The sequence below is a fragment of the Micromesistius poutassou genome (assembly GCF_964030765.1).
Source record: "Micromesistius poutassou genome assembly, chromosome: 3".
NCBI lineage: Eukaryota > Metazoa > Chordata > Actinopteri > Gadiformes > Gadidae > Micromesistius > Micromesistius poutassou.
In genome coordinates, this window is record NC_140273.1 from 18,569,530 (window position 1) to 18,713,708 (window position 144,179).

A 144,179-nucleotide genomic window follows, 5' to 3' on the forward strand; every position below is an offset into this window, starting at 1 on the left:
AATATTGCAATATGAGGCTAGTTCAAAGTGGATTTGAACGTTGGGATGCGTGACTTTAAATGCACTTCAATCGTGCGTTATTGTTATCGAGACGCATCATTTGACACTGTTGTTAGGCTAAACTTAAACAGACCCATAAAACTAAATTGTCAATATTGGAATTGAAAGGAAGCCCCAGCAATATTATTTTCAGTGATGGCTTGTTTATTAAACTTTACATATTTTCCGGACCAAGCATGACATCTGGGATAATTGATCTCTCTTCACGCATTTGTTGTGAAATTCTTGACTGCAATATTATTATGTGATGTTGAGTGGAGTAGCCTAAGCACAAGCCATTGTTACTTAAAATCAATCCATCAATGAACCAGTGGGCCAATTTCGAATTATGTACATATTATTGACACATTGGGTGTATGGGAACAACCTATCGTCAGCAGGCATCCAAATAAATGAGAATATAAAAGCATGAGCAAAATGTGGCTATAATATATAATGTGGCTATGGCTATAATCGACGTGTGTGTGTGTGTGTGTGTGTGTGTGTGTGTGTGTGTGTGTGCGTGCACAGTGCCGCGCTTTGCACAGTCGCGTATTGCCCGCCCGTACACAATTTCCCATACGTGAGTTCACGTCCACTATCGCGCTGCAAGCATATATAGTTGTGGATCTGAGACACGCCAGTAGGTGCAGTCTTCTCCTGAACAGAGCACTCTCACCTGTGCTTAAATAATAGTTGATGGGTTCTACTCCTGTAGAGGCGCATTTGCTCAGCAACTCTTCCTTCGAAATCATCCACTCTTGCTCTCTGTGTTTTTTTTTTCGGGTCTGTCTGTCCGCTCGTACGCCAAGTGACAAAAATCGTGCGGATCCGAGCCATCAGACGCGCCTTAAGCCCGCTGCATGAGAGAACGCGCGAGCTGCGCATCAGGCAAAATGACGGTCACGTGACGGTCACGTGCCCCGCGCATGGCCTGTCGCACCGCCCTTTTTAAGGCACATCTGATGGCTCGGATCCGCACGATTTTTGTCACTTGGCGTACGAGCGGACAGACAGACCGGAAAAACCACAGAGAGCAAGAATGGATGATTTCGAAGGAAGAGTTGCTGAGCAAATGAGCCTCTACAGGAGTCTGTATGATACGGATCTGATGATATCAGATCCGATGTGACACTATACATGGACAGTCACATGAACACGGCTGATATGCAATGTTTGCAATGTCCGATTTTTCTCTACTCTACTTTTTTTTTCAACTATTACAAAAACGTTGTCTAAGCACAGGTGGTATGTGTCTGGTGATCATACTGGCTATAGAATCTATAATTACTGGCCCATCAACTATTATTTAAGCACAGGTGAGAATGCTCTGTTCAGGAGAAGACTGCACATACTGGCGTGTCTCAGATCCACAACTATATATGCTTGCAGCGCGATAGTGGGCATGAACTCACGTACGGGAAATTGCGTACGGGCGGGCAATATGCAACTGTGCAAAGCATTTTAAAAAAGGGCAGTGCGACAGCCCATGCGTGGGACACGTGACCGTCACGTGACCGCAATTTTGCCTGATGCGCGGCTCGCGCGTTCTCTCATGCACGACTGTGCAGCGCGCTTTAGAAGATATTCAAAATGAACGAAAATGAACGTGTTCCGCGACTATTATGATTTTTTGGCTCATGTTGATGACTGCTTATCAGCCGATTCGGATTCCCAAGAGCTATCCTCTTGGAACTATGTATTTCTCCTAACGAGGGCACTACTACAGGCCTATTTATACTAATTAGCATATTAAATGAGGGAGGAGTCTGGGCGGAGAGTCGGGCTCGTGCATGTGCGCTCAGTTTCACGTTAATTGGGATGTACAAAGATAATCTGCGTGAAATCGTGCTTACGGAAGGATTGATACATCCAGATTTTTTTGTGTGCAGCAGCTTTCCAGATTTTGGCGTCCGCAAAGTTTGAGTCAGAAATCCACGCAAGTCTTAGTACATGAGGCCCCTGACCCTCATTAATGTGCACTTGGACATCCTGAACGCTTAGGCATCAAAGCCCTCATGAAGGACTCTATCTCCACTACACCTGAACGTCAAGCAGTGTAATTCATTAAAGAACACAAATTTGCGTCTCATGGTAAGGGTTGGATTTATTATCAGCGGCCGCCAAGCAGCATGGCCTGATGCTGACAAGGCCTGAATGCGCTGTGTTTTTTTTTTTTTTTATGTAGGCTACGGCTACAAGCCTGTGCATTTATTATGTTTTATAGCATTTGTTGTATCTGTGTGATATGTGGATCAGTTTAATGTAGCCTATGAACTTTGCGTTGTGTATGATGTTTTGGGTCAATGTGTTCTGCCTAAAATGATGTGCGATGCGGTCCTGTCCAGAGGGTAACAGCCTGGAACCTGTTTTGACGCCCATGTCAGAAGCATCAATATTGAAGTTAAATTTTATTTATTGTTATTGTATTGGTGTTCAACTGTTTTATATTTGATGTGTTTATTTTCACTGTAAAGAACAAAAAACAAAAGGCAGTCGATTTCGGTGCAAGTGTTACATTTGCTACCTTTCTAGCAGATGGTTACTTAGTTTGCTTTGCGTCAATCTGTGCGGTTGCGACATTTTGTGTCTATGGCTATTAGTGTAGCCACCACTTCTTGACAGTGAGAATGTATGTCTGTGTTGTGTGCTATGCAATGCCAATAGGCCTATGCAGTCCTGTAACAGACTAAGTAGTTTCAATAAAATACAATAAATTTTGTACCATTTCAATAAAGCCTATTTTTATGGGTTGCTGGCGAGTTACACGCTCCCACTGCAAAACTCCAACTCTCAAAACTCACTTCCCGCTACGGCAGCTTTAATATTCAGAAAGTAAGTAGGCCTAGGCTATGGCCTATGACGCGTCCTTCGAAGGATGCAGCCCCTGAATTGGGACACGGCTATGTTCCTATTGAAAGATGTTGCATGTTTCTTTGCATTTTATTTGACAAAGTCTCTCACTCCCGTGGCTACATTTAACTACACAAGAGAAATAAATGCAAATTAGTATTTGGATTGATAATATAACATTAATTCATAGATGTGACAAATATGGAAGACAAGGATTAATACAATAAAAGCTTAACTAAATTTCAGAAGTGTGAGTATGATTATAGTTGTAAAACGCAGAGCCATAATTAACCGCAGAGCTACGTGTGTTTGCCCCTGTTATTATTACACCTCGGTGCTAAAGACCTGCTGGAATGTTTGAACAGTGTGAAGAAAATAAAAAGCCTTGAAGGATAATGAAATCAAAATATATGAAAAACACCATGCCGTGGTATGTTAATTCTATATCTACAGACCTTTTGACTTTGAATGATTTTTGCTATTAAGTTGATGAAAAATGTATGTAGAAATGATATAACTCTCTGAAGATCTTTGTTGTAAAATAAATGGTGTTATGGATATTCGTTTTTCTTTGGTAGTGTGTGGAAAGTAAACTAAACAAAAAGTAAAACATGCTGCTAATCCTTTTGTGCTGTTGGTTCTAATTTATATGAAAGTGTTAAACACTATTTCTGTGCGTTATTAGTATTTTATTTTGTAAGTAATGTGTGCACAACATGTTTACATGTCAGCACTCCCTTGTTTTGTTGTTTTGTTTTGTTCCTTTGTTTATTTCTCCCTTTGATTGTTTTACTATTTTCAATTTTGTAATTCCATTATATTATATAAATGCCATAAGCTTTGCTGTACTTGCTTACCAATTACGCTTTCTAAATATGGTATTACAATTATGTGATGTAATAAAAATGTATATATTTTATAGGCACAATAGAAAATGAAACAATACTATTAAACATTATTTTGAAAAATGTTGCCCATTTTTGCCCATTAGAACACCACCCACCCAATGTTAATATATGCTATGACATTATTCTTGACACAATGAAGTTATCCAGCCATTCTGTCTTTCTGCATTATCCTAACAATCTGTTAAAGCATCGCTTGGTTTGGTTTCTGCAGGTCTATTCTAGGATAATAATAGTGCTTACTGACAGTTGAACCTCAGTTGTCAGCTTCCTATTCTCCCACCTTGATGCAAGTATGATACACTGACATTCCAATTAGGATGGAAGTCATTTTCATCTCCATAGAAACCAACAATTCAACACAAATTCTGAGTACAGCCACTCTAAAGAGTAAACCTAGTTATGATATGATACTTAACTTTGTTAAGTAATTAATAATTACTTCACAGCTTCTGAAATTGTTATTCAATGAACAATCGTCACTCATAGGAAGAAACAACATTTAAAATGTTGCTTTACATATTGCAGTAATATTCTTTACAGTGCAATGTACTGGAAATACCGCCAATAATTTTGTATGATTGCAGTACCTTATTAAGATAACTTTGTAGGGCGGCATCCTGTCTTCCTTGTTGAGAAAATGGAATGCATAAAGGAGATTGAGCATTCTTTGAGTTCCTAAAATACATAAAACGAACATGAGTACAAAATGTCCACTGGCTGCTTCTGAGTATTGTGCCTGAGTGGATTTACCTTGCTCTCTTTCTCCATCCATCCATGAATATAGCCTATAAATCAAAAACAAACCTGTAGGAAAAGGTTAACTTAGCACATATAAATAGTGGTGAACTAAGTTATGACTTGTCACCTTGGCACAAAGTGGAATTGAACTTTTCTTGCATGTCCCACCATTATCTATATGTGCTTAACTTTATTCCTACAGGTTTGTTGCACAAAGAGTGTGTGGTGATAGCTGGTTTAACCTGTAGAGTAGTGAACCTGGTCGAGTATTACCACTCTACCAGGTTCACTAACTCTCTACCAGGTTCACTACTCTACCAGGTTAATGTGTGTGTGTGTGTGTGTGTGTGTGTGTGTGTGTATATATATATATATATATATATATATATGTGTGTGTGTGTGTGTGTGTGTGTGTGTGTGTGTGTGTGTGTGTGTGTGTGTGTGTGTGTGTGTGTGTGTGGATGAGGGCTGTTTTGAGCAGCCTTCCCTGGCCAGAGTCAGACTGAAGGATTCTGGGGTTGATTGAGGCTGCCTGCTGCTTATGTCCTATCCTAACGAGATGACCCGGAAATACTTGGAGGAAAGGTTGTTCGAATTCTAAAAATGCTTAGGAAAGGTGCCTCAATGCAACCTTTTACCCACCTTTAGCATAGGTTACTCCTGACCAACCTTTACAAAAGGAAAGGAGATATTTGTAACCCATCCTTTACTGCGGCAATATTAAAAGCAACAGGCCACCGACAAAGTTAACCGACTCTACCATGAGAAACACGGTAAAGCAGAAGAAGAGAAGAAAAGAAAAGAAAATGCCAAATTCACAATTAAGAAAGAAACACAATTAAAAACATAAGTTTAGCCTATTTTTTTCACATGGGAATTGGGATTCAAGTGGCCTACAATAGTTGGCCAAGTCTGACCAAAGTCAGTTCTCACTGTTGGCGACAACCTGATTGAAATCAATACGACAAGAATGCATGGATCGAAAGAGAGCTTGTTGTAGTCCATCTTTGGAAAATTTTAGTTTCACGATAGAGACTTAGGTCAGCAATACCCGCCGTCGCGCAATGATGTGAGTTAGGAAAAGTGTAGTCTAATTAATTTTAAACAATGCTGTCTTTTCCTATGTTTGAAAGGAAGCACCTTTTCATCTCGCCTTGACCCGAGGACGTTTTCCACAAAGGTTAAGGAAAGGTGGCATAAAGGTTAAGAGATTTGACTTTCCGAATTGGGCCCAGCTATCACCACACATACTCAGGGAGATCTCCTACATGGCAGCATGGATCACAATCTCATTATCATTGTTTTTCAAACTGTTCAATAAACCTGTTTCCATCATCACCAATCTGCCTCCTTGTTCCAGAGGACCCTGGTAAACATCAGATACGTTTGGTCCATATCTCTGTCACATACACTACTTTATGATACGCTACACACTGTATGTGGTTCTTAGCCTTCTGAGACCATCCAGATATTACAATTTTTATTTTTGCATCATTCTGGCCTTGGCTGGGCAGCAACTGATTTCCACAGACAGAAAACAGACAAGGTGTTGTTCAAAAAAACTCCTGCCAATCTTAAATAAAACCCACTGATGCTATAACTTTCTTCGCCCAGAAGCAAAGCAAAAATATCTTATCCTCTGAGAAAAGACTTCCATTCAAATGTTATTCTATGTCAATTTCAAAGGTTTTGATTGCTCTTTCAATTGCTTCACTTCTACCTCCAGTGCCCACCATATTGTTAGAAAGTGAAGGCGGCGCGCCCCTTCCATTAGTGTTCTGTGAATGCACTTGATCCTGGTGGGAATGAGCACCAGGGTAGATTTTGTAGTTGGGTAACTTACTTTCTGCATGTAAGTAGGGTAAATGCAACAACGTCGAGTTTCTTTTCTACTTCTATACATAGTTTTGATACCTGGTTGGCTTAGCATGAGGCTGGAAATGAAGGGCTTCTTGTTATATCCGAGGTGGGCCTGTAGCCTGCAGGGCAAATTGAACAATAAGTGAGGTTAAAGTAACCTTTTTTGTTAATTCATGAATTCAAGGAGAACGTTTGATGTAGCCCATAAACGTTTGCTTGGCTTCTACCAGTAGCACCCCTCCTCTGTAACTATGTGGAGACATCACGTTGTACAGTTAAGATTAATTTAACATTATTTGTATTTCATTGTTGGTACACTAATCCGTGGCTTAAATGTGACATGTTAAATTAAATACACTTTGAAATATTACTTTCACCGCAGAGTCAGAGACGTAACGGAAAGGTTTACACCATTGAGTAATATACCCTTTTGGTAGGGCTGTTCGAAATTAAATTAATCATTACCAAATGTACAGCAGGCCCACTTCTGGTTCCACCGTTGGCTCACATCCAACATTATCTCTGGAGAGTTATATGCTTTTTGTGACAGTGCCTAGTGTCAGTGCATTAGCAGAGTGCTAGGTAACCGCAATGTTGGTGGTTGTTAAACAGGAAAAAGAAGGTGGATGTTAATCAATTATAGCATGTCAGTGAAATGTCACCAGTTGGTAAATCATAGAGTTGCTAAGTGGAGACACACTGGTGGTTCTGAGGGGGCCAGTGCCCCATTTACAACAAGCTTGCTCCCTTCCCCCTCCCCCTGTTACCCCGGCAAAATGTGGATTTTGAAATAATGATTACAGATAATTATTTTGCAAGCAATGATACATAGCTTGTACCTACACATATGTCAAAAGAGGAACAACGACACATCTAGTGTGGTCTAGTCGTCCGGGGCTTTTTGGGTCTTCAGTGAAGTGATGTCCTGAGTGGGATAGGAGGGGAGAACAAGAAATCAGTGAAAAAACCCATTCATTAATATTGCTGTGCTTTGTCAAGTTTGTCAAAAGCAGACGTAGGCTGTCTCCATGTCCTTTTTCCATTCCATTTGACACACACAGATTGTGTGTGCAGGCCTTTATAATGTATGCATTTCATTTCAATACAAATAACAATAATTTAATTATTGATGTTCATTATAGATATGTACAATTGTTCATTCAGTATTCAATTCTTACTGTTCAAAATCAAATTATTTAACTTTTTAATTATTTGGCATGGAATTAGTTACCAATGTCATTTCAGATATCTAGAATTTAATTTCCGGTATATGAAATAGGCTACAAGTGACAAATTGTAGCGACAAGTTGAAAATTGTCACTACAATTTATTTTATAGCTATTCAGAATTTAACTGTAAAAAAAAAAAAAGGAATTTCCCATTGAAATGTAATTTGAATCCAAGGGACTTTGTCGCTGTAGCCAACATCACAAGCATCATCTCTCTTTTTGTATTCACATTCAAAGGGAGTTTTTGTGTTATAAGCCCTTGCGCATATAAAGGGAAACATTATCAGACTGATAAGATTAACAGCCTCTTTCAATAGGCTTTGTGTAACCCATTGGATTCATTTTGTAAATGAAAAGAATGTTGGTATTCAAAAGATTATTTTAGCAATATTGTGTTGGCTTTTCATTTGGAGTTTGTCATTTAGGCAAAGAAAATTAAAAGCAAGTAAAAAAAAGAAGTTGATGAGGTAAAAAGGAGAAATTTATAATAAGCAATGGCCGTGTCAGTAGTCAGGACTCTATGTGTCAAAAACAGCCATGGGGTTCCATCTAATACAAACAAATGGATGTATTTGAAAATATATATTCTCGCGGTATTTGATTCACTTTCTGAACCGCAAAATGACACTCATATAAAATATTTAATACATAACATGTAGCTGTGACACTGACGTAGCGACGCAGCTTTGTCACATGAGGCATATGGTAATGGGAACAGAGGGTTAATGGAATGCACTTACATGTATTGCTTTTAACTCCCAGCTAAAAAAAAAATGTTTACGACGAATACCTGGAAATACATTCATTGTACATAATAACACCTTCAGGGTTATGGGGTTATTCGTACCCCAACAGTGACAAGCCAAGAGCTTTTAATGTCTCAAAAGTCTTCACAGGATAATTGGCTGTAATATTTGGCTGATTTTATATTTTTTATAGAGAGGGTTGCCTTGGCAAGGTTCGATGTGGTTCGTGGTTGCGTTCAATCCTCAAAACAGACAAACAGACGGATTCCTTGAATCAAACCTTGCCGTTGCACGATGACGCAACTCAAAGCAAAGATGTTTAGGGGAAATATGAGAGCGTATACTTCTGTTTGGAAGGTTTAACACTGGAACATTATTTGATGATTTCATTTCAAGCAGCTTTATTATGACCTCAGCTACCCTCTGCCCATTCTATGTGGGTAATATCGTTCACAATTTTGCCACAATGAGCAAAAGCTATATGAGCAGGAATCTGAACAAAATCAATAAGTTGTCCTGTTTTTCTTTTCCGACCCTAACCCTTTAACAGTAGGGCTAGACCTATGTGCTAAACGTCTAAGGCCACATCTGTTTTTTTTTTTTTTACAATAATAAGGGACATTATTATGATTGCATACCCAAAATCTTGACTCACAACATATGTTCCCACCATACATGTGATGATCCCTACCTTTAGCCTTCTATCTCAGACATGTTCTATCCCCTTATCCTACGACCTGCTACTGGCTCTGTACAAACCAAGGATGGCCAGACATAATGAAGATTGGTGGACTAGAGAGCATCTACTGATCCCCATTGCATGGTAGCTTTCTAATGTTGTCCATCCAAAGCCCTTTGTCCACCTTGATCTCCTGAAGATTAATCTATAGAGTTTGCCCTTTCTATAAGCCTGATAGGTTCCACCGTACTGAAGAAACCGCGGATGGTCAAAAGGGCTGCAGAGGCTTATAGGTGTTGTTATAGTTCCATTTTATTATGATGAATCTCAACTGCTCATACACACTGAAACCACTTCTGCAGTCTTATGTGATTCTTTAAGTCAACAAGAAGGTATATTGTAAGCTTATATGCTACAAGAGTGGACTTGCACATAGGGACTTCCAGACCAGTAGAAATGAGTCAATGGGAACGTGTCCGTATGTGTGTGTTCGCTTCTTCTCTTAAATGTCAAACAAACTATCTTAAATTTACATTTTAATGAAAAAAACATAGATATCTAATGAAAAATATAATTATTGTATAATCCCAAGAACACAGGAATTGTGCTTTTCGTTATCTTAGAATGAAGCCTTTGTATCTAAAGAGGGATTGAGTGGGCCCTCTTCCAAGTGGGCACTATGTTTCTACAGGAGCCAAGAACGGCCCTCAGCCCAGAACCACTCTAGAGAGGAGGTTTTTTAATGCAATCAAAAGAAGAATTTTTGGATGATAGTTCAAGGAAGGAGGGAGGCGTGTTATGAATATGAATATTGGCCTGTAGCGCCAACTGCCATGGATATGAATGATCGGTAGATACAAAAGATAGTGATAGTTGCGTGTTGAGGAATATAAATATCTTGTTAACTTCACCATGTTTAACAACATGCACACACTGTAAAAACAATAACTTCAAATTGCTGGTCTTAAAAGGATTTTTACATTGAGTGAAAATAAAACTACAAGTTGCACTGTAAACTGTTTATTTGAGCTGTTTCAACTAACTTCCAAACGTTTCTGGTTAAAAGTTGATCTCACTCCATAAACTTGAGTTGGCAAAATAAACAAATACAAATTGAATCCTATGGTTCCAACTTCCCATGCGTTAGCGCCCGGAGGTGGTGGAATAGGTGGTTGATTTCATGCATGTTATTATTTCACTCCTCCCCTGTCCCTCTTACTGAATTCACATGTGTCAAAAATGAGAAACGTTATCACACAGTGACTGCAGTCAGGAACAAAGGAATATAACTACCTTCAAAATGGCTTGATGTTGATGGCTTGTGTAAATAAAATAAAATGGCTAATACAGCTTGGAGGCAAAGACATTTTAGACAAAATAAAATCAAGCACAACTGAAAGCATGACTAACCTCAGAAATAACAGGCTATGTTCACTGAATATGCTGGCCCTTCTTCACAGTTTGATGGCAGATAGAAAAGAGGATATTAGGCATAGGCTTGAACTATGTACAGTATAGCATAGGTGGCAGGTAACCTATTCCACATCAGCACAAAATGTAAGTAAGTAAGTAAGTAAGTTTAATTTATAGAGCACATTTACACACAGCATACACTGACCAAAGTGCTGTACAATGTTAATAAATAAAGACAAATAGTAAAAAGAAAAAAAAAAATTATATATATATATATATATATATATATATAATACAATACAAAAATACAATTTGTCCAGAAGTCCTAATATCAATACAAAAGGGGGAACATTCAATATCAGGGCACACCACATGTGAGCAGTAGGTAAATGGTTAGGGGGCAGGGAAGGCCAGGGAGTAAAAGTGGGTTTTTAGCCTGGACTTGAATGCAGAAATGGAGGGGGAGGATCTAATGTCCTGGGGGAGCTGGTTCCACAGACCTGGAGCAGCGACAGCAAAGGCTCTGTCACCTCTCTGCTTGAGCTGTGAGCGTGGCACATGCAGAAGCCCTTTGATACAAATAATAAACTTTAAACTGTATCCTAAAAAGAATAGGAAGCCAGTGCAAGGAGGCCAGAATGGGGGTGATGTGCTCACGCCTCCTGGTGCCAGTTAAAAGACGCGCTGCTGCATTTTGGACCAGCTGTAAACGTCTGAGTCAGGATTGGGGGAGGCCGAGATAGAGGGAATTGCAATAATCCAGCCATGATGTAATGAAGGCATGGATAACTATCTCCAGGTCGTTATGGGATAGGAAGGATTTGAGGCGGGAGATCACTCTGAGTTGGTAAAAACTATTCTTGACAACATTGCTAATCTGTTTGTCAAGACAGAGTTCGGAGTCAAGGATGACACCAAGGTTTCTTGCGTAGGGTGTGACAAGTGGAGCGAGGTGACCTAAATTATTTAGTACAGTGCATCTTGCTTTGGGGGGACCAAAAATTATGACTTCTGTCTTGTCACCATTTAGCTGGAGGAAGTTGTTGGCCATCCAGTTTCTTATGTCTTCAAGACAGACCAGGAGAGATTGGATGGAGTCCCTAGATTTTAAAGGCAGGTACAGCTGAGAATCATCGGCATAGAGGTGAAAAGAGATGTTATGCTTTCTTATAATGTCACCCAGTGGGAGCATATACAGACTGAAGAGGATGGGACCCAGGATGGACCCCTGAGGGACCCCATAAGAGACAGGGGCAGATGATGAAGAGAACTGGCCAATAGAGACAGAGAAAGTCCTATGTTTAAGGTAAGAGCTGAACCAAGGTAGTGCAGTCTCCCTAATGCCCACTTGCTGGTCTAGGCGGGTGAGGAGGATGTTGTGATCTACGGTGTCGAACGCAGCACTAAGGTCAAGTAGTATCAAGATGGCATTATCACCAAAGTGAGGAGCAGATCATTAGTTACTTTAAGCAGGGCTGTTTCCGTGCTATGAAGGGATCTAAAACCTGATTGAAAAGGTTCTAGTGTGTTGTGGGTGGTCAGAAAGGGAGTCAACTGTGACAAAACAGCTTTATCTAGAACTTTAGAAATAAAAGGAAGCTTAGAGATGGGGCGGTAATTTTTCAGGCATTTAGCATCAAGGTTGTGTTTCTTAAGCAAGGGTTGGACAACCGCATGCTTAAAACATGTAGTGCCGGATGCGAGGCATGAATTTAGAATGACCTGAATTGAGGGGCCAACTGCATCAAAAACATCCTTTATGATAGATGAGGGAATGACATCATGGGAGGATGTAGTGGGTTTCATGTGCAATACTAAATCCCGCAGTTCAGTGAGAGAAATGGGCTGAAATTGGTTACAAATAAAAACTGGTGCACCAGAGTAGTCTGATGGAGTGGGTGATGAGGAGGGGGTAAACAATGATCTGGGGCCTCATGTACAAAGCTTGCTTACGCACAAAAAAGCTGCGTAAGCAACTTCTCACGCAAACGTTCGGATGTACAAAGACTGACTTGACGTGAGAAAGTGCGGTTCTCCACGCAAACTAAATACCTGGCTTACGCACAGTTCTGCTGCATTTTGTCAGTTGGCGGCACATAGAGGCAATGCAGCGCAACAACATTAAGCCTACGCGATCACGAGTCATGAAGTAATATTGCAATATGAGGCGAGTTCAAAGTGGATTTGAACGTTGGAATGCGTGATCTTAAATGCACTTCAATCATGCGTTATTGTTGTCGAGACGCATAATGTGACACTGTTGTTAGGCTAAACTTAAACAGACCCATAAAACTAAATTGTCAATATTGGAATTAAAAGGAAGCCCCAGCAATATTATTTTCAGTGATGGCTTGTTTATTAAACGTTACATATTTTCCGGACCACGCATGACATATGATCTCTCTTCACACATTTGTTGTGAAATTCTTGACTGCAATATTATTATGTGATGTTGAGTGGAGTAAGCACAAGCCATTGTTACTTAAAATCAATCCATCAATGAACCAGTCGGCCAATTTCGAATTATGTAGGCCTACATATTATTGACACATTGGGTGTATGGATACAACCTATCGTCAGCATGCATCCAAATAAATGAGAATATAAAAGCATGCGCAAAATGTGGTAATAATCGATAGGTTGACAATGGCAGTGTTGGCCTTGTTAGAAGATGGTCGCATTCAAAATTAACGGGTGTTCCGCGACTATTATGATTTTTTGGTCAAAAAGGAGCCGATCCCAAATCACAGCTGCCACCCTTTGCTCAAATAGGGCGATCTCCCAGACTCCGCCCCGCTGCGCTCTGACCCACACTTCTCCGGTGGGCAGAGACCTTTCTTTTTACGTCCACCTTGACGTCCGACCACTTTTTTTTATGTCAGCCACAGTTCGGCTTTCCGCCCCAACCGCATTGACCGACTTGGCAACGTTTTCCCACGCCAGTTTTTTGCTTTTGGTGCTGATTCCGGAGGAAAGAGAGCCAAACAAGGCTCTTATTTCTGGCCTCTACCTCCGAAATCAGCACCTCCACCTCGCATTCACTAAAGTTATTTTTTCTTCCTTTCTCCATGTTCTCCTTTCTCCTAACGAGCGCACTACTGCAGGCCTATTTATACTAATTAGCATATTAAATGAGGGAGGAGACTGGGTGGAGAGACGGGCTCGTGCATGTGCGTTCAATTTCACGTTAATTGGGATGTAGGCTACAAAGAGAATCTACGTGAAATCGTGCTTACGCAAGGATTGATACATCCGGATTTATTTGTGCGCAGCAGCTTTCCAGATTTTGGTCTCCAGTTTTAGTCAGAAATCCACGCAAGTCTTTGTACATGAGGCCCCAGGTCTAGAGTGTGCCCCTTACAATGAGTAGCCTCTTTCACATGTTGAGACATTTCAAATGTATCCAAAATGGTAAAAAGTTTTTTTGCACACTTATCATTAAAATCATCAGTATGAAAATTGAAGTCACCAGTTATAACTAGACAGTCAAAGTCTGTGGAGATGCTAGACAATAATTCTGTAAAGTCATCGAATAAATTTGCAGCGTATGTGGGTGGCCTGTAAATAATTAATAGGAGAACTCTGGGGGAACATTTCAATACAGCACAAAGGTATTCGAATGATGGAAAATCACCAAATAGCATCTGTTTCCCCTGAAATACGTTTTTAAATATAGCAGCAACCCCTCCACCTCTTTTCCAGATCTACATACATCAAAAAAGTTATAGTTGGGAGGAGCTGTCTCTATCAGAACAGTTGCACTGTTATTTTGTTCTAGCCATGTTTCAGTTAAAAACATAAAATCCAGTTGAGAAGTGGTAATAAAATCATTAACTAAAAAAGATTTGTTATTAAGAGACCTAACATTAAGTAGACCCATCCTGATGGTGTTATTGATAGGCTTTAAGGTTGATTTTGGTTTGGAGGGAATAGGTGAGATTTGAGAGGTTAGCAGTGCGTCTAAGTTTCCCTTTGTTTACTCTCTTAGTGATTACAGCAGGAATGCAAAAGTTGGCATGTTTTGATGTAGGCAACCTTGGGTTCAACAGATTATGCGAAACTTCCTTTGTGCTGTGTCTACGGCTGAACCCTTTTTTGTCTCAGCAATAAACTGCCCTCCGCTTGGGTGTTATCAGACTGTGGTCATGACGTGGGGATGGTATCATTGATGCAGATGCAAGTTTGATGCCAACATTTCTCAGTTTCTTAAATTCATCTGGAAAATCATAAAGGGAGGAGACAGTGGAACTGGAGTTGTTGTTGTGGCTATGGGAGAGATGAGGATGGTGGTCATCATCAATGGGGGAGTGCTGGAGGTCATCATCGATGGGTGAGAGCTGGAGGTCATCGTCGATGGGGGAGGGCAGAGGAGGGGGGTGGCCGTTCCTCGCCAAGCCAGCATCAGCAAAGGGGGGAGGCATGGTGTCGATGGTGTCGGGCGGGCTGTTGTCTCTCTTCAAGGTCTGTGGTCTGTCTGCTATCTGTGTGTCAGATAGTGGGACAGTAGATGTGTGGGGGAGGCTGTAGTCTCGCTTCTTCTCATGGCATGACAGGGTAGATTTGTGGGAGAGTGAGAAGTCCCAAAACTGTCCCGTAACAGTTTTGAGCCTAACCTGTTTGGGTGTAGGCCATCTGCTCTGAAAAGATATTTGCGCCCCCAGAACAAGTTGAAATTGTCAATAAAGCCCCTTCCTCTTTCATTGCAGACTCTTGAAAGCCATGTATTCAGTGCAAGTAGACGACTGAATCTGTTTATTCCCCTGTCAACTGCTGGTATGGGTCCACTGATGAATGACCTAATGTGTAATTTGTCCAGTGTGTCCAATAGTTCAGTGAAATCCCTCTTCAGAAGTTCTGACTGTTCTCTTCGAATATCATTAAGTCCTGCATGCACAATAACCTGTGAGATTTTGGGGTTTTCCAATATAATTGTGGTTAGTTTCTGGTTGACATTAACCGTCACATCTGGGAAGTAGCATGTTTTGATCTTCTTACCGGTTATATCCTTTATGGTTGAGTCTCCTACAATCAGAGTGTCTGGTTCATCTGCTTTCTGTGAGATGGGCCCTTGTTGGCTTGAAGTGGCGGTCGCAGACGCATGCACAGCTCGACTCCGTGGCGACTGGTTCTTGTTCCGTCTCTGTCCCCACTGTCCGTCCGGACGCATCCTGGGGCTCAGGGGTGCACGGGTGGCAGATGCATGCGCAGCTGGCCTCTCTGGTGACAGGGTCATGGTCGGTCTCTGTCCACACCATCCGTCTGGACGCATCTCTGGGCTTAAGGGTGCATGGGTGACATTGGCACTGTATCCTGGAGGAGTCCTTTGCATTTTTCTAATGCTGCTAGCCTCGTTTCAAATAAAGCCACTGTCTGTTGCAGTTTGGTGCAGTCTGTGCATTTCCCAGTCTCTGTGCCTGAGACATCTGAGTACAGAGGCATGTTGGATTTGTTGGATATTGTTGAATCGAGCAATGGAGGTTGACGGAAACAAACTATATATTCTTAAGTATTAGGATCATGAAATAAAATAAAATAACGTAGACCTGAACGATGAATTAAGTAGTTTTTGCCACTGCCTAGCGGAGCTTCGGGAAACCGCAGTTTGGAGGAGAAACTGATTGTTGCCGTTTGCGACTCCCGGAGCTCTATATATAATATTATGTGATATTATATATATAATATATAAATATCTATATAATATAATATATACGATATATATATATATATATATATATATAATATCACGGCACAAAGCGGTGTGCGCCTCCGGATTATATTATGAACCCATAAACGACGGGCATTCCGACGTCTCTCCCTCTTCCACAACAGGTACAAACACGCAATGGTGGTTATCTTGGCCATGGTTGATGAGAATGAATTGGCATGAAGGACCGTTGGCGGGCAAAACGCTCCGCGACAAAATTTGCCCTGCGACACGTTTCAATGCACAGTTATGCACAGCGACAGATTTAGATTTGTCGCGCGGCAACATTCGCCTGTTCGCACAAACAGGTGAAAAGTGTGTCTTTTGGTGTGAACGCACAGTTACGTGATTAAAAGTAGTCAAATTGGGTGGGAAAAATCATCCAATCTGGCAACGCTGCCTAAACGTCGTAAAAAGTAGTTAAATTGAGCGGCAAAAATGGCCCAATCTGGCAACACTGCCTGCACGTCCTCGTGCTCCTCACTCAGTGTAAATCAATGAGACCAACTGAAAAACGAGGCCGACATGGAACTTAAACTTAAAAGTGTCTTGATTTGTTAAACCTTTGAAAGAAGAAAAATTGACCAAGTTACGAAGTCTGTAAATAGTAAGTGTCAGAGAATGGGCGGACGGTTCCGCTGTCCTCCCATTGACTTCCATTGTAAAAAATAGTATTTTAAAAGTAGAATATCAAAAAGTATAAAATTTACAAATATAAAAAGTCATTGTCCATATGTATGGACCTAGACCTTTGTGACAGATGTTAATGGAATTGATTGGTTGGGTAGTTTTGGCCACATTAATTGCACAAGTTTGGAAGAAGAATAACGGAAAAGATATCAAGATTGTGCATTCCTATGCACAATCATGATTATTTCGGATGGAGGTGGTATTTCGGACAGCGATGTGAATGTCAAAGCATAGCAAAAAAAAAAAAAAATTCTTGGGGGGGACATTTTAAACATAGCTGAATATTGGGGGGATGTGTCCCCCCAAATGAATATTGGAATTATGGCCTTGTATTATTGCCTCCGATATTTAGGAGAATAGGAAAGGGCATTATTATGCATTATTCTTCTGACGAGTTACAAAAGGTTTGCTTGTTATACGCATTGTGCATGCCCTCACAACATAATCATTAATCAACACCAAATGTCAAAATGCCAAAAGACCAACAATATTCACTGCTAATCACTGGCGTGTGTGGAAGTATGCCAATTATTTTTTTAAAGGAGAACCAGCCGCCCGCTCAAGCTTAACTTTCATGACCTCTGATTGGCTGACATGGTTTCCCAGTGATTAAGTATTGATGCCGCCGACCTGCAGGCACCCCTGCCCTGGAAATAACTAAAACCTGAAAGCACTTTTAAACAGCAGGGGTGTTGAATGAATGCTCAAAATTCAATTGAAATTAAGAAAAGTATTTTAATGGTAAAAAGTATTCTAAAATGTATAATTTTACATAATAAGAATGATGCCACACATTAATCGGATAAAGCGTCACTAGTCTCTTTGAATAAATCAGTTTTTTAACAAAACCAATTAAGGCTATGAAAACCTTTATAGCAGAATGTTCCTGCATGTCAACAGGTAGGTGAAAACCTATATAGAGATTTGAACACCATTTAAAGCAAACAAAATAAACTATTAGTACTACATTCAAATGTTAAAATATTGCAGCAGTTTAATAAAAAATAACATGGCTATGACCATGAAAATGTTCATGGCCATAGCTTGGAGCTGTCCTGTTCACATTCTGGTCACTGACTGTCTGACAACAGAGTTTTTTTATGTAATGTTATCTGTTCAAGCAATATTAAACAGGAGGGTGTGATTTACCATTATTGGCATAACAGTGATGCGGTACGGAATGACGAGTTGTAATATCTCTTAATAATGAATTCCTCAACGCAGGTGGAACACATTAATGAATTAAAAGAAAATTTATTTTAAAAAACAGGTCTACATTATAACCTGCTATGAAATGCGATGGGCTTGTATGGCTTGGTATTTGCCAAAAAAGGAATGTGTGAAGGTGATGCCATTTCCTGAAAGCTGTTCTCATGCTAGACTTCAGTGTTTATCCAACGATAAACAGTAAGCATAAGACATTCTTTTCGTTGATTCACTTTTTTTTAAATAATTTTTTTTTGGATGAACAATATTGTCACTATCGATTCAAATTATTCACATTAAGCATACTAGCTTTCAACCATCAAAAATATTATTATAAACCAAATTATTACATATCAAAATATACCCCAAATCCATAAAAAAAAGTTTATAGATTAATAAATAATACATTCTCCTATTCCATGCTGTGAACCAAGAACATTGTGTTTGTGTACAAACCGGGCGATGCAGTAAAACGTCTAACAAACATAGGTTATCAGGCTGACGTCTGAAGTATCGTCCCCTGTCTGGTATTAGTGAGCAGAGAGCAAAATCAATAGGTTTGATTATCGTGTCCTTCACCATTAAATTGCTTGAATACTAAACAAGGCACTTAAGAGGCACACTGAACCAGGAACGGGGGAGAAAAGGTGACAGCGTAACAGTGTGAGAGAGGATGTGTGTCCTGCTGCCCTTTCTGTGACAGCAAGATTTTGCATTTGTGCTGTTATGCTTTCTGAGCTAATTATTCTTACAAAGAAACTTAAAATGCTCAAACAAACAGAGTTGGCACCTTGACAGAAACAAAAAAACCCAAATATTGCAGTGATAAAAACGAGGCACGATTTTAAAACCAATACATAAACAATTATGGGATGTAGTAGAACTGGTCATTGCACACTGTGTAGAAGGTGGATTAGGCTTTTAGTGTCATTTGACAATTACTTCTGGTGCTGGACTGGGCGGTCCTGCTACATGAATTAAAAACAATATAGCTATCATATATATTAAACATATTATCATATATTATATACACATTTAAAATAGTAGTAGACATCTGCCTGGGAAGGCACACCTCTTGAAGCTGCTCTGTGATACTGTGAGAACAATATATTAATCTAGAGCATGAAGTTGCGAAAGAAACACACGCATCAAAGATCATAGCAGAGAGAAAGGACAATTAGAAAGTAGAGGAGTGATCATACCCACACACATTCACGTGGTGGCAAGAGTTATACTAAGACTGTCAAAACAGATTAAGGCACCAAACGTGACACATCATGTGAATGTGTTGAAGTCCTTGAGGCTTGAAGACTGGCCGCTCTCCATCCTCACGTGAGACAGCCCCCTTCCTGTGAGCATTAGGCCACGCGGTCGGGAAAACAAGTTCTATTGCTTTGATCATTCCCACTTTGTGTGATTTGTTTGGCGTAGGAGTGTGTGTGTGCATACGTGTTCATGTGTGTGTGCGCACATGCATAAAGGGATGCATGCACCAGTGCATTCATGTGCATAGGCTTGCAAGCACACGTGTGGTATTTGGGCCGTTTTTATGGGATCTATTAAAATCTCCAGGTATCGATGTTCCATAACACTTCATTGAAACAGTCAACCTCCTCTACAGTGCAGCAGGGACTGTCCACCTAAACCTCAGAAGCTGGACTCTGGCACTGTTTTCTTGCGTCCCAGGGAGTGGGTGCTGTGGCGTGTCCTCTGCAGGGCGCCGTGGGACAGCTTGTCCGTGGGCGGGCCGTGAGGGGACGAGGTCGCGGGGGGGATCCCATTGCGGTGCAGCGAGGCCGTCCTGCGCATCGTCGGCTCAGTCTTAGAGGGGATGTTGGATGAGCTTTGGGAGCGCTTGATATCCGCGGTTCCGCGGGCCATCCTCCCATTGGGCAGCTCAACACCGGGCTGGCCCGAACCAACCGAGCGCCGTCCTTCATTGGCGGTCGCGGTGCCTCCTGCCTCCCCATTGGACAGAGACAGTCGGGAGGAGCTGCTTCTCCCGGCGTCTGCGTCTCCGTCCCCGGCCGCCCCGCCCTGCCTCGTCCTCCTGGCGTCCTTGTCCTTCTTCAGGAAGTTCCCCTTGAGGAACGAGAACATCCCGTCGTGGCCCTTGGCCTCCTCTCCTCCGCGGGACCCCTGCTCTCCCCTCTGGGCCACGGGCCGCTCGGCCCTCCCCGCCTGCTCCTTGGTCCTGCTCAGAGAGCCCTGCCGGAGGCTGGGAGTGCTGACGCTGTGCTTGACCCCCGAGCTGGACCCCCTCCCGGTCTCGGCCTCCTCCCGAGAGCCCTTGGAGGACCCCTGCTTCCCGCAGTCCTTCCTGCGGGTCAGGGTGCTCCTGCCCAGGGTGCCAGTGCTGGTGTGGGTGGCGGAGCTCTCCTCCTTGGCCACGCTGCTCTTCCCGCTCCGCCTCAGGCTGGAGGTCCTGCCACTAGACGTCCGCCTCTGGCCCTCCGCCACCTGCGACCCCGGAGACTCAGGAAGGCCGTCCTCCTCCGGCCTCCCCAGGCAGTTGAGCCCGCCCACACCGGGGTGGCCGTGGCGAGCTTTGTCCTTGGCGGCGGGCTGCCCCGCCATCAGACTGACGATGGGCTCCTTGGTGCAGCGCGGCCGGCGCCCAGACTCCAGGTACTCCACCAGCTCGGCCGGCCCCGGCGGGGGCTCGGGGGGCGCCGCGGAGCTCTGAGGTTTCCTCCGGTCCTTGGAGCCAAAGGACCAGCGGAGGGGCAGGACTTTGTTCAGGGTGTCCCGGGCCCTGCTGGGGCTCCTCATGCTGACGCTGCGGCCCTTCAGGCCCCTCACAAACGGCCGGCTCCCAAAGCCGTCTGATTGGTAGAAAATAAAAAAGAGGGGAAACAAGAAATAGGCAAGAAATGTAACAAAACATTACGTTGAGTATATCAGGCTTTTCACAGTACAAATATTTGTAATTTTTTTTTGTAATAGAAGAGAGCTACTTGAATTTACGAGCTTTGAATTACTATTGTGTTTTGTTCCTGTTTGGAGCTTGCATAGCCGTTTTCACACATGCCCTCCGTCTTTTCTCCGTATTTGTGGATCAGGAGGTTCGACTGTGAGGGTCATTCACACTTATTCACACTTGATGCCTGATATGCGGTCATCAGTAGAATCTCCGGCTGATTTAGGGGGACGGGCTAGCAAGGGGCGGGATATGATGTAGGGTCTCGGTTTGTTTTGGTTTGACCGCAGAAAGCACAGAGGCAGAACGGGCAGAACTCATTGCGATCATCTTAAATGTTGCTGCAGCGATGCATCATATATATATATATATAGCGTTGCATCCACAACATCTGCATCGATCGATGAGAGATTGGAGCATAAGTTAGAGATGAAAGGCATCACGAACGACTGCGTTACCGGAGGAAGAGAGCGTCTTTTTTGGCTTCATTTCACATCTAACAAACACTGGGACAAATGTATTTGATTTCGGTGTTTAACTGGACGTACATGTGTGTGCACACACGAATAAAGGGATGCATGCACCAGTGCATTCATGTGCATAGGCTTGCAAACACACGTGTGTGTGTTCATGTGTAATAGTAATCTTTTTTCTCTTCTACCAGACTTGGACTCACATGAATTGATATTGGGAGGTGATCTGAACTGTGTCTTAGAGCCGTCGTTGGATTATTCCAGTACAAAGCTCACCACACAAAATAAATCTGCAAGCTTCATTAATGTTTTTCTTCAAGCTTATTTTTTTCCCCCGGTACGGTACGGTAAATTTACTATTTTTTACTAAACCAAAAATTGCTGCCCATGATTACACAGATAGATTATAATAGTATTGTCATATCAGACCATTGCCCATTGCTTTTGAAACTAAGGTTTCCAGAAAATGTGCTTCCTCAGTGTACATGGTGTCTTAACTCAAGACTACTCGCAGATAAAGCCTTCATAAACACGCACATAGATCTATTCCTTGAAACTAACGAGTCTCCTGAGATAAGTTATGGAACGCTGTGGGAAAACATGAAGGCATATGTGAGGGGTTAAGTGATATCCTATAACGCAGGTGAGAATAAGAGGAAAACCAAACAGGCTACCGGGTTGATTGACAGGATTAAAGTAGATGACAAATTACATTCAACATCACCCTCTGAAAACTTGTACAGAGAGAGAATTTTGCTTCAGACAGAATTTGATTCCCTGACTAACAGTAACGCTGTGGATCTTCATTTGAAATCATGACATGATTTTTATGAATATGGGGAACATGCCAGTAAGCTCTTGTGTCATCAACTCAGGTAGCAACAACAGGTCTTATAGCTGCGATAAAGGATGGAGAGGGTAATATTGTTACGGACCAAAGGGACATTAACTCTCAATTTGAATCTTTCTATGAGGACTTGTATACAACAGAAGCGGGCGTTAAAGAATTGGTAGAGGACTTCTTTATTCAATTGGAAATACTCACCTTAGATTGAGAGGTCAAATCACGATTAGAAAGGAATATAACCTTAACAGAGATTGATAGTGCAATTGAAAAAATGAAATCCGGAAAGGCTCCAGGGCCTGATGGGTACCCAATCCCAAATGACTATCACTATTGTTGAACGTATTTGAAGAGGTCTTGGTTTAAAAGGTGCTGGCAGGTACACTGGAGTTTTATAGTGGGTAGGCAATTGTCGAGCAACCTTTGCGTGTATACATGTTATCCATCAACCTGACAATGTTGAGTCAGAGCTTATAATATCTTGAGATGAACAAAAAACTTTTGACAGGATTGAATACCTGTTCAATGCACTAGAGAAGTTTGGCTTTGGCCCTACTCTCTGTTCGTGGATCAAGATTTTATATGAGACACCGCAAGCCTCAGTACGTACAAATAAAATAATATCAAACTTTTTTCCTATTTTCCGCTGGACGAGACAAGGGTGTCCAACCATCCAACCCCTGGCAATAATTTTAAGACAGACCACTCCTCTAGTTGGAGTGAAAAGGGGGGGCAATTGCATAAATGATGGCTTTATGAGGATGATCTTCTCCTCTTTCTTTCAAATCCATATACTACTATACCTATTATAGTATAGGGACCTGCTGGATAGTTGAGACATTGATTGGTGGTCAACCCTCCCCTTGTCACTTGCTGGTAGGATCAATTAGTTTAGGATGACTATCATGCCCAGATTCCTTTTTCTGTTCCAGGCAATCCCGGCCTTTATTCTAAAATCAAACTTTTAGTCAGACTGAACACAGCCCACACAAACATGAAATGTGCTTTGTCGTGTAACCTTGATATTTTCAATTGCATGTCCTATCTTTTACAGGACAATTTCCATTTTTCCGTGTACATGAAAGAATCAAAGTTGACCTGTGGAAACACTGATTGTGTACATTGTGTTATATCATTATGTACAAAAAATCCAATGAAACCGATTATGTATGTGGAACCTTGTGGACCTCACCTTTCTCCTGCTTCGGGGAGCTGTCCTCGAAGAGTGGGGGCTCCGGGGAGTCGGGGAGGGAGGAGGGGCAGGCGGTCGAGTGGCGTGACGCCACACTGCTCCTCATGCTGTCGTCTGTCAGCCGGATCAGCCAGTGGTCCGACATAGAGGAGCTGGTGGAGCCTGGGAGACGCATGGGGGGAGGGAGAGATGGAGATTGAGAGGCAGGGCTGAATGAAATGGGCTCATTTTTGAGGCTTCGAGTTAAATTGCATCAATGATCTGTACTGAGCTTTGGGAGATGCAGCAGTGACAGCCTTATTTCAGCAAGTAATATAATAACATAAGTATTATCTTTATATATGATGGATACAAGTGAATGGTTTGGATTCAGCCACTGGCTTCCTCCACACAGCACGTACGGGATATTGCAGTTTTGCTTTTTGAAGCTATTTTATTCCAATAAAACATGTTTTAACCAGAAATGAAATGTCTTTGTTGCCACGGTAACATTTTAAATGTTACATGGTGGTGCAGTACAACCATAAGCTTGTTTGGGGATAACCCTATTATATATACACATAATATATACACATACATTTTTATAGGCACTTGTGTCATCCCCTGCTTTACCAAAAACGGAAAAAAAATTCAAAATTTTTCCAGCCTTTATATATATATATATACACACACACACACACACACAATATAACATAGTATATTTATCTTCAGGATTATTATAAGCAGTGACACTTATTGACATATAGTTTATTGTGGTTGGCTTTACTTTTTGTGGTTGGCTTTACTTTTTTTAACTTTTTTTCATTTTAATTCCAGACTGGTCTCCCCTTCGCACCTCATACCTTATTGTCTCTGTACCAAGTAATACAAATACAAGTAGGTCTTAAAAATTGGTATGCGTGAATTCTGTCTGAGTTTGAGCTAAGTGATAAGTGGGCCGTTGTATTTACCAAACAAATAAAACAGGAGCATAATAGAGCCAACAGAGTGGAAATGTACGGGGGATCCGATCACAAGAGACGAGTTCAGAGTGCGTCAGCTCACAGCTCGCCTTGGCTCAAGTGTCCTTTGTGAACGTGTCTCAAAGGAAAAACCTGCACGTTGGTAAAGGAAGTAGGCACAGAGGAGTGGAGGGGGGCTGGAGATTTGACAAAGCCCATTCCAATTGATAAGCAAAACGGAAGCTATTTAAGATTGTGCCCGCAAACAAGTTTTGTATGATATACTCGTGTCATTATATTATCAGTGTCCTATGCTGTTACTCTGTACGCAAAGATATAGATCGATATTTAAAGGAATTCCCCCCCCGGGATTGATGTTTTATCTATCTGTCAATTTATTGTTTACAATTTTTACATTATATGACCTCATGACAAAGAAAGTATGTATTTACTCTTTGTATAAATATCAAATACATTTTCCAAAAATATAATTTCTTTCTTATGTTTCTTTCTATACAATGAATTATGTCAGCCAAAAAGCGCCTTATATTGTTCAAATGTATGTATTTGGTATGAAGCCGTTACAAACGATGAGATCATGGAGGACTGCACCTGCTGCAGGGAAAACTTAGGGCAGCTAATTCTGACTATGATGTAAACTGAGCTATAAAACGGACAACACGCCTACTAGATCCTCCCTATTCAAGATGAAGATACAGTGCGGTAGATTAAGCACACACACATTCAAGCAACATCAAAAAAGAGCAAGATCAAGGACAAAGAAGGAGGAAAGGACACAGAAGAAGTTGCCAGCGCCCTCCAGCAGAAGGTGATGAATCTGATTAACCTGATGTGCTTTATGTCTTCTTCTAACTGTAAGACTTCTGTAAGGTCATCTCTATTGTATACTGTCATTTAAATCAATACATCCAGTCTCCAAAAGACTTGGACTAAAGAAATAGCTGGTTTCTCCTGTGCTTATCCACCCTCGCTAAAGTAGACATTCCGATAAACATCTTTACCATAGGGATCATACGTAATACTGGATTGTCCACGAAATAGTAATCCTACATTTGACAGAGCTTGCATGGGTCCAGCCTCTATCTCGGGAGATTTTTAACCAGTACCTGAAATCCAACCTTGGAGTGAGCATGAGTTTTAGTGCTTTCACAATACAATATCCAAATAAACACCATCATCGTTTGAGTTTGCAAAGTCTGGGTTGTTTTTTCCTCTGGCGGTAAGCAGCAATACCCCATAACGATGTTCCAAGGACTGATTCTGATTATATAAAGCTCATAACAAATAATGTGATGTTACACAATAGTTGCACTTTTCAGTAATAGTGTGCATGAGCGGGAAGTAAGGAAGTTGTTGAAGTCCCTGCCTGAACACAGCTCAGTGGTTACTGACATGCTGGACAGTAAAGTACCTGGCCTGGCAGCTGACCATGTTTACGGTCCGATATGTCATATATTAAATGCATGCTTAATGAAAGGGGTTTATCCAACTATCTGGAAAAAGGATCAAATTATTCCCTTACCTAAAGATGGCAGACTAGCACTCACTGGGAAGAACAGTAGACCTATCACTATTCTCCCAGTTCTCAGTAAACTGATGGAGAGAATAGTCTACTCACAAATACAGGAATACTTTGACTAACGGTTTGAACACAGGTTTTCAACATGCTTACATACATAACCGTTCAACTTGTTCCGCCCTTACATAGATCACAATCTGCTCATCGGTAAACTAGAATGCTATGGATTTGGTCCAACCGCCATCCTATTTATGAAGAGTTATCTCACAAGTAGGACACAATGGGTCTACTGCGGGGTCTGCGGGGTCCTGCAAGGGAGTTGCCTGGGACCACTCTTATACGCCATCTTCACAAACGATTTACCTTCCGTTTTGTGTAAAGTAACTTTACAAATGTATGCTGATGATTCCACATTGTATTATGCTGCAAAAACTGTCAGTGAACTGGACAATGTTTTATCAGCTGAGTTAAATAAGGTTTTTGATTGGATAAAACAAAATAAGTTGGCACTGAACATCTCGAAAACCAAATCAATTATCTTGGGATCGAGTCATAAACTGTCATCTACACCAAAGATGAGTTTGAACTTGTATGGGGAACCTATAGAACAGGTAGATAAAGTAAAATTACTGGGCACAATAATTGATAGTCAGCTGTCATGGGCAGAACACATTGATACCATAGTGAAGAAGATGAGTTGTGGTATCTCCATGGTGAGGAAATGTCTTTCTTATGTCGATACACACATTGTGGGACAGGTGGCTAAATCTTTCATTTTATGTCACCTGGATTATTGTGCACCAGTATGGTCCCCTGCATCTAAAGGTCAAATAAAGAAATTACAAACCACCCAGAACAGAGCTGCCAGGTTAGTATTACATTGTCCCATAAGAACAAACACTATCAGTATGCACCGTCAACTCTCATGGTTAATGGTAGAGAACAGGCTGGTTTTCTTCTCTTCTCAACCCATTTTCTTATATAAAAATATTTATATGTAGTCAGGTTCATTCTCATTTTACTAGGTCAGCTGTTGATGGGCAGATGATGTTACCAAGTCCAAAATGAAATGCTTTAAAGAAAACAGTTATTTATTGTGCCATCAATCATTGGAATAATTGTCCACTGAATATACGTGAATTGAATAGCAAAGTATCTTTCAAGTACCATTTGAGAATGCACTATTTCAATTTGTGAGTAGGGAATGGATATACCTACTGTATGAATGCAATAATGATTGTAACCATGAATGTAATAACCTTTTATGAATAATTTCTGATGATGTTTATAATGATTTACTGCTTTGAGATTATCATTGTTATTTATTATTATTGTTATGTCTTTCTATGTGGACCCCAGGAAGACTAGCTCGTCCCGCTTTTGTGACAGCTAATGGGGATCCTTTTAAACAATAAACAATAAACAAGGATGTAACAAGAGAATTACTCATGTATGGGATGAAATAAAGTTCTTATCTTATCTTATCCAAGGATGCCGGAAATAAAAAAGGAAGAATGATTCAAAACAATACAGACTTGAGTTTATTCCTTATAAATCCAAATCTTTGTCACAAAAAACGTTTGTCACAGTGGTAATTATCTGTGGGCTATTTTAAATTAATTACTTTTTTTTTATCCCATACCCTCAAAAAGTGAGACATTTCTACACTGTTGCAGAGTTGGAGCCATTAACCTAGATCTCTGTAGCCCTAAAGTTAACGTGTTTGAAAGCAGGCCTCAAACTACAAAGTGTGAATTTGCTAATGGAAGCGTCTCATACCCCAGATGGAGCTACTTGCAGACCAGGGGGGGATGGTGTTCCTCCGCTGGTAGAATAAGATGTAGGCCCCCCTGGTGCACACCTCCTCCTCTGGCACCAGGTCCACACTGCTGTCGTCGTAGCTGTACCACTGGCCGTCCACAGAGTTCCTGCAGTAGGCTGCAACAGAGGGGACACACCATCAGGAATAAATTCTGCAATTCCCGAGCTGAGGGATCTTCTCGGCAATCGCTTGCATGAGATCATATTAGATGAGGCAATTTAAAATGTTATTTCCTTTGTCTTTCCTTAGAGGACTCTTGCCTGTTGAGCATGAAAAAGGTTATTGTCTGGTGTTGGGAACATTTTCCCCGATTATGAATAATAGGAGGCTCTGAAGACAGTATCAGAACGTAACGTAATAAATGTGGCTCTATTTCTTTTCATTGACAGCTGCTTCTTGAAGGTTATCGGCCTAATCTACTCAAGAATATCCAACCTTTAGGGTCACGGAGTTGATAAAAGCTCTTCTAATGCCGCGGAAGAAGAAATAGTGTAGGAAGGATGTGCATCTGAGGAGCCATCCACCCCATTGTGCTTGGACGCTCGCATTAAGAGCATATCAAAGCCGAATGCCACATCTTGGTAGACTACTGTAAACAAAGCCTGTTGCCCAGCAACCACACTTTTCATTTGACACAGGGGGCGGGGCTGTGGATGGCATGACTCACAATGAGACAGACGGTGGACCCCACACGAAGCAGGTCCGTGCCAATCTGAGAGAGGTATCAAAATGTGGACGTGACTATGTTTGTTGGCCCCAAATGTTTGTTTGTGTTGTTTTTAAAAATATTTTTTACAGAAACCATATCAAATCTATTCATTAACCTTGTGACCACGAAGGCAGGCCCTGTTTTAACGAGCAATGTTTTCAACGTGATGTGGGCATGCTCTTTAAGTGGGTATTTTTAATCCAAAAACAATTTCTAATGTTGATTTTACATTAAGGTTAAATCCTCCACCTTCCGCTGCTGTCAGGAAACCAAGCAATGTTGATCCCAGGGTTTCTCTTGTAACCATACTGTGGCTGCAGCAGTGCAACCGACACAGGATAAAGCAGCGACCGTAAAGGGCCGATCCCCACAGAGGGTGGGGGGGAAGCGCCGGGTGCGAGTGTGTACCAGTGTAGTGCCCTCCGTGCATGCCCCCGTGGTGGTTGCACACGGCGTACAGGTCGTACAGGTAGTCCTGGGGCAGGGCCGGGCTGGGGGACTGGCCGGATGGGGGCTTCCACGCCGGGGGCCAGGGCCCCAGGTTCAGGCTCTTCATGCTCTGACTCCTCTTCACCACGTGGGGGGCCATGTCCAGGCCGGCCATGGGGAAGCGCACCAGCGTGGACAGCTTGTTCCGCCTCTCGCCCACCTGGATCAAGGGACACGGGGTCAATATCCATCCCATACACACACACACACACACAATGCCCATTATCTGCCTGTGTGTGTGTGACATCATTCCAATAATACAACCTTAATGATTTCTTTCCAGAATGAAAAAGTTTGGACAGCTTTTTGTCTCAGCAGCCGTCAGAAACAGCAGAGTGTGTGTGTGTGTGTGTGTGTGTGTGTGTGTGTGTGGAGGGGGGGTTCTCCCTGGAGCTAGACCCAGCAGAGTGTGTGTGTGTGCGTGTGTGTGTGTGTGTGTGTGTGTGTGTGTGTGTGTGTGTGTGTGTGTGGGGGGGGGGGGGGGTCCTACCTGCCGGAAGCGCTTCAGGTGGAGGATGAGGATGTCTGGGAGGGTCCACAGGCTCATCTTCACCATACCCTGCTGGAGCTGCTTACAGTGGGGGCAGCGCCACGCATCATCCGGGGCGAGCTGGAGGACACGATCAATACATCAGTCAATCCATACATCAGTCATCAGTCGTCTATCAAATCAGTGAATGTATGAAGGTGTGGAAGAGGTGTCAGGTTTTCTTTCAGTGGTTGGTTCCTATTTATCAACAGTTTAAAAAAGGTCAACAAATAGATAAGCAACAATGTTCTGCTTCCAACATACTGTAGGTGCTCTGTCTCTAACCCTACATCCATGGCAATGCCCTACAGCCATGACTGCGGCCTACAGCCATGACAACGCCTTACATCAGACCATCATTCAGAAACAGTAGGCTCAATGAGGGAAACCGTCATGTCCTGTTTCACACTGTTCTAGTGTGGTGGAGGAGGTGGGCGGAGATGAATGACCTGATTTTGGCTCTTACTCATGACATGTAAATGACTCGCCTCTGATTGGCTAACAGCACTGTCCGTCACAGTAATAAAACCAATTCAACTCTACAGAGAGACACACAGAGAGAGGGAGAAGGAGAGAGAGACAGAGAGAGGGAGAAGGAGATAGAGAAAGAACCCCTGGGCTCCTTGGGGGTTTCTGGTTGATTGAATTGACGTGGTGCACGGCAGCCGCGGTGCCCCGAGGCGGCTCTTCTTTCTGTATTCAATCGCCGTGCCCGCGGGAGTGCAGCACCGGAGTCCGGGAGCTCGGCCGGGGGGGCCACGACGGCAGGGACCAGCCACCATGCACCGCGCCCGGGAGCTCAGCTCCGGCCGCCGCCGTGCCCCGAGGCCGCACTTCTTTCTGTATTCAATCGCCGTGCCCGGGCCGCGTAAATGTTGAAATAGTGGTAATGTCCGATCCAACCATTTCTTCCTCAACTCTTGTTTCTTGGCCAAGAGATGCAATGTTGATTTGTTATAGCCACAAGTAGCACAGGCACAAACTCAATACCGTCTTCCCGTGGGCCGTCGCAAGCCAAGGTGGGCGAGGCCATGAATACTAAAGCGCGCTGCACAGTTGCGCATGAGAGAACGCGCGAGCCGCGCATCAGGCAAAATTGCGGTCACGTGACGGTCACATGCCCCGCGCATGGGCTGTCGCACCGCCCTTTTTAAGGTGCGTCTGATGGCTCGGATCCGCACGATTTTTGTCAATTGGCATACAAGCGGACAGACAGACCGGAAAAACCACAGAGAGCAAGAATGGATGATTTCGAAGGAAAAGTTGCTGAGCAAATGCGCCTCTACAGGAGTCTGTATGATACAGATCCGATGATATCAGATCCGATGTGACACTATACATGGACAGTCATACGAACACGGCTGATTTGCAATGTCCGATTTTTCTCTACTATTTTTTTTCAACGATTACAAAAACGTTGTCTAAGCACAGGTGGTATGTGTCTGGTGATCATACTGGCTATAGAATCTATAACTACTGGCCAATCAACTATTGTAATGTAATGTGGCCTCCGTAATAGCAGATTTAATATTGACTACGCCACTCTCGATTACAAGGGTGAGAGAGTCTGGTGATCATACTGGCTATAGAATCTATAATTACTGGCCCATCAACTATTATTTAAGCACAGGTGAGAATGCTCTGTTCAGGAGAAGACTGCACCTACTGGCGTGTCTCAGATCTGCAACTATATATGCTTGCAGCACGATAGTGGGCATGATCTCACGTATGGGAAATTGCGTACGGGCGGGCAATACGCGACTGTGCAAAGCGCTTAATTCACCAACTGAAGTCAGTTGGTGAGGCTTTTCTGATTCGATCGTTTATGCATCTATTTTCTTTTTTTTCTTTATTTGCTAATGCAGGCAATCAAGGTAGAAGAACATCTTCACGTTCAGCATGCATATGTAACTCTGAGTGACCTATCATATTTCAAAGAAACAAGTACTAAATGGTTTCTCGGGGAAGGAGACCTTTAAAAGGAGAATGCATTTAAAGGTCTTTAAAAGGAGCCTTTAAAAGGAGAATGTGTGTGTGGAAGATACTGGTCAAATTAAAAAATAATGAAGAACAACCTTTCTCCTACTGGGTTATCTTCCTTGTAGTGCTGATCAACTGAGGGTAATCTTGTACATAATGAAGGAAAATTGTCAGAGCTTTCAAATTGCACCACTGTGCACAGTAAATATAGTGCTGAGGGTCAAAAAGCCACTTTTACTTAGAAATATATAACATGAAGAAGGCAAGCTGCTGCATCGACTGGCAGAAAGCCTCACATTGACATACTGATGGCAGTCACATCTCCTGGCAACAACTTTGAAATGTTTTTGTAAGCAGGGGATAAAAGCTGTATCCAAACTGCATTGTCTATCTTCCTAGGGGTGCTGTGGTCCTTGGAATCAGAGACATAGAAGACAAATGCAAGAGAGACAGTCTCGTTCCTCATGGCCTGTCCCCAGCTGGAGCTGAACCCGGAAATGAACCAATTTTAAAAGATTGGATTTTATGAAAATATATTTTGAAATGGCAATACTATTATTATATCAATTGGTAATTTTGGTTAGTTAGTTGGTAATTAGTCCCAGATTGATCTAACAGGCTCTGATGTGAACTTACTATTGGGAGTCTATCTGTCGAGTTTATAAGCAGGCATGAACAATGGGCTGTCAATACAATAAATTAAGATTCCTTATTCGAATAGGCTGCAGTAAAAAGTAAAAGGGTGTACTACAGTAAACCCATTGGATATCAATACAATATCGGGTCACCTAAAGAATACAAGCCCAGCAGGTAACTCATAACTCAACAATAGTCCCTTGCCAGACCATCCTAATAAAAGCTGCCTTCTAGGGGTGAAGCGAAGGGGGATCATCGGCTCGTAAGCAATTTCATCTTCCTTTATTCTGTTTTGTGACCAACCCCAGGCTACAATCCTCGTCTTTTCTCTCCACAATAGTGTCTTTGAATATCCCCACACCTTGGCCTGTACGCTGGGATGGGCAGTCAAAGTCTCACCAGCAAATAGATAAATTAACTCAAAACTTATTATAATAGCGGTAAGGCAGTACAGTGATTCGGTGGTTGCCTAGTAACAACAAAAGACGCAGGAAGCTGCTTTTTTTTGTAACTGTGGGCTTCCTCCGAGAAAGGCAGCGTGATACAATTCTGAAAATAAATAAATTCTCTGGCACCTGGAAAATAAAACAATAAAAATCTACCTTTAAAGAGTTTGGGTCAAAGACTGATGACGAGATGAAGAGCTTTCAGAAGGCTGCCTTGGGTCACGTCGGATTCCGGAGAGAGCTTTGAGAACATATTGATTGTGCCCGTCATTTAAACATGGCCGACGAACCACAGCAATCTTTGTGGCGAAGCATACATAAAGAAATCTGCGGGGGGGTTTGACAATGTGTAAATGTCACTGCGTGGATCTTTGTTTCTTCACCTGTTGCCAAGACCCATAGCGTCAACATCGATTGCTCTCCTTAGGTTTGCATTTAGTTTTTGAATGACAGGCCGCACCGACTCCTTTGAAGATGATTGCTCCATGATTGCTCCAGCTCCTGAGTCAGCCACGTCTGCGCCTGTTGCAAGGATGTGAATAGCCAAGTGTCCCAATGTCCATTTGTGACTCATCTGCAAGCTGTCGCCCGTAGCAAGCGCCCTTTGATGTGACCTGGGCTTTGGAAAATAGACTGATCAACATACGTAGTAATCTATGCCGTTTTATCACTGTAACTGAAATAAGTCCCCAATTTAGAGAAGGGGTACAATTCTCCCCAAAACACTATGTGAACGTTTCACTATGCTGCAAACCCAGATGGCGTTCTTCTTGTCACGTCAGACTACCTTTTCCGAGGTAGTCTGTCGTCACTAACAAGGGGCACCGGTGGCGCCGTTTGTGTGGACGTGTGGATCTCTGTCTGGGCAGCGGTGGACTGCGGTCTCTGTGAGAAAGTTGGGCTTTTCAGACACTTATTGTATAACGCCACAGTGTGTGTGGATGCCTGGATGGTGATGCTCCGTCTATGCAGCGATGTATTTAATGTCCATGTCCGAGTGGGGGTTAGGCTTCCCGGACACCTATTGTATAACGCTATGGGGTGTGTGGTGGATTTCATATAAAACATTGCGTTTTATAGCGCTCATAACAGTTACACAACAACGGTACTGAGTTAAGTATCAAAAAGTTGGCGTGGGTCGTAACCATGGGGATGACACGCTCTTTGACACACACTTAATTTTAAATCACACAACACACAATAAACATGCAATGCGTGTTCATGTGAATGCCCACACACTATGCCTAGCAACATTATGGAGGATCAGAGGAATAGAAAAGGCAACCGGACTGTCATTGAGATCCAAGAATGAATAGAGCTGTACAGCCAGCACAAGAGCAGCCCAACCTTAAAAAAATCAAGAAGAAGCAACTTGGAAAATAAATCATGAAGGCATTTAATAATTGTTCTGACTAGGGCAGCCTTTGTTGTACACTTAGAAGTCTCCAGCAGTATTTTGAAATGCATTGCTTTTCATAAAATTGAAGAGCAATTAACAGCTGTAACGCGGGTGACAGCGCAGCGTTGAGCTCTGACACCTACTGTAAGTCCGGTGACCGCTCTTCAACAAGTTCACATATTGGCGCATTTCCACCCGTGGGTACGCTTCGGACCCAGCACGCCTCAGCTGAGTAGTGAGGGTGTGGTATAGCCCAGCTCAGTTACGGCTCGCGTTTCCACCGCCGCCAGTACCCTTATGGGGTGGGGTTTAAGCCGGATGGCAATAGCCACGGCAGCTATGTAAGCATCATGATCTCATAGCAGCCCGACACAGTGTAGCCTGCTAATGAATCCAAGGAAAAATAAGTTTGTTTATTTTCTTCAATAAAATAAGCTTTTGCCGTTCCAGAAATACCTTGTGGGTACTGTGTTTGTTTGTTATCCCCCTGACGCACGGAAAGGACGATTCTGTCGACAAATCAACAGACGGCGTGTGTAGCTCAAACTTGCCGGGACCATTTCAGAGGTCTCAGTACCTCAACGGAGTAGTACTGGGAGACGAGTACAGCTCAATACGGCTCAGTCCGGGTGACGCCCACTTTTGGCGGTGGAAACACAACCCATGCCGTACCTTTGCAGACTGAACCGACCCGCACGTGCAATAAACCAATGAGAGTTCATCTCCCATCCCCTTTAAGAGCCAGCGCATTTGACTTGACGAGTAGATATTTTGACGTTTGCATTCTCTGCTGAGACGGATGCATGACCACATGAATTTCAAACTTCAAATGGCTCAGTTTGTGGCAAATAATAGGCCTTATTCACACATGGAATAGCGTTTTCTTCTCCAACTTCAGAAACACTCAGTCGTCCTGTAAATTGCGGCAAAGTAGTGCATATAGACCAGGAATTTTTCGGTCAGTAGCGCAATTGCATTGGCGCAATTTTTAGATCACTAAAATAGCACCAAGTATCATTTGCGCCGGAACACGCCTCAGCTTTTCGCCGACACGCCTCTCCAGGCGCAGGCGTAGTGGCGCCTGTGTGATGCGTGGGAAAATCAGCTTTGCGCCGGGTGCAAACTAGCAATGATACATGCGTCGGTGTAGAAAGTCAATTGCGCTGGGTGCAAGATAGCGCCCCTTGTGTTAACTGGGAACAATGTCCATACAGATCCAATTTTTCTAATGCATCAGAAAGCTTTTAACGATCCTTGCACAGGTTTTTGTCCTCAACAAACCCTGAAATAACGATGACAATTTGAACAAATCAATGTTTTCCATCTGAGTTGTCCATTTGTCTAATGTATTATATTAGTCACTGGAACAAGATCAATGTCACTTGTTTTGTAGGACTAAAGCCTTAAGGGATGTACATCAGTGGTTCTCAAACTTTTCACCCCTAAACAAATAATTTGCCATTACATATTACATATAATTTTTTTATTTAACCTTGTGATATGTTGGATAGGCCATAACTGCTTTTATTATAGGCATTACTATGAAAAGGTGAAGTTTATTTAATTTTTGTTTTATTCAAATGAGCCACTCTTTAATTCAACTAATTTAATATAACTTTTGAAAAACCAGTGAACAGAATATGAACAGAAATATCAGGAATAGGCCTTCAGCTAAAGTGCATAAAACGTTTGTCCCTCAGTCACAACTGTAACATAGCCCAAAATATATGTATTTAGGCCTCCCATGATGGTAATAATAAGAAGAAGAATTTCAAAAGAAACTTTGGGAAATTGGCTGGCAGTAACAAAAAATATCAGGATCAAACCTTCAATATAAAGTTTCCAAAGATATAATTATACTCGTTATTTGCACAGAAAACTTAAAAATACAACAATACATAAAATCTAAAGCCCATTTGAAGAACAAGGAACAGCTCCGTGTTACCAGAGCATGTCTCCTCAAAACACCAGAACTAGTGCAAGCTATCCGCAGATTCAGGACGAGAATCTATTCAGGACTTTGTGGCTGCGCCGAGTCTGACATCCCCTTAGAAAAAATAACAAAGCGATAATGAGAGCAGCATCCGACAAACTCACCGGGGGGAGAGTGTGTTTGACCAACAGATGACTGTTCTACTTAAGATCGTCCTAAACATCGTCATTTCTGAGCTGTCACCCCTGAGCATGCGTCATGGCACCCACTTTGAGAAACCCTGATCTAGATGGTCTCACGAGGCTAGATGTTACCGTGGTTACAGGGCTGGTATGAAGTGTCACCTGGTCTGAGGCCTTGAAGGAACTAGTCTCACGAGGCTTGATGTTACCGTGGTTACAGGGCTGGTATGAATTGTCACCTGGTCTGAAGCCTTGAGGGATCTAGTCTCACGAGGCTAGATGTTACCAGGGTTACGTTGCTAGTGTGCATTGTCACCTGTTCCTCTTTGGTGTACAGCTGGAAGCACTCGTCCAGAGTGCAGCTGTGTTGCTGCAGATGTTGCTGCTGCTGGTTCCTCACACTCTCTGCATCCTTCACTACCTCCTCCTGGATACTGCCAAACAGACTGACACACAGACACACACACACACACAAAAAACAGAGTTACACATCGTGTAATCTTCATATAAACATAAACTGTGGATCTCAGTCCCTGTCCCAGTTTGCTGTTGCATGCTGATATTGAGGCCCCGCTCTCACTTATTCATTCATTTGATGTGCATAGTAAATTCAGTGTGTGTGTGTGTTGCTCACCAGTCTTTGACCTTGTGCTCCCACTCAATAACCAGCTTGACATGAGGGGTCCCCCCGGTCCTACACAGCTTCAGCCCCCTATGGCCCAACCAAACACACACACACATGGCCGCACGCACACACACACACACATACAGTATTAACAAAAAATGTTGCCAACAAAATACATTAGAAGTCTTTGGAACCTGCATGCGGGCGTGCACTTCCTTCTCAGCTGCTCTTGTGTGTGTGTGTGTGTGTGTGTGTGTGTGTGTGTGTGTGTGTGTGTGTGTGTGTGTGTGTGTGTGTGTCTGTGTGTGTGTGTGTGTGTGTGTGTACAGTATGTGTATGGGTGTAAAAAGCTGATGTGAAAGCCAACAAGGAATTCATATTTGTCAACCTCTACAGAAATGCGCTGGTTGTTTCAAACGATAGTACGACCAGTATGAATGTGAAAAAGATAATCAAAATCCTTTCTGCTTCTGGTCTGCTTTATGTTCCGTGTACCCATCAGACGACCAAACCCCTCTAGCCTCCAACTCCAAGGCCCTGTTCACGGGCTGCCGCAGCCTCACAGGGGTCCTGGGTGACCCTGATCCCAGGTGGACAGCCATCGGTAATGACAGTTCACACCTGGCAAGAAGCCTCTTGGTTTAGCTGATCACTAGTGGACAGCTCTCAGTAAGCGGGTTCACACCAAGAACCTAAGAACGCGTCTCCACATGCGCCTGATTGACCACTTGTGATTGGATCTCACTTTCCAGCGCAATATGCAAATAAACACATTCATCATTTCTGTTTGCAAATAGACAAGTGTAGTGGGTAGTCTACTAAACTAGGGGAGATAAGTCTACTGGGTAGTCTACTAAACTAGGGGAGATAAGTCTACTGGGTAGTAGACTAATCTAGGGGAGATAAGTCTACTGGGTAGTAGACTAATCTAGGGGAGATAACTCTACTGGGTAGTCTACTAAACTAGGGGAGATAAGTCTACTGGGTAGTAGACTAATCTAAGTACAATAAGTCTACTGGGTAGTAGACTAATCTAAGGTCGATAAGTCGACTAAATCATGAACACCTGTTCATCTTATGACGCCTCTGTGAAAAGGGTCTATTGTTGAATTCGATTTCCTCTTCTTCTCCATGTCATATTGTTATGAAGGCGGACTGATGTCTGCCTTCATAACAATATGACATCAGCCTTGTATTGAATAAAATAACGATATTCCTGTTCTACAGCTGTGTAAATAGCCATCCAAACTAAAGAAAACAAGCAGGGGTGTGACTGCCACCACAGTGGTCATTGTATGCCTGAGTGATAACCGCTCCATGGATATCATTACCCCTGCCATTACACCCGTTTGCTGTGACCACCAGGTTTATCCACCTGTACAATTGAGCTTGTACAGGGGTACCTTGGATCATGTAACACATACTATAAAATGCAAATCAGTATGATTTGACTATTATGGAGTAAAAGGAAGGATGTAAGTATATGGGTCAACTAGAATAATTGCATATATTAGAGCAAGAGAGGGCCAGCGAGATGGAGTGTGTGCATGTATGTGCACTTGTGTATGTATACTCTGTTATCATTGTCCAAATACAGATTACATGAGGGAAAGCCCATCCTTTCTAAAATGCAGTCACATTCATCAACTTTGTCCCTCTTTATAAAACTTTTTTTTGCATAATGAATAAAAACAAACGTGTGCTATAAGTGTGCTAATGTGAATACCTGTCCACAGCAGGGTGCTGGAGCGGCCGGGCGTCTTGTGGAGAGAGGTAGCTGTAGGCTGCAGATCCACCCACCACTCGGATCTTAAACAGCACACCGCTGTTCTGTAGGTGCACACAACACACATCCGATACGCTCGTAAGCTCACACATACATAATATATAGGTCATCCCACTTTTATGCAGATGATACAATTATGTATTTTTGAGCAGCATCCCTGAAATGAGCTCATGCAAACCCCCATCTGCTTTAACATGGTTCAGGTGGAGCGAGCCCTGCTATAATAATATTTAACTATGGCCAACATTGAGCGGACAGTTTGTTGGGCTTCAGGCTGGATGAGCATCATCATTCCAAACTTCATATTGATGGACTTGTAATAAAGCTCAGGCTTATGCTGGGTTTTCATTTCTTATAAGTGTTGTTTGTTTGTGTGGTCAGGACAACTTTCTTGCCCATCTTACGCTAAAAATAGGCTTTGTGCATGTCTGCAGCCTTCATCTCACCATGTGTATTGGACTCTGTCTAACAGGGGGCTGCAGCCTTTATCTCACCATGTGAAAGAGAACTATCAAAACGTTCAGCACTTGAACGACATGATTGCTTCTTTTCAACTCTTTCAACTTTTTAAACTGTTAAGCTTTTTCCACCTTTCCATTAGGCCCTGAGGCTGATGGCGTCAAAAGGCAGACGGCCTCGCTGTCCGCCCATTGACGCAAGGCGGGGTTGCAGCCTAATGAAAATCACAGAATAGAAACCCTGAAAAGGCAGCGCATGCAGCGCATGCAGAGCACACTGCGTGTTGCAACCAAAGCCCTGTGTCAGAATTATGTTTGTATCCAGCCGTCATGAATCAACGTTGCTGATGATGAGAACCAGAATTGGAGCACAAGAGGAGGCCAGGGTACTGCACAAAAAGATGAAAGTGGATTTGAACAAAAGTGCAAAATGTGGAATGCTATTCTTCAACGCTTCCAGGGCATGAGCACTGCACTAATGCTTTGGATCTGGTTCGGTCTTACGTGAATATGTAGCATATTGTAGAGTTTGACAGCTTTGAGACAGCAGCAAAAAACATGTCCCCGACCGTGTCTGATGAGTACAAAGCAGACACTCAACGGAAAAAAAAAGAAAGAGACAGGTTGATGAGCCTGGGTGTGAGCTGTCAGGCTGCAGACCCTTCTGTACATCTGTGTACATCGTAGTGATCGACCCGCTAGTGTCAGAGCTGGACCGAAGATACCAGTCATATAATGACTTATATGAAAACTTCAGGTTTTTGAACAGATTCCACTTGATTTCTCCCCAAGACATCCGCTCAGCAGCGATGGGCCTGCAGAAGAAATACCAAAGTGACTTGGAAAAGGAATTTCTGGAGGAAGCAGTACAGTTTGTGTTTGTGCCGAATGAGAAGGTGAGCAGCACGTCGGCAGTGCAGCTACTGAAAATGTTAAGAAGAAGAAAACTCCATACAGTGTTTCCCAACACCGACCTAGCTCTACGGCTATTCTTGACCATGCCCGTGACCAATGTGAGCGGAGAGTGTTTCTTCTCAAAACTGGCCTTGGTAAAAAATAGACTGCGATCAAGCATGCAGCAAGACAGAGTCAGTAACCTCACACTGATGTCCATTGAGCAAGACATTCTCTGTGAGTTGGATTTTCAAGACATAATCAAGGCTTTCTCTTCAAAGAAGACCAGATGGAAGAACTTCTCAAAAGGAAAGACAAATAAAGTTCTTTATTTATTGCTTTCCAGTAGCCTGTGCAGGTTTTAAATTGTTGATGTTATGCATTGTTTTATACTTTTGATTGATTGATTGATTCTTTTAATGACCACACAGCCAGGCTGGTGGAATTTGTTTTCAGTACAGCTCCTTGGTACAGGTTTCAACATTACAATAAACATCAAACATATAACATAGATATACATAACACATAAGGACCGTGCTTAATCCTTAGCGTTCAGAGTTCAGAATGTTAATTGCAATAGGAATAAAACTGTTTTTGAAGCAGGTTGTTCTGGAGGCAATTGTCCTATGACGCCTCCCAGAGGGCAGTAGCTGGAAGGCAAAGTGTGCAGGGTGTGTGGGATCAGAGATGATCTTGTGGGCTCTGTGTAGTGTCCGTTTGCGGTAGAGTGATTCAAGAGATGGGAGGGGTGAGCCAATAATTTTGGATGCTCTGTTAATGATGCGCTGTCATTTCTTCTGGGAGAGTGAGTTGAGACTGCCGAACCAGACTGTGATGGATGAGGTGAGGATGCTTTCGACGATAGCTGTATAGAAGAGGAGCAGGAGATGAGACCTTACTCTGAACTTCTTAAGCTGTCGGAGATGGAAAAGTCTTTGCTGGGCTTTTTTATCTCAGTTTGTATTTGGCAACCCTATATTGTTCTTTGTTTCCTGCCAGATGTGCTGAATTTTTCTCCTTTCTTAATTTTTTAGTGTCCTTGTTAAACCACGGTTTATTATTATTGTAGTGTGTGACCTTTTTGAGTGGTATGCACTGGTCCGCGCAGTAATTGACGTATGACGTCACTGCATCGGTGACGTCGTGGAGGTCACCTGCAGCATGGAAAACATCCCAGTCTGTGCACGCGAAACAACCCCAAAGTTTTTCGATGGCTTCAGGGGACCAGCACCGGACAAGTTTTGTTGGTGACTCACTGAGGTCATAAAAGATCCCAGGGCACATATCGCAAAGAGTAGGGGATCCCCACGGTGTCCTGGCTTAAACTGCCAAACCAGGCTCATTCAATCTGGCCCCCTAATCATCCCCCTATATATAATTGGCTCATTCATTAATTCCCTCACTCTCCATCTCAAGCTGATGTGTGGTGAGCGTTCTGGCGCTGATTGGCTGCCGTGCATCACCCAAGTGGGTGCTACACATTGGTGGTGGTTAGTGAGGTCCCCCCTTCACTGTAAAAGCGCTTTGGGTGTCTTGAGTGTCTAGAAAAGCGCTATATAAATTCAATTTATTATTATTATGTGTCTTGGAGGATTTAACTTTTTGCCTGTATTGTGGAATTAGCAGCAGCATTGCGTGGTCGGACCTGCCCAGCGGAGCCCTCGGGAATGCACGGTAAGCCTCTTTGATAGTAGTGTAGTGTTGGTCCCTCTGCTGGGGCAAGTTACCTGCTGATGGTAGTCAGGAAGCTCAGATGACAGATTGGTCTAGTTAAAGTCCCCAAGGATGATGACTGCTGTGTCCAGGTGTGAATTTTCCACTGACGTAGTTGGCTAACTCAGCTATGGTGGTGTTGGCGTTAGCCTCAGGTGGAATGTAAACACAGATCATAATTACTGATGCAAACTCCATGGGAGGAATGATGGTCTGCATTTGAAAGTGAGGTACTCCAGGTGCGGGGAGCATAATTGGGTGAGTTCTGTAGAATTTGTACACCAGCGTTCATTGATCATTATGCAAACACCACCGCCTTTTGCCTTACGCGATAGTTTGGATGATCTATCGGCACGATGTAACGTGAAACCTGGAAGTGTTACCGCTTGGTCAGGTACTGATTGATCCAGCCAGGTCTCTGTCAGGCAGATGGCAGAGCAGTCGCTGTAGTCTTTGTTGGTTTGTATCATAAGTTGGAGTTCATCCATTTTGTGCCGGAGGGATCTGACGTTTGACAGCAGAAGGGCAGGGAGCCATGGCCGGTAAGGGCGTCTCCTGAACCTGGCAAAGGTGCCGGAGAGGAGGCCCTTTTTGGCTGGCAGCCATGGTCTTCAGTGGCTTGAGATGTTTAATTCCCGCAATTTCTCCTCCAGCAAGGATGTAGATGGGCCCAGATCACTGTGAGAAATGGATCTGAGGTTTAAAAGCTCAGATCGGGTGTACTGGATTGAGCACGACACTTTGCAAACAAGTAACGCAGACACTAAAATAACAGACAGGAACACTGCATTGTACTGTGGCAAGCCTCACAGCCACCATCTTCTCCTAGATGTTCTGTTCTACTGGGAATGTTAATCAGATCAGATCTGTATCATCTCTTCTGATGCCTGGCATTTAGGGCATATGTCGCTGTCCATGGTGCCAGATTTTCTGTGTGTGTGTGTGTGTGTGTGTGTGTGTGTGTGTGTGTGTGTGTGTGTGTGTGTGTGTGTGATTGATTCCCAAGGCTGGCTGAGGCCAAAGAGGAAGCTCTTGTTAATATGCTATTATTAGGCATGTTTGTGTTTCTGCAGACCAGGGGTTTGTTTCCCAAACGCATAGTTGCTAACTTCTTTAGCAACCTACCACTTAGGGACTCAACAGTTGATAGGAAAGTGTTCCCCAAAACCATTTCACCTACATAGTAAGCTCATAGTATGGAGTAAGTTATTAAACTCCATAGTACTAGCAAGGTAAGGCTTCCTGACTGTTTCCCAACAACATAGTCTGGCTCAGTCCTTATTACCCACATGGTAAAAAGGCAAATTATTTACAACGGCTCTAGGGCTGTTGAAGGTCCATATTATGCCACATGCTTCCTGGATATTCATGGTCACATGACCGATTTCAGTCTTCTTTGTCCTTTTTACGAGTTAGTGCAGTACCGCCTCCAAATGTTAGGGTGTGGAACATCACTGGACATTTAATGGCTCACAAATATTTTCTTTGACAACCCTGTTACTTTTACATATGTGATACAAGTCTGGGCAGTGGGTTTTAGAGAAGTGAATTCACTACAATTTAAAACAAAATAAAAAAGTATCAAGAAACATGCATCCACTGCAGCGACACCACAAGATGCTGCCCCCCAGTCAAAATGAATAGGCTATCAAAATATTGTAGGAGGAAAATATACAGCCTAGGTATTGTTAAGAGATCGACAGACTTCAAACATCAAAAATCTAAACAAGGAGGAAACAAGACGCATCTGGCTCAGGGCGAGTGCTCTAACCACTCAGCCTTATCCATATCCCAGAGAATAGTGTAGACAAAGCAAATGTCTCACAGAATTCATTGTTTGAATTATCTTTTTTCCATAAACGTATCACCCGTTTGCAGCAACTATATTGTATTACAAGGATAGTGCCTATGATGATGAATTTGCCAGTGTCATTAAAAATTTGTGTGACGTTTTTTCCAAACAAACAATTATTTCCGAAATTGTTTCTAATGTTGATACAAAGGATAGGTAGGCTAGACACAATCAAGTTGGCGAATATTAACCACAACTGTATAACAAGCATGTAGTCTAAATATCAAAGTTTGTGAGGCTTCCAGCTGTGAATGATTGAATGCCTCAGAGCAGCATACAACTGGGCTTAGTAATAAGTCAGCGCCTTTCTTACACTCACACTTCACAGAGACCAATGGATGACAGGCGAAATTGACAAAATAAATGAAACTTGATGAGCCCAATATAGCACACAAACATACCCTGGTCATCCCAGATCCCACAGAAGCTTCCCAGGGTATTATAATTAAACCTCTCAACTGTGCCTTTTAATTAAATTGTGCATTGACAAGAATAGCTAAAGAAACTACTGGCAGTAATAATAATGGTGTGCTTTTCACCGCAGGACATCTCCTAATATGGTGCAAATGGTGTTATAAGTGCAGCTATCAAACAAGCCTGATCCAATTCACATCCACCAATTTCCAATTGACTTAATAACAACACGACCACTCGGCGTGAGTAGTGATGTATTTTAATTTGACTTCAAATCTAGGGGTAGGTATCTGTTTCTTCCTGTTTAGACAATGCGCTGTGTTTAAAGGGCTTGTCCATCAGAATGCACCACGGGACTCGGCCATATTGAGAGGACATTTTTAGTCCAGTGAAATCATAAATCAACTTAAATATGCCGTGACCTAGGCTGAGGAAAGCTTTGTTTGCCACATCTCGCATGAGAAACAACCGTTTCAAACACAATCACAACACATTCCAATGCTCCAATGCTTCCATGTCGTGGAGGCGGTCCTTGCGATGTGTCCTCACGATGTACCAAGCACTGAATGGAAACTTTCGATAGAAATGGTTTTAATGGTGATTATTCTGTTTGCCCTGCAGCCGCTGGCCATTCAGTGGCCAGCAGCCTGTTTACGTCACACAAATACTTTACATATACTTACATATATACATATACTTTACATACACATGCTTTTTTGGCAATGGAAACGCAAAAAAAGCCGGGCCAAGTCGAGGCGAGTTGAGCTGGTACTGTCGGTGGAAAAGGGGCATAACGGCAGACACCCGACACCTCACCTTTAAAATTGTTAACAAGTGAACCAGTCTGTGTTATGTCTGCATGCTATTTTTACTACCTCACTACAACCACGATTCATTCATCATTCAAACAAACACTGCACAATCAAAAAGCATAGCAGAGACAAAGCATTAAACACACACTTATAGTTTAAGTATTCATGCTACAATATGGCACAACCATTTGAAGACCTGTGTGATATGATACCACTTTTTTCGACTACTTGTATGGGGATTCCTTTTAGCTCTCTCTAAAATGATCTCAGCCAGCAGACATGTAATGCAGCTCAACAGCCACTAGGGGGAGTCATAATACAATACTACAGAGACCCCCACAAAGCTCAACAGAAGTCACAAAAACATAATGCCGAACCACACATCTGTGGTAAACGGCGATACGGACACGGCAACACTACTATGGACTGTTGTAGTTAACTTATTTTTCTTGAAAACTCCAACTAACAGGCTTTTCTTGTCTTTTAGATATTGTACACACCACACACTCGACAGATCCCAGCTTAACAAAGATAAGACAAACGGAACGATTTGGCGAAAGGTCAAACCCTCAAACAGTGCCAGCAGGCACACCGCATCGCCACGGGCAACCAACCAGGGCAAGACGAACAAGAACATGAACAAGAACACACGCTGCTATCCTGAAGGCCTCAGAGGAGAAGAAAGGGGAGGGAAAACTGTTTGCTCTGGTGAAGGCCTCGTCTAACTAACCGTCTGTTTGCTCTGGTGAAGGTCTAGGCAGCTATGGCCTGTCACTATTGGAACCATGAAACCAGTACTAGTAGCTCGCAGGGACAATATGCATTGAACAAGGAATAGCCTTCACACACAATGAGGTCATTCCTTAGTGTCATCTGTTTGCACAGTAGTAGTAATACATTAGTTATACTAGCTTTAGAAGTTCTGAGTAAGAAAGACTACATCCTGAAGATTTCTGTTTCACTTACACATGGAGACGAATTGCATGAGAGGAGTCAATTTACGAACATTAACATGTCACAACTTTTTCATGGGAATCGACTGTTTGGAATTTAATGATTTATTTTGAGGAATAATAAGGAAAAGTTCAAAACAACGTCTGCCATGTGCAGACATTGTACAGTGAAAGCTGATCAAATTGTGTATTATATTCTATCATAGCTTTTTATTATCATCGCTAGGCATGCTTTTGTTGCAAAGAGGTGCTACACAAAAAGAAGAGAACATTTTGTGTTTCAACTGAAACATTGTTTTTAACTAAGTGAACCTTGAAGAGTGAAAGGCAATCATGCATTGCAAGATAACAGTAGAATGATTCTGAAGAAAAGGTTTTAATACATTTGAATTACATCACTTTTCCCCATCCAAAACGCCAGAGCAGCAGACGGAGGAGCCAGTCTTAGTTATTAGTTCACAGTGACTCAGTCAATGACTCTCAGGAGAGCTGAGCTGCTCAGAGCTTCTGCCTGGTGGGCTGTTTACTTTGTGTGTGTTGGGAAATGGGTTTTGCTCGTGTGTTTCTACATGTGAGTGTCTATGCCTATGTGTGTATGTGTGTGTTTGTCTACCTGTGTATTTGTGTATATGTGTGTGTGTGTGTGTGTGCAGGCAGGCTCTGCCTAGGTTGGGATGTGTGTGTGTGTGAGTGTGCGTGTGTACCTTAGCCTGGGATCCATTCAGCATCAGGTAGTAGAGCTTGCTGAGGATACTCTGGTGTAGCTGCTCCCAGGAAATGCCCCGGTCCTCACGCATCAGAAAGGGTGGTCCAAACCTGCAACATACACACACACACACACACGCACACACACACACACACACACACACACAGAATAGATGAAGAGGGGATAAAGAAAGACTGGAATCAGAACATGATAACTATAATAAGATGATCAAGGAATACCTGAAATACTGGTTAAACCTGTACTTTTAAACTTTTCTACTGCAGGGACTTTCCTCTCTTTTTTGATGAAAACATATCTGGACCAGGAAGTTTCTCAAGAATAACACGTGACCATCTGCGAGTGATTACATCCAGGGACTGTCTTCTCTATAAATCATTTTATCCTGGTCCCCCATGGGGGACGTACAAAGTGCAGGTTTAAGTAAATTGGTTTAAAAGATTAGCATGCAATAAATGCAGGTATTTTTTGATTTTGAAGAGATGAGGGTTAACTACATTAAGTTTGTTGCTCTCCAAGGCAGAAAGGACCGCTGGTTTACAAATGGCAGCACAACCGGCAGCCAACATTTCATCGCTTCATCTTCAAGTCAATGGAGGCACATGGTTAGGCTTAGAGTGCTAATTTAACATTTAAATGGTTTTTAACAGTACGATTCTGATTGCTGATCCACATGATTCACACACACACACACACACACACACACACACACACACACACACACACACACACACACACACACACACACACACACACACACACACACACACACACACACAAACCCTCTGGTGGGGACAGGTCTTACACGTGCATGGGTCCGTGACCGGGGGGGGGGGGGGGGGGGGGGCGGGGGGGGTGAGCATTGGGAGTGTGAGAGTGTAACCATTCAGCCACGGTGTGTGAGTATTGGGTATATGACGGCGGCCATGACGGAGCCAGGGGGAACACTGGAACCGGGGCGGACTGAAGGCCAGACTGGAAGTGAAATGTGGTGACATTAAGGGGAGCCGCCATGAAAGCGTCTGCCACTCGGTCTCCGTCCCCAGCTCTCTGCCCGGGGACGCCGCTGCCGACGTGTGCAATCAGCGTGACGTTGGCTCCGCTTCTCCACCATGTTGTGGTGGGGAGCGGGGTCCCTGGCCCCCCCCAGTGCTACTGCAGAGCTCCCTCACCGTGTCATCACGAGATTAGGACCCCAGCCGGCCACAGAGGCAGGCCAAGAGTTTAGTTTCAGGAAGAGTTTTGTGTACTCTGTACTAAGGGGCACGTTGCGGTTGTGTGTTTATGTGCTGCTGGGTTCTCTGTGTGTGTCTGTGTGTCATTAATGTTCTAGTGATGTACATTGGTGGCAATTCACTTCCTCTCAGGAGGACAACACAAATAAAATATGAATCTGAACTATGAAGAGAATTGATGGAATGTATAATGCATGTCAAAATGGTGTGACCTGTAAATATAAACCTATATATAAGACAAATATTACTATGACAGCCTGAAATACCCATCAGGTAGCCCATGGTTACCCTGAAAACGATGACAGGGGTGCTGGAGAAGCCTGCAGCCTGAATTGTCCAGTACTCTTTCTTCCATTCCCTGGAGTAAATAGCCCTCAAGAAGCCTACAGTGCAATACTAACAAGCCCTATCCTGGCCTACGAGAATATGCCATCCCTTCATGGCCATTTTATGGTGGGGTCTCCCTGAAGACATGACTCATGTGTTCAGCTCTCTCTGTAGTCTGCCCTGAACAGGAGAACAGAAAGAGCTTAAGTATAATCATCCTCTTCCACAAGCACCAATCTTTATCCCTGAAATGCTCCCATCTCGAGTGGGAGTATAAAATAAAAAGATCTAAAATATAAGTGAAGAGGAAATGAAGAGCTTTTTCAAAGGTATAGAACTTCCAACCCTTTCTATGCGGCAAGCATCTATATCTCTTATGCCAAAGCCAGGCAAAGACCACCTCCGAATGTGTAACCATTGAGCATCCTAAACACGGATTACAAAATATTTGCCAAGGTCCTCGCGATTGAAAGGGTCATTTCCTCATTGATCCATGTCGACCAAGCTGGGTTTATAAAAGGCCGCTATGCATCAAACAATATGAGAAGGCTGATCATGATCATGTACGAGACCTCTCAGCACCCAGCGATATGGTATTAAGTCCAACCCTTTTGAACTTTATTGCTCTACTCGTCAGGGCTGTACTGTGAGCCCTCTAATTTTAATTTTGGCACTTGAACCACTAGTGTGCGCAATATGAGCACAAAGGGAAATACATGGTATTGGAGTCTGTGATTATGAATACAAAGCCAATCTTTTCACGGATGATATTTTATTGACATTGGCGAAACCATGCCAGTCAATTCCACAGGTGTTAAAGCTCATAGATTATTTTGGTACATTTTCTGGTTATAGAGTGAATTACAATAAAAGTGAAGCCACCCCCCTTAACAATTTAACTTTTCAATCTCGTCTAGGCACTGCCCCCTTTAGCTAGAAATCAAAAGGAATGAAATACCTGGGAATCAAGATCAGGCCCCTATTGACAAAATCGTTGAGTTAAATGCCCCAGATTTATTAAAGACTATGAGGGAGGAAACCAAGAGATGGACTGTGTGCCTTTATCCCTCTGGGGCAGATCGGAAATAATCAAGATTAATATTTTACCCAGGCTGACTTTTCTAATGTCTTCTATCCCACTTAAGTTCCCCTTTAACTGATTTAAGGAAATTAATAAATTACTTTCTAGATTTTGTTGGAATTATGAAAAAGAAAAAATGAACTAACCCACAGTCTAGTGGTGGAACAGGGCTACCAGATATCTACCAGTATTACATTGCATTTAATTCAGGATATCCTCTGCAGTGGACATAAAATACAAAAAGACAGATTGGAAGCTGGGAATGGGTGGAAGAACAGTTAATATCAAAATATAATGAGTTGACTTTAACAAATGTATGGTACTATAATCCTTCTAAAATTAAATTGAAGAACCCAGTGTTGAAGTTCTCATGTGACTGTCCTACATATGCGTCTGTCCTTTAATAGATATTCACTACCTTCATGTCCACTGTGGTATAATCCCTTGTTTGTAGCAGGTGGTGAAACTTAAATCAGGTGGGACAAATTCTAGACAATGGGAAAATGCTAACTTTCAATAATTTAAAAACACAGTTTGGGTTGACAGACTTTAATTTCTTAACGTAAAACCCAGGGCTTAAATTTCATTTAGGGTAAGGGATTCTCTTCATTAAATTCCTTATATAAATGTCCTCATGTGCTATTATTTTAACTAACTAGTCGTGTACTGTACTCTGTCTTCTGCTTTATCTTTGCTCAGTTGAAAAATTAAGAAAAGAAGAAATCTAACACTCTGTATTCAATGAATTCATTAACTTTTAATCCTTTTACATGTCCTATAGAAACAGTAGTTGCTGAGTTATTTTTTTAACTATATACAGTCCTATTAGTTTCTCCCTTTCCTCTCTTAGACACATCTTCATGGTATATCAGTATTCTGATGTAGGCTACCATGAATGTGTACTGATTGCACAATACCCGCAATCCCGCGCTGAAATTTAAGCCCAAACCGAATCTACTCCATTTCTAAATCATTGTTGTCCAAGGGTATACAGCTGGGAACGAGTAGAGAACTGGAGAACAAACTAGTAGCAGCCACAAAAAGAAAAAGGCACTGTGACTACTATGTATAAATTACTGTCTGCAATGAACCCCTGTACGAACTTACATACTAAATGTCAATGGGAACGTGACATGGGTCTGCCATTGTGATCTCCGAATCACAATAGAATGCAGCACTTACTTAAATAGCACAACCATCTCAAAATGTGTCAGATATAAAATTATCCAGTTGAAAACAATTCATAGGGCTTACATGACCCCGGGAACAATGAGTAAAATGTATCCCTCAGTGTCAAATATGTGCTGGCATGGCTGTGGTTCAGAGGGGACACTCATGCACATGTTATGGAATTGTCCTGCTGATATTGTTAACGATCTAACCCCTGTACTCAATACTGAGATTGCACTATGTCTAATTGTGTGTCTGCTTGGAGCTGAGATGGATGGTACACGGTCAAGAAACTTGATTTCTCTCACTTGATTTCTTGGTGGCAAAAAGGACTATCCTTATCAACTGGAAGGAACGCAAAAACAACTGCTTCGGTTTAGATCACTGGCGAAATGACTTTACTTGCCATGGAACAGGCTGCCTTGTCTCTCAATCCACTGGAGAATGGAAAATCAATACAATTGAAATTATAAAAAAATATCAAAATTCTATAATTGTCTAATCTATAATCTTTGGTGTCTTTAAATACCTTGATGGTACTTGACGGTTAAGCTCTCCAGATCATCATTCTGTTCATAAAACAGACGTTGAAGCCGATGACAATATCTTTCCTCTCAGAGGTCAAACGACATGACCCTTTTTATTCCACACCACCGCTGGGTGGAACTCTGCTCATCTACTTGTCTTCTGACCGTGGAAATGTAACCTCAGCCCCCCCAGTGAGATGCGTGTACCAGTCCCTTTATGAAATATATTGAGTGAAAAGCATGAAAAGCACATTTGTGAATAAAATAAAAACATCACAATACATGGGCAGGAAGGACTTTACATCCTCACTTCATACAGGATGGGTAATATATAATATATAAATATATAATTCTCAAATGACTGCTCATATGCCTATTTAGACCTTATGTAGTTATTAAAGTAAATCCATGTGCAGTTATCATTGGGCATCCTTGCTGCTGCTGTGCTGATGACAAAACGGTCCGAATCAAAAGACCGTTACACAAGGCCTCCAGATCCACAGTCATCATCAGCCATGAAGAACACAGCCACACGCACTCCGTCGACATGAGGCCCCGCCCTCCTCACCTGATCGCCTGCGGGCCGGACCCCGCCGTGCTGCAGATGAGCAGGAGGACCTTGGTGGAGCCGCCCTTGTTGAGAAACTCTGAGGAGAGGGTCCCGGACGGCGGTAACCTCTGAGCGTCGGGGCCCGGGCTGGAGGAGTACGGGGAGGAGGGGAGGCTGTGGTGGTACCCTGGAGGGAAAGAAGAGCACAGAGTCAGCACCCAGGGGATCCTATTGGAAGAACTTATACAGACCTTCATCTGGAGCGTGATGAGCAGCCCCTGAACTTATTCTGGTGCTCCCTTTCCGACCGCTCGCTCCTTGTTGATCAGTCCTTTGAGAGATTCTACAGTAGTCTCTGTGTGCTTCATCTTTTATTTCATTAGCACAGCGGATGTGCTACTGCTATTCTGTTTCTGCTACGTCGACGACATCTGGGAATGGCTTTGACGCACCGCACAAAGTACAGTCGCTAGTGGTCTGGATCGTTTTATAGACCAGAGAGGAGAACTGAACTACTGGATCAAAAGGAATCAAGCATATCTTAGAAGTGCAATGACCTGGACAAGGAACAGTTTCATTTGTACAATGGGTCCCCTTGAACAGATATATTATATGAAAATGAAATGACATTGGATTAGAGTAGATAGACTATCTCTCTTGAGAGGGGAGGGGAGGCAGTGGACATTGCAATATAAAGAATAAGAGGCAAGAAAACCATGAAAATGGCATGAATAAAAAAAAAGGCGAAAACCCCATCAGGGAAGCGTGATGAGGTCACAAGAAGTGTGACATTGGGTGCAGTCACACATCCCACACATAGAAACCTCAAGGAGAGTGGTGGTGGTGGTGGTGTGGTGGTAGTAGTGGGGCGATGGCGGTGGTGATGGTAGTGCTGGTAGTGATGATGGTGGTGGTGGTGTGGTGGTAGTAGTGGGGCGATGGCGGTGGTGATGGTAGTGCTGGTAGTGATGATGGTGGTGGTGGTTTGGTGGTAGTAGTGGGGCGATGGTGGTGGTGCTGATGCTGGAGGTGATAGTAGTGATGGTGGTTGAGGTGATGGTGAGATTGGTGGAGGTGGTGTTGTTGAGGGGGCTGATGTTGAGGGGACTGTGTAGGGGATCAAAGCTGGATCAGTAGTCCTGGCTGTCAGGGGGGGAGGGGGGGCTAGCTGCCTGCTGACTATCAACAGCGGAGCTGTCAGAGGTGCACAGATCTGACAAATGACGCAGGAACCAGCATGCACACACATTCTTTCTCACTATCTCTTTGCCTGACCCTTGCTTTCACACAGACAGACAGACAGACAGACAGACAGACAGACAGACAGACAGACAGACAGGCACACACACACACACACACACACACACACACACACACACACACACACACACACACACACACACACACACACACACACACACACACACACACACACACACACACACACACACACACACTCTCTCTCTCTTTCCTAATCCAAGTCCCACAATGCACTGGGTTTGGACTTCATAGATCACATTACCCAGGATGCACCTGGCTAACAGAGGGTGCTAGTGTTCATCAATAATCGCCCCGTTTGATCCTGCCCATTAAATCCCTCTTGAAGTGCAACATCAACAAAACATAATGTCCACAGTCCAACACTCTCGGGGGGCTAGCTTTGAGACTATTTGAGGGCAAATTGGCTCGTTTGCTGATGGTGAAGGGCCTAATGGATTTCCTGCTATGGGAAAGTGACTGAGATGAAGCATTGTATCAAGACACTTGGCTTTCAGATCATGTATATTTATACACACACACACACACACACACACACACACACACACACACACACACACACACACACACACACACACACACACACACACACACACACACACACACACACACACACACACACGTGACCTTGGTGCCTTTTCTATTTACCTTCACAAGAACAATTAGTGCCAAGTTCTTCCTCTGCAGTGTTATCCTCAAATGATCCTAGTTTCTGTACTTCTAAAAACAGCTTCAGATCACGAAGCAACAGGTGTTTCGTGCGTCCAGCTGGTCTTCCGAGGTGGACAGTGTAGGTGAGTGAGAGTGAGAGGCGCGTGAAACTGTTATTGTGTGGAGGGAGCGAAAGAGGAGCAGGGACAGGGAGAGATGTGAGAACCAGGGAGAGAGGAGCATGATATAAATAACACCAGAAGAAAACATACGGAGGGTGGGCGGGTGTGTGTCTGTGCGTATGTGGGGCTGTGTTTCCTCTAAGTATGTGTGCAATAAGGATAGCAGGCAGAACTGGAGAGCAAAGAGAAAATGATACTGGGGTTTGGTGGTGAGCACAACAAGAGCTTGTCCTGATGAAGCCGCACCTCCTCATCACCGATGTAGATGACATACGGTACATACGTGGAGCGGGGCAGATGTTGTGAATGCTACAGAACATCTGCTTATGGATTTCGGTCACATGAAAGGGCCCTTCTTCTCCATATGATAGTGAATTATTGCACAGGCTCCATTATCCCCTTCCTCTGCTGAGCAGGCAGCAGGCAGCAGGCGGCAGGCGGCGTTGCGTTTGAAGTCCTGCCGTTGACATCAGTGGCTGAGGTCGAGGGGTGCATACAGCAGTGGGTCTGCAAATAGCTGCTGGAAGGAGGCCAGAAGAAAGGCCAGGCCATGGAGACAATAGGACCTGTGGTGGGATGGAACCGACTTCCCAGACCTCTTTGCAAGTGGTTTTGTGTCCAGAATAGACCCGCTGCCAGTGCAATTTACACAGCCAGATGGGGAGCATCCCTGGAGGAGTTGTGGTGGTAGCAGTGATGGTGTTGGAGGCGGTGGGGCAATGGTGGTGGTAGTTGGGCGATGGTGGTGGTGTGAAGGTGGTGATGGTGATGGTGGTGATGGTAGTAGTGAAATGAATGCAAAATAAAGCATCAAAATCAACCTGAAGAATAAGGAAATAAAAACCACTGGTGTTGCATCAAACCCTGCCTCCTCCCTGCTCTTATTCATCACCCCATACCACTGTCTTCTGACCAAGACTCTGCTTGCTCGCCAAACCTCACTCCAGCCAAACTATTTCACATCCACCTACAGTTCCTACAGTAGTGATGGCGGTTGAGGTGATGGCGGTTGAGGTGATGGTGGGGTTGGTGGAGGTGTGTTGCTGGTGTTGATGGTGGTGGTGGTGGTAGTGATGATGGTGGAGGTGTTGGTGTAGGGGGATGCAGGATTTAGGATGGATCAGTAGTCCTGGCTGTCATGGGGGGGGGGGGGGGGGGGGGGTGGTGGGCATGGCTGCCTGCTGACTAGCAACAGCCGAGCTGAGGTGCACAGATCTGACAGATGACGCAGGAAACAGCACACGCACACACATTCTTCACACGCCAGGGATTAAAACTAATGATGTCCAGTCGATAATTAATTGTCATCGGGAGGACCAATATTCTCTCTCGGGTCGACCTCAGGACGAAGAGAATTTTGTGGGCACTGACATTTTTCTGTTCAAATTTTCAACACTTTCTGCGAACCAGAACGGGTTTGCGGTCGGTGGAAAAGACTTGTGAAAAGGTAAATGGAAAAAGGACTGAGCTTCGTTCAATTGGCTGGCGCGCTCGCGTTTGCGTTGTTCAGTGAGACGCAGAGACTGCTTGCAACAATGTTGCAGCCTGCTGCTCTCGCACTGCTTGCCGCTCGAGCTGAGACGAGACGAGGATACTGTCACCAAAGATCCTTTATTACTAAATGTAAATGCAGTCACTAAATGGTGGAGTAGTTGGCAGTTGGTTGTCATCTTGAAGCTAAAGAAATCTAGTCTGGAACTAAATATATTATTTTATCAACATAATGTACAGTTTTTATAATATTATCAGTAAGTAACAACTCAAAATGTAAAAAAGATTTCTTGGAAAATTCGGGACAATTTGGGACGGTTCAAAATGTTTTTCGGGACGTTGGTGAAAAAAGTTAGTTTTAACCCCTGGCACACTCACACGCACACACACACACACACACCATACCTGCTAACTCATAAGGGTTGAAAAAGGTGACAAACTAAACCATTGTAGGGGGGTCTGGGGGCATCGCCCCAGCCAAATGTTGCTATTTTAACATGTAAATTAAGCATTCTGGTGTACTCCCAGAATAAAATAAAGGGAAAAGACAACATTTAAGGATGCAAAACATTTTACATCCTGCCTTAAGCAGGATCGGGGGACTAGCCCTCTTGAAGTGCATCATCAACAAAACATACTGTCCACAGTCCAACACTCTCTGAGGGGACTAGCTTTGAGACTATTTGAGGGCAAATTGGCTTGTTTGCTGATGGTGAAGGGCCTAATGGATTTCCTGCTATGGGGCCTAATTGATTTCGAAGGGTTTTCCATGGCCAGGCCCCCTAGTCGGGCTCCTATAGAGGCTCCTATATGAGGTTTCTGCCCAGAAACTTGAATGCAGATCCCTTATTATGACCTGGCACTGTTCCAATCTCCCCATTGTTTCACTGAGGATGAGTTAGAGTTCTCCCTGACGAGACCCACCTCACCCCCTCTCCCCAAGCAGGGAGGGAGGGAGGGGACAGCTAATGAATCAACCATTCATTCAGCACTTGACAAAACTCATCTCCTTTACTTTACAACGGGAGTTTATTCTCAGCTTAGCTGTTGGATCAATTGATGGCTCCAAACTACCCACGGACTGTTCTTTTAGTGCGCTGCTCCAAACAGACGTGACAGGTTGATGGACTGAGCCGTCCATCATCCAAGACCTCATCCTTCCTCCCTGCATTGCTTTGACAACAACAGAAAACACTGCTTTTGTCTCTCACTAGGCTTCCTACCAAGTGGCCTACGACACTGTTGAGATGATCCAGCGCATACGACAAGACCAGGGGACTGCCTGAGGTTCAGAACACCATGGTGGCCAGGTTGGAGAATAAAGACTTGTTAGGCGATAACAAGTCCCTCCTGTCAGCCCCAATGTGCTCAGGGTGCTGCTCTGGGGCCCCCAGGGCCCCCATGGTGTCAGGGACCAACCAGGGAGAAGACTAGAGGTATTGGAAAGATGCAGCGGGACTTTGTCCATTAAAAGAAGAAGTACAGGGATGAACTGAGCTGGCTCTCTTCAGGTCTTCCCCTTGTAGTCTACCTGTTGCAGTCAACCTGTTGTAGTCTAGATGTAGTCCACATGTTGTAGTTCACTTTTTGTAGCCTACCTGTTGTAGTTCACTTCCACCTGTAGTGATATGAAATTGTTTTTCTAAGTTTTTGCATTTTACATTGATCAGAAATTGCATGCCAGTAGCCAATAGAAACATGACCGGTGTGTTCACACACAAGACTCCAGAGTGGCTTCTAGAAAGCCCTGTGATAGGCACAGCTTTGGGTTTAGGCTTTGGGATCTCGGTTCTAACTCTTGTCGATATTTAGAAAAAACAAATTAATAGAATTCATTTAATAGAATCCTCCCTGGGCCCCGGGTCAGGAGAGACAGGCAGGCGGGCGGGGGGGCGGCGAATTTGATGATTTGCACAACATTCCTCCATTGAGGAAACACATCAAACCGCCGTTCACTTCTTTTACCAAAGCAGCACAGCGTGTGATGGCGCGGCACTGCCTGAACATTGAGCACGGCATTAGTCTCAGTAAAAATGTCGCCGTATTTTGGTCTGCGCTCTAATCAGATGAGCGATGCCCCGTGTTTAAGACGTTCATTTCTCTCCACAGACTGCTCACGAGAACAGGAGATTAGATTTGTCAGAGAGCATTTAAGTATGATTTATGACATTTGTGTGTGTGTGTGTGCGTCAAAATTATCCCTGTGGGGCTATGTATTTGTCAAGCCTTCCTGTGTAGTGCTAATGGATTTATTAGCTACTTAATGCATTGGGAGGGGCCGCTTTAGTGTGTGTTTGTGCATGCGTGTGCGTGTGCGTGCGTGCATGTGAGTGTGTGCGTGTGTGTGGCGCCAGGCCGTTGGCGAGCGCTCCGGGTGTGGTCTCTGTGTAGGTGTCTTCTTGTTCACGGTGCTGAAAGTCAGGAGTGCTTCATCCCCCAACCTGGGAGGTTCGTCTGGAACCATTATGTCTGCCGCGACACAAATGCGAAAGCCACAACACAACAACAACAACAACAACAACAACAACAAGTGAGGGTCAGCTGATGTTGACAACGCAACTGGCAGACTGTTATTTCCGGCTGACGACAATTTTCAACACGGTTTCAACACGACTTTTATTACCTAATCAGACCAGCACTGACAGGTCTTGACAGGCTCAGATCAGATGTTGCTCACATTGTGATCCGAGGAGCTGGACCACATTCCCCTGGTGGTCACGCATTCTGATCACACTGCATAGGTGTGTTAACAGCCATCTGGGCACAATGTGGGAAGACTACTTGTGACGTCAAACCCCAAACACCAAGCCTACACTCAGCACCGCTCGGCAGGTAAACACGGCTAGACACCGTTTATTTGTCTTCAGTTACCCGCGTTAAATCGCAATTTCAGAGACGACTATCTGTTGAATTTACAATATATTTCTCACTTTTAAAAAAAACGTTCAAACTGCATAAGTTGTGTTTGGGGTGTGTGATTTATTTTTAATGTACCACCACAGCAGTGCTATGCTGCTGTACATTGGACTTTCAGTTTTGCTTTTTATTTTTGTGGGAAAGTGAAATCCAAACACAGATCTGGCCACAGAGTTTGCATTCAAGTGTCCCCCGTGGACATACGACCTGTGTCGTATACAATCAGGCACATCTGATCACAAAAGTTTAATTGAAAAGCATAAATGTAACTGAGGCCTATTATTGCTACACATGTGGAATTGGAATGTGCTAGTCTGTTCCAGGTTTAATTACAGATTACAATGAAAAAATCAGTAAAAAAAAAAGAGAAAGAAGATAGGAGAAATTATTAAAAAGAAAAAAGCACTGGAGGACGATGTAGCGAAATGCTCCAAAATAACTGATAAATTGAGATTCCGAGCATCGAGTAAAGACAATGCAGGTGAAATGCTAACAGTTAAAGCAGGGAGCTTGGAATTTAGCATTAGTTGCCAACATGCAAAGTGTCAGCATTATGTCACGTTTTAAATAAAATCTTTCCCCAATTTGTATTTTATCACTAGCTTGGCTATAAAACAAATAGCTAGTTAACCATCAGTGTCAGTATGATTTATCAGTACAAATGTTATAGGGTGGTAGCATGTATGAGGCCACAACATTTTTGCAGCCACAGAACTGAGTCAGCCCAGCGATGCTGATGAGACAGGGCTAGGAGGTAGCAGAGAAAACACAGCTACAGGTGTGCACACTGCACAATGTTATGAGTGCAACAAAGGATAGGATGCAGTTTCTAGGAGCAATTTGTCCACTTGTGATTTTATGTAACTTTTTTAGAAGTGCCACCAGACACGTGCGTGTGTATGTACAAGAGAGACCAGAGAGGCAGAGGGAGGGAGAGAGACAATTGCACAATTGTAATGGGGGGAAAAAAGCGGTCCACGGTCGCCATGGTTACCTGAGATTGGTGCAGGGGCTTCCCGGATGTGAAGTGGCGGGGCCTGGAATGCGTACACCACGTCGCTATCGGCGATGGATGTGAGGTCATCCTCATCTGAGAAGCTCCGCTGGAAGCCGGTGGTGTAGAGCTCAGATAGGATGACCTGAAGGAGGGGGCGGAGTCAACGAGTCGATGATGATGAGGACATACAAGACACACAAACTAAAGCCTCATTTTAAAATAATTGAGTAATTCATTCATTTAAATAATAAAATAGTAGCGTGAGAGAGAGGATAAAATGAGGGAAGTGAGGGAGTGAGGGAAGTAAGAGGACAACTCCCAGTAATGTGCTCGTCTGGAAAGTCACAGGAATGACATTACAAGAATCAAGCTTATCTCACCAAAAACACACGTCGCTTCGATTGCAAATAGAAACCATGTTTTCCCCTCAAGTGGAACAAATGTCGCTCAACCCGATTGTTGACTTTGACTAGAAGATAGCCAATTCGCCTCAAGCAGGCGGAAGTTGAACTTCCTCGTCAGTAACCAAAAGTCCCCTTCTCAAATCAAAGGAATTCATTACATGGACTATTTTTGGCTGGCCTGCGTGATCACAGCTCCTTGGCCTTCATCAATGCTGGCACTGTGGCCCCGCCGTAGCCTGGCAGCAGGAAGAGATCACTATCCTTTTATTTTTACCTTTTATTTTTACTCATCTATATTTGTATCTTTTTGTTTCACTTTGTTTTACACCATAAGCCCTAAGCGGAGGATGTTCCTCCATGTTCTGGTTTTAAGGAGTCCCGCCCCGTCTCATAAACGATTGGTTGAAAAAGGAGCTGCAGTGAAAACACCAGCGTCGTTCTGGAAAGTTTTAGTGTTTATAGACACATTACAATCTTGTTGTGTTGTTACTGGAATGCGTTTTGAACATAACACTATTCCAAACACATTGGAAATATTTGGAAAGTAATTAAAAGTGTGTTCCCACACGGGAACAGGGGGTAGATTACTGTTACATACAACTAGGGATGTGAATAACTGAAATTTTTCATGGTTGAATAATCAGTGGGTGGTATGAACGAATAATCGATTATTCGATGTGTGCCGACATTCACAAAGGCAGCCATGGATCATCGGCCTTACCATGCGTAAAAGCGCCGGTATTCGTAACCTCTTCTTTAAGTTCTACCTTAACATTTCTCGTGTTTCCCGAAACGTTCTTTGCTACGAATCGGAAGCGCTCGTAGAACCTTCTTAGCTCTACCGTAGTGATGTTTCAGCTCCTGCAGTCTCCGCCACTGTACAGTAACCTTTAAAAATCCCTGTTGCGCATGTTCATTCCAAGTTTGCATCCGTAGCCAATTGAGGCCAAATGAAACGGCATGTTTGAATTAAGGATATTGTCTCGGATGTTCTTTATTTTGGGCCGTGGGTACAGCAGGCAAGGTCAGCTCGACTCGCTTCCAATAATTTCAAAAACTCGCAACTTCAAAAAATTATTTTATTTATTTTACAATTCAAAAATGAACAAAACTGTCTTCTAAATTAAGCAAATGATACTGGGAAACGAATAAACCATTACAAGCAACGAGTGAACTTAATAAGTGATCGAAATACTTTTTGCAACCACCGCCTCTTCAAAGGTTTGAATATTAAAGCCTGCCTAATATTCTTTTGAATATTATTTATTTTTTTAATATTCGAATAACGAAGTTCGGAGTCAAAGCACTAGTCCATATACACAGGTAAACAGTGACGGCGTTTGTTGTCTCGTTCCACCACTGGCTTTTTTTGTCGTAAGCTTTGGAAAATGCCTGCGGAAGCGATGTCTGAGATGCAGAGACAGCTTCACGCTACCAGTGTCTGTCTCGTACGGTGTGGAATGAGAGCTTGTGAAGGAACGCAGGCTCACTTGCTGCGTGCTTGCGCAATAGCAGACTGCCTGAGAAGGCAGTATCACTGTCAAATCTGTCCCTGGGAAAATTAACGTTGCGCCAAATTGAAAAAGGAACTACGTTTCGTTAGTATTTTCCCATATATACCATATTTTCAGTAGTTACGTGTAACTTGACTTTTTACATGAACAAGTAGTTACCTAATGCGTTACACACAACACTGTCTACCGGTCACACCAGTGTCACGGTATCGTCAAATTCTATACAGTTTATACTGTACACCCCTAGTGTATTGTTTTTCTGTACATGATTAATAATAATAAAAAAAACTAATAGTGCTACAGAACCAACATTAGTTCCGTCCGTTAATTCTTGTTTATTTGAATGGGAAAAAATGGTCCAAATGTTAAAAATCGGCTTTGACCCTCGGGAACGAATAATTGAATAATCGAATATTCTGACCCATCCCTACATACAACTAAACATAAGTGTCTCATGGAAAGCAGACACTAACCAAGCGAATCCCCCTTCAAGCAAGTCATCTGAATATGGGTAAGATAGGCAATTTAGAAATATATCTCCACTTATCTCTTTAATGTAAAGCAAACTCTACCAATTTCCTATTATCGTTATTATTCATATGATTGTTTTAAAGTTGATATATTCAAGCATGCCTGCTTCGACTCACTGAAAAATGTTTCATGTCATTTCATCTCACAAGCTTGCTGTGTCACCGTCGCAAACCCGGGGTGAGAAAACAACAAACACAGAGAGCCAGTGACAGCCGGGAAACGGCTTAGAGGTAGAGGAATGAATCAGCGCAGGTGGAGCCTCTCATGCCAGTCATCAGGGGTGGTGTTAGCAGGCAGGCGGAGGGGAGCCGGGGTAGACGCCGGCACAAACTGCATCAGCCCCATCCCTCGCTCAGCAGGGGAGTACTTCTTAAGGCTCCGAGCTGGAGATAATAACGGCATCTCTCCCCCTCTGCTCTGTCTCTCAACACACACACAACCGCTCTCTTGCTTCTTTCGCTCACCCATCCAAACAAACAACCCCTCTCTCTTATTTGTCTCTCATCCATCTGCACAACTACTCTTGCTTTTCTGTCTCTCACACCCAATCTCTAAAACACTCAAGTGAGAGTGTTCTCTCTCTCTCTCTCTCTCTCTCTCTCTCTCTCTCTCTCTCTCTCTCTCTCTCTCTCTCTCTCTCTCTCTCTCTCTCTCTCTCTCTCTCTCTCTCTCTCTCTCTCTCTCTCTCTCTCTCTCTCTCTCTCTCTCTCTCTCTCTCTCTCTCTCTCTCTCTCTCTCTCTCTCTCTCTCTCTCATATCATCTGTTGCCATGCTATTCATGGAGTCAGCAAACCTGCCAACCTTTACCTCCACATAAATGTATGTTTGTTGGGAGGGTTGTACCTGGTCCGGGCGGATGTTGCCCTCCTCTGCCACCATGGCTCTCAGGCACCCCAGGGTGCCCAACAGAGGCACGGCCAGACCCACCCGCAGGTATCGTTGGCCCTTGGCGCTGAACACCAGGGTCACACACAGCGGCCTGAGAGAGAGAGAATGAAAGAAAGAAAGAAAGAAAGAGAAAGAGGAGGAGAGATAGAGAGAGCCATAAAGCAATAAGGGAAGCAGAGAGGGATCATGGGGTAAACAAAGACAGAGATTGGGAGAAAGGGTCAAAATAGTTTTTCATTTACATTTTTTTTGATTGTATACTATACAAACCAATGACAAGAAAATATAGCTGGTCTCTTCTCCACCGATAACATCACCAGGGGGGTAAATATATTGAAGGGTTAGGAATCCAAAAACAATGTAGAATTCTTAGTTTAGTATATGTGGTGGACCTTCTCACACTGAATGAGTGTATTTGTATGCAGTACGTGTATTATTTGTATTTTAATCAGCTATTTTTGAATTGTTGCATGATAGATATTGTTTAAGTGTGTTACTAAAGTGGAATGGTTGCTAGCTTGTTTTTTTTCCCATTTTAAAAACTAAATAAATCTTATTTAACGCGTTTATCGCATGAGGAATCCAATCCCCTGCATTAATTGCGGCCTCCACCTTGAAAACCACTTCTGTGAGCTCACTTAACCAGACATAAAGATGACGGCTTCTTAATGACCAGTGTTGGGCAAGTTACTTTAAATTAGTAACTTAGTTACAGTTACTAGTTACTTCTTTCAAAAGTAACTCAGTTACTTTAAGTTACTAGTTACTCTCAAGGTAACTAGTTACTAGGGAAAGTAACTTTGCCAGTCCTCTCTGGCTTGCTTACATGTAAGTCCCACCCTACCACCACCTATAGTGTGAATGCAAAAATGAAATATTCCCATTGTTTCCAACCCTCTACAAATGCACAAATTATTTTGATGTGGCCTAGTGTTCGACAAAACTGTAAAATTTGATGATTGTCCGCGCCCGAGGAGGCCTGATCGGATGGACGATGACTCTCTCCGCGCCCGCAGATGCCTGATCGGCTGACTCTCTCCGCGCCCGCAGATGCCTGATCAGCTGACTCTCTCCACGCCCGTAGATGCCTGATCGGGTGAACGCTGACCCTCTCCGCGCCCGTAGATGCATGATCGGTTGGACGCTGACTCTCTCCGCTCTCGCGGACGCCTTATTGGTTGGACGCTTGATCGTTGGATCGTTTGTACACACACTTCATACACAGCCTTATTGGCTTATTGTTTGGACGCTCTCCGACGCTCCGTGGTCGCGATAGACCTTAATGGACATTATTCTGAATGTGAACTTTTGTGTTAAGGGAAGAGGGGAAAAGTTGTGTAATATCGTGAATTATGAAAACCTTAATTTTGAAGTTTATCAGATAAATATATGAAACTTCTCCATGACTCTCTGCCTGCCTTTGCTGCCATTTGAACATATAACAACGTGAAGTAACGAATAACGAGCCTGTTTCAATCGCAGTAATGATAAACGCGTTACTGATTTTGACAAAGTAATTAGTTACAGTGCTCGTTACCGCAAAAGTAACGTAGTTACTGTAACGCGTTACTTAATAACGCGTTAGTCCCAACACTGTTAATGACAGATGGGTGAAAGGCATTTCTTTTTCCTCTGACAAGGCATTCTCATTGCTTACACCTCAGCATTGTTACAATCTTGGTCATGATTGGTCAATAAGGTTCTAAGGGTGTGCAAGACTGTGCAAGACTGTTGCTTCTCCAAATGTTTCTGAGATGCAGCCCCACTGATCTGGTGTGTTGTGTTTCTCATCACTATCTCAGGCAGCCAGGCCTGGCTACCACACTGCCGGCTCTACTCCCTGATGCTGCCTGTCCATCAGCCAGGCTCATAGACTGCTGCAGTGAGAGCGGCCAGGTGTGTGTGTGTGTGTGTGTGTGTGTGTGTGTGTGTGTGTGTGTGTGTGTGTGTGTGTGTGTGTGTGTGTGTGTGTGTGTGTGTGTGTGTGTGTGTGTGTGTGTGGTATATTCCAGGCTTGCATCGTGTTTGCTGCTTGGCAAAAGCATGTCTGAGTGTGACATGTTTACGTTCTTTTTCTGTGCATAAGTGCGTGTTTATGTGCGTGCGTGTGCTTGTGTGTTTGTGCTTGTGCTTGTGTGTTCGTGCTTGTGCATGTGTGTGCCTTGCATGTTTCAGGAAAAAAAAGGGGCCAATAGGACACGGAAACTATGCCGCTTAGAAATGCCATCTGGGGCGAGTGTTTGAAGGACATCTGACAGTCTGAACTTGAACTAGTGAGCCTAGTGTCAACAAAGGTCTTTAATCCACTGTGAATGAAGGAGAGTCAGCCTCTCTGTCCGCTCCATATCATTCATCCTGCTATACTCTGCTGTTACTTGGTCTGCATTGTTATTGTGAAAAATGTTATGTTGATTGCTGTCCGTCTGAAACGCAATGTTGTGGACCACTGCCGCCAGAGATTTGTAATCTCAATTTGTTTTTTCACTGTCTGCCCATCTGAAGATAGGGGGGAGTGGTCTTAGCAGCCGATGCTATCAGACGCTAGGCAGAGTGACCAGCCATCACCACAGCAGCAACAGCTCGGAAACGGAACATTTACAAACCCCCATTCCACACTTAACATTTATTTATTCTATTATTGATTCATAAGCTGCCTTTCATTATTTTATACCCTACATGTTTGTGTATTCAGTGTATGTTCTGTCTAGAACATTCCCTGCCTCGTTCCTGTGTTAAGGGCCACTACAACATTACAAAATGCTGCAGTGACAACAGATAAATCTGTAGAGATGGAGAACATACTGACATTTGTTTACCCTATCGACCTGCTTCAGAGGTAAACACAGATTAAACCAATAAAACAAAGTCAACCTATAACAACATACCACAAGATAAAACATAACAAGATATCCCATCATATAACCATATAGAACATATCGCAACGTATTACTACTTATAGCCACACCTCAGGCACCACATATAATTACCTGGTCTGGCGTAGGGGTATGGGCAGGGAGATACACGAGAATGGGTCGAAGGTGTTACTCTGTTTAAGGCAATGGGGGCATGTCAGTGAAGACCTGCAGGGTGATAGGGAGAGAGAGAGAGAGAAGGAGAGGAAGAGGGGGAGGGAGGGGGGGAGAGAGAGAGAGAGAGAGAGAGAGAGAGAGACACAGACAGACAGACAGATAGACAGAGAGGGAGAGGGACAGAGAGCGAGACGGAGAGAGAGAGAGACAGGGCGAGAGGGAGAGGGAGAGAGACAAAGAGAGAGAGATTGTCAAACATACTTTTATTACTCAGTCTTTTATTAAGATGACCTCCGTACATTTCATTGTGTTGTATAAACATCCCAGAGGTTGCAAGGTAAGACATTTCATATTTTATATTTGCTATTCTCCTTCTCAGAGGCTGCTGTGTACTAAACCCAGACTGATGTCCATTTCCATGCCCACCTGACCAAAGTCACTGACAGAAGAAAGGAGCTCACACGCCAAGTTACCTTCCCCATCAAAGCCACAGCCGGCAGTCATCTAGGATGGGTGGCACGGGTGGAAAATGGGTTTTTCATGCAAAAATGTATTAGAACAGTAGAATTATTTACAAGGCTTGTGGTTACAGTTACACAATAACACATCCACACATAGCCACATGCACACACACACACCTAAATGTTATGTATTTATTGTGTATTATCACACGCAATTTCGGTCTGAATATATATTGATTCAATTTTTATTTACTCAGCTTCAATAAATATAGCTCATGATTTTGTTTTAATTTTTTAGGGACATTTTTCCAAATATTCACAATGAAAGTGTTTGTCCTCTTCTGCTTATCCACCCCAGTGGCTCCTGGGCATTTCAGTCATGTATAATATAGAAATAGAATACCAGAAGTATATATAATATATTATGAAGTACATATAATATAGATATTTAGAATACTCTAGGAGACTCTTCTTCAAAGATGCGTGGCCCGACCTCAGCGAGCCTGGCTGATGAGCAGCAGAACAAAAGGAAAGCCAGAGAGAAAGCAGAAAGAGAGAGGAGGGGAGAGGAGGGCGTGTCTGAGTCTGGCCCCATGCGGAGCAGAGCTAAAGAGGTGAAGGGAGGGTGAGAGAGAGCGCCGGTGCGTCCTCCCAACCAGATTACAAAAACAATGGTGGTGTCTAAGACGAGAAACAAAGACAATCCGGTTTGGCCCGTAACCCAATAACCACATACGGTGGGAAGCACAGTGCTGCTGTTCTCACACTGTGCACTTTCTTTCTTTAATTTTGTCAACGTTTTACCTCTTTATGTCTGTTGTTTTCTTTGCTAAAATGATGACATCATTTGTAAGTAGTAGTTTGATGTTGAATACAGCAGTGTCAGCCTGGACGCTGACGGGCATCACACTGCCTTCATATTGAATTCCACAAATGCAATTGCTTCTTAGCCCGTAGGATTTGGTGAGTCTACTGTTACATCAGGCACGGTAAGCAGAAATATGTATCTTAATGGAAAACAGACAAGATATGATCTTGCCTAGGCTAACTTGTTGTTGGTGCAAGTTTCCTTAAGTCGCCGACAACTATGAAGCAAAGACCAGCACAACAACCCAACAGCCTTCATGAAATATAATCGAAATGTAGCATAAATGGTTTATTTGTGTTCTTCTCTGTCTTTTTTATAAAGATGTTCAAGTATTTTCCTGTCACATTCACTAAACAGTGATAATCTCCTGGCCTCGTGACCCTGTGCTCTCGAGGTTACCTTTAGCTTCTGTCTGAAGATCAGCCTGGCCTCAAGCCCATTGAAACCCACTGCTAAAGAGTTTAAGTGGCGGAAGGCTTTTCTCAAAGGAGATGTTTTTGCTTTACTTCACCAAGAGCGAAGAGAGCAAGAACTTTAATCATTATTTAATCATATTGGCCGGGGTCACAAACACAAACACACACACAATCCCTCATCAAGGGCAGAGAGAGACTTTATGTCTTTTGCATCTATATAATGTACGTATCGAAACACACACACACACACACACACACACACACACACACACACAGTAAGAGGAAGATCACGTCCCGGCGGTGAGCTCTGGGTTTGTTGTTGTGTGACCCGCTGCAAAACAAAACAAATCAGAAGGGAAAGTGAGATAAAAGCAGCGGTCCGGGTTCAAAGCACCGCACTGATGCATTCTGGGGGAGACGGGGAGAGGGTGCCTCAATAACGGAGCTGAAGGGAATATCAAACGAGTAAAGGTCAACCAGGAGCCATGTTTTGATGGCGGGTGTTTTACGCTTTGAGGCAGAGCTGGCTATGCGGGGGTGCCTGGGAGGTCATGGAACATGTCACACTTTAAGTTATGTTCTGCCATTAGGGGCGTCTGCTCAGTATTACATTGTTAGTCATTTTCAGTTTAGTTCATTAATGCACCTGTGCTAATTGGCTCATTTATCTCCCCTGGATGTGCAGTGTTTCAGTGTTTGGCTTTTCTCAAGTTTTTATGCTGCCCTTTTAAGGCAGGTATCAAGTTCTTTACCTGCATTAAGAGTGTTTCATTAAATAATGTGTGCCTTAATAACTTAACATGAACACCATTACTTAAGGTAACATGAATACCATTAGTTACGGTAACATGAACACCATTACTTAAGGTAACATGAACACCATTAATAAAAATTAACACCATTAGTAAAATATTACTAGACCATTAGTTAACTGTTCATTTACTGATAGTTAATGCTTATTGCTGCATAGACCAATGTTAATTAATGGTTAATTAATGTACCCTTATTGTAAAGCTCACTTGCTAAGGCTCTTGCAATCATCTTGCATCATCACCTTAATCTAACCTTATAAACCAAATTATGCTGTATGTTGGTTGTGTAAAGTGAGTATGTTTGTAACACCCATTCAGTCTGCGTATTAACAAATAATTGACCTCGTTTCAGAGGCGGCATTCAGGATTTTGCCCTTAATCTATTTATTTTGAAAGGGGAGAACAAATGTTGTTGTGATGTACAAACTACAAAAGCATTTCAACGCGTTTCATTGTGAATCTCATTGACAAACCGTTCTCACAAAATCATGTCCTCACAAACACTAAACATACGTAAAACGTTCATGTCATACAAGCCCTGAAGTCGGTCTGAATTAGCAACGGCAGCTTGTTTTGCTTCCACATCATCGTGAACCAGAGCGACACACCGACTGCAGTTCAAAGTACCCCAAGCCATCTCCCACGACTCTGTTCCCCACCGGTGCACACCGACACAGAGACCCACCGATGATACATAAGGAATACTTTCCGTCTGTCCTATCCGTCAGAAACAGAGACATAGAGAGAGTGAGACAAGCGGGGCTTTCACATCTCTCAGGCCATGAAAAAATGAAGAGGCCCGGGAAGAGAAGAGCCAAGAAGATAAGGCAGAAGACAGATGATGTGCTGGTGATGGGAGTGTGTGCATGTGCGAGAGTTCTGTGTGTGTGTGTGTGTGTGTGTGTGTGTGTGTGTGTGTGTGTGTGTGTGTGTGTGTGTGTGTGTGTGTGTGTGTGTGTGTGTGTGTGTGTGTGTGTGTGTGCCCACATCACTCGTCTCACCGCCAGACAGCGTGTACACTCTCACTGCAAACATTTCATCAGATCCGACGCCGCTGAGGATCACTCCATCGCTATGGCAATACCACCAGGAAGTAGGCTGACAGAGGATCATGAGTTGTAGGGTTATCTCGGTCTCCTGTAACGCAATCAACGTTCCATCACTTCCCATGAGCTGTGTTCCCAGAGCGAGGGGTAGAAGAACATGACAAGAAGGGCCACAAAAGTCACAAGCCACAAAGTCAAAGAGAATACATATTCAGGTTTTTTGCTTGAAGAATCCAATAGAATGCAATATCCGGAACCTCTAAACCTCATCCCTCTGAGGTCCCGCCCTCTCTCACCTCTAAACCTCATCCCTCTGAAGTCCCGCCCTCTCTCTCACCTCTAAGCCGCATCCCTCTGAAGTCCCGCCCTCTCTCTCACCTCTAAACCTCATCCCTCTGAAGTCCCGCCCTCTCTCTCACCTCTAAACCTCATCCCTCTGAAGTCCCGCCCTCTCTCTTGCCAATAAAGTATATTTGAAGCCCCCAGCCCGAGGCGTTCCTTCTTGAGATGACCCCGCCTGGGGGCGAGGAGTTGGGATAAAAAACGAGGAGTAGCAGCAACATCCAGAAATTTCCAGCACTGTGAGCCGGCTACGCTTTCCCTACGCCGCTGTGGCAGCAGATGGCTGGGGTCAGAAGTCCAGAGTTTAATTCACCGAATCACACACTCTCCTCTCAACAGAACAGACAGATGATGTTTGACCTACAGCCGAATCGCCTGGGACAGGTGGGGCCTGATTCCCTGTGGTCACACCAACCTCCTTTGTTCCAGACTCAAGGAGAGTCATTGGGGCTCGCTGTATCTTACCGCACAGTTAAGACATTAACCAGATTACAGAAAGGTGAAATAACCCTCATCTGCTTAATACTGCACCATGCCTATTTCAGTCAGAACCAGAGCGCCCGCTAAGTGGGACACACCAGACGCTGACCCTGAAGGATTCCTCAAGTCGTCAGCACTCTGGTCTGTTCGGTCATCCACTCACATGACCGTGGGGAGAGAGAATCAGCCGCCATCACCAGATCACGGGCCCACTGCCTTCCACACGTCTGTTCACAAATGAGTCAATGGGAAAAGTACAGGCAATTAAGAGAGATAGAGAGTGTGTGTGTGTGTGTGTGTGTGTGTTCAAAAGCGAAATTATTCAAAATTATCCATTTGCGTGTGAGTGATTGTTTTTACACATCTATCTGCGGCATGTCAAATGAATTGCCTGCGTATCCTTGTGTGAAATAATAGGCAATCTAGTATTGGTGCCCCCATAGCTCTGTAGTACACACACACACATAGAGAGAGAATAATAACAATGGGTACTGTTGACGCACAACCCATTACGAATCCTCTCCCATGTCATTAGCCCCCTAACGGCCGTGGTACATGGGACCCAGACAGGGAGCGACACGTTTGCTGCAGTATGCCTAGGGACCACCACGGTATGTTCACCTGAGGCTGCTGCACGGACCCTGGCCACCGCCCCCCCCCCACCTCTGCTCTCATGTGTGTCTCTCTGTACGCGGCTACGCAGCCCTCGGGTGAAAGCTCCATACAGTTCTTCTAGTGAACGTCATCGTGCCAGAGGCGATGCAGCACAGCTGAGCAACAGCTGGGTGCTGAACTGCACATTCAATAAAATCAATTAAAGATAACGTGTATCCATGATCCTCTAGGTAAAGCATTGACTTGTTCATGTGTGGAAAAGGTGAATTTTCCGTGAGTATACTCCTTAAGATCTCCGACTACATGGCCAGACGCGTCCGCGTCCCGTGTATTCTGGCCGTTGTTGTCCCCAGCGGAGCGCTAAGCAGCCATGGACGGCTAAAGACAATCCACGTGTACATCCGTGTGTGTGTGTGTGTGTGTGTGTGTGTGTGTGTGTGTGTGTCTTCTTCTGATACCTACCTTATTCAACAGCCTGCGTGCGTGCGTGCGTGTACTGTACTATGTGCCCATCCACATATCATGTAAGCGTGGCTAAATCATGTGTGTACATGCATGTTTAATTTATGCATTACATACGTGACATGTCATTTCAGCAGCTTCCCACTGAATGCCCCCTTCTGCTTTGCTGGCACAGGAAGAGAGACCAGAGTAGAGAGGTGCTAAATATGGCACTGTCAATGCTTCCCCAAAGATTATTAAAGAGCCGCTGAGTGTGTTGCCGTGCGCGTGTGTGTGTGTGTGTGTGTGTGTGTGTGTGTGTGTGTGTGTGTGTGTGTGTGTGTGTGAGAGAGAGAGAGTGTGCATGGGATAGAGATGTGTACACAGTGGGCACTCTAATGTTTTCTTGTATTTTGTGTACTACATTTGTGCATGTGAGACTGTGAGTGTGTATGTCACTATATTACCTGTGTGTGGGTGTGTGTGTAACTGTAATTCTATATTTACGCGCGCGCGCGTGCGTGCATTTGTGTGTGTGTGGGCGGGCGGCTGAGAGATTCTCACACTAATCAGCGGATGATTTGCCAGCTAACGTGATTATAGCATATACAACCCAGAATGTCATAAATGGCAAACTGACATAGTGATCATGGGGATGTATTCGCCCACACCCTCTCTTACCATGAGAGAGATCACTGTTTGACTTCTTACTGGAGGTCAAAGTGCAGAATCAGAATCATGATCACTGCCTCTTGGGAGACTCTTGATTAATGATTAATGCAGTTGAAGTCCACACTCACATCCTCGTTGCTGCACACTCATCCAGCAACCTATTGGAGTGAGTGAGTGAGTGAGTGAGTGAGTGAGTGGGTGGGTGTGTGGGTAAGTGAGTGAGTGAGGGATCACACACATCCATGACCAAAGCCCCTCTCAGATCACATTCCCCCAAAAGCGTGGACATGGATTTGATGGAAACACGTTTGAATTAGTCGGGGTAAGTCCTGCAGGGGGAACTACGACCTGCAGGCATACAGACTCATACTAAGCATTTAATCCATGATCCGCTGACGAGGAGAATAGGGAAACCCAATGACTGGACCTCAGAATGCTCTGGTCAGGGCTGAACCAGTACCAAATGAGATATATTAGTTATAGTCATATTAGTTCTACTACGGCAGGGGTCCCCAATTACTTTTCATAGAGGGCCACTTTTAAAATCCCCTAGGAAACAATGGGCCAATCAACCTCCAGCCGCATCGGCCATCGAGCAACCCAACCGATCAGCTTTAAAACTCACTCCATGACAGGCCATCCTGTAGTCTTCTTGTTGTTTTGTGTATTGTTGTTTTAAAAAAGGTTAATGCACTCAGTTGTATGCGCTTTGAGATTGTGCAAACGAAAAGTGAATTATGCATAAAATGTATTATCATACTATTATTTGTACATTGGATATCAGATCGTCTTCCTCAGCTGGATAATCAAACAGAAAAATAATAGAGAGAGAGAGAGAGAGAGAGAGAGAGAGAGAGAGAGAGAGAGAGAGAGAGAGAGAGAGAGAGAGAGAGAGAGAGTGTGTGTATGTGAGTGTGTGAGAGATACTGTGTGTGATTGCTTCACATGGTTTAAATGGTCTTAAATTCAAACTGCATGTCCTGTTGAGGAGAAGTAAACCTCCCGCTTGATCCAATATCGCGCCAATCTTGAATATATTATGCAAATGCAACAACAATTGTTATATCTTACCCACACAAATTCCCATGCACACACAAATGGCAGCGTCAGGTTCATATGAGCAATACAGTTGCAAGAGGTGAACGCACAAGAAGACCAACAGATGATCTCAACTACCCAATAGAGATAGCAGACCCAAGGGAGAGAAAGGTGAGACAGAGGAAGAGAGTGTGTGTGTGTGTGTGTGTGTGTGTGTGTGTGTGTGTGTGTGTGTGTGTGTGTGTGTGTGTGTGTGTGTGTGTGTGTGTGTGTGTGTGTGTGTGTGTGTGTGTGTTCGTACAGGGGCGAAACAGAAACCCATGTATCCATGTCGAAATGTGCGGAGAGCCAGAAGCTTGTTTTAAATTTGAATTCCCCTCTCAGTCCTTCACAGGTCTGAATGACCTACTTTCAAAGAGCGCCTCACTCTTCGCATATCGGAGGAAAGCGCAAAGTACTGTCCACAGTATATAAGGGATTTAGAGGAAAACATCATAGGGCCCATCATGTCCCATATGGGTTCATTCTGCATCACAAACAACGCACTCGAACGGACTGACGAACAAAACCATTCTCTGCAGTTCTACTTGAGAATCAAGCGAAAAACGTATTGAGATAGGACAATGGAATCTCCCCTAGAACATTCTGGAGGAGCTGAGATGGTTGAGGAGTTGTAGTGTTATCCCGGTCTACCGCAACGCATTTTCCATTCTAGTACCTCCTATGAGCTGTGTACGTCAATGAACAGACAGTCAGTCCCCACAGCGAGAGGAATGATAATATGACAGGAAAAAAATACTGTTTTGACAAAGAATTTGCAGAAGAATTTAACAATGCAATGTCAAAAAAGGTTCTGGAAATGGATGTCCCTCCGTCGAAGTCTCTCCCTCTCCCTCGCCTCTCACCGCTGAACACATGTAACTCAAACGGATATCACTCCCTCTGAATCTTCTATGATGCTGAATCGATTCACAACTACCAATATATTTAAGCCTATATTTTCTTACTTTTTTTTTCAAGTTTTCCTCTTGTCTTACGTTTTCCTTTGTGTGCTTACAATAGTACCGTTAATGTCACCTTTTGAAATATAAAATCGACAAAATCGTGCACACCCTTTACTCATCATTTGCCACAACGCCTTTCTTAGTACACAGCGAACTGAAGTCATTCCTGACATTAGAAACCCTATGTACTGAATCGAAAAAAATCATATACGAAATTAAATCGTGATCCCAAGTATGGAAATCAAATCATGAGACAGCGAATGATTCACACCCCCAGTTGTTGGGGGAAACGCCAGCCCCAGAGGCTGGGCGGTGGTCTGCTCCATTCACCTGTACTGGGCCTGGAAGTGTTCCTGCACAAAGCTATGTCTGGTGCCCGGCTGGTTGGACTGAGGCAGAGCCGGAGGACAGGCAGGTTCCATCACCACCACACTGGGAACCTGGGGAGAGAGGGAGAGAGAGGGGGAGAGGGAGGGGAGAGAGAGAGGGAGAGGGAGAGAGGGAGAGGGAGAGAGAGGGGGAGAGGGAGGTGAGAGAGAGAGGGAGAGAGAGAGTTAGACTAATACATGACATTTATAACAGGGATGTTCTGTAGATCAGTGAAGCCAATCACATCATCCAACCATAAACAGCTTTATCATCACAGACTAATTAAGGGAAGTGAGAGGAAGAGAGAGAGCGAGCGGAGGGATGAGGAGAAGTGGAGGGCTAACAGAAGGAACTCCCTTCTTGTGATCATATTTTTCTAATGACTCCAGCAACATTTTAGTCGGCTCATCTCAGCCAATCGGGTAAACACTAACTGGATGAAATCAAATCAAATAAATAAGGGTGTTGTATTTATCATTCAGACCGTCAAACATAAAATTACGGATAAAGAGAGACTGATATATTACCGATATATTGGCTGGCCGATTTCGTCTGCCGATATTGGCCTATAAAATATATACTGTATCTGTATCTGCTTGTATCTCTTTATAGATCCTCTACTATGGTGGATGAACCTCTAAATGCTTTAACCGAGCACATCCACGTAAACACTCCAAACACTAACAGTGTTACATCCTGTTGTGTGTGAAGGTTAGTAGCTGCTCCCCATACTACAGGTCATTGGTTCCTTTAGCTCATGGTTTTAATGCCATGTTGCTGGAGGGTGAGCAGAAAATCCCAAGGAGCTGCTCCAGCCCCAGGATACCACGATATATATATATATATACATTTCCAAATATCGGCCGTAATTAGAGCCCGACCGATACTGGGTTTTAGGGGCCGATGCCGATGCCGATATTAGGGAGCAAAAATTTGCCAACATCAGTATTTCGGCACCTGTCCCTAAAACCCAGTTTTGGTCAGGCTCTAATTACAGACAACATTTATCCGTGGAGCAGTCGACGCCCAACCGCAAACAACCAGACATAGACAAGTGTGTTGATTCAAAGAGAGCAGCAGGACGGGCAGAAGCCAGCAGTGGGCTCAGGGTCTGGATCTTCTCCAAAGGCCGGTCTCTCTCCCATATCTCACTCCACCACGGGGATCTCTGACCCGTCAAGCTCCTCATCAGGGGATGTCCGGGCCATTCCTGGCATCGCCTTCATCATGGGACAATAAAGGACCTCAGGGGCCGGCGAGTATGTGGCCATCAAGCCCTTGGAACGCTGTGTTGGGCCCCTTCCAGAGCCCACATTAAGTGTGTACAATGCGCTTTCTGTGATTTCCTCTGACTCGGACCAAAACAGCAGAATACAAAGGAAGAGTTCAAGACCATTTCCAATTGCAGTAATAAGCAAAGAGAATATACTTTTGTTTTGGATATAGTAACGGCTGTCAGGGGGAAGGCAGAAGCTAAAGCTTTCAATTAGCGCTGTATCCAGGCGGGACAAAGAGGGGCATCGCAGCACAGCTGGGGGGACGCAGATTACTAGCAAATCATGTGTGTTCAATATCGTGTGTATGTTCTTCACACACACATTTTGCAAAAATACTTGATATGGCTGGACACCAATTATATTACCACACGGGTGTGTCTTTAGTTTTGTGTGAATACATACGTCATCTCTTCTGCATAATTCAGTTGTACTATCTGTGAAAACATTTTTTCATAAAAAAGGAAATTGCCAGAAGAATACATATCTGACGGGGACTTGTGTAAAACAAACACATTCTTCACAGTAATGAATTAATTTAATCCTACATAATACACATCCATTCCTGGTGTCTCCTACACTATAATACACATCCATTCCTGGTCCATCTGCCAAATACTATGATACAAATCCATTCCTGAATTAAGCAATGGTGCAAGTGCGTGTGCATGTGTGTGCGTGTGCGTGTGTGTGTGTATGAGCGAGAAAAAGAGCAAGATGGAACAGGGATCAGGTGTCAGGTGTGTGTTGCCACATGTGTAACGCTTCAGAATTGTGTTAGTTAGAATGGATCTAGGTGTGCCTTCCACATGACCGAGATATTAATGTGGATTATAACACACAGAAGCAGGAGAATGTTCCCTACAGAGCCACAACCAACCACACCACATCATAGTACTAATCGAGATTATGGATGAAAACAAAAAAATAAATCAGAGACCAGTTGTTGTTTCCTTATCATCACAGACATAATACAAAACAAACATACTTAACGGGATAAACACCTCATCATCTCTAGAATGCATAAATGAATATCCAAACAAAATGCACAAAATAACCACTCACAGTCATAAGCCAAGTACAGCAACATTTAGAAGCAGTACTAATAAAAAGAGACACTGCCGGGAGAGTCCTGGAGCGTCGACTATCTGGAGGAATACTGTGTCACCAGTGGTCTGTCTGGTGTCAGGCTCATTATAATGTCCAGCCAACCTCAACGCAGCCATGTCCTCCCAGGTCCTCTGCACTACAGAGAGTGCTACAGCCGCCTAATGACGGCCATGAGCCAACATGTACTTAAAGCTTTGCCATACCTGAAGCTATTTCACGTCTGCACTAACACAATTAAGGTTGAGCGGGGCGAAGATGAAGGGCAGGGAATTCATGGGAATACCGTGGCATCTGACATTTTAACAAGGAACAAGGCGAATGCTCTCTCTCTTTCTCTCTCTCTCGCTCTCTGACAATGGCGAACATATCTCAAGACCCTTGGAGACGGACTAGGTTACACTGGTCTCCATGGAAACGCTGGCCCCGATCCCGGCCCAGTAGACATGTGGGAATCAGGGGAGAACTTTTTTTCCACGAGGGAGAAGAGAGAGCCGGCACCGCATGGACCAGACCCAATCAACCATGGTGTGTTTTCAAGTGTGCCAAAGTAACCACGAAATAAATAATCCACAAGTGGAAGGGCTTCAGTGGAGTCCAATAGAGCGCCGTCTGTAGAGAGGGTCTGGTCACCCTTAAGGACACCATTCCTGTTCACCTTCTGCATCAAGCAGCTCTGCGGCCGCCAAGCGGTTACACGCTGCATTATGTATCAGGTCTGAATGGCCTTTTTTTTCTTTTACCTCAATGTGGCTTCAAGGAAAAGCAGAATGATGGTCATTGGTCACAGACAGCAATGCCGAACAACAATGCCGTACATTGTTTTGTCGGCATCCTTACGCTTACGCTTTTGAATTGTGTATTATTCTTTTTCATACTTATATAATTCTCGATGATTTTGTTGTGTAATTGAAAGAATGATTTATTCCGGAATGAGGCTAGGCGATTTAGCTTTAAGCTCAAACAGGAAATGAGGCTTTAAATGCAAAGGGACACATAACACTCCCACACAACACCTACCTCATTCAAACCGTGGAGGCTATGCAGTAACATGCTGGTGAATAGCGTGTTTAAACCCAAACCTCCCAAGGCAACATCAGAAGCCATAGCAGCAGGTAGAAATGGACCTTTAGGCCAGAGCTACAGGAAACCAGCCCACATATTCTTTTAAAAGTTATCATTTCATTTTTACTCCTCCAGGTATCTTGTTGAGCCAAAATCGTTATAATTTTAAGCAAACACCGGCCATTACCATCCAACTATGTGATGGATGTTGCATTCTTTCGTGGAACAAAGGTGAATAAGAGAGGCGAAGACAAGCCAAGAGAGGCTCTTCAAAATGCACCCCTCAGCATAAGTAGGTCAACAACCACTTAGATGGACCTTAGAACAAAGAGCAGGTACCTCTACTCAGGGGGAAGAGAGATAAAGCACACAGAGAAGGGACAGATAAGTGAAGAACAGAATGAAAGAGAATACGCTGCATATTTAGAGAGAGCGAGAGAGAGAGAGAGAGAGAGAGAGAGAGAGAGAGAGAGAGAGAGAGAGAGAGAGAGAGGCACTGGGGGGACTACATAGAGATGGGGGGGGGGATTCAGAGAGTAGAGAGCGAGTGTACGATAAAATATAGACAAATGGAGATAATGGGAGAGAGAAAAGGAGCGGGTGAAAGAGAACACGTTGGACATTACTGATTATACAAAGCCTCTTTATCAGGGAGCCCACCGAGGAATGGAGCAGTGATCCCTGGCATTGTCTGCCCTGCCAATAATAGATCCAGCGGCCAGCCACAGCCATAACAAGTGCATGCTAATATCCAAGAGCCACAAAGCTGTTGCCAGTAGCCACACTGAATAAGTCCACCGTCTGCATGCCAAAAACACTCCATGCCAACTCCACAAACCCCGTGACCAGCGGCTTACACCCACAGACAGTGTAATTCATTAGTAGTGAGAAGCACATGGAATTCATAGTAAATCTGGGGATGAATTATGGATCAGATGTAACATGGTGATGAACAGCTTGGTGAAAAGTATTGTTGACTAAATATGTTTGCTAGCTGGGACCCAGTGACCGAAATGCACAGTATTGTTTGGAGACCGAGGCGTACTGGTTCTACTAATGTAGAATGTACGCTGCAAAGGCTAACAGAACCTTTTATTTGAATTTCATCACTTTTCACTTGTAGGATGGTTGTGTTTTTGGAAGCGTAATTGGCGTGATCTGATTAAGTGGAACAAAAATCTGATAAGCTGAAGTGCAGAGATTGTCATAGCCAAATGTTTCCAAAAGTTGAATAATTTTTTGGGATTTGTGAGCAGATATGGTGCGATGTAGTAACATCATTATATACTATGGCATTCCATGATGAGCTCTGTTCACTAAAGAGAGGAGTCACGTAGGAGGCTAGAGGTTAAAGAAAGGTCAACATTTACCTGACAGAAATAATCATTCTGGAATTTATTCTGGAGAATAACACACCCAAAAACACACACACAGACATACAGTACACACTGTGTGTGTGTGTGTGTGTGTGTGTGTGTGTGTGTGTGTGTGTGTGTGTGTGTGTGTGTGTGTGTGTGTGTGTGTGTGTGATTCTTGGCGAATGTGAGGCAGTCATTGTGCATTGTATTGCAGCACTCACAGCACGAGTGCCACAGAGGTTACGAAAACGCTTCATCAACGCGGCCCTTTAACTGGAACTATATCTGGCTGCCTGGTGTGTCATCCACACTGTGTGCCATCCGATGACCCCAGGGCATGAGCACCGCCAGTCCCATATTATTCCATTAACATCCACTTACGACTCCTTCTCGTGAAGGATAGCTTATCATAACCCCCCCAGAAACACATGCGCACACACAGTATAATACAGCCGGCTGATGGAACAAACAGAGAAACACAAACAGATCCGGTAAAACAAAGACTGAACGCTGTGTTTGCTAAGAGGAGGCGTGGGCGCGATTAACCCTGGAGCAGTACAGCGCGTTGTTTCCTCCGACCGCACCTGGCTCACAACACCTCCTTCGACCCCTGCAGAACACTGAAGGAGCAGCAGCCGGCGGGGCCTTCTCAGGCTCACCTCTAGGGGTCTCCTGGGCCCCCCCCCGCAGGATACAACATATGTTGTTATCATCACAGCTCCCGCCGCCTCCCGCTGCTGAGTCCTCGTCGATGCCGGGAGCTAGCATCCACGTGAGAGGTGCCTCCCCCGCACTCTCCTCCCACAGTGAGCTGAGGGGCCAACGCAGGCCCCTGCACACTGTTTCATAGTTCGTTTGTATATTGAATCGTGTTTTTTTTCAAGTTTGGAGAGCGAGGGACGGTGAGAATCCCCGGTAGCAGTGGGAACAACCGTCTGCAGGGCCTTCTGCAGATGGGTCCTCCAAGAGGGGACTGGACCCTCCTCAGAGACCAGCCCGTGCCTGAAAGCGCTAGTGACAGGTAGCTCTGCGCGCTGGCAGGCACTTTATTTTCCCTGTCTTTTGTTTTTAGACACTTTTACTCACTCTCAAGCACGCACGCACAAACACAATCACACACACTCTAAATCACATGGCTACATCTTAATCTAATCTCCGCCTTGGTGAAAAGAAGGTAATTAAAAGTTCCCGTTGCCATAGCTGCAGAGAGAAACGTCACTTATCCGCAGTGTTTAACTTCATCGATTTTCTCTTAAAAAGGTGTCCTTGGGCCGGTTGCCATGTTTTGTCATCTCGTCTGCAAACTATTGTGTGTATTTTTGTACGTTTATGGATTAAAGAGTAAGGCGATCTCTGGTTCAGTAAAAAACACTTACGGTCCTGAAAAAATGGACCCATTGTTTAGGACATACTGCGAGGGGAGACGTAGAAACGCCAGTCACTCTCGCCGGAGCTAGGGTGGGCAGCTAATAGGGAACGACCCCTTTCTACCCTGGAAAACAGCAACTGGTCGGTATGGACAAAATTAAATATGGGTATTTTTGCCTGAAATATACTAAAGACAAGGATTTTTGTGTGTGTGTATGTGTGTGTGTGTTTATGTGTAGGTGATGAGGAGGTGTGTGAATACGATGAGAAAGTGTTAACAGAGCAGCTGACTGCTTCCAGAGATATACCACACACACACACTTCCCCCTGCCTTAAAGAGGAGACTCAGTTCGAAATAAACTCAACTACAGAGCAGAACTGTGTGTGTGTGTGTGGGTACAGTGAAAGGTTGTAGATTTGGCAGTCGTAGGTATTAATAGAAGTGCCATTCTTTTGGAGAGCAGCAGAGACAGAGAGAGAGACAGACAGAGGCAGAGAGAGGGAGGTAGAGACAGACAGACAGACAGACAGACAAGGATATAAACCAGTAACTGTAGCACACTAGACATGCAGGCCCATTAGTGTATCTGGCAAGGTGTTTTACCTCAAGACAGCCATCGATAAACCATGGCAAGTTACAGACAAGTCTGGTAACAAAAATTAAATCAAGGGCATCATGAAGTCTTTCCAGAAATGTGTCTATCAAGACAAACGCACACTGGGAGAAGAGAGAAAAAATAGAGAAGGAGAGCAAGAGGGAGACAGTGTGTGTGTGTGTGTGTGTGTGTGTGTGTGTGTGTGTGTGTGTGTGTGTGTGTGTGTGTGTGTGTGTGTGTGTGTGTGTGTGTGTGTGTGTGTGTGTGTGTGTGTGCCGCTGCAGCATGGCGGCAGTAGACGGCATGAGCGCAGCACTCTGAACATCTGATTACACCCGTCGTAACTGCCGCCGTTAATGTAGTCATGTGCACGATGATTTTGTGGAAGCTGAGTCATGGAAGGGGGCTCTCGTTCATAGAATTCCCAAAAAAGACAATATTCCGGACAATCCATCAACCTGGAGAGACATTTCCCTTTTGCCTACCATCTATAAAGTGTTCATGAAATGTGTTCTTGCCCGAATACTACCATGGCTTGTGGATGTGGACATTCTGTCGCCCAAGCAAAAAGCCTACATCAGCAGGCAAGGCATGAATGAACATGTGTTTTGTCTCAAAACAGGTATTGATGATTTTAAACATGAGTCCAGTAAATTCTTTGCAGTTTTTTTGGACTTTCGTGATGCATTTGGAACTTTAGCACATAATGTCATGATAACAGCTCTGGAGGAAATACATCTGCCTCAGGTTTTTATTGACATTGTTAAAGATGTTTACTCTGGTTCATTCATACAGGTTATCTGTGGTAAACAGCTCACAGACCCAATCCCTCTCCAAGTGGGCATTAAGACTGGCTGCCCCTGGAGCGCAGTTAACTTTGTGTTGGCGCTAAACCAGTGGTTAAAGTGGCTTTGTAGCTGTGTCACCTGTAATGTTATCTCCCCTAACCCCGTCCAGGGGTATGCAGACGATGTTCAGATTGCCTCTCGTCAAGAGGCTGTGATCAACAACATGCTCTCCAGAACAGACTCCTTTTTGGAGTGGTCAGGATTAGAGGTTAAAGATTCAAAATGTGCAGTTTTTTATGAAAGGCGGAGTGGGGGGAACCGTTGGTATCACTCTAAAACAGATACAATACCTGTGTTCACTGTTTGTAATAAGTCACTCAGAGTTTACTCACGTCATGAAACGTATACATATTTGGGTCATAAATTCAATGTGGCAGGTGAGTGGAAAGACCAAGTCGATGAAATTACATCAGAATATTACAGCAGACTTGAGTCTATATCCCCACTGCCACTCATCATGAAGCTGGAGGCAGTTAGAGTAATTGCATTGTCCAAGGTACAACATCTTCTTTCTAATGTACATGTTCCACGAAAATCATTATGTGATTTGACGGATAAAACTGTATATTTTGTAAGACAATGGACTGGCCTAAATACACATACAACACGCAATATCATATTTCATAGTAAGAGTGAGGGTGGTCTGGGTGTTCCTAATTTTGAATGGACATATATTGCTACGAGACTTTCCCATCTGTTGAATATGTTGAACAATGATGATAAATATGTCAGAGAGCTTGCCCGAGCTTCTCTGTTCCTGGACCTAAGAAGACGCAAGGTCCCTCTGGCTCGTGGGTCGGAGCCTAACTTCCTGGGATTCAAGAGGAAACCCAGTGGAAAGCTGGACAGCCGCTCTCCTGGCTTCGGTGTGTGGTCAGACTGGCCTGACCTGAACGATCTGTGTTGCTGGGCTGATGTTACCCTGGAGTGGACGGGGTCTGACTCTGAGACCGTGGAGGTCTCAGAGGAGGTTATATCCGACCCCAACATCTCTGTAAAAGCAACTGTGAATGTATGTGGGACAAAACATCTACTCCCACTGAGAAATGCTCGAGGTCACCTCTTGGGGGCGCAACAACGGAGGCAGCGGCAGCAATGGACTGAGCTGAGACTTCAAGGGAAGATTGCATGTCTCCCAGCTGCAGACCACTCTGTCTCACACGCTGTGTTCAGAAATGCTGCCCTGGATGAGAACATTGTTACATTTGCTATAAAAGCGAGACTGCAGGTTTTACCAACTAAACTGAACCTGTCCATCTGGTTTCCAGGAAGTCATGCTCCTTACTGTATACACCATGGCAGTGAACAAATAGCTGAAACCATGTCTCACATCTTAAATGGTTGCCATGTTTACAGAGGGCTCTACATATGTAGGCATGACAGAATTGTAGATTTGATATCAGCAGATATCTCTTCTATCTTCAGGTCTTCCATCATGCTGTATAAACATTCTACTGTGAAGCCGAGTATGTTCAGCCTGTGTAATGATGTCTCAATGTTCTCTCATGTAACAGCTAATACTCCTGATGTTGTTGTTGTTAATGAAAATCATAGAGAGGTGCTCATTCTGGAGGTCGGCTGTACCTTTGATTACAGCCTAGAGGAGGCCTTTCTGACCAAAGTGCTGAAATATCAGCAGCTGAAGCAGACCATCTCTCAGCTAGGCTACAGGTGTAAACTTCTAGTCTTTATATTTGGTAGTCTGGGGCATGCGCATAAGTTGGTTGTGAGGGGCCTTCAGATGGCCGGCCTCCCTAAAAGAAGAGCTAAACAGTTGGCCAGGTACTGCTCAGTCTCAGTTATTATTGGTAGCCGTTCAATCTGGAGGAGACGTTGTTTTTTGTATCCTTAAATGTCTGTTTTCTATCTGACCTGTAGGTCATTTTGTATGTAACTGCGTTCAGCTGCCCAGGCGTTTTGTGTCTGACCGTCTTCCATTGTCAACTGCACTGGCAGTGTTTATGTCCCTTGTGCAAGAACCCTTGTACTTCTTTATATGTGGGCATAAATAAATATTTAAAATGTGTGTGTGTGTGTGTGTGTGTGTGTGTGTGTGTGTGTGTGTGTGTGTGTGTGTGTGTGTGTGTGTGTGTGTGTGTGTGTGTGTGTGTGTGTGTGTGTTGAATAGCTGTCTGGCAAGCGGTAATGCAGCTGACTAATGGTGATTCGCTGAGCCTTTAGAGTGGCTGGCGTTAGTTCTGCCCATTCAACGGCAGGCTTAACGGGAACAAGGCCGACCGGCAGATAACAGCGGATTCCACAGTCAACCAGTGACCCGCGCTGGTTCAAACTGCCCACACATACCAGGAGTGGACTACAGTATGAGCCACTCCTTGTTCACCAGTAGTAGTGCTGGCAGTACCTCAGTTTTAGAGGTAGTACTGCTGGCGGTTAGGGAGGTAGAAATGGTAGTAGTTTTGGCAGTAGTAGTACTAGTAGTTTTGGTGCATTACTTTACTTACTTTGTGAAGTGGTTCAGGCCATCTTCTGAAGTGCTGGGTTCCTTACAATCACTCTTTTCCTCTCTCTCTCTCCCTCTCCCTCTCTCCCTTTCCCTCATATGAAGGGAAAGGGGTAACTGCTCTCCGATACTACATGTCTGTTTCCATGGCAGCACTGGTCCAGCAGTGAAAAAAAATAATACCCAAAAGCAAAAAACAAGGGAGGGCAGAAACAGTCGCTCACACACACACACGCTCGCATGCTCCCATGTCTGCATGTGTGTGTGTGTGTGTGTGTGTGTGTGTGTGTGTGTGTGTGTGTGTGTGTGTGTGTGTGTGTGTGTGTGAACCCACCAAGTCACATGTTTCTGAGAATAACAAAGAGCAGACAATGCTAATCCTGTGCACACTCAACCGGTGCGACCGCTGTGAAGCCTCACCAGTCTGGTTCCACATGCCCAGTGAGACGCCGAGAGGACAAACACCCAGAACCGTCCAGCAGGAAGTGAGGCTGAGGTGAGGGAGGGGAGGGAGGAGGGTGGAACATGAGGCCCTTGACAGTGTCATTGGCATTCAGACTCTGCTGACATCAGTCACCTGCAGGACAGGTTGTCTCAGTACCCAATACCAAACGCCACTTAAAGACACAAAGGGAGAGAAATATGCAGGTGAACGTTTGAAGTGGAAGATTTTAGGCCAGAAGGGTCTAGGTGCTCATCCAGTTGGTTTATGGTGCTTGGTTTCCGTAGCAACCGCACACGGCCCGACCGGAGTCAAACGCGTACATGTGGTGATCGCAGCCGGCAGGCTTCGCCTGCTATGAGCAGCACCAAAGACCTCTGAGGGCACACCGATGAGCGAGAGTCCACACCCCGCCCAGACACAACACCTCAGGTCAGACCACCATGCCACATGAGAATCAAACTAGGGACACACACACACACACACACACACACACACACACACACACACACACACACACACACACACACACACACACACACACACACACACACACACACACACACACACACACACACACACACACACACCAATCTTGGGGGTTAATGTTGCTTCCACTTTTGGTCGTCCTTCCTCCCACTGTCTCCACCACTCTCCCCCTCCACTGTCTCCCCCACTCTCCCCCTACAGTCTCTACTCTCCCCCTCCACTGTCTCCCCCACTGTCTCCCTCCACTGTCACCCCCACTGTCTCCCTCCACTGTCTCCCCCACTGTCGAGCCCACAGGGCTCATTTTCTCAGTGCTATCTCCCTTACGTGTGTGTGTGTGTGTGTGTGTGTGTGTGTGTGTGTGTGTGTGTGTGTGTGTGTGTGTGTGTGTGTGTGTGTAATTTCTCGCCAGAGGGACAAACAGGTCTATCCAGATGCCTGTCACAGTTTACCCGTGCAGCTTTCTGTTCCACTGCATTGTTTTCGTAACATGTTGCATTCTTTTTACCACACCAAGTGACTCTGAACTTCTCTGAAAATGAGTGTTGTGACATTCAGCGCCTAGCCCCTGTGCTGGTAAGCCCCTTTCAGCAGCTGGTGTCCACTGAATCAGGCCCAGTGTTGCAGATTAAAAAATCATGAGACTTGCTAGCTAGCTAGCGAGCTAGCTCTGCAGAGAATGGCAAGTACTGTGGGAGCACACAAAGCATCCCATTGGGAGAGCAATTGGGATGCAAACCCTAGGACACAAGTACACATACATGCACACGCACACGCACACACACACACACACACACACACACACACACACACACACACACACACACACACACACACAGAACAGTAAACACCTATAAATAAACATGCATTGTGTGTATATTTTATAATTCTATTTTGCCATGTTTTCCATTGCCTCCCTGTGTGGCTGCGGTGGACCATTGCGGCCGTTCGTACCTCAGACAGAGGGGGGCTTTGTCTTCCATTGACATTGTTTTAGAAAAGGGCTTTTCTTTATTTATTTATTTTAATTGAAAAGAAAAAGTCAGAAGGACCTTCATGTATCTTAATGCAAGCCTGACCACATGCAATGGGAGTGTGTGTGTGTTTGGGGGGGTGGGGGGGGTCAGAGGTTATCATGTCGCTCTGGGGGCAGCATCACATTGTTGAGCTAATTAGACGCATGTGCGTGTGTGTGTGTGTGACCTTTGAGCCACATCCATTTTCAGTTGTTTTACTGATCGAGGATTTACTTAAAATAACATTGAGCCTGTGAGTGGGGAGGGTGTAACATCTGAATTAATTAATGTTTCTGGGTTGGTTTGGCACTGTTTGAAAGCAACTAAACAGTGTGATCCTCGTTGTTTTAATAGTCTCTCTCTCTCTCTCTCTCTCTCTCTCTCTCTCTCTCTCTCTCTCTCTCTCTCTCTCTCTCTCTCTCTCTCTCTCTCTCTCTCTCTCTCTCTCTCTCTCTCTCTCTCTCTCTCTCTCTCTCTCTCTCTCTCTCTCTCTCTCTCGTGGAATGTGTGGCATCTCAGAAATGTCACTTGGCAGGTTGCCTGGCTGGCTTAGCCTAGGGTAGGGTGGTGCTGCCAGGGCTCTGGATCGTTTTATCTGGCCTGTGTGTGGCCGCCAGGAGAGCTGGATAGCAGAGCAGTGGTGGGATTTGTGGTGGCACTGATGGTGGTGGTGGGGGCACACATAACAATGTGTGGCTACAGTCCTATTTGGTCTTTTATGGGTCATGATAATAAATATCCTTCCTGTGGCTTTAGACACAAATATTTATGTCGGCATCTTTATGCTCCGACTGTGATAAGAGTCATTGGGTCTATCTTGACAAGTTACTCATTGAAGTCCCTTTGTACTGGTATTTACATTGCCATGAAAATACCATCTAACCGCACAGGTTACCTGGGCCATGGCAACGATAGGCTACGGCTCGGTGCACAACCAGCCCTGTGCTAAACTCACAACGGCCCTGTTTGCACCAGCAATTTGAATCCCTCTTCAAATCAAAATGTGGTTGTACAAGAATAGTGTCTCTTGTATAAGGATGTTGCAGAGAAGTAGGCATAGCATCCCCCTTGTTATGGCCGTTCAATCTGGGTTGAGTAGAGACCGCTTCTCGGCTAGAGTAGAATCCCTAGTGGAAGCGTTGTTAAGTCCCATGCTTAGCTTGTGCGTCTCCGGTTGTCCACCAATAGAAAACAAGGGGGATGCTATGCTCACTTCTCTGCAACATCCTGAACTGTGCGGCCTTGTGCTGGGCCTACTTGGGATAACTTAGTATAACACCTGCATGGGGCCCTATAACCGACAGGACTTGGTCCCAGGGGAAAACCAGGTGCTCCTAAACTTTCTCGTAAACTTCCCCTAGGCTCAATAGGCTGAGACAATTGTGTGAAAATGTTGTGCCCTTTCCTGTCAACAGATTAGTTTTTCATTCTAGATTTGTGTTTTATGCCATGAGTGACAACCCAGGGAATACATATAAAAAAATAAAATAGTGAAGCGTTTCCCCCTCAGAGAAGAAGCCGGGCCTTGATATTTCTGATGGCTGCAGCACAACAACTTAAATGGATGAAACGGAAGAGGAAGGCAGACATTTTTTGATGCTTGAATATAATCATTGTCCACAAACATTTAACCAAATTAAATTTGTATCCAATCCTGAGATGTCAAAACAAAATAGTGTTTTTATAAGGTCAATTAAATTTGTCCTTTACTGTGTCCAAATAAAAAGCCCTTTCCTTCAATAGACAACAAACAAACACAAATGACAACTGCATTAGACAAATTTGATTCACTAATGAGCGATGTCTGCTTCCCAAATAAAACATGCACGCAAATGGAAACACACAAACGCACACACACAAACACACCTGACTCCCTACCCATTGTCTTCCACAACCACAACAACACATTCTATGCTAGAAGTGTTCCATCCTCTGCTCCTTAAGAAGAGTGTCCCTTGGTTCACCTCACAGTCAAGTCTCAGCCTTTTACCAATTCCACAAATTAGTTGTAGCGTAAAGCTGGGTATGGTAGAATTTGTAATTGTGTAAGAATAGGAAATGGTCCAATATGAATAAAGGGCAGTGGCGGATTTTGCAAATGGGGGCCCAAGGTGAAGATATATGGGGCCCACCTCATCCGATCTTTAAAATAGAACGGAGAAAAAAATTTACCGACTGAATGGTGGATAGGCAGGTAAAGCTAATCTACGCGGAAGTAAAGGTTGGAGATGAGAAAAAAAATCTTCCACTTTAAACCCTGCATACACTTCTTTACTCCAAAATGAAGATGGAAAGCAGAGAACGCACAAAGTGTAGCAAACTAATAGTCACGATGGAACCCAACAGAGAATAAGGTTACAGATAACACCAAGAGATCAAATCAATATCAATATAACAGCAAGACAAGTAGTTATGGTAAACCCCCGCAAACATATACTTAGTAAATATTGCCAAGAGGAATAATTGACTTTGTATGCGTGAGGTTGCAAATGGCATTGCACTTGAGATTGAACATTTCAAACAAACCTATATATATTTAAAATTGAGAAAGAGAGAAAAGATAGATTGTTCACCACATCACACGCGTCCTACTTATTGATGTCTTTTCACAGGTCTTCACCTAGCGCCACAGCTAGCTGCTGCTGTTGTTGCAGCAAGTTCAACACTTTGGACGTTGCTGTTCCTGTCTGTATCCCCAACAGTAGCCGTAAAAAAGTGTGTCATCTTCGGCAGTGTTGCCAAATACTTATCTGCGTCTTAAGGCTGTATAATATTTAGTTAGTTCACCAACATTTATAGACTGGCCCGGGGAGGCAGAGCTCCCCATGCATTCAACAAGCTTTACAATAATGACCGCTCGCCAGGAAAGACCCGACAACAAAACTGAAAGAAAAATTGACATTTATATTTACATTTAAATGAAGGGCATTTAGCTTTTATCCAGAGACGTACAATAAGTCATTTTTAGAAGAAAGAGAAACAACAACATTTTTAGAAGAAAGAGAAACAACAATATATCGCTGTCGGTACAGTAAGGATGTTCATAGAAACAAGTGCCAAGCACTTACAAATGCTAGGTTAACCCATTCCCTGTATTCAACAAAGATAGATAGGGAACTTTGCAGTCCTGACATCGGCAGGGAGCTCGTTCTACCATTGTGGTGCCAAAACAGAGATGAGTTGTGACTTTGTGTCGTACCACCTTTGCTTGCTCTTATTGTTGGCGGACCAGGCTTCCAGCTGAGGTAGTTGAGCGGAGCACTCGAGCTGGGGTGTGTGATCTGACTAACTCTTGGAGGTAGGCAGGGGCAGTTCCATTGCCCGCCTTGTAGGCCAGTACCATCATCTTGAATCTGATGCAAGCTACTACAGGGAGTCAGTGGAGTTCACGGAAAAGGAGGGTCAAATGGGAGAATTTTGGTAGGTTGAACACCAGGCATGTTGCAGTGCTCTGGATAAGCTGCAAAAGTTTTATCAGCCAGGGGCGAGTTGCAGTAGTCGAGGCGGGAGATGAAGAGCTGAGCTGCTTCCCTCATGAGGAAGGGCCGGATCCAATCCAAATATATAGCAGCATAGCACGGCTGTGGTGGTTCATTACAAAAAACACCCACCTCCATAGCAGCTTATGCAATTTGAATGTTATTTTCTTTTATGCTGATAAGATATTGGATATTCAACAGATAATCAAGCTCTGATTAAGCAATGTGGTGCTGGGAACTGAGGACCCGAGTCCCAGTGTGTCTAGCGGTGTTTACCTGCCAAGGAGACAGAGGAGAACCCTGGAGGGCTCTGTGTAGGCACGGGAAAAAGTGTTAATGCATAGCCTGTAGTCTGCCCACATTGTACTTAGATCACTAAGCACAATGCAACCGGGTCAGAATATGAGCCTGACCGCCTCGGGATGTGCTCTTGCTCATCGGATCCTAATGTGTGCAAGACCCAATCTGGCACTGTCCAGACCTGACAGTAAATGTGTCATGGCCTGACCGGATGATAAAGTAGCATTGAAACAACAAGTTTAACCAAGGACTGTTTCTGTTCGCTCTCTGGCCCGAGGCAGGCCCACATGTCACGTGCGCTCACACTTGCATGTGGCAGGGCCAATGAAACTTGATCATTGTAAAGTGGTTTGAAGCAGCCTCTAAATCAAGCAAAATCAAGCCTCACAGCCAACAGACGCATCTCTCCACAAAATAAACAGAATATCATACACTTTAATCAAATACTTTTCGGTTTGATATTGCGCAATGTGGAATTGCAATAGCGGTATTGATTCATATCATGCACTCCGAATAGGAGTAGTGATACAAGTGTCCCAATAGGCATATTTATACCATGGCCTGGGTGAATACTCGATTCTGATTGGCTGGAGGGGTGTGAATTAACATTCGTAACCATGTGGCTGTGACGTGGTCGTAACATAACACTCGGCTTGAGTCATCACCGCTCTCTAAACTAACAACATTTACTCAGCCTCACATCAGCTGGCCAGTGTTCAGTGAGCTCAATACACTTGTTGAATCATAACCTGTCAGCCGTTAACAAGACAGCAGAAATACACCCTTACCGGTACTGCACCAACAGCGATATATTGTTTCCCCTTCCTATGTCAAATGTAATTATTGTGAGTCGCTTTGGATAAAAGCGTCTGCTAAATGCCCTAAATGTTAATGTAAATGTAAAATAAAGAACCTCCCAAAAATACCCAACAATACAAATCTTCCTGAATACATCATCCTGTAAAAGACTTACTACTCTGGCGTTGGCATTCTCATGACCGGTCCGCTGACACAGTGACGGCTTAAAATTGTACAATTTGTGGATGTAGTAGCTAAATATTATAATCACAAACAAGTTTGTTTAACAGTACCTCATTAATCTTCTTTTCCAGTTGCAATACAGAGGATGGTAGGTTTTTCAACCTTTTAAATTTAATAATGCATTCATAATGTCATGGCACTGGGGCTGCGTTGGCAGATCTTAATACTATCCGTTGGGCTGAGAACTGAGATGGATTGGCTTTTAACAGCCAGCACTCAGAATCGCTCACCAAACGTCCCGGGACTAAACGGTGGTGCAGTCGGCGCTGTAGAAACGGAAGGCTTTAACTTTAACACTTCATTTCAGGCTCTCTTTTCTCTTAAGCAACGAAAAGTCAGTATAGCGTAGCTGATCTTTCTTACGCTGCGAGAGAAGATTAATCTCCAGAGAAACGTTTCTTACAGATGTTGTTGGTGCTGGAAAGGAAGGTTACAAAAGCAGGAGATGTAAGATGTGCTGCTGATGGTTTAATGTAGTGGTTGGAGTGAACGAAGAGGAACTTTAACTTTACCTCTGTTGCCTGAAAACTGCATTACAACTTTCAACTATCAGTAAATATTATGTACAATGCTGCTGCTGCTACTACTATTATTTCATATCATTCATATTTGTTGTTGCAATTATACTTGTTGTCAGGCCCTCAACCCGCCGAGAGGAGTGTGAAGCATTGATAAGCCTCTGTAAATGAGGGATGCAATGCAGCACTCCTGTTGTCCTCCGCCTGATCAAGCATAGTTGACATGCAGGATGCTGTGTTGTATCAAGAGGAAAGGTACACAGCCCCTGCATGACAGTTGGTTCCCATTCTAACCGATGGTAGTACGTACATCAGATAAATACGATGAATAATATACTGTAATAGGATGGAAGATTAGGGACGTGTATGAAGAAAAAGAATGCAATTGTGTCCAACAGGCTGCATAGATATCTTAGAGCAAATAGCTATTCATGTCTTCTCTGTGTCCTCTTATCAGCTGTTCCCAAAGGACTAGAATAGTAATGAGATGAAGAGGAGACGTGGGTAAAGCTAATGTAAATAGATGTTGTTGTGCACTTGCTAGAGTGCTTTGACTCGCATGGGTGGATTCAATTTGCAGAGAACAGATAAAGATTCAAATAAAGAAACATCAGAAAGTTTGTTTGGAATAATAAGACAGTGATCGGCTTTTACTTTCCTGATAAAGAACCAAATGCTTCACAAATCATGCATGCATCCTGGAATACAGAATAAACAATAATATCTTGAATATATGATATTTTTGATCTGATGGAGTATTTGTCACACAGCCCTTTTTCTAGCTTTCAGGGTGGATATGGGCTCACCCTAGATGCCACATGTAAACACGACCACTGAAATAGAAGAGCCTCATTTTTCCTCCTTTCCTCAACAGCAGAGACAGATATAAGGGACAATACCGTCTAGGTGATTAAACCATCGCGCATTTGTCAAAATGGCTTCCTTGTACCAATTCTGTCGAAGAGTATTACTGCTGTTAGATTACACCTGCCACAAATGTAAACAATGGGAACATGTATATAACGTGTTCATGAGAAAGACCCTGTGCAGACCCGGCACAACAAAGTGACTTATTATATTGGCAACAGATGTTTTAGGGAAGCCAGGATAGACTGATATTGTTCTTTAATTACTCCCGGATTCACTGGCAGACTAACGAGAAGCAATAAGGATGCTTCAATGATTCTTGTTTTCTGTGTGTTCATAATGATACGAACACATTGGATTTATTTACAACCTTTCTTAGCACCGAAAGACTTTACAGGAAAACAAAACAAAGAAACAACGTAGGAAAAACTAAACCAAAGGGAAAACGTGTTAGCTGTGCAGAGTGTTGGCTGTGTCCATGTGTGTATGCGTATGTGTGTGGCAGAACAGTTAGCAGTTCATTAATAACAGGACTACAGATCCAACAGGGAGGGGAGGTGACAGTGTGGGGGGGACAGTAATTACCGTCTCATTCTAACCCACTGGGAGATGCGGAGGAATGACTCAGACCTTATCACTGGAGAACTTCAAAAGCCCTGTGACACACACATGGTGACCTTGTATCCACAAATGCACATCTCCACTCCTAAACAAAGCGATGATATGAGAGAGAGAGAGAGAGAGAGAGAGAGAGAGAGAGAGAGAGAGAGAGAGAGAGAGAGAGAGAGAGAGAGAGAGAGAGAGAGGTAGTATAACAGAGTCCACAGTGTGTGGAGAGAAATGACTCACAATCACAAGACAGACATTCAAAACTCTTGCCCCTTCCCTTTGTTAGTGTTAGGGTGGTTGTTTGCTAAATGACACACTTGACTGGAGCAACACATACCAGCCTAATTCTATTCAGGCATCAGAAGTGCAATTGTAAAGAGGGTTGTTTCCTTGATGGTGACTAGAGCACTTGGATAATGAGGTCTGCTTGTTGGACGGACGGCCAGCCTGACCTCACTCGTTGAGATAAATTGATCCCAACAGGACAGTATCAGGGCAGTGCCCCCCTAATGGACGTTCACTAATGCTCGTTCACTAGAGCCTGGAGAGGACAAGCACTAACAGTTAGTAATCGGGCATCAGGAAATGGGCAATTGTGTGGAATTGGGATACTACTAATTCAGTGATGTCAAAGGCAATCTCCACTGTTAAGGATCTGGGGTTCAATCACAGACAATCATGTAAATGATGTATGTATGTATGTAATTATGTATGGCCAAACCATGGGTGGCAACATTTCAGGATGTCAGCCAGGAACGATAGTTTTGCTACAAAAACTATCATCACCTTTGTTAGCATGCAGGCTTACATTTGTATTGCAATTACAATACAACTGAAGGATTGCACTTACAATACACATGTTAAATAGTGCTGGTTGCACTTCACTGCTCAGACTCGGTATAACAGCCCAGAGGCGCAAATTGATGAAAAAGTACATGTTATGTAACCAGCACATTTTTGTGATAATCGTTGTCACATGAGTAAAATGTGAATGAAATGTGTACGATTGACAGTAAAGAAAAACAGTGTCACACCCTAGTATTCTGGTCTGCACAAGGTTGCTTGCTCTGGCATTTCCATAATGAGTCGTGCTCATGTGCAATACGTAAAATACAGGGCTTATGGACAAACGGTTTTGGCTTCACGTGTATGTCCAACGACGTAGTCTTGTGTACGATACACTGATGTATCCTCAGTGGTCCCCCAGACGATTTTAGCTCACAATAATAGGAACAGGGGTCGAGGAAAACCTCTGGAGATTTAGGCAGGAAGTGTGAGCAGAATTGCTATAGCCTACGTTATATACTGTATGAATATAAAGGTTAGATGACATCAGATGCAGCGACTCAGATGCTCTCCTGTCCTCTCCATTACCTGCCAAACAACTGAGAATCTAGGATGATATATATATATATATATATTTACATTATTCATGCTTTTATATACCATTCTGCATTAAGTAGACTTAAGGACACCAAAGAGGATTGCAAAACACAAAGTCAGTCAAGAAATCAATAGACATTAGATCATTTAAGCCAAGGTGAGGCAACAATCAACCCGGTCACTCCTGATCCACGACACTGATTCACAGACATTAACATGTTTAGAAGCTAAATGTATTTGACTCTGCATGATAGCAACGGATCAAGACCATGACTGACCGAAGCTGCTAAAAAGCTCTTCACCGTTACATGCCAGCTCAATGCTAACTTTCACATTAAACAGCAAAAACGCCAGCAGTCCAAACACTATGGCCTTACCTTAGAGGATCCGTTGGTCTTGGCGCTGGCATCTTCATGCACCCGGTCCAAGAGCCAGAGCAGGAACTCCAGAGCGTCATGCTGTGAGTTCCCCCGGAACTGAGAGGCGTACTTGGACACGATGCTCTGAGGAGAGAGGAGACATCTGTTAGTATTACTCAAATGATCCTGACCTTGGAACAAAAACGCATATTTAACATCTACAATACATCTAAATACCTCAATACATCTAAAATACCTTTCTCCGGATCCTGAGTGTACATGGACCGTAACAGCATAGATACGAACTACGGTGATACTTATCCACCCATATATATCATCATGAAAACACATAACCATGGCTGATTCTCAATTTCACCATCGCCCTTACTCAAACCTGACCACGTGGAACAACCATTCAACCGTCTCCATCCACCGATGAGCCCCAACCCCCCTCACCCACCCACACACACATGTGCGGGCCGGTGTTTGGAGAGAACGTGTACAGTCAGACAGGAGACATGACAGACTAATACCCACATCAGTGCAATGATAAAGACTTTCTAACCTCTCTCTCTCTCTCTCTCTCTCTCTCTCTCTCTCTCTCTCTCTCTCTCTCTCTCTCTCTCTCTCTCTCTCTCTCTCTCTCTCTCTCTCTCTCTCTCTCTCTCTCTCTCTCTCTCTCTCTCTCTCTCTCTCTCTCTCTCTCTCTCTCTCTCTCTCTCTCTCTCTCGACAGCATGTCTGGGCTCATCCCACACCTCATTAAAAAACCCTGGCGTCATACAGTCAGTCTCTAAATATATCCTCATAGAGGAGGCTCCCCCCAACGCCGCTAATGAGCCTCATCACAATCAGCCCCAGCCAGGGGCTAAGGACAGGAGGGGAGGCTGGCTGGATGGATAGCGGGAGGAAGAGAGTGGAGGGAAAAACTTTTGAAGAAAGAGAGAGAGAGAAAGAAAGGTCATGACCTCCCTGCTAAAGGGGCAGCAAAAGGTGAGGCGCTCTTGCGATGAACCCTTCCTTCAGAACAAGATGTCTGCTTGTTTGGTTAATGTCCTGTCTCTCCAACCTTGGCTGACCTCTCCCCATTACCCCCTCTGCCCTCGGTAGGTTTGTAAACAATGACAGAAGATTGCTGGCAAGACAGGAATGTACCCTGAACACGTCTATATGCCAAATGACCTTACTCCCTCACCGCACTAACCCCGTTCACCCCTCTGGCCCCGGTGGCCAACCAGACCTTCTGGAATTCCTACGAGGCAGAGAGTGTCACTGACAAAGTATGGCAGGGATTAACCTTAACAGATAGCCCAATCTCTCTCCCCCGCAGCTCGCTCTCCCGCTCGCTCTCCTGCTCTCTCTCCCGCTCTCTCTTCTGCTCTCTCTCCCGCTCTCTCCTCTGCTCGCTCTCCTGCTCTCTCTCTTTGTGTCAACATGGCATTTATACATTCACCTTGAATGACATTAAATGATCATACATTCATTGGATGTTCAGTTATGAACCTCGTCATAAAACACACATGTTGTGTTAAATGTTCGATATTTAGCTACGTTCATATTGAACTATATTCTTCTCCATTGTTTTTGTGCAATGGTCCCCATCTCTCTCCTCCATCCTCCATGACCTGTTCAGTGTTGGTTTCAATTCTCTGTGCTAATCCACCCCAGCCTGCAATGCTGCCACGTCCTTCCATGGCCTCAACACCACTCAGAGAACCGCCCTGTAATCTGCTGCCCTCCATCCCCTCATTATGTGAGTCCTGCAGCCTCCTCTCTCCGGAGCAGCCAAGAGACACATTACTGGCAACTAAACTGTAATACAATGAGCGTACCCTCACACCCCGTTCCCCGGCACCCTGATCTGGGCTCTCAGGAGACATGTGGATACCCTTGTGGATCGCAAATTATTGTTTATTATTGCAAATTATTTATCTTTTGGATCCTAATATTACCAAAAGATAAATGTAGAAAGTCAGAAAGATGCAGCAGAAAGTGCAGCAGGACCCTAGTTTGGCTGCAGTATTTAACGGTGGACTGGTATACTCATAAAGTAACAGTTTGAGCATCGGTGAGTAGGCCTCGGCGGACATATCAATTACTATTAGTGTGCAATAGCCGGATTACTGTTTCTAATGCACCATCATTTTACAGCTATTTACCTCCTATCAGCACTGTGTGCACCCACGCGTGCGTGGGCCAAAGCATACTAGACGCTACCTCGCTCTGCCTATTTATGCTTCTATTTCCACAACTAATACGACGACTACACTTCTTAAAAGATAGGCAGATATTACTTTAATCCCAAGCTGCGTCTTGCTTCCATAAGATACATTTATGGTTTTATAATCACATATGCTGATCAGTTGCGATCACAACCTTAAGTCACACAATGTTGTTAAACCAAAGCAAGCACTTGAGAACTCTGTGACTCAAAAAAACACATTCATTATTTAGTTTATATTAGAGCATATTCCAACAATGAAATTAACCTTTTTAACTATATAATTATATGCAATAATTCTGAGCATATGGCAATGTGTGTCCGACACAACAACACACACTGTGTTTATTTTCTATATATTCTAACATTTAAGAGACATTTGTTTTAGAGTCATTTAAATATTTGTTACAGTCCTCCTTTTATATTGTGGGCTATATAATATACACAGCCATAACAGTTACATTTCCCATTGGCGCTATTCCGACTGCTCTCCTTCATTTCAAGCAAAGCACTTCTATCTGGCAAGGCTGGGCTCCCTTCACGGGCAAACGCCTTCTTGGGCATGTCGTCTGGCGCCTTGTTTATCTCTGGCGGGTGGGGGCTCCAGTCTATCCAGCGCAGCTGGGCGCTCGTTTCCTTTTTCCTGCGAGTCGGTTTTGGAACACCTGCGGTGCATCCATCAGCCCAGGTTGTTCCCGACATGCAGCTTGCTTCCCATTATAGAAACCGAACAGGGCTTATACCACCCACGTTACCTCAGCCCTCCCCAACACCACCACCACCATCACCACCACCAAATATGGGATTTACCGGTGATCTGCAGAAATATGTGTGAGAGTGATAGACAGTGAATGGTTCAGTCCAGGGAAGAGCTCCCTGGACGATGGAAGGAGCGGAAACTCTGAAAATACGCTACTCTGTGCAAAAAGACCCAGCAAGCCTGGAGAAGTTGTGTCTGTAAAGGTATCAAGGGGATTGTTGGGATATGTGTGTATATAAATGTAGGTACGCATGCATTTTGTAATGCATGTGTGTGCAGGCATTTGTAGCGTGTGTCTGTGGATGCTTTCCTGCATGTGTGCGTGCGGTGATGCATGTGTGTGCAGGAGTGAATAGTGTGTGTGTATGTGTAGGTGCATGCGTGTGTGCATGCCTATGTTTGGCAATGCATGTTTGTGCGGGCATGTATTGTGTGTGTAGTATAGTATAGTATAGTATAGTATAGTATAGTGTAGGTGTGTGTTTGTGTGTGTGTGTGTGTGTGTGTGTGTGTGTGTGTGTGTGTGTAAGACTGTCTGCGAGTGTGTTTTTAGTGTGCTAATCTAAAATTCCCATGCATTCACCCTCACTGAGACACAGTGAGGGTGATTGGGGTTTGCGGGTGGCATCTCTTCCGTGGGCAGTCCATTGGGGATAAAAAAGGTTACTGATAGCCCGCTCCAACTGTGCGTGTTCCCATTCAGACTTTACTAAGACACATTCCATGTTCCTTTATTGGCCCTGGTCACATCTCAACAATTAAAAACGCTAATCTGTCTTTGGAGAAAGAAGCATTTGACATCATGGGCCGCTTCAACAGCTAGGAATACATTTGGCCCATTGTGTACTGCTGACAAGCCTTTAGGGGTGGAAATTCCAGTGTCATTTAACGTAAGCTCCTGTACGCCTGATTTTAAACAGAGTTTATTAGACATAAACTCTTGTCAGTTTGAAGACTGGTACTGATTACAGAGACACTTTCCCATCATCTATTCTACTGGGCAAGCATACAAAGAGAGAGAGAGAGAGAGAGAGCAAGAGCTCCAGCAAAACCACCCAACAATGTACTGTATGACAGGGACTGTATGACTGAGGCTGGCACAGAGACTGTATGACAGCAGGGTGGCACAGAGACTGTATGACATGGTGGCACAGAGACTATGACATGGTGGCACAGAGACTATATGGCAGCAGGGTGGCACAGAGACTGTATGACATGTTGGCACATAGACTATATGAAATGGTGACTCAGAGACATCAGGACAGAAGCTAGGGTACAGGTGGTGCAAAACCTACCAGTGGGAGTGTGTGTATAATACACCTTCATCCACTGAGGAATGAGAACCAGTGCTCCTTGAAGAGCTCCTTGAAGGCGGCAGCACGGAGACAAGTACTGAGAGACAATCAGCCATCAGTCTCTGTTGATGCCCTGCCTGGCTGTCACACACATCCCGACTCTGCCACCACAAAATCAGCAAAGTTAAAAACACCATGCCTTCCTTCTAACTGCTGGCTGAGATCTGAGCCTAGATAGCACGCATCCTTTTCGTCAAACAAAGATTTATTGATTCATTTATTTAGTTTATATTATTTCTCAAACATCATGCAGACTTTCAGCATTCTCTAACGCTCTAAGAAATATTATATTATATTATTTATATATACTATTCCTTTGAAGTCCCATCCATAATGTACTATCCTAGAAGCGTAAAGTCAGGCAAGAGAGAGATCCATACACACATATATAAACGTTGATATTGACAAACATATTTATATCATGACATACTTCTTTATCTCTACCAAGCAACACAAACATACTTCAAATACTAAGAAATACATAATATGTTACTTTAATCACAGACAGCCTTTGACAGTCTGTGTGTCTGTTGGTCAGTCCTTTTTTAATCTCAACTGATGTTTATTTTAATAATAAAATGCATGGTAAGGGGTGTCTTACCATGTTAAATCAATACACTGTCAGCAATATTTTAGTGATATAATAAAATCCAACCATCCAACTATAAAATAAGGTTCATCCAACTATAAAATAAGGTTCATCCAACTATAAAATAAGGTTCCAGGACAGCAACAGCATCAGCAGCTGAAGTGCTGAAAATCTTTGAAAGTTCCCATTCTCTTTAAGTGATAAATGAATATAAAGAATATAAAGAACAACATAGAAATATCTCTCTCCCCCCCCCCCTCACAGACTCCCTCTTTTCATGCCTTAAATTTTTGTCCCACCCTCTCACTTCTCTTCTTGGCTATCTTTTCTGAGCCTCCACAGATCAACGTATACCAACAGCTATGTCTCAGTGGGGGGGATGCTCTGTCTGCATGCTAAATGTGCTCAGATTCAGATTTCGCTACAATAAACATCCTTGCTCAAGTTGCACCCAGACATAAATCCCTTGGTCAAATGAACAGGGGGGGGGGGGGGGGGGCAAGGCAAGCGTGCAGGAGATTGTTCTCAGTTATCCCTACCTCCAACAAAAACGGATGAAGAGAGACACCATGGGGGCAGAGGAAACGTTTCCTCTCCTCCAAGTGTGTCCATTGCAGTTCTTGTGGTCCAAGGATTAAGGACCATTCACTAAGAGATCCAAGAAAGTCACATTGTTGGCTTATATCTTCACCTCACAGTTTGTTTTAAATGTTAGTTCATACAATAAACTCTGGAGTCCAGTTCAAATGGTTCACACATGGCCCTTCATCACAGTGAGGAAGAGCTTCACAGGGAAGAGAACGCAGCCCCCCTCCTGTGATCTCCCCTTTAGTGGGCCTAGTGTTGAGGCTGCAGGGTGGGTAGACATTACTCAAGGCAGGCTGTGGATGAGCACCTTACAGCCATATTAAAAAGGTCATTATTCTAATTCAGTGAGGTAGCACGGGATTACAACAGCAGGCTTCCTTTAAAGTCTGTTGTTATTCATCTTTCCAGACTTAAATGGAATGTATGAATAATACTAACCCTGACTAAAACGTTTTTATTATTATTATTATTATTTATTTTTTTTTTTTAAATGACTTCTCACTTTGCTGTAATTTCAAAACATATTCAAGCTGCTCTACCAGCGGAAATTCAGCGATATTGGGTTGGGGAGGCCTGCTGTCGGTTTAACAGATTCCTAAATGACAGGGTTGAAATGGAAAAGGGTTTGGCAGAATCAGGGCCATAAGAGCTGAACAGCCGCAGCATTGCTGCAGGATTGTAGGCCGAACCACACACACCTGCAATTTAGGGTTTGGCTTCATCATGTGGTGCACACTGCAACCAAGCACTGGAGGAAGAAACAAAATATATAACAATCTTGATTTCAAAATCTCAAGGACTTTGATGTGTAATCAAAATCCCTGGTAAGGGGGCACCATTGCTGGGTTGCTAGGTTACAAATTCACAGTGTGATCCGGTTTGCCTGAATATCTTGCACTGTTGAAGTGTTCTCGCCTCTATTCTTCCTGCGTCTCCCGTTTTGTGCAGATTAATAATAGTCCACTGGGATGCTTTGAAAGGTACACTTAACTATAAACTCTACTTCAGCCTCCTGCAAAACAGTCGCCATAACTTACTCATGATTAAAGTTCTGACTGCCAGAGACTGTTATGTTGAGAATGGATGTATTCCTAATACAGTGACTTAAAACAAATCAACTAACTTGCAACCAACTTACTTAAAAAGGGCAAGTTCAGTCAATATATATATATATATATATATATATTATTATTATTATTATTACTACATTCCCAGAATTGCATGTTTGATGCCAGGCAATCCAAATGAGAGAAATTTGTCAGGTGAATTTTCCTGCAGCAGGTAGACTAAGAGCCCTGGAAGTCTAAAGGAAGATGAAGTCACTGGACCACAGGGGTAAATCAAGGGTCGGCCTGCCCCGGCCGATGTATCGGGTTCGGTCAACCTCCCAAGTGGTGGGAGGTGTGGGCAGTCGGGAACGACAGGCCTAAATGGGGGATGGATGAGGATCAGCCTGTAACCCAAACACCAGTTCCTTGCATTACATGATTATAAGCTCTAGCGTTTGAGCTTTGAGTGCGACAAAACAGCAATATTTTGTAGACTTTCTGGGTCAAATTTGGGATATTTATAGGCACTACAAAAATATCAGCCTACTGTTTTATTTTCTCCTTTGCAGATATAAAAAACATTTTGAGAGCAGAGCCCACCTTGTTTGTTTATCGTTCATAATGTGCAGCACCCTAGAGGCCTATGACTGATACTGAGGCATTAACGTGCGTTGATGTTACAAAGGAAATGACAATTACAATATAGGCGTCAATACTATACCGAAATAAAATTGCTAGATCTTATTTGGACCACAAGTAGGCCACACGAGTCACAAGCCCACTAGAGCCCCATGGCCCAGTTAGCCTTCAGTTCATTTCCGAGGCCAGCGCTTCTCACCGCACCTGTTCGACCACTGCTCGGCTCCGCCCCTAAAATTCCACCTGCGAACAATTTACGGAAATGGAAGCAAACCCTATTCCTCCAGATCATCACTGCGCGTATAGGGCCTAGGCCCACAACCACGACATGTAGGCCTACCGGTTGCACACACATGTTGCACTAATAGGAAGTATGTAAAGTGTGTATCTTGTAGACTACTACATTGCAAGCCAAATCCGAAATCCTCTTAAAGCAGAGTGCTGCACTGGAACCGATAGCGCTAGGAGAAATGACACGATGAGCCAAAGCTGGGTGTTTTTTTCCCCGCTGAATACTTTCTATCCATAGTAGTTATTTGAAACGGGGAAACGTGCTTGTAAAGCATGATGCCCACTCTCACCTTAAAGTCCCCAGATATCTGCGGCGTGTACTCCAGGGTCCACAGCGCCCGCACCAGCGACGCCAGCTGCACGGTCACCTCGCCTCGGGCGGTCTGCTGATCCCCGTCCTTCACCACACCGTTCACCCCCCCTATGCTGCCGCTGCTGCGGCGACACATGTCCGACTTGTACTGCTCCAGCCCCAGGTACTCCGCCAGCAGGTCCGTGTTGCTCAGACACTGGACCACTGCGTTCATGAAGCAGGTGTTCCCGTGGTTCTTCAAGCCCAGGACGCCCGGCGTCTTGTCGCCGAAGCACAGCGACAGACGGTCTTTCACGGATCCGTGGGAAGAGACGGTGGAGCTCTTCTTGAGGCCGTGGACCTGGTCGTTGTGATTCCCTGAGGTGGAGGTGGTGGTGCTTTTCAGCGTGGAGGAGCACGCCGCGCTCTCCCTGAAGCCGCCGTCGTCATCCTCGGCGTCGGGCGGCCCCGCGTCGTCGCCGAAGTGCGCCAAAGTTCCCAAAGTTTTCAAGATCCGGCTCATAAAATGACCGACGGATCTCAGTGACTTTCTTCTGAACAGCTTCGCCGATTTGTATTTCTTCTCTTTCCGCCGAGACGGTTTGGATTTGGCCGGCTGTTTCCTCGTCTTGTTCTCCGTTCTGTTATCCATGTTTGTTTATAATGGACGGACGGACAGACAGACCGGCGGGCTCAAACCAAACGGCGATCTCTGCACCTGTCTGTCACACAGCAAATCCCTCCCCCCTCCTCCGGAAACCTCACCATTGAGGTGTCATCGAGTTGCCGTAAGGGCACATTTTAACAAACCCACTTATCCCTTACACCTTATCGTAGACATTCCGGTGTGCTCCCGACATTTCGATCCGTGGCGGACTTCCACACTGACCTTCTCCCCACTAGATTATTCCTCGGGTTGTTCGCTCCGGATAAACAGGTTCACCTGTAAGTACCGGACATGAGCATTTTCCCTTCCCTGAAGTCGACCGGCCAATTAACGCCATGCACTGCCTCCTCGTCAGCTCTGGTGCCGCTGGAGAGGGTCTGTTTTGGCTGGCGCGGTCTTCCACTCTCACTCCCGCCCTCCTGTCAGTCCCACGCCGCTCAACTTTCTGTTTCGCCGATCCTCTCGAATGCCCGCCCTCCCCAACGACCAGTGTAATTGACAACATGAGACAGGAGATTGGACCCTCCCGCGAGGAAAGAAAATAAAGTGGGGAGCTTATAGTAGCTGCATTTCAATGCATGGCTGAATTTAACTCAACTTCAAATACATTGTATGAGCGTTTTCTGCACCTACCTATTGAAACAATGATTAAAAAAAAAAAAGATTGTGTATCTCTAAATCTCCCAGCTACTACGCCGTCATAGGCCTAATGTAAAAAAAATGAATGAACTGTAGCCTATGAATGAACAATGTTTTAAATCTATCAACCTGGCTACGAGGTCAGTGTTCACGTCAGCCGAGCGATGAGCACGGCCCCCCTACTGGGAGGCAGGTTAATTACTACCTGCTCCAGGGCCACAGACATTGGGAAGGCCAGTGGCTCAAGCCCTTTTACATGAGGTCAAATGGGGCTGTGTAGGCACTATTTATGACATTGTATAATACTCTGGTTTAAGGCAACAATGTTGTGCTATCTCTTTATATGTCCATATATTCTGGATAATATAATATATTATCTGATCCTGATCTAATGCTGCTGATAACTGGCCTAGGTTTCTAAACATATATCAGAAAGAAACTTCTCCTGCCTTCTGCTGTAACTTAATTTAGCCTATAGCAAATTAGAGGCAGTAAGCCAACCATTGATATTTCGGATAATTTCTACTATGTTCTTGAAAATGAATTTGGTTAAACTCTGTGGTAATAAACGGTGATAGCTACCCAGCCCAACATTCTCCTACCACATTGTATTTGGTTTGCCATGGGCTGGTTCCTCATGTCTGTGACCGTTTCGGTACGGCAATGAAGGGCGTTTTTTCATTAGTGGGGTGGCATAGCTCAACATTACATAGCAATTGTTCATTTGTGATAAAAGCTCCAAATTTGACACTTATCACAAAATGAGCAATAGGTTAGCTATGCGACCCCACTACATGGCCTTTTGGGGTCTAGGGTTTGGGGGTGTCCTAAATGTATGGCCTGTAAAGCCCTTTGAGATATTAACTATGACTAAGGGCTAATAACATTGACTGAACTTGACTTGACTTGACCACCATATCAATTTGTTAGTTTAAATTAGTTTAATAGTTAGTTAATATAACCTACTGCAGCTTTCTCTTCTGTATATAACCCTTTTTGACAAGTTAGCCGAAAGCCTGGTCCTTTTGAAAATTTGGATTCTGCATTCAGTCCCAAGCTCTGAATTGTAGATTGAGATTAAACAACAAAAATAACACAATGGAAATTAAATATAAAATAAAGGATAGTCTTCCCATCTGTCAACCTGTAATCACATTGTCAATGGGATTGTATCACAGATCACCAGCATAAAATATTGAAATGTATAGAGTTGTAATTACACATGCGCGCACATCACACGTAGGCGCACACACACACACACACACACACACACACACACACACACACACACACACACACACACACACACACACACAGTCCACATCTCAAAACTTCTCGCTACGTTGCATTCTTTTTGCAGAAATGTTTTATCCACATTCAGGCGCTGTAGACAATTCTGCTGACTCAGTTGATTCTGCAGGTTTTCATTTGTTCTTTCACTTGTGTAGATGGATGCAGGGACAAGCCATAACTTTTTCCAATTTCACACAAACTTAGACATGCACGCACACGTGTATGGTTGGGTCTGTGTGTGTGTGTTTGTGTGTGTGTGTGCTTTCTCTTCCCCCAGGGAATTGCATTTGACTGACGACTTGACAGCGTTTGCTGGCTTTGAGGTCCTAGAACAAAAGAGTGTTCCCGCCTCCTTTCGATGCAATGCCTGAGGTAAAGCTTCCTATCTGAGTGACAATATGCCTTCATTTCATTCTCAAGTGTAGCTTTATTTATATATTTTACTATATTTCACTACACTAATGTTGGTGTACTACATGTACACAAAAGCACCTTGGTATCGGAAGGCGCCAAATCTATTATTATGTTTAGATTCAATGAGAAATCCAAAATCCAGGACATGATACCTTCTATTGCTCCCGAATCGTCTGCAGAAACAATGATCCCAGCTACTGGTGCTCCACAGTATAACTTTGTATTTGAAGTCATGTTTGCTTGACGTAGTGAACTTGTATATGTGGAGAATCACAAGTGGTGAACTGTATGCCACCATAAGCAAAAAGAGCCCTAACTATTTTGTCTGTATTATACATTGAAGTTTGAAGAAAAAAAGAACAATAGACCTGACATTTAAATATCACATGTATTTGGTGTTGTTGAGAAATTAACAGCATTTGAAAGAGGTCAGACTTTTTGAGCTGGTACAGTACAGAGAGAGAGAGAGACTTTTCCTATAAACGCATGTCATATGCAAAAATGCTTCAGCTTGTAATGTTCAGCGTTGCTGACTTCTGGAGTGAAATGCAGCAGTAATTGCCTTTTTTCTTTTTTTTAAAGGGATATGTAAAACGAGTAAAATGCAGTGGATAGATGGATAAACGTATACGCAGAGCTGTGTTTGACTTGACACGGCTCATTGCAATTGTCTTAATTACTGCTCAAGCCATAAAAGTATTGCAGTATGTTCGGCAACATGACTCCCCTGAGCGTGTCCCACTCACTGCTCTTTTGTGGAAAACTCCTCTGCATGGAGTCAGCAGGTTAAACGCCCTCAGCCTCAGCATAGTCAGCCTCTGTTTTAAAAGGCTTTCGCTAAGCTCAATAAAAAGCTAACCCTCTTGAGGCTCCCGCCTGTCAAAGATTCAGGGAGTCATGAGAAAGAACCGCCTCTGGCTATTAATAGCCCAGGCATCTCAGATAGCCAGCCAGCTCCTTTGTTGTTATTTATACACGTCTGATTACACCAGCAGAGACGCAAGGCGAGTGAAGGGACAGACGGTCACTTCTCTTGCCTTTTGTCTCTGTGGCTGTATTCAGATGTGTTTAAATACCAGATGTGTATTAATAACAACAGATGTGTATTAATAACAACAGAGGACCCAGCTGCGACTGGGAGATGGAGATCTGGGATTCTGGACACCTTGGCCATCAGGAGGCTTACAATCAGCAGCATCCCCTTTGGTTCTCCTCGTCCATTGTTGGGTTTTTAAAGTACAACCCCTTTTTATTTTGCAGCCGTTTTCCAGATTGCACTCACACATGTCACACTGTCTTACTGTAAAACTGCTCTCATTGAGTTGACCCAAAGTGAATGACAGTGATTTCCAACACAGATGCCGGTCATTAAGGAGGTGTTAAAGGTTTGGCACATATTGCTCAAGGATGCCTACCGGTTAGACATAGGACAGCCGAGCCAATACACAACCCTACCCTTACCGAGCTATACTTGTAGAACTGTATGCAGTTTAATGCATTTAATGAACAGGGTTATTCAAAAATGGGTTGAAAAATCCCACATCCTGTATAGGAGCTGCTTTAAATAGGCCAGAGAAGTGGATCCAGGCTTTAATTCCTCAAGGTAGGACCCTGGCTGTATTGCGATACAGAAAAAGGAAATTAAATATAATCTCACAGAAACATATCAAATGCTGTTCGAGGAATGGAGCAGAGAAGCATGAAGCCCAATCACAGCCACACATCTTCTTTATAATCTCAGGATTGCAGGATGACTCTCAAAGCAATAAGATGTTCCTAAAGCAACAGGATTTCTTATAATGGAATCATTTTTTCTGGTGAATTCTCAAGCTCTGATTGGCTTGTTCAATTGGAATAGAATATCCTTCTAGTATAATTGATGTTCCCCCACATTTTGTAATATCTAATTTAAAAACCAGAGTAGGATGTAATTATTCATTTTGTTCACTGACTGGAATGAAATCATGAAACCCTGCGATCACAACCAATAAATATCCCTCTCTTTACTTAAATTCCTAGACTTGCTTCCATGACGCTCTCTTCAGATATCCTTAGGACATTGTTTTCTGTTACTGACATCTTTCCCCTCACAGACTCGAAGCATATCACATCATTATAAATTCTTATTTGATAACTTTATAAGGATATGTAAGTGTTGGTGGATTTAGTGGCATGTACCACCACACAGAGAAGGTGGAAAAAGAAAGTGCTGCACACACACACACACACACACACACACACACACACACACACACACACACACACACACACACACACACACACACACACACACACACACACACACACACACACCTCTGCCCCCTCCTTCATCAACTCTGAGCAGTCACGACCTGCCTGCCTTCCCTCATCTGATTCCACAGGCCTATTAATGCCCCCACCTGCGTGAGCCGCCTCAGTCCATCTGTGTCCTCTCTCCTTCAGCCAGAGGAACCTGGCTAGGGGCCGAGGGCCAAGAGCCAGGGGCCAAGGTCGGGTACACTGGGAACATTAATTGTGCAGGCAAGAGATGGAGGTAAGTGTGTGGTAAAGCTGTTCTGTGGTTGCTAATCGTGTGTGTGTGTGTGTGTGTGTGTGTGTGTGTGTGTGTGTGTGTGTGTGTGCGTGTGCGTGTGCGTGTGTGTGTTTGATGTTGATGTTTTGTTTCCCTTACTTGGTTTAATTTCCCTCTCTAACCCTAACCTCGGCTGGTAGTTCTAATGCAGATAAACAAAACGATGGCTTGCCTTCCACAGACTCTCAAGGACAGGGCTGTTTCAGCGCATTAGTGCTTATCTGCGACAACAGACACTCAGTGTAATGGCATTCAGCGAGATTCATTGTTGAACTGCTATTGGATTGGCAGGATCTCTAAACCTCCCACTTTTCCTTGTTAGGTCGAAACTGTGCCGGTTACATATTGCACAGCGATATTGCATATTGCACATACATATTGCTCAGTGAAATGTGCTTGTGATGTAAAAAATTGAGACGTGCTCTCTTAAGTTAGACAATTCAGCAGGTAGAGCTAGGCACGAACAAAACACACACACACACACACACACACACACACACACACACACACACACACACACACACACACACACACACACACACGTTGGCATTCCCTTACGGTCATTAAGCACAGAAAAGGGACTTGGGATTGGAAATTAAAACTGACACAATTACGTCTTATCGTGTCTGTCTGGGGAAAAAATAATAGGTGGCCTGAAGCTCAGTATCCACTGACTGCAAACCAGTAAGCATGTGGCACTCTCTCTAACTCTCAATAAGACAGACGATGTCTCTCTCTCTCTCGCTCTCTCTTACTCTATCTTGCTCTAACTCTGGATATGATATAGGATGTCTCTCTCTCTCTCTCTCTCTCTCTCTCTCTCTCTCTCTCTCTCTCTCTCTCTTGCACAAAAAGTAAATAAAGAGACAAACGTACGATATAAAACAATATAAATTGTAAAAATACAAAAATATAGTTAAATGCAATACAATAATTAAAGTGGTCGGGATAGAGCTGCTTAGTTACTCAAATTATATACCTCTATATTTCTCTCTCTCCCTTGCCCTCTCGAACAAAGACAAGCCATCACATAGAAACAACCATAACTATCAGGCCAGCCATCTTCCCCCCCCCCCCCCCCCCTCCTCTCTGCTTTTCATCTGCCTCTTTGTAGCTATGACGAACACTCTCTACTCCTAGTCTCTTTAATTACTGAATGAATTTACTGACATAACCCAGCAAAGTCATGCAAGGTGTGTGTGTGTGTGTGTGTGTGTGTGTGTGTGTGTGTGTGTGTGTGTGTGTGTGTGTGTGTGTGTGTGTGTGTGTGTGTGTGTGTGTGTGTGTGTGTGTGTGTGTGTGTGTGTGTGTCGTTCCTAGCTTAGATGCTGGTTGGAGCAGATGGTGGATCTGGCATGTTGAGAGCCACCGATAACAAGGCCTGGATGGGGGGGGGGGGGGGGGGGGAGGAGAGAGAGAGAGAGAGAGAGAGAGAGAGAGTTTACAGGGTGGCGGATCATGAGCATCTTCTCGAGACTGCAACCCTGCGTGACCTCCCATGCATGCCAGAGTGTCGCCCAGTTAATCACCAAAACAAGCTGCAATTACGGCCGGCCTACCACGCCCGTTCAGCCCTGGGACTCCTCCAGACCACCGAGTGGAGACCTTCACAACAATAGGAGCTAATGAAATGTCTGACTGTGTGACTGCATGGAGGGTTGCAGCATTCCTCCGCGACCGGACTGTGTGTGTGTGTGTGTGTGTGTGTGTGTGTGTGTGTGTGTGTGTGTGTGTGTGTGTGTGTGTGTGTGTGTGTGTGTGTGTGTGTGTGTGTGTGCCTCATACATACCTCATTGAGCAGTTAATTCATCTGCACTTAATATAAAAAAATAAGTGGGATGGTGGAACTATATTTGGTTTCACCAAATATAGATTTTATATTTGGTTTCACCAAATATAGTAAATTCTGAACCAAAATAACCACGACACCAAACATAATGTGTTTATGTAGTAAGCAGACAGGGTATGTTTGGTGAAATATAGATATATCTCCCTATAGGCTTACATCACCTATTTATCACGGCACATTCTAAGTATCCGAACAGCTTTTCTGAATCAAGACTAAATTAAATCCAATATTTTATTACTGCAGAAATCCTTGATGGGACTATTGTTCAAAACAACACTCAAACATAGGTAAACGGAGATGCCGGTCAGTCGACAAAAGTCGGAAGAAGACAGAAGTCCCTGATACGGTGAAGAACAGACTTGTCTCAAGGGTTGACGACCAGACACTGTGTCTTGCGAGCTGCCGCCACCTGGTGGTGATGACGACAGTTTTCTGTCCTAAGTCTCTGTATGTATGTCTGTCCTTCGATTTTCCTCGACGAACATTCGTTTGCGTGAAGTAGTGCAAGTAGATCTACTGCTTGGACACAGTGGACCCAACATGTTCAGTAGCAGGGGGAGTTTTACCCCAGGTGACAAGGTATATTAAGAAAATATCTGGTAAATAGATCAGGCTCAGTATAGCCTAATTATAGACTCTTAAATTTTAGCTTGAATTTATTTAATTAATGAAAGTATGCTATATTAATTACTGTGTATGTCATTAGCAATGGCCAATGTTACGTAAAAAATAAAGACAAAACAATTTATTTAAACAATTTATTTAAGCACAGTTTATTTAAACTGTGCTTAAATGCACAGTGGATGCTCAACATGCAGAAATTATACTGGTATGACGTGTCTGTTCCCTGCAAGCTCCAAACTTCTATAGACTAGAAGAATAAGTCCCGCCTCCGAGGCTCCGGTTCCCTCGGTGAAATGTCTATGGGAAATAACATGGGGTTTTTGAATGATCGTACATAACAAACTCTGTAGGTGACGAAGAAGTAAAAGCTGCGTCACGTTTTGAACTACACACATTTTCCATCTAGTTTCGACTGGCTTTTTGGATTGCTGGTGCCATTAAAGTAGTAAACGTTTATAAATGCTATTTTAATTATTAATTAATTAATTATATTATTATTAAAATTTTAACGGCACCGACAATCCAAAAAGCCAGTCGAAACTGGATGGAAAATGTGTGTAGTTCAAAACGTGAAGCAGATTTTACTTCTTCATCACCTACAAACGGCGGCATTCGCAACAGTAAACAGCCAATCACCATTCAACCGGCTGGGACAACCGTTCCCTTTCTCGCTCTGAAAAGCATTTTGCACGCATAAAAACTGGAAAAGTTGATAACTCAGTCCCTTTCAATGCGACCGTGTAACTAAGCTTAAATAGGGTTATTTATGCCATTGCGCACCATTTGCAAGTGGAGATCGTTGGTTTTGAGCATAATTCACGTGTTAGGGTCAAAAACACATTGTGGGTCAAAAAGTGTTTTTCTCGCTCTGAAAAGCATTTTGCACGCATAAAAACTGGAAAAGTTGATAACTCAGTCCCTTTCAATGCGAACGTGTAACTAAGCTTAAATAGGGTTATTTATGCCATCGCGCACCATTTGGAAGTGGAGAGCGTTGGTTTTGAGCATAATTCATGTGCTAGGGTCAAAAACACATTGTTGGTCCAAAAGTGTTTTTTCTCGCTCTGAAAAGCATTTTGCACGCATAAAAACTGGAAAAGTTGATAAATCAGTCCCTTTCAATGCGACCGTATAACTAAGCTTAAATAGGGTTATTTATGCCATTGCGCACCATTTGCAAGTGGAGATCGTTGGTTTTGAGCATAATTCACGTGTTAGAGTCAAAAACACATTGTGGGTCAAAAAGTGTTTTTCTCGCTCTGAAAAGCATTTTGCACGCATAAAAACTGGAAAAGTTGATAACTCAGTCCCTTTCAATGCGAACAAAAGCTTAAATAGGGTTATTTATGCCATTGCGCACCATTTGGAAGTGGAGAGCGTTGGTTTTAAGCATAATTCACGTGTTAGGGTCAAAAACACATTGTGGGTCAAAAAGTGTTTTTCTCGCTCTGAAAAGCATTATGCACGCATAAAAACTGGAAAAGTTGATAACTCAGTCCCTTTCAATACGAACGTGTAACTAAGCTTAAATAGGGTTATTTATGCCATCGCACACCATTTGGAAGTGGAGAGCATTGGTTTTGAGCATAATTCACGTGTTAGGGTCAAAAACACATTGTTGGTCAAAAAGTGTTTTTCTCGCTCTGAAAAGCATTTTGCACACATAAAAACTGGAAAAGTTGATAACTCAGTCCCTTTCAATGCGACCGTGTAACTAAGCTTAAATAGGGTTATTTATGCCATCGCGCACCATTTGGAAGTGGAGAGCGTTGGTTTTGAGCATAATTCACGTGTTAGGGTCAAAAACACATTGTGGGTCAAAAAGTGTTTTTCTCGCTCTGAAAAGCATTTTGCACGCATAAAAACTGGAAAAGTTGATAACTCAGTCCCTTTCAATGCAAACGTGTAACTAAGCTTAAATAGGGTTATTTATGCCATCGCACACCATTTGGAAGTGGAGAGCATTGGTTTTGAGCATAATTCATGTGTTAGGGTCAAAAACACATTGTGGGTCAAAAAGTGTTTTTCTCGCTCTGAAAAGCATTTTGCACGCATAAAAACTGGAAAAGTTGATAACTCAGTCCCTTTCAATGCAAACGTGTAACTGAGCTTAAATAGGGTTATTTATGCCATTGCACACCATTTGGAAGTGGAGAGCATTAGTTTTGAGCATAATTCACGTGTTAGGGTCAAAAACACATTGTGGGTCAAAAAGTGTTTTTCTCGCTCTGAAAAGCATTTTGCACGCATAAAAACTGGAAGAGTTGATATCTCAGTCCCTTTCAATGCAAACGTGTAACTAAGCTTAAATAGGGTTATTTATGCCATCGCACACCATTTGGAAGTGGAGAGCATTGATTTTGAGCATAATTCACATGTTAGGGTCAAAAACACATTGTTGGTCAAAACATGCTTTTCTCGCTCTGAAAAGCATTTTGCACGCATAAAAACTGGAAAAGTTGATAACTGAGTCCATTTCAATGCGAACGTGTAACTAAGCTTAAATAGGGTTATTTATGCCATTGCGCACCATTTGGAAGTGAAGAGCAGTTGTTTTGAGCACAATTCACGTGTCAGGGTCAAAAACACATTGTGGGTCAAAACATGCTTTTCTCGCTCTGAAAAGCATTTTGCAAGCATAAATACTGGAAAAGTGAATAACTCAGTCACTTTCAATGCAAACGTGTAACTGAGCTTAAATAGGGTTATTTATGCCATTGCGCACCATTTGGAAGTGAAGAGCAGTTGTTTTGAGCACAATTCACGTGTCAGGGTCAAAAACACCTTTTTGGTCAAAAAGTGATTCTCTCGCTCTGAAAAGCATTTTGCACGCATAAAAACTGGAAAAGTGAATAACTCAGTCACTTTCAATGCAAACGTGTAACTGAGCTTAAATAGGGTTATTTATGCCATTGCGCACCATTTGGAAGTGAAGAGCAGTTGTTTTGAGCACAATTCACGTGTCAGGGTCAAAAACACCTTTTTGGTCAAAAAGTGATTCTCTCGCTCTGAAAAGCATTTTGCACGCATAAAAACTGGAAAAGTGAATAACTCAGTCACTTTCAATGCAAACGTGTAACTGAGCTGAAATAGGGTTATTTATGCCATTGCGCACCATTTGGAAGTGGAGAGCATTGGTTTTGAGCACAATTCACGTGTCAGGGTCAAAAACACATTGTGGGTCAAAACATGCTTTTCTCGCTCTGAAAAGCATTTTGCAAGCATAAAAACTGGGAAAGTGAATAACTCAGTCACTTTCAATGCAAACGTGTAACTGAGCTTAAATAGGGTTATTTATGCCATTGCGCACCATTTGGAAGTGGAGAGCATTGGTTTTGAGCACAATTCACGTGTCAGGGTCAAAAACACATTGTGGGTCAAAACATGCTTTTCTCGCTCTGAAAAGCATTTTGCACGCATAAAAACTGGAAAAGTTGATAACTCAGTCCCTTTCAATGCAAACGTGTAACTGAGCTTAAATAGGGTTATTTATGCCATCGCGCACCATTTGGAAGTGGAGAGCATTGGTTTTGAGCACAATTCACGTGTCAGGGTCAAAAACACATTGTGGGTCAAAACATGCTTTTCTCGCTCTGAAAAGCATTTTGCAAGCATAAAAACTGGAAAAGTGAATAACTCAGTCACTTTCAATGCAAACGTGTAACTGAGCTTAAATAGGGTTATTTATGCCATTGCGCACCATTTGGAAGTGAAGAGCAGTTGTTTTGAGCACAATTCACGTGTCAGGGTCAAAAACACCTTTTTGGTCAAAAAGTGATTCTCTCGCTCTGAAAAGCATTTTGCACGCATAAAAACTGGAAAAGTTGATAACTCAGTCCCTTTCAATGCAAACGTGTAACTGAGCTTAAATAGGGTTATTTATGCCATCGCGCACCATTTGGAAGTGGAGAGCAGTTGTTTTGACTATAATTCACGTGTTAGGGTCAAAAACACATTGTGGGTCAAAACATGCTTTTCTCGCTCTGAAAAGCATTTTGCAATCATAAAAACTGGAAAAGTGAATAACTCAGTCACTTTCAATGCAAACGTGTAACTGAGCTTAAATAGGGTTATTTATGCCATTGCGCACCATTTGGAAGTGAAGAGCAGTTGTTTTGAGCACAATTCACGTGTCAGGGTCAAAAACACCTTTTTGGTCAAAAAGTGATTCTCTCGCTCTGAAAAGCATTTTGCACGCATAAAAACTGGAAAAGTGAATAACTCAGTCACTTTCAATGCAAACGTGTAACTGAGCTTAAATAGGGTTATTTATGCCATTGCGCACCATTTGGAAGTGAAGAGCAGTTGTTTTGAGCACAATTCACGTGTCAGGGTCAAAAACACATTGTGGGTCAAAACATGCTTTTCTCGCTCTGAAAAGCATTTTGCAAGCATAAATACTGGAAAAGTGAATAACTCAGTCACTTTCAATGCAAACGTGTAACTGAGCTTAAATAGGGTTATTTATGCCATTGCGCACCATTTGGAAGTGAAGAGCAGTTGTTTTGAGCACAATTCACGTGTCAGGGTCAAAAACACCTTTTTGGTCAAAAAGTGATTCTCTCGCTCTGAAAAGCATTTTGCACGCATAAAAACTGGAAAAGTGAATAACTCAGTCACTTTCAATGCAAACGTGTAACTGAGCTTAAATAGGGTTATTTATGCCATTGCGCACCATTTGGAAGTGAAGAGCAGTTGTTTTGAGCACAATTCACGTGTCAGGGTCAAAAACACCTTTTTGGTCAAAAAGTGATTCTCTCGCTCTGAAAAGCATTTTGCACGCATAAAAACTGGAAAAGTTGATAACTCAGTCCCTTTCAATGCAAACGTGTAACTGAGCTTAAATAGGGTTATTTATGCCATTGCGCACCATTTGGAAGTGGAGAGCAGTTGTTTTGACTATAATTCACGTGTTAGGGTCAAAAACACATTGTGGGTCAAAACATGCTTTTCTCGCTCTGAAAAGCATTTTGCACGCATAAAAACTGGAAAAGTTGATAACTCAGTCCCTTTCAATGCAAACGTGTAACTGAGCTTAAATAGGGTTATTTATGCCATCGCGCACCATTTGGAAGTGGAGAGCATTGGTTTTGAGCACAATTCACGTGTCAGGGTCAAAAACACATTGTGGGTCAAAACATGCTTTTCTCGCTCTGAAAAGCATTTTGCAAGCATAAAAACTGGGAAAGTGAATAACTCAGTCACTTTCAATGCAAACGTGTAACTGAGCTTAAATAGGGTTATTTATGCCATTGCGCACCATTTGGAAGTGGAGAGCATTGGTTTTGAGCACAATTCACGTGTCAGGGTCAAAAACACATTGTGGGTCAAAACATGCTTTTCTCGCTCTGAAAAGCATTTTGCAAGCATAAAAACTGGAAAAGTGAATAACTCAGTCCCTTTCAATGCAAACGTGTAACTGAGCTTAAATAGGGTTATTTATGCCATCGCGCACCATTTGGAAGTGGAGAGCAGTTGTTTTGACTATAATTCACGTGTTAGGGTCAAAAACACATTGTGGGTCAAAACATGCTTTTCTCGCTCTGAAAAGCATTTTGCACGCATAAAAACTGGAAAAGTTGATAACTCAGTCCCTTTCAATGCAAACGTGTAACTGAGCTGAAATAGGGTTATTTATGCCATTGCGCACCATTTGGAAGTGGAGAGCATTGGTTTTGAGCACAATTCACGTGTCAGGGTCAAAAACACATTGTGGGTCAAAACATGCTTTTCTCGCTCTGAAAAGCATTTTGCAAGCATAAAAACTGGGAAAGTGAATAACTCAGTCACTTTCAATGCAAACGTGTAACTGAGCTTAAATAGGGTTATTTATGCCATTGCGCACCATTTGGAAGTGGAGAGCATTGGTTTTGAGCACAATTCACGTGTCAGGGTCAAAAACACATTGTGGGTCAAAACATGCTTTTCTCGCTCTGAAAAGCATTTTGCACGCATAAAAACTGGAAAAGTTGATAACTCAGTCCCTTTCAATGCAAACGTGTAACTGAGCTTAAATAGGGTTATTTATGCCATCGCGCACCATTTGGAAGTGGAGAGCATTGGTTTTGAGCACAATTCACGTGTCAGGGTCAAAAACACATTGTGGGTCAAAACATGCTTTTCTCGCTCTGAAAAGCATTTTGCAAGCATAAAAACTGGAAAAGTGAATAACTCAGTCACTTTCAATGCAAACGTGTAACTGAGCTTAAATAGGGTTATTTATGCCATTGCGCACCATTTGGAAGTGAAGAGCAGTTGTTTTGAGCACAATTCACGTGTCAGGGTCAAAAACACATTGTGGGTCAAAACATGCTTTTCTCGCTCTGAAAAGCATTTTTCAAGCATAAATACTGGAAAAGTGAATAACTCAGTCACTTTCAATGCAAACGTGTAACTGAGCTTAAATAGGGTTATTTATGCCATTGCGCACCATTTGGAAGTGAAGAGCAGTTGTTTTGAGCACAATTCACGTGTCAGGGTCAAAAACACCTTTTTGGTCAAAAAGTGATTCTCTCGCTCTGAAAAGCATTTTGCACGCATAAAAACTGGAAAAGTGAATAACTCAGTCACTTTCAATGCAAACGTGTAACTGAGCTTAAATAGGGTTATTTATGCCATTGCGCACCATTTGGAAGTGAAGAGCAGTTGTTTTGAGCACAATTCACGTGTCAGGGTCAAAAACACCTTTTTGGTCAAAAAGTGATTCTCTCGCTCTGAAAAGCATTTTGCACGCATAAAAACTGGAAAAGTGAATAACTCAGTCACTTTCAATGCAAACGTGTAACTGAGCTGAAATAGGGTTATTTATGCCATTGCGCACCATTTGGAAGTGGAGAGCATTGGTTTTGAGCACAATTCACGTGTCAGGGTCAAAAACACATTGTGGGTCAAAACATGCTTTTCTCGCTCTGAAAAGCATTTTGCAAGCATAAAAACTGGGAAAGTGAATAACTCAGTCACTTTCAATGCAAACGTGTAACTGAGCTTAAATAGGGTTATTTATGCCATTGCGCACCATTTGGAAGTGGAGAGCATTGGTTTTGAGCACAATTCACGTGTCAGGGTCAAAAACACATTGTGGGTCAAAACATGCTTTTCTCGCTCTGAAAAGCATTTTGCACGCATAAAAACTGGAAAAGTTGATAACTCAGTCCCTTTCAATGCAAACGTGTAACTGAGCTTAAATAGGGTTATTTATGCCATCGCGCACCATTTGGAAGTGGAGAGCAATGGTTTTGAGCACAATTCACGTGTCAGGGTCAAAAACACATTGTGGGTCAAAACATGCTTTTCTCGCTCTGAAAAGCATTTTGCAAGCATAAAAACTGGAAAAGTGAATAACGCAGTCACTTTCAATGCAAACGTGTAACTGAGCTTAAATAGGGTTATTTATGCCATTGCGCACCATTTGGAAGTGAAGAGCAGTTGTTTTGAGCACAATTCACGTGTCAGGGTCAAAAACACCTTTTTGGTCAAAAAGTGATTCTCTCGCTCTGAAAAGCATTTTGCACGCATAAAAACTGGAAAAGTTGATAACTCAGTCCCTTTCAATGCAAACGTGTAACTGAGCTTAAATAGGGTTATTTATGCCATCGCGCACCATTTGGAAGTGGAGAGCATTGGTTTTGAGCACAATTCACGTGTCAGGGTCAAAAACACATTGTGGGTCAAAACATGCTTTTCTCGCTCTGAAAAGCATTTTGCAAGCATAAAAACTGGAAAAGTGAATAACTCAGTCACTTTCAATGCAAACGTGTAACTGAGCTTAAATAGGGTTATTTATGCCATCGCGCACCATTTGGAAGTGGAGAGCAGTTGTTTTGACTATAATTCACGTGTTAGGGTCAAAAACACATTGTGGGTCAAAACATGCTTTTCTCGCGCTGAAAAGCATTTTGCAAGCATAAAAACTGGAAAAGTGAATAACTCAGTCACTTTCAATGCAAACGTGTAACTGAGCTTAAATAGGGTTATTTATGCCATTGCGCACCATTTGGAAGTGAAGAGCAGTTGTTTTGAGCACAATTCACGTGTCAGGGTCAAAAACACCTTTTTGGTCAAAAAGTGATTCTCTCGCTCTGAAAAGCATTTTGCACGCATAAAAACTGGAAAAGTGAATAACTCAGTCACTTTCAATGCAAACGTGTAACTGAGCTTAAATAGGGTTGTTTATGTCATTGCGCACCATTTGGAAGTGAAGAGCAGTTGTTTTGAGCACAATTCACGTGTCAGGGTCAAAAACACCTTTTTGGTCAAAAAGTGATTCTCTCGCTCTGAAAAGCATTTTGCACGCATAAAAACTGGAAAAGTGAATAACTCAGTCACTTTCAATGCAAACGTGTAACTGAGCTGAAATAGGGTTATTTATGCCATTGCGCACCATTTGGAAGTGGAGAGCATTGGTTTTGAGCACAATTCACGTGTCAGGGTCAAAAACACATTGTGGGTCAAAACATGCTTTTCTCGCTCTGAAAAGCATTTTGCAAGCATAAAAACTGGGAAAGTGAATAACTCAGTCACTTTCAATGCAAACGTGTAACTGAGCTTAAATAGGGTTATTTATGCCATTGCGCACCATTTGGAAGTGGAGAGCATTGGTTTTGAGCACAATTCACGTGTCAGGGTCAAAAACACATTGTGGGTCAAAACATGCTTTTCTCGCTCTGAAAAGCATTTTGCAAGCATAAAAACTGGAAAAGTGAATAACTCAGTCCCTTTCAATGCAAACGTGTAACTGAGCTTAAATAGGGTTATTTATGCCATCGCGCACCATTTGGAAGTGGAGAGCAGTTGTTTTGACTATAATTCACGTGTTAGGGTCAAAAACACATTGTGGTTCAAAACATGCTTTTCTCGCTCTGAAAAGCATTTTGCACGCATAAAAACTGGAAAAGTTGATAACTCAGTCCCTTTCAATGCAAACTTGTAACTAAGCTTAAATAGGGTTATTTATGCCATTGCACACCATTTGGAAGTGAAGAGCAGTTGTTTTGAGCACAATTCACGTGTCAGGGTCAAAAACACCTTTTTGGTCAAAAGGTGATTCTCTCACTCTGAAAAGCATTTAGCACGCATAAAAACTGGAAAAGTTGATAACTCAGTCCCTTTCAATGCAAACGTGTAACTGAGCTTAAATAGGGTTATTTATGCATTCGCGCACCATTTGGAAGTGGAGAGCAGTTGTTTTGACTATAATTCACGTGTTAGGGTCAAAAACACATTGTGGGTCAAAACATGCTTTTCTCGCTCTGAAAAGCATTTTGCACGCATAAAAACTGGAAAAGTTGATAACTCAGTCCCTTTCAATGCAAACGTGTAACTGAGCTTAAATAGGGTTATTTATGCCATCGCGCACCATTTGGAAGTGGAGAGCAGTTGTTTTGACTATAATTCACGTGTTAGGGTCAAAAACACATTGTGGGTCAAAACATGCTTTTCTCGCTCTGAAAAGCATTTTGCACGCATAAAAACTGGAAAAGTTGATAACTCAGTCCCTTTCAATGCAAACGTGTAACTGAGCTTAAATAGGGTTATTTATGCCATCGCGCACCATTTGGAAGTGGAGAGCATTGGTTTTGAGCACAATTCACGTGTCAGGGTCAAAAACACATTGTGGGTCAAAACATGCTTTTCTCGCTCTGAAAAGCATTTTGCAAGCATAAAAACTGGAAAAGTGAATAACTCAGTCACTTTCAATGCAAACGTGTAACTGAGCTTAAATAGGGTTATGTATGCCATTGCGCACCATTTGGAAGTGAAGAGCAGTTGTTTTGAGCACAATTCACGTGTCAGGGTCAAAAACACATTTTTGGTCAAAAAGTGATTCTCTCGCTCTGAAAAGCATTTTGCACGCATAAAAACTGGAAAAGTTGATAACTCAGTCCCTTTCAATGCAAACGTGTAACTGAGCTTAAATAGGGTTATTTATGCCATCGCGCACCATTTGGAAGTGGAGAGCAGTTGTTTTGACTATAATTCACGTGTTAGGGTCAAAAACACATTGTGGGTCAAAACATGCTTTTCTCGCTCTGAAAAGCATTTTGCAAGTGTAGCAGTATAGATGTGCTACCACTAGTGGCCGTCAGGGGGAGAGTATAAAAGCAGCCACCCTCCACCTGTCTCTGTCTCTTTGTGCCTCCGTCACTTCCGGGCCAAAGGTGGTTTGGTCCGCTGCTCCGGGTTTCCCCGTGCGCATTGTGGCGTGATACTAAATTGGTGAGTACTCTATTGTCGGCAACATGTTGGATGCTATCTGGTGGCTAATTCTCAGTGTGGTCTCAGGCAAACGCCGAGGACGGCTGGAGTCCTCTCTCCCTCCCTCCTGCTAGGTGAACGGATGTGTGTGTCCGAGTGGGGTCAAAAACAGGTATGTGTTAGCGTATCGAATAAACAGCATTCCTAGCAATGTAGCAGAGCTAACATAACTTTCTCAAACAGGACCGATTGCAATCCGCTCCTTGGGGGTCTCTGCTGCTTTGTCCGCTGGCATTCTCCATGCTGCTCTCATCTGCTGTTGCTGCCGTCACGTATTACATTTATCTTACGTGTGTTACTTCGGCTGGTACTTCGGCCCACTGCCGCCTGTCGCTGCGGCGCATCCCTCCGAGGAACCCTATCGGGGACGTTTATCCGGAGTGTATTTTAAAGCGGGGCTTGTCCCCCCGTGTGTGTGAATGAGCGTTAAAGTGTGTACTTTTGATTATTTACCTAGCCCTGAGTTTGTATCGTGTTTGTTTTCTTTTGAGCTTTTGTTTTCATATTCCTTTGTTTATTCCATGTAAATTAATAGGGGGCAAGGTTGTTTTTGTTAATTGCCCATTGATTCATTTGTTTCTCCTTTTTAGTGGCTGGAGACCGGTGGTGGTGTGCTGGTGTCGTGGTGGTGGTGCCCCCCTTTGTTTCGTTTGCTGTGGTTGGGTGATTTTGGTTTTCTTTATTTAGGTGGAACCTCCTCCTGCACTAAGTCATCATTTATTTGCTCGGCTCCAAGCCATTATTTGGTTTCGAGTGAATGTTCCAAAAGACTGTTTTAAAAGAGAATTGATTCAATAAATTGTACCCTTTTATAACTTCCTAAACCACGTCTCATGCCTGTCAATGTGAGTGACCTTACCTGTGTGCCTTGCACGTTAAATCAATTCCCTGGGTGAAATTCCCAGGGTGGCGTTGTCGGTTTCTTTTCTATTTTTTAGTTAGATCTTTTGGTTAAATTTCCTTTAGCTTATCACCTCGCCACACAAGCATAAAAACTGGAAAAGTGAATAACTCAGTCACTTTCAATGCAAACGTGTAACTGAGCTGAAATAGGGTTATTTATGCCATTGCGCACCATTTGGAAGTGAAGAGCAGTTGTTTTGAGCACAATTCACGTGTCAGGGTCAAAAACACCTTTTTCGTTAAAAAGTGATTCTCTCGCTCTGAAAAGCATTTTGCACGCATAAAAACTGGAAAAGTGAATAACTCAGTCACTTTCAATGCAAACGTGTAACTGAGCTTAAATAGGGTTATTTATGCCATCGCGCACCATTTGGAAGTGGAGAGCAGTTGTTTTGACTATAATTCACGTGTTAGGGTCAAAAACACATTGTGGGTCAAAACATGCTTTTCTCGCTCTGAAAAGCATTTTGCAAGCATAAAAACTGGAAAAGTGAATAACTCAGTCACTTTCAATGCAAACGTGTAACTGAGCTTAAATAGGGTTATTTATGCCATTGCGCACCATTTGGAAGTGAAGAGCAGTTGTTTTGAGCACAATTCACGTGTTAGGGTCAAAAACACATTGTGGGTCAAAACATGCTTTTCTCGCTCTGAAAAGCATTTTGCAAGCATAAAAACTGGAAAAGTGAATAACTCAGTCACTTTCAATGCAAACGTGTAACTGAGCTTAAATAGGGTTATTTATGCCATTGCGCACCATTTAGAAGTGAAGAGCAGTTGTTTTGAGCACAATTCACGTGTCAGGGTCAAAAACACATTTTTGGTCAAAAAGTGATTCTCTCGCTCTGAAAAGCATTTTGCACGCATAAAAACTGGAAAAGTGAATAACTCAGTCACTTTCAATGCAAACGTGTAACTGAGCTTAAATAGGGTTATTTATGCCATTGCGCACCATTTGGAAGTGAAGAGCAGTTGTTTTGAGCACAATTCACGTGTCAGGGTCAAAAACACCTTTTTCGTTAAAAAGTGATCTCTCGCTCTGAAAAGCATTTTGCACGCATAAAAACTGGAAAAGTGAATAACTCAGTCACTTTCAATGCAAACGTGTAACTGAGCTTAAATAGGGTTATTTATGCCATCGCGCACCATTTGGAAGTGGAGAGCAGTTGTTTTGACTATAATTCACGTGTTAGGGTCAAAAACACATTGTGGGTCAAAACATGCTTTTCTCGCTCTGAAAAGCATTTTGCACGCATAAAAACTGGAAAAGTTGATAACTCAGTCCCTTTCAATGCAAACGTGTAACTGAGCTTAAATAGGGTTATTTATGCCATCGCGCACCATTTGGAAGTGGAGAGCAGTTGTTTTGACTATAATTCACGTGTTAGGGTCAAAAACACATTGTGGGTCAAAACATGCTTTTCTCGCTCTGAAAAGCATTTTGCACGCATAAAAACTGGAAAAGTTGATAACTCAGTCCCTTTCAATGCAAACGTGTAACTAAGCTTAAATAGGGTTATTTATGCCATTGCACACCATTTGGAAGTGAAGAGCAGTTGTTTTGAGCACAATTCACGTGTCAGGGTCAAAAACACCTTTTTGGTCAAAAAGTGATTCTCTCGCTCTGAAAAGCATTTTGCACGCATAAAAACTGGAAAAGTTGATAACTCAGTCCCTTTCAATGCAAACGTGTAACTGAGCTTAAATAGGGTTATTTATGCCATCGCGCACCATTTGGAAGTGGAGAGCATTGGTTTTGAGCACAATTCACGTGTCAGGGTCAAAAACACATTGTGGGTCAAAACATGCTTTTCTCGCTCTGAAAAGCATTTTGCAAGCATAAAAACTGGAAAAGTGAATAACTCAGTCACTTTCAATGCAAACGTGTAACTGAGCTTAAATAGGGTTATTTATGCCATTGCGCACCATTTGGAAGTGAAGAGCAGTTGTTTTGAGCACAATTCACGTGTCAGGGTCAAAAACACATTTTTGGTCAAAAAGTGATTCTCTCGCTCTGAAAAGCATTTTGCACGCATAAAAACTGGAAAAGTGAATAACTCTGTTAAACTGTTGCAAAATGTCTGCTACTGCTCTTGAATGTGCCCTCATACTGGCACCAGTGCACCAGGTGAAGCAAATCTTAATAAATGACTGATGGCCTGCCTTTGTGCCAGTTCTCCCCAGTCAAACAAAAGAACTCAGTTGTGTCGTCTCTTAATATGTGTACCCGGTATTCCAGCTTTTTATGATGGCTGCGCCAACAGGTTATGGGCCCAGGAAAGAGATTGGAAGCCGATGGAATCGTTTATGTTTTGATGGAGATGAGAAAAACTACGAGTTATGGGAAACTAAGTTCCTAGGCCAACTATGTTTGCTCGGACTAAAGAAAACCATCCTCCATGAGCCAGATGAGGGTGAGGATGGTGTAGAAGGAGATGCCGAGAAAAACGAAAAAGCGTATGCTGAGTTAATCCAGCTGTTGGACGACAAGAGTTTGTCTCTTGTGATGAGGGATGCGGCTGATGATGGTAGGAGAGCGCTCCAGATACTGAGGGACCACTACGCTGGCAAGGGAAAGCCCCGTGTGATAAATCTGTATACTGAACTTACATCCCTCCAAAAGGCTGTCAATGAGAGCGTTACAGATTATATCATACGGGCAGAGACTGCAATTACCGCACTGAGGAATGCGGGAGAGACTTTAAGTGATGATCTGCTGATCGCAATGATATTAAAGGGCTTGCCAGATGTGTTTAAGCCATTTTCCATTCATGTGACCCAGAGTGATGAGAAATTGACCTTCGCTGAGTTCAAGACAAAGTTGCGGAGCTATGAAAGCACCGAAAAGTTCAGGACCGCGTCCACAGAGGAGGACAGTGTCATGAGAGTAAGAGGAAGATCTGGCGGGGACCTGAGACTGACCTGCTACAGCTGTGGCCAGAAGGGCCATAAAGCAATAGAGTGTCCTGCTGCGGGCCAGCGCAGTGGACAGAGACAATGGTGCAGTTTTTGCAAGAGCTCCACGCACAAAGATGTGAACTGCAGACGGAGGAGGAGAGACAAGGTCAAGCAGGCGGTGGATGAGGAGGGCCACACGTTTGCATTCAAGGTGGGCCAGGTGGATGGAGACCCTGTCAGCAGACCACAGAAGAGAGGGCTTATGGTCGACACGGGGGCCACATCCCACATCGTGACAGACATCACAAAGTTCAAGGACTTTGATGAGAACTTCAAGTCGCAAAAGCACATCCTGGAGTTGGCGGATGGTGTGAGGACCAGTGGTGTCGCACTGAAGAGGGGTGCGGCCAAGGTTCGTCTGATTGACAGGAGAGGATGCGCAGTGGACACGATGTTGATGGGGGCATTATATGTCCCATCATATCCCCAGGACATTTTTTCTGTCAAGGCAGCAACCGCCCAAGGAGCGACTGTCATCTTCAAGGAGGGACAGAACGAGCTCATCCATAAAGACGGTATGGCATTTGGGATTCAAGTGTATGATAGGCTGTATTATTTAAACACTGCTGAGCCTATAGATGAAAGTAATGGAGAAGATGGATGTCATGGATGCTATGATTTGCAAACATGGCACGAAATTTTGGGACACTGTAATTATGATGATGTGTTGAAGTTGGAAAGTGTCACAGAAGGGATGAAAATTAAAGGTAAATCTGATAAGTCGAACCTGAAATGTGAGGTCTGTGTGCAAGGGAAATTTGCTCAGAGCAGGAACAGAGAACCAGATGAAAGAGCAACTGTACCACTTGCACTTGTACATACAGATTTGGCTGGCCCTATAGCACCAGCAGCAAAAGATGGGTTCAGGTACTCTTTGGCATTCACTGATGACTATTCAGGTGCAATCTTTGTATATTTTTTGAAAGCCAAGAGTGACACAGTCAGAGCTACAGAAAAGTTTATCGCTGATGTTGCACCTTATGGGAGAATCAAATGTATTAGATCTGATAATGGCACTGAGTTTACGTCAAAGGAGTTTCAGTCACTAATCAGTAAAAATGCCATTAGACATGAGACCTCAGCCCCTTATTCTCCCCATCAAAATGGGACAGCTGAGAGAAACTGGAGAACATTGTTTGAAATGGCAAGATGTATGTTGATTGAGAGTAATCTGCCAAAAGAACTCTGGACATATGCAGTTCAGACTGCTGCAGCTGTCCGCAATAGATGTTACAACAAGCGAACAGGACAGACTCCATACTACATGCTGACAGGGAAAGTGCCTGATCTGTCAAGAATGAAATGTTTTGGGTCAGTATGTTATGCATACAAATATAACAAAAAGAAGCTTGACTCACAATCTGAAAGGGGGATCTTTGTTGGTTACGACAAGAATAGTCCTGCATATCTAATCTTCTACCCAGAAACAGGGAGAGTACTCAAAAACAGGTTGGTAAAGTTGATCAGCAAATGTGTGAATGAGTGTCAGACTCAGACAGACCAGGATAGGAGTGAATACATCCTGTATAGGGAGAGGGGTGAAACCACTTTTCCAAAAAATGATGTAGTGAAACCAATCACACAGGAAATTAAAGCTGAGATTTGTGACACAGACACCACTACAGGTGAGGGTGAGAGTGTTAAAAATGCCCGATATCCAAAGAGGGAGAGGAGACCACCTAAGTACTATAATGATTATGAATGCAAGATAAAATGTGATGTTGATGATGATGATGATGATGATGATGATGGTGATGATGATGGTCAAGGGTTAACTGTTGACTATTGTTACCGGGTTATGTCAGATGCACCTCGAACTCTGAAGGAAGCCATGAGCTCACCAAAATCACATTTGTGGGTTAAAGCTATGAAAGATGAAATGGACTCTCTGAAAGAAAATGAGACATTTACCCTAACCACTTTGCCAGAAGGTAAACATGCAGTGGGGGGAAGATGGGTTTATACTGTAAAAGAAAATCTGGATGAGACAAAAACATACAAAGCCAGGTATGTAGCAAAGGGTTATAGTCAAGTTGCAGGGATTGATTATAATGAAACCTTTTCTCCAACTGCTAGCATGACATCTGTGCGCAGTCTGATGCAGCTTGCAGTGCAGCATGGCTTAGAACTGCACCAGATGGATGTTAAAACTGCATACCTGCATGCTCCTATTGATTGTGAAGTGTACATGGAGCAGCCGGAGGGTTTTGAAGTTAAGGCAAAGGCAAGTGAGAAACTGGTCTGTAAACTTAATAGATCATTGTATGGTCTGAAGCAGTCGGGACGAAATTGGAACAAAATGCTTCATGATTTTCTATGTGAAAATGGTTACAGTCAAAACCCAGCTGACCATTGTGTTTATAGTAGACAGACTGCGAATGAGAGGGTAATATTGTTAATCTGGGTTGATGACCTTATCATTGCTGCTAATGACAATCAAACTGTGAAAAATGTAAAAGAAATGTTGGGAGCAAAATTTAAAATGAAAGACCTTGGTGAACTCAAACATTTCTTGGGTATTGATTTTGTGCAAAGAGGAGGTGAAATAAAAATGAGTCAAAAAAGGTACATTACAAAGATTTTGGAGAGGTTTGAAATGATCGACTGTAAACCTAGATTTACTCCATGTGAAAACAAACTGAAGTTTGACAATGAGGGTCAACCTGTTGACCAAAAGAAGTATCGTGAGGTTGTTGGCAGTTTGCTTTATGTCATGATATGTACAAGACCAGATCTAAGTTGGATTGTAGGCAAACTGTCACAATACCTGTCTGAACCAAAAGAACAACACTGGGTAACAGCAAAACACGTGTTGCGATATTTGAAGGGAACTGTAAATCAGGAATTGTGTTTCAAAAGAAGTGATGTAAATCTTAAACTTGTGGCATATAGTGATGCAGATTGGGCAGAAGACCAGAACGACAGGAAAAGTACAACTGGGTACTGTTTTAGTTTGTCTGAGACAGGGCCTGTTATTTCCTGGAAGTCAAGGAAACAGCCCACAGTTGCTTTATCCACATGTGAGGCAGAGTACATGGCCCTGGCAGCGACAACTCAGGAAAGCATGTATCTAGTACAGTTGTTAAATGGGATGGACAGTGATTGTGAATATGCACCAGTGACAGTTTTTGAGGACAATCAGGGTGCTATTGCTTTGTCGAAAAACCCTGTACTGCGTCAGAGATGTAAACATGTGGACATCAAATTCCACTTTGTTCGATCTGCTCTCAGTGATGGGAAAATCTGCATTGAATATTGCCCAACCGCTGACATGGTGGCAGATGTGTTAACTAAACCTGTAACAAGAGTCAGGATGGATAAGTTCGTGTGTTTTATGTTTGGGATAAAGTGAAATGTATGTCATGGTAGATCTTGCTGTCAGTATCAGAACAAGTGGGGGTGTTAAACTGTTGCAAAATGTCTGCTACTGCTCTTGAATGTGCCCTCATACTGGCACCAGTGCACCAGGTGAAGCAAATCTTAATAAATGACTGATGGCCTGCCTTTGTGCCAGTTCTCCCCAGTCAAACAAAAGAACTCAGTTGTGTCGTCTCTTAATATGTGTACCCGGTATTCCAGCTTTTTATGATGGCTGCGCCAACAAACTCAGTCACTTTCAATGCAAACGTGTAACTGAGCTTAAATAGGGTTATTTATGCCATTGCGCACCATTTGGAAGTGAAGAGCAGTTGTTTTGAGCACAATTCACGTGTCAGGGTCAAAAACACCTTTTTGGTCAAAAAGTGATTCTCTCGCTCTGAAAAGCATTTTGCACGCATAAAAACTGGAAAAGTGAATAACTCAGTCACTTTCAATGCAAACGTGTAACTGAGCTGAAATAGGGTTATTTATGCCATTGCGCACCATTTGGAAGTGGAGAGCATTGGTTTTGAGCACAATTCACGTGTCAGGGTCAAAAACACATTGTGGGTCAAAGCATGCTTTTCTCGCTCTGAAAAGCATTTTGCAAGCATAAAAACTGGGAAAGTGAATAACTCAGTCACTTTCAATGCAAACGTGTAACTGAGCTTAAATAGGGTTATTTATGCCATTGCGCACCATTTGGAAGTGGAGAGCATTGGTTTTGAGCACAATTCACGTGTCAGGGTCAAAAACACATTGTGGGTCAAAACATGCTTTTCTCGCTCTGAAAAGCATTTTGCAAGCATAAAAACTGGAAAAGTGAATAACTCAGTCCCTTTCAATGCAAACGTGTAACTGAGCTTAAATAGGGTTATTTATGCCATCGCGCACCATTTGGAAGTGTAGAGCAGTTGTTTTGACTATAATTCACGTGTTAGGGTCAAAAACACATTGTGGGTCAAAACATGCTTTTCTCGCTCTGAAAAGCATTTTGCAAGCATAAAAACTGGAAAAGTGAATAACTCAGTCACTTTCAATGCAAACGTGTAACTGAGCTTAAATAGGGTTATTTATGCCATTGCGCACCATTTAGAAGTGAAGAGCAGTTGTTTTGAGCACAATTCACGTGTCAGGGTCAAAAACACATTTTTGGTCAAAAAGTGATTCTCTCGCTCTGAAAAGCATTTTGCACGCATAAAAACTGGAAAAGTGAATAACTCGGTCACTTTCAATGCAAACGTGTAACTGAGCTGAAATAGGGTTATTTATGCCATTGCGCACCATTTGGAAGTGGAGAGCATTGGTTTTGAGCACAATTCACGTGTCAGGGTCAAAAACACATTGTGGGTCAAAACATGCTTTTCTCGCTCTGAAAAGCATTTTGCAAGCATAAAAACTGGGAAAGTGAATAACTCAGTCACTTTCAATGCAAACGTGTAACTGAGCTTAAATAGGGTTATTTATGCCATTGCGCACCATTTGGAAGTGGAGAGCATTGGTTTTGAGCACAATTCACGTGTCAGGGTCAAAAACACATTGTGGGTCAAAACATGCTTTTCTCGCTCTGAAAAGCATTTTGCAAGCATAAAAACTGGAAAAGTGAATAACTCAGTCCCTTTCAATGCAAACGTGTAACTGAGCTTAAATAGGGTTATTTATGCCATCGCGCACCATTTGGAAGTGGAGAGCAGTTGTTTTGACTATAATTCACGTGTTAGGGTCAAAAACACATTGTGGGTCAAAACATGCTTTTCTCGCTCTGAAAAGCATTTTGCAAGCATAAAAACTGGAAAAGTGAATAACTCAGTCACTTTCAATGCAAACGTGTAACTGAGCTTAAATAGGGTTATTTATGCCGTTGCGCACCATTTGGAAGTGAAGAGCAGTTGTTTTGAGCACAATTCACGTGTCAGGGTCAAAAACACATTTTTGGTCAAAAAGTGATTCTCTCGCTCTGAAAAGCATTTTGCACGCATAAAAACTGGAAAAGTGAATAACTCAGTCACTTTCAATGCAAACGTGTAACTGAGCTTAAATAGGGTTATTTATGCCATTGCGCACCATTTGGAAGTGAAGAGCAGTTGTTTTGAGCACAATTCACGTGTCAGGGTCAAAAACACCTTTTTGGTCAAAAAGTGATTCTCTCGCTCTGAAAAGCATTTTGCACGCATAAAAACTGGAAAAGTGAATAACTCAGTCACTTTCAATGCAAACGTGTAACTGAGCTTAAATAGGGTTATTTATGCCATTGCGCACCATTTGGAAGTGAAGAGCAGTTGTTTTGAGCACAATTCACGTGTCAGGGTCAAAAACACCTTTTTGGTCAAAAAGTGATTCTCTCGCTCTGAAAAGCATTTTGCACGCATAAAAACTGGAAAAGTTGATAACTCAGTCCCTTTCAATGCAAACGTGTAACTGAGCTTAAATAGGGTTATTTATGCCATCGCGCACCATTTGGAAGTGGAGAGCATTGGTTTTGAGCACAATTCACGTGTCAGGGTCAAAAACACATTGTGGGTCAAAACATGCTTTTCTCGCTCTGAAAAGCATTTTGCAAGCATAAAAACTGGAAAAGTGAATAACTCAGTCACTTTCAATGCAAACGTGTAACTGAGCTTAAATAGGGTTATTTATGCCATTGCGCACCATTTGGAAGTGAAGAGCAGTTGTTTTGAGCACAATTCACGTGTCAGGGTCAAAAACACCTTTTTGGTCAAAAAGTGATTCTCTCGCTCTGAAAAGCATTTTGCACGCATAAAAACTGGAAAAGTGAATAACTCAGTCACTTTCAATGCAAACGTGTAACTGAGCTTAAATAGGGTTATTTATGCCATTGCGCACCATTTGGAAGTGAAGCGCAGTTGTTTTGAGCACAATTCACGTGTCAGGGTCAAAAACACCTTTTTCGTTAAAAAGTGATTCTCTCGCTCTGAAAAGCATTTTGCACGCATAAAAACTGGAAAAGTGAATAACTCAGTCACTTTCAATGCAAACGTGTAACTGAGCTGAAATAGGGTTATTTATGCCATTGCGCACCATTTGGAAGTGGAGAGCATTGGTTTTGAGCACAATTCACGTGTCAGGGTCAAAAACACATTGTGGGTCAAAACATGCTTTTCTCGCTCTGAAAAGCATTTTGCAAGCATAAAAACTGGGAAAGTTGATAACTCAGTCCCTTTCAATGCAAACGTGTAACTGAGCTTAAATAGGGTTATTTATGCCATCGCGCACCATTTGGAAGTGGAGAGCAGTTGTTTTGACTATAATTCACGTGTTAGGGTCAAAAACACATTGTGGGTCAAAACATGCTTTTCTCGCTCTGAAAAGCATTTTGCACGCATAAAAACTGGAAAAGTTGATAACTCAGTCCCTTTCAATGCAAACGTGTAACTGAGCTTAAATAGGGTTATTTATGCCATCGCGCACCATTTGGAAGTGGAGAGCAGTTGTTTTGACTATAATTCACGTGTTAGGGTCAAAAACACATTGTGGGTCAAAACATGCTTTTCTCGCTCTGAAAAGCATTTTGCACGCATAAAAACTGGAAAAGTTGATAACTCAGTCCCTTTCAATGCAAACGTGTAACTAAGCTTAAATAGGGTTATTTATGCCATTGCACAACATTTGGAAGTGAAGAGCAGTTGTTTTGAGCACAATTCACGTGTCAGGGTCAAAAACACCTTTTTGGTCAAAAAGTGATTCTCTCGCTCTGAAAAGCATTTTGCACGCATAAAAACTGGAAAAGTTGATAACTCAGTCCCTTTCAATGCAAACGTGTAACTGAGCTTAAATAGGGTTATTTATGCCATCGCGCACCATTTGGAAGTGGAGAGCATTGGTTTTGAGCACAATTCACGTGTCAGGGTCAAAAACACATTGTGGGTCAAAACATGCTTTTCTCGCTCTGAAAAGCATTTTGCAAGCATAAAAACTGGAAAAGTGAATAACTCAGTCACTTTCAATGCAAACGTGTAACTGAGCTTAAATAGGGTTATTTATGCCATTGCGCACCATTTGGAAGTGAAGAGCAGTTGTTTTGAGCACAATTCACGTGTTAGGGTCAAAAACACATTGTGGGTCAAAACATGCTTTTCTCGCTCTGAAAAGCATTTTGCAAGCATAAAAACTGGAAAAGTGAATAACTCAGTCACTTTCAATGCAAACGTGTAACTGAGCTTAAATAGGGTTATTTATGCCATTGCGCACCATTTAGAAGTGAAGAGCAGTTGTTTTGAGCACAATTCACGTGTCAGGGTCAAAAACACATTTTTGGTCAAAAAGTGATTCTCTCGCTCTGAAAAGCATTTTGCACGCATAAAAACTGGAAAAGTGAATAACTCAGTCACTTTCAATGCAAACGTGTAACTGAGCTTAAATAGGGTTATTTATGCCATTGCGCACCATTTGGAAGTGAAGAGCAGTTGTTTTGAGCACAATTCACGTGTCAGGGTCAAAAACACCTTTTTCGTTAAAAAGTGATTCTCTCGCTCTGAAAAGCATTTTGCACGCATAAAAACTGGAAAAGTGAATAACTCAGTCACTTTCAATGCAAACGTGTAACTGAGCTGAAATAGGGTTATTTATGCCATTGCGCACCATTTGGAAGTGGAGAGCATTGGTTTTGAGCACAATTCACGTGTCAGGGTCAAAAACACATTGTGGGTCAAAACATGCTTTTCTCGCTCTGAAAAGCATTTTGCAAGCATAAAAACTGGGAAAGTTGATAACTCAGTCCCTTTCAATGCAAACGTGTAACTGAGCTTAAATAGGGTTATTTATGCCATCGCGCACCATTTGGAAGTGGAGAGCAGTTGTTTTGACTATAATTCACGTGTTAGGGTCAAAAACACATTGTGGGTCAAAACATGCTTTTCTCGCTCTGAAAAGCATTTTGCACGCATAAAAACTGGAAAAGTTGATAACTCAGTCCCTTTCAATGCAAACGTGTAACTGAGCTTAAATAGGGTTATTTATGCCATCACGCACCATTTGGAAGTGGAGAGCAGTTGTTTTGACTATAATTCACGTGTTAGGGTCAAAAACACATTGTGGGTCAAAACATGCTTTTCTCGCTCTGAAAAGCATTTTGCACGCATAAAAACTGGAAAAGTTGATAACTCAGTCCCTTTCAATGCAAACGTGTAACTAAGCTTAAATAGGGTTATTTATGCCATTGCACACCATTTGGAAGTGAAGAGCAGTTGTTTTGAGCACAATTCACGTGTCAGGGTCAAAAACACCTTTTTGGTCAAAAAGTGATTCTCTCGCTCTGAAAAGCATTTTGCACGCATAAAAACTGGAAAAGTTGATAACTCAGTCCCTTTCAATGCAAACGTGTAACTGAGCTTAAATAGGGTTATTTATGCCATCGCGCACCATTTGGAAGTGGAGAGCATTGGTTTTGAGCACAATTCACGTGTCAGGGTCAAAAACACATTGTGGGTCAAAACATGCTTTTCTCGCTCTGAAAAGCATTTTGCAAGCATAAAAACTGGAAAAGTGAATAACTCAGTCACTTTCAATGCAAACGTGTAACTGAGCTTAAATAGGGTTATTTATGCCATTGCGCACCATTTGGAAGTGAAGAGCAGTTGTTTTGAGCACAATTCACGTGTCAGGGTCAAAAACACATTTTTGGTCAAAAAGTGATTCTCTCGCTCTGAAAAGCATTTTGCACGCATAAAAACTGGAAAAGTTGATAACTCAGTCCCTTTCAATGCAAACGTGTAACTGAGCTTAAATAGGGTTATTTATGCCATCGCGCACCATTTGGAAGTGGAGAGCATTGGTTTTGAGCACAATTCACGTGTCAGGGTCAAAAACACATTGTGGGTCAAAACATGCTTTTCTCGCTCTGAAAAGCATTTTGCAAGCATAAAAACTGGAAAAGTGAATAACTCAGTCACTTTCAATGCAAACGTGTAACTGAGCTTAAATAGGGTTATTTATGCCATTGCGCACCATTTGGAAGTGAAGAGCAGTTGTTTTGAGCACAATTCACGTGTCAGGGTCAAAAACACATTTTTGGTCAAAAAGTGATTCTCTCGCTCTGAAAAGCATTTTGCACGCATAAAAACTGGAAAAGTGAATAACTCAGTCACTTTCAATGCAAACGTGTAACTGAGCTTAAATAGGGTTATTTATGCCATTGCGCACCATTTGGAAGTGAAGAGCAGTTGTTTTGAGCACAATTCACGTGTCAGGGTCAAAAACACCTTTTTCGTTAAAAAGTGATTCTCTCGCTCTGAAAAGCATTTTGCACGCATAAAAACTGGAAAAGTGAATAACTCAGTCACTTTCAATGCAAACGTGTAACTGAGCTGAAATAGGGTTATTTATGCCATTGCGCACCATTTGGAAGTGGAGAGCATTGGTTTTGAGCACAATTCACGTGTCAGGGTCAAAAACACATTGTGGGTCAAAACATGCTTTTCTCGCTCTGAAAAGCATTTTGCAAGCATAAAAACTGGAAAAGTGAATAACTCAGTCACTTTCAATGCAAACGTGTAACTGAGCTTAAATAGTGTTATTTATGCCATTGCGCACCATTTGGAAGTGAAGAGCAGTTGTTTTGAGCACAATTCACGTGTCAGGGTCAAAAACACATTTTTGGTCAAAAAGTGATTCTCTCGCTCTGAAAAGCATTTTGCACGCATAAAAACTGGAAAAGTTGATAACTCAGTCCCTTTCAATGCAAACGTGTAACTGAGCTTAAATAGGGTTATTTATGCCATCGCGCACCATTTGGAAGTGGAGAGCATTGGTTTTGAGCACAATTCACGTGTCAGGGTCAAAAACACATTGTGGGTCAAAACATGCTTTTCTCGCTCTGAAAAGCATTTTGCACGCATAAAAACTGGAAAAGTTGATAACTCAGTCCCTTTCAATGCAAACGTGTAACTGAGCTTAAATAGGGTTATTTATGCCATCGCGCACCATTTGGAAGTGGAGAGCAGTTGTTTTGAGCACAATTCACGTGTTAGGGTCAAAAACACATTGTGGGTCAAAACATGCTTTTCTCGCTCTGAAAAGCATTTTGCAAGCATAAAAACTGGAAAAGTGAATAACTCAGTCACTTTCAATGCAAACGTGTAACTGAGCTTAAATAGGGTTATTTATGCCATTGCGCACCATTTGGAAGTGAAGCGCAGTTGTTTTGAGCACAGTTCACGTGTCAGGGTCAAAAACACATTTTTGGTCAAAAAGTGATTCTCTCGCTCTGAAAAGCATTTTGCACGCATAAAAACTGGAAAAGTTGATAACTCAGTCCCTTTCAATGCAAACGTGTAACTGAGCTTAAATAGGGTTATTTATGCCATCGCGCACCATTTGGAAGTGGAGAGCAGTTGTTTTGACTATAATTCACGTGTTAGGGTCAAAAACACATTGTTGGTCAAAAAATGCTTTTCTCGCTCTGAAAAGCATTTTGCACGCATAAAAACTGGAAAAGTTGATAACTCAGTCACTTTCAATGCAAACGTGTAACTGAGCTTAAATAGGGTTATTTATGCCATCGCGCACCATTTGGAAGTGGAGAGCATTGGTTTTGAGCACAATTCACGTGTCAGGGTCAAAAACACATTGTGGGTCAAAACATGCTTTTCTCGCTCTGAAAAGCATTTTGCAAGCATAAAAACTGGAAAAGTGAATAACTCAGTCACTTTCAATGCAAACGTGTAACTGAGCTTAAATAGGGTTATTTATGCCATTGCGCACCATTTGGAAGTGAAGAGCAGTTGTTTTGAGCACAATTCACGTGTCAGGGTCAAAAACACATTTTTGGTCAAAAAGTGATTCTCTCGCTTTGAAAAGCATTTTGCACGCATAAAAACTGGAAAAGTTGATAACTCAGTCCCTTTCAATGCAAACGTGTAACTGAGCTTAAATAGGGTTATTTATGCCATCGCGCACCATTTGGAAGTGGAGAGCATTGGTTTTGAGCACAATTCACGTGTCAGGGTCAAAAACACATTGTGGGTCAAAACATGCTTTTCTCGCTCTGAAAAGCATTTTGCAAGCATAAAAACTGGAAAAGTGAATAACTCAGTCACTTTCAATGCAAACGTGTAACTGAGCTTAAATAGGGTTATTTATGCCATTGCGCACCATTTGGAAGTGAAGAGCAGTTGTTTTGAGCACAATTCACGTGTCAGGGTCAAAAACACATTTTTGGTCAAAAAGTGATTCTCTCGCTCTGAAAAGCATTTTGCACGCATAAAAACTGGAAAAGTTGATAACTCAGTCCCTTTCAATGCAAACGTGTAACTGAGCTTAAATAGGGTTATTTATGCCATCGCGCACCATTTGGAAGTGGAGAGCAGTTGTTTTGACTATAATTCACGTGTTAGGGTCAAAAACACATTGTGGGTCAAAACATGCTTTTCTCGCTCTGAAAAGCATTTTGCAAGCATAAAAACTGGAAAAGTGAATAACTCAGTCACTTTCAATGCAAACGTGTAACTGAGCTTAAATAGGGTTATTTATGCCATTGCGCACCATTTGGAAGTGAAGAGCAGTTGTTTTGAGCACAATTCACGTGTCAGGGTCAAAAACACATTTTTGTTCAAAAAGTGATTCTCTCGCTCTGAAAAGCATTTTGCACGCATAAAAACTGGAAAAGTGAATAACTCAGTCACTTTCAATGCAAACGTGTAACTGAGCTGAAATAGGGTTATTTATGCCATTGCGCACCATTTGGAAGTGAAGAGCAGTTGTTTTGAGCAAAATTCACGTGTCAGGGTCAAAAACACCTTTTTGGTCAAAAAGTGATTCTCTCGCTCTGAAAAGCATTTTGCACGCATAAAAACTGGAAAAGTTGATAACTCAGTCCCTTTCAATGCAAACGTGTAACTGAGCTTAAAAAGGGTTATTTATGCCATCGCGCACCATTTGGAAGTGGAGAGCAGTTGTTTTGACTATAATTCACGTGTTAGGGTCAAAAACACATTGTGGGTCAAAACATGCTTTTCTCGCTCTGAAAAGCATTTTGCAAGCATAAAAACTGGAAAAGTGAATAACTCAGTCACTTTCAATGCAAACGTGTAACTGAGCTTAAATAGGGTTATTTATGCCATTGCGCACCATTTGGAAGTGAAGAGCAGTTGTTTTGAGCACAATTCACGTGTCAGGGTCAAAAACACATTTTTGTTCAAAAAGTGATTCTCTCGCTCTGAAAAGCATTTTGCACGCATAAAAACTGGAAAAGTGAATAACTCAGTCACTTTCAATGCAAACGTGTAACTGAGCTGAAATAGGGTTATTTATGCCATTGCGCACCATTTGGAAGTGGAGAGCATTGGTTTTGAGCACAATTCACGTGTCAGGGTCAAAAACACATTGTGGGTCAAAACATGCTTTTCTCGCTCTGAAAAGCATTTTGCAAGCATAAAAACTGGAAAAGTGAATAACTCAGTCACTTTCAATGCAAACGTGTAACTGAGCTTAAATAGGGTTATTTATGCCATTGCGCACCATTTGGAAGTGAAGAGCAGTTGTTTTGAGCAAAATTCACGTGTCAGGGTCAAAAACACCTTTTTGGTCAAAAAGTGATTCTCTCGCTCTGAAAAGCATTTTGCACGCATAAAAACTGGAAAAGTTGATAACTCAGTCCCTTTCAATGCAAACGTGTAACTGAGCTTAAATAGGGTTATTTATGCCATCGCGCACCATTTGGAAGTGGAGAGCAGTTGTTTTGACTATAATTCACGTGTTAGGGTCAAAAACACATTGTTGGTCAAAAAATGCTTTTCTCGCTCTGAAAAGCATTTTGCACGCATAAAAACTGGAAAAGTTGATAACTCAGTCACTTTCAATGCAAACGTGTAACTGAGCTTAAATAGGGTTATTTATGCCATCGCGCACCATTTGGAAGTGGAGAGCATTGGTTTTGAGCACAATTCACGTGTCAGGGTCAAAAACACATTGTGGGTCAAAACATGCTTTTCTCGCTCTGAAAAGCATTTTGCAAGCATAAAAACTGGAAAAGTGAATAACTCAGTCACTTTCAATGCAAACGTGTAACTGAGATTAAATAGGGTTATTTATGCCATTGCGCACCATTTGGAAGTGAAGAGCAGTTGTTTTGAGCACAATTCACGTGTCAGGGTCAAAAACACATTTTTGGTCAAAAAGTGATTCTCTCGCTCTGAAAAGCATTTTGCACGCATAAAAACTGGAAAAGTTGATAACTCAGTCCCTTTCAATGCAAACGTGTAACTGAGCTTAAATAGGGTTATTTATGCCATCGCGCACCATTTGGAAGTGGAGAGCAGTTGTTTTGACTATAATTCACGTGTTAGGGTCAAAAACACATTGTGGGTCAAAACATGCTTTTCTCGCTCTGAAAAGCATTTTGCAAGCATAAAAACTGGAAAAGTGAATAACTCAGTCACTTTCAATGCAAACGTGTAACTGAGCTTAAATAGGGTTATTTATGCCATTGCGCACCATTTGGAAGTGAAGAGCAGTTGTTTTGAGCACAATTCACGTGTCAGGGTCAAAAACACATTTTTGTTCAAAAAGTGATTCTCTCGCTCTGAAAAGCATTTTGCACGCATAAAAACTGGAAAAGTGAATAACTCAGTCACTTTCAATGCAAACGTGTAACTGAGCTGAAATAGGGTTATTTATGCCATTGCGCACCATTTGGAAGTGGAGAGCATTGGTTTTGAGCACAATTCACGTGTCAGGGTCAAAAACACATTGTGGGTCAAAACATGCTTTTCTCGCTCTGAAAAGCATTTTGCAAGCATAAAAACTGGAAAAGTGAATAACTCAGTCACTTTCAATGCAAACGTGTAACTGAGCTTAAATAGGGTTATTTATGCCATTGCGCACCATTTGGAAGTGAAGAGCAGTTGTTTTGAGCACAATTCACGTGTCAGGGTCAAAAACACATTTTTGGTCAAAAAGTGATTCTCTCGCTCTGAAACGCATTTTGCACGCATAAAAACTGGAAAAGTTGATAACTCAGTCCCTTTCAATGCAAACGTGTAACTGAGCTGAAATAGGGTTATTTATGCCATTGCGCACCATTTGGAAGTGGAGAGCATTGGCTTTGAGCACAATTCACGTGTCAGGGTCAAAAACACATTGTGGGTCAAAACATGCTTTTCTCGCTCTGAAAAGCATTTTGCAAGCATAAAAACTGGGAAAGTGAATAACTCAGTCACTTTCAATGCAAACGTGTAACTGAGCTTAAATAGGGTTATTTATGCCATTGCGCACCATTTGGAAGTGAAGAGCAGTTGTTTTGAGCAAAATTCACGTGTCAGGGTCAAAAACACCTTTTTGGTCAAAAAGTGATTCTCTCGCTCTGAAAAGCATTTTGCACGCATAAAAACTGGAAAAGTTGATAACTCAGTCACTTTCAATGCAAACGTGTAACTGAGCTTAAATAGGGTTATTTATGCCATCGCGCACCATTTGGAAGTGGAGAGCATTGGTTTTGAGCACAATTCACGTGTCAGGGTCAAAAACACATTGTGGGTCAAAACATGCTTTTCTCGCTCTGAAAAGCATTTTGCAAGCATAAAAACTGGAAAAGTGAATAACTCAGTCACTTTCAATGCAAACGTGTAACTGAGCTTAAATAGGGTTATTTATGCCATTGCGCACCATTTGGAAGTGAAGCGCAGTTGTTTTGAGCACAGTTCACGTGTCAGGGTCAAAGACACATTGTGGGTCAAAACATGCTTTTCTCGCTCTGAAAAGCATTTTGCAAGCATAAAAACTGGAAAAGTGAATAACTCAGTCACTTTCAATGCAAACGTGTAACTGAGCTTAAATAGGGTTATTTATGCCATTGCGCACCATTTGGAAGTGAAGAGCAGTTGTTTTGAGCACAATTCACGTGTCAGGGTCAAAAACACATTTTTGGTCAAAAAGTGATTCTCTCGCTCTGAAAAGCATTTTGCACGCATAAAAACTGGAAAAGTTGATAACTCAGTCCCTTTCAATGCAAACGTGTAACTGAGCTTAAAAAGGGTTATTTATGCCATCGCGCACCATTTGGAAGTGGAGAGCAGTTGTTTTGACTATAATTCACGTGTTAGGGTCAAAAACACATTGTGGGTCAAAACATGCTTTCCTCGCTCTGAAAAGCATTTTGCAAGCATAAAAACTGGAAAAGTGAATAACTCAGTCACTTTCAATGCAAACGTGTAACTGAGCTTAAATAGGGTTATTTATGCCATTGCGCACCATTTGGAAGTGAAGAGCAGTTGTTTTGAGCACAATTCACGTGTCAGGGTCAAAAACACATTTTTGTTCAAAAAGTGATTCTCTCGCTCTGAAAAGCATTTTGCACGCATAAAAACTGGAAAAGTGAATAACTCAGTCACTTTCAATGCAAACGTGTACCTGAGCTGAAATAGGGTTATTTATGCCATTGCGCACCATTTGGAAGTGGAGAGCATTGGTTTTGAGCACAATTCACGTGTCAGGGTCAAAAACACATTGTGGGTCAAAACATGCTTTTCTCGCTCTGAAAAGCATTTTGCAAGCATAAAAACTGGAAAAGTGAATAACTCAGTCACTTTCAATGCAAACGTGTAACTGAGCTTTAATAGGGTTATTTATGCCATTGCGCACCATTTGGAAGTGAAGAGCAGTTGTTTTGAGCACAATTCACGTGTCAGGGTCAAAAACACATTTTTGGTCAAAAAGTGATTCTCTCGCTCTGAAAAGCATTTTGCACGCATAAAAACTGGAAAAGTTGATAACTCAGTCCCTTTCAATGCAAACGTGTAACTGAGCTTAAATAGGGTTATTTATGCCATCGCGCACCTTTTGGAAGTGGAGAGCAGTTGTTTTGACTATAATTCACGTGTTAGGGTCAAAAACACATTGTGGGTCAAAACATGCTTTTCTCGCTCTGAAAAGCATTTTGCAAGCATAAAAACTGGAAAAGTGAATAACTCAGTCACTTTCAATACAAACGTGTAACTGAGCTTAAATAGGGTTATTTATGCCATTGCGCACCATTTGGAAGTGAAGAGCAGTTGTTTTGAGCACAATTCACGTGTCAGGGTCAAAAACACATTTTTGTTCAAAAAGTGATTCTCTCGCTCTGAAAAGCATTTTGCACGCATAAAAACTGGAAAAGTGAATAACTCAGTCACTTTCAATGCAAACGTGTAACTGAGCTGAAATAGGGTTATTTATGCCATTGCGCACCATTTGGAAGTGGAGAGCATTGGTTTTCAGCACAATTCACGTGTCAGGGTCAAAAACACATTGTGGGTCAAAACATGCTTTTCTCGCTCTGAAAAGCATTTTGCAAGCATAAAAACTGGAAAAGTGAATAACTCAGTCACTTTCAATGCAAACGTGTAACTGAGCTTAAATAGGGTTATTTATGCCATTGCGCACCATTTGGAAGTGAAGAGCAGTTGTTTTGATCAAAATTCACGTGTCAGGGTCAAAAACACCTTTTTGGTCAAAAAGTGATTCTCTCGCTCTGAAAAGCATTTTGCACGCATAATAACTGGAAAAGTTGATAACTCAGTCACTTTCAATGCAAACGTGTAACTGAGCTTAAATAGGGTTATTTATGCCATCGCGCACCATTTGGAAGTGGAGAGCATTGGTTTTGAGCACAATTCACGTGTCAGGGTCAAAAACACATTGTGGGTCAAAACATGCTTTTCTCGCTCTGAAAAGCATTTTGCAAGCATAAAAACTGGAAAAGTGAATAACTCAGTCACTTTCAATGCAAACGTGTAACTGAGCTTAAATAGGGTTATTTATGCCATTGCGCACCATTTGGAAGTGAAGCGCAGTTGTTTTGAGCACAGTTCACGTGTCAGGGTCAAAGACACATTGTGGGTCAAAACATGCTTTTCTCGCTCTGAAAAGCATTTTGCAAGCATAAAAACTGGAAAAGTGAATAACTCAGTCACTTTCAATGCAAACGTGTAACTGAGCTTAAATAGGGTTATTTATGCCATTGCGCACCATTTGGAAGTGAAGAGCAGTTGTTTTGAGCACAATTCACGTGTCAGGGTCAAAAACACATTTTTGGTCAAAAAGTGATTCTCTCGCTCTGAAAAGCATTTTGCACGCATAAAAACTGGAAAAGTTGATAACTCAGTCCCTTTCAATGCAAACGTGTAACTGAGCTTAAATAGGGTTATTTATGCCATCGCGCACCATTTGGAAGTGGAGAGCAGTTGTTTTGACTATAATTCACGTGTTAGGGTCAAAAACACATTGTGGGTCAAAACATGCTTTTCTCGCTCTGAAAAGCATTTTGCAAGCATAAAAACTGGAAAAGTGAATAACTCAGTCACTTTCAATGCAAACGTGTAACTGAGCTTAAATAGGGTTATTTATGCCATTGCGCACCATTTGGAAGTGAAGAGCAGTTGTTTTGAGCACAATTCACGTGTCAGGGTCAAAAACACATTTTTGTTCAAAAAGTGATTCTCTCGCTCTGAAAAGCATTTTGCACGCATAAAAACTGGAAAAGTGAATAACTCAGTCACTTTCAATGCAAACGTGTAACTGAGCTGAAATAGGGTTATTTATGCCATTGCGCACCATTTGGAAGTGGAGAGCATTGGTTTTGAGCACAATTCACGTGTCAGGGTCAAAAACACATTGTGGGTCAAAACATGCTTTTCTCGCTCTGAAAAGCATTTTGCAAGCATAAAAACTGGAAAAGTGAATAACTCAGTCACTTTCAATGCAAACGTGTAACTGAGCTTAAATAGGGTTATTTATGCCATTGCGCACCATTTGGAAGTGAAGAGCAGTTGTTTTGAGCACAATTCAAGTGTCAGGGTCAAAAACACATTTTTGGTCAAAAAGTGATTCTCTCGCTCTGAAACGCATTTTGCACGCATAAAAACTGGAAAAGTTGATAACTCAGTCCCTTTCAATGCAAACGTGTAACTGAGCTTAAATAGGGTTATTTATGCCATCGCGCACCATTTGGAAGTGGAGAGCAGTTGTTTTGAGCACAATTCAAGTGTTAGGGTCAAAAACACATTGTGGGTCAAAACATGCTTTTCTCGCTCTGAAAAGCATTTTGCAAGCATAAAAACTGGAAAAGTGAATAACTCAGTCACTTTCAATGCAAACGTGTAACTGAGCTTAAATAGGGTTATTTATGCCATTGCGCACCATTTGGAAGTGACGCGCAGTTGTTTTGAGCACAGTTCACGTGTCAGGGTCAAAGACACATTGTGGGTCAAAACATGCTTTTCTCGCTCTGAAAAGCATTTTGCAAGCATAAAAACTGGAAAAGTGAATAACTCAGTCACTTTCAATGCAAACGTGTAACTGAGCTTAAATAGGGTTATTTATGCCATTGCGCACCATTTGGAAGTGAAGAGCAGTTGTTTTGAGCACAATTCACGTGTCAGGGTCAAAAACACATTTTTGGTCAAAAAGTGATTCTCTCGCTCTGAAAAGCATTTTGCACGCATAAAAACTGGAAAAGTTGATAACTCAGTCCCTTTCAATGCAAACGTGTAACTGAGCTTAAATAGGGTTATTTATGCCATCGCGCACCATTTGGAAGTGGAGAGCATTGGTTTTGAGCACAATTCACGTGTCAGGGTCAAAAACACATTGTGGGTCAAAACATGCTTTTCTCGCTCTGAAAAGCATTTTGCAAGCATAAAAACTGGAAAAGTGAATAACTCAGTCACTTTCAATGCAAACGTGTAACTGAGCTTAAATAGGGTTATTTATGCCATTGCGCACCATTTGGAAGTGAAGCGCAGTTGTTTTGAGCACAGTTCACGTGTCAGGGTCAAAGACACATTGTGGGTCAAAACATGCTTTTCTCGCTCTGAAAAGCATTTTGCAAGCATAAAAACTGGAAAAGTGAATAACTCAGTCACTTTCAATGCAAACGTGTAACTGAGCTTAAATAGGGTTATTTATGCCATTGCGCACCATTTGGAAGTGAAGAGCAGTTGTTTTGAGCACAATTCACGTGTCAGGGTCAAAAACACATTTTTGGTCAAAAAGTGATTCTCTCGCTCTGAAAAGCATTTTGCACGCATAAAAACTGGAAAAGTTGATAACTCAGTCCCTTTCAATGCAAACGTGTAACTGAGCTTAAATAGGGTTATTTATGCCATCGCGCACCATTTGGAAGTGGAGAGCAGTTGTTTTGAGCACAATTCACGTGTTAGGGTCAAAAACACATTGTGGGTCAAAACATGCTTTTCTCGCTCTGAAAAGCATTTTGCAAGCATAAAAACTGGAAAAGTTGATAACTCAGTCCCTTTCAATGCAAACGTGTAACTGAGCTTAAATAGGGTTATTTATGCCATCGCGCACCATTTGGAAGTGGAGAGCAGTTGTTTTGACTATAATTCACGTGTTAGGGTCAAAAACACATTGTTGGTCAAAAAATGCTTTTCTCGCTCTGAAAAGCATTTTGCACGCATAAAAACTGGAAAAGTTGATAACTCAGTCACTTTCAATGCAAACGTGTAACTGAGCTTAAATAGGGTTATTTATGCCATCGCGCACCATTTGGAAGTGGAGAGCATTGGTTTTGAGCACAATTCACGTGTCAGGGTCAAAAACACATTGTGGGTCAAAACATGCTTTTCTCGCTCTGAAAAGCATTTTGCAAGCATAAAAACTGGAAAA

The 144,179-nt window shown here is 43.0% G+C and overlaps 1 protein-coding gene and 1 long non-coding RNA gene across 2 annotated transcripts; one reads left to right on the forward strand and one right to left on the reverse strand.

Annotated features, from left to right (window-relative positions):
* Nucleotides 1-19,059: 19,059 nt before the first annotated feature.
* Nucleotides 19,060-102,927, reverse strand: usp43a (ubiquitin specific peptidase 43a). The gene is made up of 16 exons (XM_084465894.1): nucleotides 102,028-102,927; nucleotides 94,265-94,390; nucleotides 73,628-73,737; nucleotides 65,061-65,153; nucleotides 62,029-62,164; nucleotides 58,734-58,878; nucleotides 51,240-51,408; nucleotides 46,312-46,423; nucleotides 38,452-38,555; nucleotides 36,735-36,812; nucleotides 36,417-36,546; nucleotides 29,486-29,605; nucleotides 28,915-29,155; nucleotides 27,755-27,913; nucleotides 23,495-23,656; nucleotides 19,060-20,890 (listed from the first exon to the last, which is right to left on the reverse strand). Exons 1-16 carry the CDS (start codon nucleotides 102,679-102,681, stop codon nucleotides 19,713-19,715), a joined length of 3,717 nt encoding a protein of 1,238 aa, XP_084322020.1. The 5' UTR covers nucleotides 102,682-102,927; the 3' UTR covers nucleotides 19,060-19,712.
* A 17,320-nt stretch (nucleotides 102,928-120,247) lies between these two features.
* Nucleotides 120,248-121,136, forward strand: LOC311341368. The gene is made up of 3 exons (XR_014633307.1): nucleotides 120,248-120,302; nucleotides 120,369-120,453; nucleotides 120,932-121,136. It is a non-coding gene; the product is annotated as an uncharacterized lncRNA (long non-coding RNA).
* The last annotated feature ends 23,043 nt before the right edge of the window (nucleotides 121,137-144,179 follow it).

Coding starts and splice junctions, on each gene's coding strand:
- usp43a (XM_084465894.1), bottom strand. CDS start 102,681: ATGGATAACAGAACGGAGAACAAGACGAGGAAACAGCCGGCCAAATCC. Junction 38,556..46,311: donor TGAATGGATCCCAGGCTAAG/GTACACACGCAC, acceptor GTGCACCTACAG/AACAGCGGTGTGCTGTTTAA. Junction 29,606..36,416: donor TGTACACCAAAGAGGAACAG/GTGACAATGCAC, acceptor CGTGTCCTCCAG/CTCGCCCCGGATGATGCGTG.